At 44.9% G+C, this 143,539-nt stretch overlaps 5 protein-coding genes and 1 pseudogene across 6 annotated transcripts; 1 reads left to right on the top strand and 5 right to left on the bottom strand.

Moving 5' to 3' along the window:
* The first annotated feature begins 8,886 nt into the window (after positions 1-8,886).
* LOC127224012 (core histone macro-H2A.2) lies at positions 8,887-51,282 on the top strand. The gene is made up of 9 exons (XM_051186760.1): positions 8,887-9,034; positions 28,608-28,838; positions 33,631-33,737; positions 35,175-35,372; positions 39,076-39,186; positions 40,953-41,052; positions 44,275-44,364; positions 47,383-47,557; positions 50,456-51,282. Exons 2-9 carry the CDS (start codon positions 28,667-28,669, stop codon positions 50,619-50,621), a joined length of 1,119 nt encoding a protein of 372 aa, XP_051042717.1. The 5' UTR covers positions 8,887-9,034; positions 28,608-28,666; the 3' UTR covers positions 50,622-51,282.
* A 1,758-nt stretch (positions 51,283-53,040) lies between these two features.
* Positions 53,041-62,987, bottom strand: Aifm2 (apoptosis inducing factor mitochondria associated 2). Its single transcript, XM_051186759.1, has 8 exons — positions 62,793-62,987; positions 62,354-62,469; positions 61,478-61,597; positions 60,960-61,052; positions 57,106-57,214; positions 55,574-55,726; positions 54,393-54,593; positions 53,041-53,719 (listed from the first exon to the last, which is right to left on the bottom strand). The coding sequence occupies exons 1-8, from the start codon at positions 62,968-62,970 to the stop codon at positions 53,568-53,570; spliced, it is 1,122 nt and encodes a 373-aa protein (XP_051042716.1). The 5' UTR covers positions 62,971-62,987; the 3' UTR covers positions 53,041-53,567.
* Positions 62,988-74,764: 11,777 nt separating this feature from the next.
* Positions 74,765-82,495, bottom strand: Tysnd1 (trypsin like peroxisomal matrix peptidase 1). 2 transcript variants are annotated; one of them, XM_051186753.1, is made up of 4 exons: positions 81,327-82,495; positions 79,631-79,761; positions 78,380-78,565; positions 74,766-75,548 (listed from the first exon to the last, which is right to left on the bottom strand). In XM_051186753.1, the coding sequence occupies exons 1-4, from the start codon at positions 82,493-82,495 to the stop codon at positions 75,331-75,333; spliced, it is 1,704 nt and encodes a 567-aa protein (XP_051042710.1). In that variant the 3' UTR covers positions 74,766-75,330. The 2 variants fall into 2 exon arrangements, with proteins under 2 accessions (XP_051042711.1, XP_051042710.1); XM_051186754.1 differs by lacking the exon at positions 78,380-78,565 and having other exon boundaries at positions 74,765-75,548.
* A 1,898-nt stretch (positions 82,496-84,393) lies between these two features.
* On the bottom strand, positions 84,394-99,128 carry Sar1a (secretion associated Ras related GTPase 1A). The gene is made up of 7 exons (XM_051186773.1): positions 98,991-99,128; positions 94,828-94,901; positions 94,596-94,715; positions 93,922-93,987; positions 90,953-91,056; positions 88,288-88,419; positions 84,394-86,442 (listed from the first exon to the last, which is right to left on the bottom strand). The coding sequence occupies exons 2-7, from the start codon at positions 94,883-94,885 to the stop codon at positions 86,326-86,328; spliced, it is 597 nt and encodes a 198-aa protein (XP_051042730.1). The 5' UTR covers positions 94,886-94,901; positions 98,991-99,128; the 3' UTR covers positions 84,394-86,325.
* A 4,318-nt stretch (positions 99,129-103,446) lies between these two features.
* Ppa1 (inorganic pyrophosphatase 1) lies at positions 103,447-132,234 on the bottom strand. Its single transcript, XM_051186780.1, has 11 exons — positions 132,089-132,234; positions 129,027-129,085; positions 121,434-121,487; positions 119,620-119,739; positions 117,826-117,912; positions 116,241-116,367; positions 112,349-112,476; positions 111,526-111,611; positions 107,856-107,925; positions 105,191-105,233; positions 103,447-103,787 (listed from the first exon to the last, which is right to left on the bottom strand). The coding sequence occupies exons 1-11, from the start codon at positions 132,150-132,152 to the stop codon at positions 103,756-103,758; spliced, it is 870 nt and encodes a 289-aa protein (XP_051042737.1). The 5' UTR covers positions 132,153-132,234; the 3' UTR covers positions 103,447-103,755.
* On the bottom strand, positions 105,776-106,249 carry LOC127224021 (40S ribosomal protein S23-like; annotated as a pseudogene).
* Positions 132,235-143,539: the final 11,305 nt, after the last annotated feature.

The raw sequence follows: 143,539 nt of genomic DNA, 5'->3' as shown, positions 1-143,539 counted from the left end.
CAGTAGATATTTTCAAAAGCTGTATTTATTCCTCAGTGATTGCTGAGCTGGGAGGTTCATTCATAACCTCAGCCCCCCAGACTGCTCTTAAGAGTTACGTTAGTAGATACTCTGATGGAATTAACATAGCATCCAGGGCAGTCCACTTCCATAGTGGTTTCCATCCATCTGTATGCCTGTCTGCCTATAGCAGAAAGATTTCCCAGGGGAGATGAAAACACAAGTGTCCCCAGGAAGGGAAGTCACTACAAACCAGTTAGGGGTGTACCCACATCCAATTTGGTGAACCAACTTGTTGGGTGATGGATTTACTTACAGGACCAGGGGCGACTCAAAAGCAGCTATATCACCAAAAAACCCACCCCAACACCCATGAAAACTCACAAAAGCTGCAACCCTGGAGCTCTCTGCACAACTGCAGGCTGCTCCACAGTTAGAGAAATCTCTCTGCAACTCAGCTGGTCATTGTCTCCTCCCCCACAGTTGTTTGCTGTTTCTAAAACCTTACATGCTTCAGCTTCCTCGAACATGTGACTGTTTGCTTGCTAACCTCCCACTTCCTTCCTGGAGGAAACTGTTTCTGTTGTTTCTTTGCTTGCCGGTGTACCCCAGATTGGCCTTAAACTCTTGTTGGAGCCAAGGACAACTTTGAACTTCTGCTCCTCCTTGCTCTACCTCCTAAATGCTGTGTTTACAGGTGTACATGACTATAGCCAGTGAATTTTCTGGAGACCAAATCCATGTTGGGTGTGGTGATTTGAAAGAAAATGACTCCCAAAGGGAGTTGGCACTATTAGGAGGTGTGGCCTTGTTGGAGGAAGTGTGTCACTGTGGGGTGGGTTTTGAGGTCTCTTTCTCAAGCGTCACTCAGTGTGACAGTTAGGCAGCTTCCTGCTGCCTCTGAGTCAAGATGTAGGACTCTCAGCTCCAGCACCACATCTGCCTGCATGCCACCATGCTCCCATCATGATGATAATACACTAAACCTCTGAAACTAAGCAAGACAACCCAATTACATGTGTTCTTTATAAGAGTTGCCATGGTCATGGTGCCTCTTCACAGCAATAAAATCCTACCCAAGACACTGGGAAAGCACTTTCCCGACTGAGCTACAGCTCCGGCCCTTCCCCTGTCTTTATGACACTCTTGAAGAATCTTAGCTTGCTTCAAAAGAGATCAGAGACACAAAAGTCATCTGGATGCATAAATCTTGGACGAGTGTACTTCCATCTGCCACCTGTAAATATATCACCGCATGGACATGGTCCTATTGGAAAAGGCAAAGAGATCAATAGATGCTAGAGGAGTAGAACTGATCACCAATTGTGTGTGCATCACACACTGGATCAGAACTAATCAAGGAAAATAAAGGTCTATTCAATTCACAGATGATGCATTAGACTGTGAAAAAGAAAACAGGTGTAAGCAGGAGCATGGTCCCAGTGCAGCAGGAGATCAGCAGGGTTTTTGGTTTTAGTTTTTAGGACAGGGTTTCTCTGTGTAGCCCTGGCTGTTCTGGAACTCACTTTGTAGACCAGGCTGGCCTTGAACTCAAAGATCCACCTGCCTCTGCCTGCTGAGTGCTGGGATTACAGGTGTGCGCCACCCCCGCCCAGCTGAGAGTCAGCAGTTTGAGGCCAGTCTAGCTACACAACCAGCTTGAGGCTGCCTCATATACATGAGACCTGTCTCAAAAATAAAAGGAGGGAGAAAGAAAAGAAGGAAGAAGATTTTAAAAAGCAAAATTGATGAAGTTCTTTTTTAAAAATAGATGACTTGAAGCCACTGAGGTGGCTCAGTGGGTAAAGGGGCTTGCCAACATACCTGATGACCTGAGTTAAATTCCTGGAACTCACACTGTGGAAGAAGAGAAGTGACTCCCTCAAATTGTGCCCAGACCTCCACATAAACAGGATGGCACATGTACCTACACACATACATATACACATACCAGATGCAGAAATAAATAACTGGTAAATAAATAAATAAATAAAAATAAAACAAATGACTTGTGGATGGATTTCCTACAGTACAGGAGTCTCGCTGACTGCACTCTGATTTCAGCAGCTCAGTTTTCGTCTCTGCACAATGACCCATACCTGTCTGAAGGTAGAAACACATTATCCAGCATCTCAATAAAAATTTCAGCACAAGGCTACCTAGGCAACTGGGAACCAAGCAATACCACAAAGTCACACCATGCAACAAACCTCACACAAGAGATTTCCTGGGGGAGAAGAACAGAACAGCAGCTACCTCTGAACAGGAAGAGAGACAGCAGAGGGCTGGGCAGAAGGGTGGGGTTTTTTTTATAGGGTCTTTGGAGCATGTGCTTTGTTTACTATTGATAGCTAATCAGGAGTGAGGAAAGAGGGCAACACTGTCATTAGATGACTTCCTGATGTGTGGGAATGTCAAAATCCTTGGGGCAAATTTGATCTTCATGCTCATGGCATAATTGAGGGTCATAGGTCTCTGATTCAGTAGGTAGGGGCAGATAATCCTGTAATAACAACTGATTTAAAAGGTCTGGTTAGAAATCTTTCATATTTATTGTTGATGAAATCTAGACAAGAAGTATCTAAGAAAGGGAGCAATTAGCAGGACTAGGCAAAGAGGAGGAAGGGGTGTCCAGTTCCATATTGGACAATCAAAGATCCCTCAGCCAGTGTCATCAAGCTGTTCCTTACATTTTTGGAAAGCTGTCTGTAGTTGGCAGATCTTGTCTTTTACTATGTCCGACTGGTTGACACAGAAGCAGCATTCCTCCCTGAGGAAGACTAAAGGCCACTCCTTCTCCATTGTTAGTAGATCTAATCCTAGTTGATTTTCTCTAATGGTTTTCAAGTGGTTTGCATAGAAACAAGAATTTTCTCAAAACCACACAAGAACCTCCTTGTCTTGCATAAAGCAGGTCAAGTGCCCTATCATACAGTAGAACTATTTCAGCTAATGAGTCTACCTGTTGATAAATGTGGGTCTGTTTGGTTTTAACAGCTACTTTTCCTGGTATGACAATAGGCACTATTGGTGGCCATTTGTCCCTATGCTAGGGAGTTTCCCTTTTGACCTAACACTCTAGCCTTTTGTAGAGGATAAGGGGTAACATATTCTCTTTTTAAACTACTTTCTACTGAAAGTAAGACCTCACTGTCTGGGCCCAGGAAGGCAGAGATGTTAGATAAAGGGCTACGGTTTGGTGAGGCTGGTAAGGCTGTCCCCCTACTCCAACAATAGGGGAACACAAAGGAGAGATGGGCCCCAAAAACTCCATCAGGCCCAAGCAGGTGACCCTGGTGTCCAGAAGGAAGGAGATGGGTTGCCAGGATACTATGATGGCTACCCAGGGTTCCCTGCCAGAGATAGCAGTAGCCAGGCCAAGGGATCCCATGCACCCTAAGTAGTCTGTAGCCAGGCCTAAGAGGTCAACTGGAGGGCAATCTGAGGCTGATGTCCCCATGCCATGAGGGAGGGACATGGGGGCAGTGAACAACCCAACATCCCTTTTGATGACACCTTGGATGTGGCCGAGGTGGTTATGAGGGCTCAGGCAGGCCTGGCTCAGTGGCCCTCCTGACCACATTTGAAGCAGAGACCCAGAGGTTCTCCGGCTTTGGGAGGTAAGGGAGCCCAGGCAGTTGCTGAGGCAGTTGAAAAGCCTTTAGACAACATCAGGCACTTTTGTTCTCAGGCTTGTTCATCTCTCTCATGGCACACCTTAAAGGTCAGTGCTAAAACTGCCTGACTATGGAGTCAGGGTCCTTTCTCTAGACATTTAAGTTTGGACCTACTGTCAGGGAAACTTTGGGTGAAGAAGTAAGTCATAAGGATGTAAGAAGAATGGTTTTTCATTCCGCCGCTGGTCATGTACCGCCACCGTGCCAGCCCCAATTAATACACCAAGACCCTGTATTTGATATAATGCTGTTGGCCAGTTACTTGTTTCTTATCTGCTAGCTGAGTCTCTCCATGTTGACCCCTCCTTACTCTACTTTCTCTTTCCTCCTTGACTCCTAGTCCCTCCTATCTTCCTTTCCTATTGGCCAACAGTGCTTTATTCATTAACCAGTATGAGAAACATATTTACAGAATGACATCTCCCATCATAAGGACTTGTTTTTGTTTTTGTTTTTCTTGATTAGTTTCTGAGATAGGGTTTCTCTGTATAACAGTCCTGGCTGTCCTGGAACTCACTCTGTAGACCAGGCTGGCCTCAAACTCAATGAGAACCGGCTGTGTCTGCCTCCCAAATGCTTAGATTAAAGGTGTGCGTCCCCACTGCCCAGCTCCATCTAGGGTTTTGGGATCAAGACCGATATATTGTAAGAGGACCTTGTAAGGAAGCCTAGGAACTGAGGTGCATTTTCATGTTTGTCCTGGATGGCCCCTTTGGATTTTTTCATAATTTACTGCTCTAATGGTGCCATATGAAGGAGAACACACAGGAGACAAGTTATAAATTGATCCCTAGTTAGAATGCCCTCCCCCAGGATATTGTAGTTCCATTCTGACTGGGTGGACAGCATTAGATTGTGAATTTTATCTGCATGTGCCCTAGTCAGTGCCCAGACTTAGCTTTGTTACCTGGGGAGAAGATTCTTGGTGAGGATCACATGAGCATCATGAAAGGTGAGGTTGGATAATATATTGAAATTCTTTAATCGCTTTTCTATTTGAAAGAATTGGATTAGTGAGAAGGGGATATGCACCCTGACCAAAGTGTCCACTCCAGTGACTTCTGGGAAAAGGAGAACCACAGCCAGGTAGGTGGAGGTAGAGGGAGTTCCAAGGCAGAGAGGGACTAAGGGCGGCCAGTGAGCTGAAAATGAGTGCCAGGGAGAGTTGCTTCCAGCAGCCTGTTTCTAGGGAAGGAGAAAGGGAAACTGGAGGGGCAGAGGATGGGAGGGAGCTGTGGGTTGAGGCCAATATGGTGTGTGTGTATGGAGAACATTCATTAGCTAGATCAAAAGTAGTAGGGGAATCATCTGGTCCTAACTTCATGGTAAGGAGTTGCTGGGAAAACAGGGAGAACAGACAGAGGGCTTTGAGCAGAGGTAAGAGAAAGCTTGAACACAGGGAATATCTTCCCACTTCCCTTGCAGTAACTGGAAAGGTCCTTATAATATTGGGATCTAGGGTGTCATTAAGTGGTCATTTGGGTTGGTATCTAAGGGATACTGAGGTCAAATTCAATTGCAAAAGTGAATCTGTTTGGGGCCCTTCAGGTCAGGTGCCAGGTGGGGAGGCTGAGGTTTCTAAGGGGCTTTGAGAGGGTATAGATGACACCGTTCTCATGGATGAGGAGGGGAAGAGAGGTAGAAGCAGGACTCGGAGATTGGTAGGATTGTTTTTTTTTCTGTAGGGCAGGGCCTGGCCACTCTCCCCTGGGGGGAGGGGAGGGAAGTGGGGGAGAGGGACCTGCAGGGCCTTGCCTGGAGGGATCAGGCAGGACCATCAGAGTAATCTGGACATGGAGCCTGACAGCTGGAGGTTTCTGTACTCAGCAGGGAAAGCCACCCACACTGACTAGCCAACACCAAGTCTTGGTCAAACCAGAGGAAGGGTGTTTTTCCCTTGGCCTTTTTACCTTACACATCCCAGTCCTAATGGTGTCAACTCAGAATCAATACATGGACTCATCACATTATACACACATAAGCCAAGGGTTAAAAATGCTATTCTGCCATTAGGCTAGCTCCCTACTCCTTGAGGATATAGGTTGGGAGGCTTTCAATCAAGTGACTGAATGCAAAACCTCCTTTGCACTTGTGACTCCAAAGCAGCTGCATCGCCCGAAAACCCGCCCAACCCTGGAGCTCCCTGTGCAACATGCAGGGAGCTCAACAAGTCAGAGAAATATCTGCAGCCTAGCTGATCAGTGCCCCCTCCCCCACAGCTGTTCAGTGTTTCTATAACCTTGGGGAGAGGCCTTGCTGAGTCTTGAAAGTTTCAACTTTCCCAGATACGCTGGTTTTGTTTACCTGCTGAGTCTGATGAGCCCCCTCTCCAGCAACCCTCCCACCTCTGCCTTTGGAGAGAATGTTTCCATTGGCGGGAATCCACTATAAACAGTAAGAGTATATGCCTCCATCTCAGGGGTAGGTTTCTGGTTATGGGTTAAAAGCCGGTGATAAAATATGAGCCATTCAACTCCATCTGGCCAATGGAAGTTGTAGGTTCACTATATTTCCTGCAAATTTTGCAGCTGGTAGAGACTATATTGTCTGGGTATCTGTAAATGCTGTAGAAGATGTGCCTATGGTTTTCTGGGTGGCCTTGGCTGGACCATTCATTGCATCTACCCAAGTTTTGATTCGTCAAGTTTTGATTGCACTGTAAAACACAGTATTGTGGAGTTGGTGGTCCCTGAGTGACTGCATCATTTCCAGATGGTTCCCAACTTAAAATTTTCTCAGCTTTACCATCGCTCAGGAGTAGTTAGCATTCATTAGAAACCATTCCTGGAATTTTGGATTTCCCTTTCTGTACTAGTGATGTGCAGTGAGCATCTCTTGGGACGCTGGGGGCGGGGTGGGGTGAGGGTGGGGTGGGGTGTTGAAGAGTCATTATTCACAGGTGAGCAGGGCAGGAGAGATTACCACAATACCACAGTGTGCTGTGCTTAGCAGGTTAAGTGCACTGCCCTGATGTCTTACTCAGTTTACACCATTTATAGGGATGTAACCCCATCTTAAATGGGAGGGGCATCTGTATTTGAAGGCACTGCCAGAATGAATGCAGCTGCATCCTTTCTCTGGATAACACACAATCAAATGATAGATGAGACAAGTTGCAGAGGGTTCATATAAATCGAGCCTATAACCACTGAATTTGGGGGCAGAAGGATCAAAGATCCTACATGATCTTCCTAAAGTACAAGGCCAACCTGAGCTACTTAAAACTATGCCAAAAAGAAAGGAAAGAAAAAAAAAAAAAGGAAGTCAGGCATGGCTGCACAAACTTTAATCGGAGCATTCAGGAGGCAGAGTAAGGAAGAGCTCCCTGAGTTTGAAGCCAGCTTGGTTTACATATCAATTTCCAAGCCAGCCAGGGTTACATAGTCTCAAATATAAGAGGGAGGAAGGGAGAGAGGAGGATGGAAGAAAGGGAGAAAAGGACAGAGGGAGGGAGGGAAGAAGGAAGAGAGGGAGGAAGGGGAAAATGAGAAGAAAAAAGTCACATTAAAATGACATCCCCCCCCCTCCAGACTGGCCTTGAACTCACATAGGTTCACTTACCCATACCTCCCAAGTGCTAGGATTAAACGCATGTGCCACCATACCTAGCCACATATGCTACCATACCTAGTCACATGTACCATTTTGGGTAGAAATTACAGAAAACGAGACTATTATGTGCCAGTGAATAAATCAATTACATTTCTGTGAGCCTGGCTGATTGAGGGCCTGGAGTAATGGTCACATTCTCCTACAAGGTGCTAGAACTGTCCTCTAGGGATATGTGCAGACACCAGTAGGTGACATCTCAGACAGCCATTTGAAATCCTTTAAATACACGTCTCTGGAAAGAGGACTGTGCGCTGCTTGGATTTCTGGCCTGGCAAGGATTTTCAAAACAAAAGACAGGAGTCATACACAGAAAGTGCTAAGGGTGTACGTAGGAGAATTAAGGCTGCCCTGCCTCTCTGACTATGGGGCCCCTACCATAGGTGATTAAAATGGAGACTTATCTACAGCATAATGAAACATCTGTAGTTGGGGGAGCACAGGGAGATGGCTGGTTCTTAGCAGACACTCAAACTACAAATTCACACCTCAATGGAGAGCTCTGTTTATAAATCGGCTCTATGAAATGGCACCGAGCTAGGGTGGCAAGGTGGTTAGCTTTTCCCCACCCAGGCAATCATAGCCATCAATCACCCTGGAGTCCCCCATTGAGCACATAGATGCAAGTATCATTTGTGGCAGCAAGCACAAGGTCTCAGGTTTGGGAAATGTCCATTTGGTCAATGCTGAATATTTCAGTTCTCTTATGTTTGCAGATGTCAAAAGGTTGCCTGCCTCTTAAGGCCTCTGATCCATCCAGGAAAAACCTGAGGACACATGTTTATGGTGACTGGCCCGGGAGCCATGTGCTCTTGACAAGCTTCACAGAATAAAAGAGAGCCATGGTTCCACCAGGGACCAAGTAGATACATATGCCCAAAGTCACCTGATATTGTCCACAGCTCCGCCATCACAATGAATTTTCTGGAAACTAAGAAAAACTGCTCCTTCCGACATTACCTTTGTGCTAACCTCAATACCCGTTGGGAGACAGCAAATTAAAGCAACCCAATTAAAAAACGATGCTGGGGCACACGGTCTTCATCAACCAAGAAGCAAACACATCTGTGCCTCCAAACACCACACAGCAGATTCTCAGTCGGTCCTCGTTTATAAACAGCGGACAGGCAGAAGTATAAATTCTCGGTTCCTGTGGCCGCCGTGCGCAACACAGTAATGTGTTTGGTAATTATTTTCAGGTCAGGGCTGCATCCAAGGTGGGCTTTTTTGTGTTCACCTTCTCACCCTATAACATTTGCCTATAACGGGCAAATGAACGCCCACACCTCCTTCTCCCAGCAAAGGTGGGTCGAGCTAGCGGGAGCCTGAGGCTGGTGACCACAGGCCTCGGTGCAGGGCTCTAGGGAAGCGAGGTCCTCGCTGCCAACAGTTCCGCGAGGCGCAGGCCCGGTGGTTCCATCGTGACCACTGCAGACGGACAATAGCTCATCAAGCCCCACGAAAGCCCCCAGACCCGTCGCGGAGACTGGGCTGGCGGGGGATGAGGCTGAGCGACTCCTCCTAGAGGTGGTTATGTGGAGAAGGAGCAATCCCTTCTCCCTCCTCCTCCTCCCCCCGCTACTATCCGCGGCCCGGAGAACTGCCGCTTGCCGCCATTGACACGCACAGATACAACCCCAAGAAAGGCAGGGTCCTGCCCAACATCGGCGGCACGCGGGCCGAACCTGCGGCCGGGGATTGGCGCGCACTAGGCCACCGGGCGCCCGGAGCCCGCGGCGCAACACCAGGTGAGCCCGCCATGCCCGTGGCATCATTGTTTCGGGGGGCGCCGGGGGTCTGGAAACAAAACCCTGTGCCCGGGCAGTGCAGGGGCCGAAGGGAGCCAGGGCGCCTCCCCCTGCAGCCCTGCGGGCGCACCCCGGTCACCGACCCACCTCTACCACAGAAATTAATAAATCGATTTGCTCAACTTGCTTCCTCGGGAGATAAAGGGGGTGGGGGTGCTGAAGATGCCGCGCGATGCCCGCAGTCGGCGAGGGGCTGGGGCATCCTGGGCCAGGCAGGGAGGGTGCAGAGATGCGGGGTCCAGCGGCCAGGGTGGCGGTGCCGGGAGCTCAGAGCTTCGAGGATGCGGAGCTCAGGGCGCAGGGGAGGGAGGAGGGAGGCGCCCGGGCGCCAAGGGGATCGGGCGGGGGACTCAGGCTCGCCAGGGCCGAGGGCGCGCGACCAGGGCCTCCGGAATGCGGGGCTGGGCGCGGGCTGACAATAGAGGAGGACGCGGAGGCGCCGGGGCGTCGCGGGCGAGGTGCCGGGATGCAGCGGGCGCCGCGGCGGAGGAGGACGCGGGGCCGAGCACTCCCCTCGGGTTCCCTTTCCGGGGCGCTCAGTGCTTCCACCGGCAAATGGCGGCCTCTGCGCGGCTCGCCCAGTCGGTCCCAGCTGCTTAATTTGCGCGGGAAAATAACAACAATAATATTAATAATATCAAGAAGAGGGAAATCAAAGTCAGATCATGAAAAGGCTGCACCCGCTGCCGCGGCTTGGAGTCAGCACTGCCTCTCCAATTGCCAGAGCGCCATCCAGGTGCTCCACATCCCAGCCCTGCCAGCCTCCTGATAACTCCCCAGAGTGTCTTTCCACGCCTTTCCTCATGGGGGCGCCCTCAGCTCCTGCCCTCTTTGTTCCTCTCAACAATGGCCAAAGGGGCATTGAAAACCCCCAAAGGCCAATTGAGCCTCCTTCTTCAGGAGCTGAGAGTTGCTCATTGTGCCTGGGAGTGAAATGGGCCACGGATGGGCCTGATTTAGGCCTGGCCATTGCAGCAGCAGCCTTTGGGCTGTAGGTGAGTGAAGAGTGAAAAGGGCTAGTGGAAAGAGGTTGGAAAACCAAAGTGTGGGTTGCTGCCTGTTGGGGGGACGCAGTGGGAACCAGCCTAGACTGGAAAGCAGTTCTCCAGGTGAGCAGGGGAATTCACAGCAGGAGGCCACACACCCTCGGAGCCTCAGGGCGATCAATCCAGAGTGGTAGTCACGCTGCGTGCGTTTATGTTGAATGCAATTGCACCCTCACTGGGCTCACTACTTAAAAAACGATTCAGTAGATAAGGGGGAAAGGAAACGTTATTATTCAGAGCAAAATATCTTCCCTTAATGTTGTCTCACAACAAATTAAACGGTTCGTAATACCTACCAGTCCACTCTGTCTGTGAGACTGAAAGTTGGCCACTACACCATGGAGAGCCCTCACAAACAAATGCTCAGCTCCAGGATTGCACGACTGTGCCTTTAGGTTTTCAGAAATGTTGAAATGAAGGAACTGAAATATTGGAATCTCTCTGTAGGAAGTTGTATCTTAATAAAATAATTCACATCAGCAAAATCTCTTTCCTGCATCCAGGTTCCCTCTTAAAATACTGCCTTCCTCTCCTGCAGTTTGTCCCATGGTAACACTGGTTCTGACTCACCTGGATCCACTCATCCTTAGCCTTCAGGAAATCTCAGCCTGAGACTTACAGTTTCTGCTGTTTCAGAGCTGGGATCTAGAAGGCCCCAGAGACTCTGCCTTGCTGCCAGGGCTTGTTTGGTGCCTGTGGTCTGCTGTGCCCCAGTGGGAGGGACCCCCTGCTAACTATAGCGGAGACAACTGAACTCTGTTTTCTCTGCCTCCTGCCAGGAAAGCAGGAGGTGAACTCTGTCACAGACAGCTTTAAATGGAAGATATCAATACCCACAGAGAGGCCTGAGCAAAAAACTGAATTCTCTTAAATTATTATTATTATTATTATTATTATTATTATTATTATTATTGTTCATGAGAAATAACCTCAAAGTTAGTTGCTGTCTTGGTGAAAAGTGTGTGCTGTAGAGATGAGCCAAAGACCCGGATGGCTAGTGATCAGTCAGTCAGCATTCACTGAGCATAGACTCTTAAACACATCCAAGCAAGGAGAGCAACACGGATTTAAGAATGCCAGGGTCCCACTCTCAGTGAGCATCCCACTTCAGGTCTAGGGGAAGCTAAAGTAAAATGCAGGCAATGCAAGGTAAAAAGTATTACTTTCTACTGCCCAGAGGTGTGAGCATCAATAAAGACAATGTGGATGGCAGTTAGACACTATATTAAAAAAATATTATGTGTATGTGTGTTTACATTTGTTTGTGTATCTGAAGGGGCATGCATGTGCCGTAGTACCCATATAGAGGTCAGAGGACAATACCAGGTGTCAGCCATTGCCTTCCACTGTGTTTGAGACAGGCTCTCCCCAGGCTAGCCCTTGTGCTTCTGGCAAGTCTGACTCTGCCTCCTCTTTCTCTGAAGAACTACTAGGATTGCAAATACTCTTCCTACTGGTCAGGATTTGATGTGGGTTCAGGGATTTGAACTCATGCTTTTTGTGGCCAGAACATTTACCCAAGGAGCCACCTCCCTAGTCCTGACCTTGGCACTACTAAATATATAATATGCACATTCTGTAACGTAGCAGTTCGTTTCTTCCTTGGATATTGTTATAGTGGGGGGTGGTCAGAGAGAGGGCAACTTTACTGTAGTTGGTTCTCTTCTTCCATGATGTGGGCCCTGGGGATCAAACTCAACTTCTCAGGCTTGACAGCATGCACCTTTACCTCTGAGTCATCTCCCTAGGACTCCATTTCTTGGTGTATGTCCTGCTGAAGCAGCTATGTATGCTTGATGTGTGGGACATTCATGGCAGAGTTCTGGTAGTTTCAACAGTGAAAACACCTTAACAGCCACTAATAAGGAGTCCTACAGAATCCTTCACACATCTATGTTCTGGGATAAAAGACAGCAGTTAAATAGAGAGAGAGAGAGAGAGAGAGCACACACACAGATCACCAAGGCATGATATTAATAAAGGAAGCAAAGGGCACATTGCGGGCATGCACAATGAAACTGTAAATTTCTATAAATTAAAATGCCATGTAAATAGGTAGATAGTGTAAAGACGGTATTTGAAGGACTATGAAGAGCTTTGGCTCACAGCTGCGGTGCCTATTGTGACACTTGACATTGTTCACTTTGACATTGCAGTTTGTGGATTGCTTGGACAGGTAGATGCAACTAGTGTAAGATAGTAGATACGAAAACCATGAAACACCTTAGTCTTTAAAGGAATATTTCAGGCTGGAGGGGAGGAGCAAGGCTAGGAGCTTCCTAGAGAAGGTGGTGGGATTGGATGGAAGCAGTTGCGTGGTGAGGCAAGAAGTGCTCCCTCACCTCTTCATCTCATCAAGATTTTCTGTGTCATCCCAGCAAGGCTGAGTCCAGGCCTATCAGCTTCCCATTGAAGGATGAGCTAAAAAACACTAACAATGCTTTTCACTACAATGATTCTCAAACAGGTCCATGAGAAATTTAGGAGGAAGAGAGAAATAAAAGAGGAGAAAGGGGTGGGTGGTGTTTGTTTTATTTCATGACAGTGTCATGTAGGCTAGCTTGAACTCTCTATTGAGCAGAGAATGTTCTTGAGCCCCTGATCCTCCTGCCTCTACCTCCCAAGTCCCCAGTGTATTCATGCAGCCCCACACCTCGTTTGTACAGTACTGAGCTGCAGGATGCTAGGAAAGCAACTTTACCAGCTGAGCCACACCCCCAGCCTGGAGTAGTGTTTTCAGCAACAGTTGGAAGGCAAGCACCTTTCTCTTGAGAATTAAATTGGATGGGGAGATGGATATATGAAAAGATACTTCATTTCACAAAATACAGAGGAAACCTAAAAATTCTTTCATAAGAGGATTAAAAAGTATTCGTACTATGATTCAGTGTGTGCTTGGCAAGGGTGGGGGCAGGTGGAAGACAACTTTCAAGAGCCAGTTTCCCTGAGCTTCCTCCTCCTTATAGGTTCCGGGGCTAGAACTTGGATCTTTAGGCTTTGCAGCAGTCACCATTCCCTACCTGGCCATCTTGATGGTTCTAAAAAATGCTTTTGAAGCAAAACATTTACGTGGCTTTTTAAAATTATTCACTCGCTTAAGGAATACTTATTAAGTGCCAGCTGTGTTCCTAGCACTCTACAAGGTGATGTCAAGAGTACAAACGGAGTGAAGAAGAAAGGAATCCAGGAACTGGAGGGTGGGGCCTTCCAGGTGAGGTCTTTTCCTGACCCCTGAAAGTTGCCATCTGACTGCCACACAAAGACTGCAGCATGCACTAACCCATACACACACTGACATGCATACACACTCATGAATAAATACATGTAATTTAAAATTTTTTGTAATAGCATCTTTTGAGGAAACAAATCAAAGAAGTCATATCGAGGGCCAGCGAGTAGGCTCAGTGGCAAAGGAGCTTGCTGCCAAATCTGATGACCTGACTGATCTCATACTGAAAGGGGAGACCCAGGTCCTGCAGGTTATTTTCTGGACTCTAAATGCACATCGTGGTACATCCACGAATGCACTCACGCATGCACACATGCATGCACACAAACAAGTAAATAGTGTAAGAATTAAAATGCAGGAATTTCAAAGTTCATGTTGACTGCGTGTGCACTGCCAGCCAGGTTCTATCCTCAGCACCTGATGGGAATGAATGTATTTAGTTCTGACCATGGTACCATGGATAGTGGATGCTACTATCCCTACCCTGCAGAAAAGAAATCGAAGGCTGAGGAGGTGCCAAGGGACTCCAGCCCAGGAAGCCTGCCAGCACTCTCTAGCCGTGTTTTTTTTTTTTTTTTTTTTTTTTTTTTTTTAAAGAGGGCTCGTACTTTTCCGGTGATCCCATGCTGATTTATACAGATTATTTTGAAGTATGAAAATTTTTATTTATAAAACTTATTTGCATCACTGCCGGGAAACTCCTCCCCTGCTGTGACAAATGAAAGATAAAGAGAATTGGATGGAGCCACATCGCACTCTGCTTTAAACTGTGTGTCATCGAGTATTAAGTGAGATAAATCTGGTGGTGTCTCTGAAGCCCTCACATCGTTTATACATCTCCACATCCATCATACTTTGTCTGATTTATTTGACTGGCATTGCCAATTTGGACCTTGGCTGGAGTAAGTAATTCAAGTCAAAATTCCCATGCTTTGACATAAGTAGGTGTGAAATGTACACACAGACCACCAGCCTGGGGTTGACACTTCAGCTAATCCCTGATGTCATGGGAGTCACTAAATTGGTCTTTTTTAATTTTAGCATTTGTTTATTGTGTACATTTATGTATGTGGGTGTGCACATGCTACTACAAATGTGTGCTGCTGTGTGTATAGAGGACATGCTCGCAGAAGACAGAGGACAGTTTACAGGAGTCATTTCCCTCCTTCCCCCATGTGTGTCCCAGGGATCATACTCAGGTTGTGTGGCTTGGCAGCAAGCACCCTTCTCTATTAAGCCATCTTGCCTGCCATAGTTACAACTCTCAGTCTGCCTCAAGATTTGAGGGTTGTGTCTGTATATAAGACACCATTCTAGAGGGAAAGTTCCGATGCCTAAGTTTTGTCCTTTCTATGAGAATTAGGCAAAAACATAATAAGGTCAAATCCGATTCTTCCTCAATCCAGGCCCGAGCTTGCTGGGCATTACTGTAAGTGATGTATGCATAGAACAATGTAACTTACATGTTCCACAACCCTTGCTGCTCAAGAAAGCATAAAATTGAATAGTGGTGTGGCCCACAGAGCGACGAGGTCAAGTCCAATAGCTTCTGCAATAGGTGCTATAAATGTTAATGTCAGGATAATTCAGCACATTCCCCATCAGCACAGGAAAGTTACAAACTGGGTTATTCACTTGGAATTTCAATCAAGTGATAATTGATTCATGTATTCCTCTGTCTACCATCAACTGGCTTCTGTGTATGTGTGCACACATGATGTATGTATGATTACGTTTGTAGGTGTACATGTGAGTGTATATGTGGAAGCCAAAGGTTGGCCACCTTTTTTTTGTTTGTTTTGTTTTGTTTTTTGAGACAGGGTTTCTCTGTATTGCTTTGGAGCCTGTCCTGGAACTCGATCTATAGACCAGGCTGGCTTTGAACTCACAGTGATCTGAATGCCTCTGCCTCCCAAGGTAAAGTTGTGCACCACCAACGCCTGGTTTTGGCCAGCTTTTTTAAAAACTATTTATTTGGTATATGTCTGCACAAGTGCATGCGTGTGTGTGTGTGTGTGTGTGTGTGTGTGTGTGTGTGTGTGTGTGTGTGCCTGTATGCGTAGATCAACTTGCAGGAGTCAATTCTCTCCTACCACCATGTAGCCTCCAGAGATGGAATTCAGGTCATCAGGCTTGGCATCAAGTGCCTTTACAACCCCAGCCTCATGACTCTTTGTTTTGTTTTTGTTTTCTCAGACAGGATCTCTCTAGGTAGCCCTGCCTGGCCTGGGACTCACTTTGGTGACCAGGCTGTTCTTAAACTCAGAGAGATCTGACTGTGTCTGCCTTCCCTGCTGTTGTGTAGCCATACCCAGCCTACCATCTGATTTTTTAGGAAAAGGCTAGGCTGGGTGGTCAGTGAGCACCAAGGATCTTCCTGTCTCTACCTCCCCATGCTACAATTGTGTAGACTCACGATATGCATCTTTTTACATGGGTACTGGGAATACAGGCTCTGGTCCTCATGCTTGTCAGGTGAGCCTTTGCCCTACACAGAATGTTTCCTTTAGCTGTTTTCTGATCAACAAGGTGTATCATGTTCTAGTGAGTAAAGACCAAACTGTTCTGATGCTCAATGAAGTCTGTTTTTCAGGCCAGTTTTTCTTTTCTTTGATTATCACAAGCAACATGGTAGTGACTTCAAAAGAAAGCTCCCTGGATGTGATCAGCTTTCCCTGGTGTCAGCAATTGTAACCGGTGAGGGTCTGGCAGGCTCCTGTGTCCACTGTCTCTGTGGAACATCTTTTCTGGAGGAAGCCTCAGAGGTCAGCAGGTGCAACATTTTCAGGTAGAACTCGTAGAGTTCCCAGGTACCTCACTCCTCTACCAGCCAAGACAACCCCCTCCCATCTTGTCCTATTATGAGAGTTCCTGCAAGCTTTTGTGCAAGCCAAAGACAAGATTTAAAGAATCTACTGATTTGCCAGAGGGTTTATCTAAAGAATGTACTGGTCAGTGAGAAATAGCCCAGTGCTCAACCACCATTGGGTCTCCATAAGGTAGCAGAAGGAATGATGTGACAAGAAATGTGAGACCTTCACTGGTGCCAGCATTTGGGGACTACAAGAGTGAGGGCAGGGGCACATATTGTAATCTGCCACCTGCCAGCAGCACAAAATGCTGCAACAGAAAGAAAAGCCTCAGCTACTCCTGAGGGAAAATAAGAGTATCAAGGTGTGGGTAGGAAAGGAGTGGTGGAGAGGCTCCATAGCTGCTGCCTGTGTGTTCAGATTGTTGGTGAGAGAGCAGATGTCAGGTGTCTGTGTCTGCCTTGGTGGGTCAGGTAGTACCATCTCCCCAACCCTGAGCAGCTTATCCTTTTTCAGACAACACCAGTCTCCTTCCTAGAGAAGCCCAAAGGATGCTGCTTGCAAGAAACTCCATTACTAGTTGGAATCCATTAGATTTTGAGGAGACTGGGCAGTTAACCCAGACAAATCCCATTTAAAAAGCAAAAAGGCAAGCAGTAGGTAGGCTAAACACACTGAGGGTTTTTGTTTGTTTGTTGTTATCATGTCTAGTGAGATGGCTCAGTGAGGAAAGGCACTTACCCTTTGCAAGCTTCATGCCCCGACCTTTCCGAACCCATGTGAAAGTGGAAGGAGAGAATAGACACTGTAGAGCTTCTCTCTTGACTTCCCAGGGCATATACCCCCTTGAATACACACTAATAATAAACAAATAAACCCAAAAGGCAAACTAGCTCATTTTCTGGTTGACTTTCTTCTGAGGTACATTTTTAACTCTGGCCGTCTTTCATTTTCATCTTTAATGTACCATTAAAGGCCAAATGTATTTATATTAAAACAGCATATGGATAGCTGGGAAGAAATAAACAGAGTAACAACTTCTGCTTTTCTCTTTAAGAAAACCATAACTTGGGTTCAACAAAGACAAGAAAAATGTGTTAACAGTCTCTGTGTGCTGCTGGGGAGATGGCTCAGTGAGTGAAGTACTTACCATGCAAGCACAAGGACCTGAGTTTAATCTCCAGAACCCACATAAACACAGCCAGGGTTGGGACTGGAGAGGTGGCTCAGAGGTTAAGAGCACTTGTTGCTCTTCCAGAGGCCCCAGGTTTGATTCACAGCATTCACATGACAGCTCATAACTACCTGTGACTCCAGTTCTAGGGAACCCAACACATGTGGCCTCTATGGGCACTGCATGTACACATTGCATAGACATACATGCAAACCAAACACATATACACATAAGATAAAATACATACATCTTTAAAACAAAACAACAACAACGAAACAGTTGGCTTGCTGGTGTATGCATGCAATCCTTGTGCTGAGGAGGTGTAGACAAGTGGATCCCTGGGGCTTGCTGGCCAGCCAGTCAGATAGGTGAGCCCTGGACCAGGAGACCCTGTGGGTCTCAAAAAAATAAGATCTACAACTCCTGGAAAAAAAGACTGACGTTAACTTCTGGCCTCCACAAAAATTCACCAACATGAAGCCTCATCTCTTCTGAAGACTGATGTCTTCTGGAATGACCCAGGTGGCCCGAATTCTTTGCCTCTGAATTACAAATAGTGCATGAGCTTCCTGCTTCATGGCATGAATGAAAATGCATTTTTAAAAAGGGAGTGATTTGTTTTCCAATAGTATAATTGAAATCAATTGGATTAATTCTTACTTTTCATGTTCATGGTTGGTTAATTTGGTTAACTAGATCCTCCTGTCATTTTGATAAAACTGCATTTAGTGTTGCTTTTTACATGATAAGTTGGTACTGTACTTTAATGTATGTAACAATGAAATTATTGACTGTTCTTAGTCACTCAAAGATGGCCCTGGAAGAAAATGGTGTGGAAAGTATTACTTGTGCAGTAATGGCTAGCCCTCAGAGTGCCTAAATGGAGGTGTAATAGAGCTAGTGATTTAGCTAGTATCACTGAAAATGGTTTTTACAGCTACAGAATAATGCTAACAAACTATTATTGTCTTAATACAGTGCTCAAGGTACAACACCAAAATGTGTTGGAATTCTATTAGGTGGGAAGCTGTCAGGAGTCTCTGCTTCCTGTTTCCTGCCCTTTGAGACGCAGTTCTGCATATAGTTAGATATTTATATTGAATTCCTTTATGTTCCATTTAATGCTATTTCATCTCATTTGATTGTCCCAGAGGACAGTTTTGAACTGACAGAGAAAAGATACTTCGTGGTGGTGTCTGCTTCATTTTTTCATAAATATTTATAATCTACAATATTCCAGAGCATAATACCACAGAGGAGGGAAGTGCCACAGGTACTAACAGAATTTTAACACAGCCCACTGATCCATTGGGGACAACACTGGGAGCTTTGTGTTTGAAAATGTCTCAAAAAACAGTATTTAAAGGTTTTCTTTCCTTTAATTCATTTTCATCACTAAAAAGCAATACGACTTCTTATTTCTTGCTTCCAGATAACACAGGTGAGTGTTTGATTTGTATAGTTCGGAAGCAAAGGGTGTCAAAAGAACACATTAATGGTCTCAGGATTCTAGGTCCTTTGGCAAGATAGGGTAGACACATAAACAGACATCACCTGGGACATAATGGCTGCAGTGACTGCATCCAGCCCCACCCTTTCTCTCTCCTGCCTCCACTCTTCTTAAAAGCCACCAGCTAAGGATACTGAAGATGCTCATTGATGGAGCATTTGCCCAGTATCGCCAGTTGTCTGGGTTCTTTACACACACACACACACACACACACACACACACACACACACACACACACACACACCCCAAAACCCTATCTCAAAAAGAAACAAAATAAAGAGGTTGGAGAGATGGCTCAATGGTGAAGAGCACTGGCTGCTCTTGCAGAGGACATGGGCTCAAACCCCAGCACCCAAATAGCAGCTCACTAAAGTTGTGTGTAACTCCAGTCCCAGGGGCTCTCACACTCTCTTCTGGCCCTTGTGGGTACTGCATACACATGGTGCACATACACATGGTGCACACACATGTAGACAAAACACCCATACACATAAAAATTTTTATTTAAAGTAACACAGAGAGAAAGAAATGGTAAATACCTTTGGAAGAAGTGCAACTGCTTTGAAAAAAATGGTCATTTACATGGGCACCGGAGGTTCTTTTTTCTTCTCCTGATTTTAACAACTGTTTTATCACATGCTTATTTATTTGTGTGCTGGAAATGAAAGAAATTGAACTCGGGTTGTCAAGCTTTGTGGCAGGCACTTCTAGCCACTGAGCCATCTCTCAGGCACCCAGCTATCAGGTAGCCCAGGGTAGCTCAGAATTCACTGTGGAGCCAACCTGCCTCCGCCTCCCAATGTTGGTATTACAATGTGTCCTTTTTGTTTAAGAACTTAACAAATCTCATTGGCAAATCAGCTTTAGAAATGAATATGTTGGTGAAGAAACAGAATTCAGCTGTCTTCCAAATGAACAATAATGACATGTGAAGAGAGTGAGATAATTTTTATCATTTTGTTTGTTTGTTTGCTAATTGATTGGTTTTTTTGAGACAGGGTTTCACTGTGTAGACCTGGCTGTCCTGGAACTCACTTTGTAGACCAAGTTGGCCTTGAACTCACAGAGATCTGCCTGCCTCTGCCTCCCAATTGCTGGGACTAAAGGCATTACCACCTTTAATAAAATAAATAAAATTTTTTTTATTTCTTGTGATTATAATTACATCATTTTCCCTTTCCCTTTCCCCCTCTAAACCATCCCATTTCATTAACCCCTCACCTTGTTCTCTTTCAAATTCATGGGCTCTTTTTCTTTAATTGTTGTTAATATAAGTATATGTATGCATATGCATTTTTACATGCATAAATGCAATCTACTCAGTCTGTATAATGTCTCCTCTATGTATGTTTTCATGGCAGACCACTTAGTATTGGATAACCAGTTGTTGGACTCTTCCCTGGGGAAATACCATTTCTTCTGCTCTCAGCATCCGTTAGTTGTCTGTGGTTCTTTACTGTTGAGGCCTCATGAGCTTCCTGCCTTCCACTTTGGGATGTCTGTTGGTGTTGTCCTTGTTTAGATCATGTTAGTTAGCCATGCTGATGAGACTTCATGGGCATAACTTCTGGTATCTGTAGGAGACACAAACTCACAGCACGCTCCCTGGCCCTCTGACTCTTACCCTCTTTCCACCCCCTATTGCACAATGATCCCTGAGCCTTAGGTTCAGGGATTGCTTGTTTGTTTGCTTGTTTGTTTATGGTATTTTCAGACAGGTTTCTCTGTGTAGCCTGGGCTGTGCTGGAACTCACTCTATAGACCAGGCTGGTCTTGAATTCACAGAGATCACCCTACCTCTGCCTCCCAAGTGCTGGGACTAAAGGTATGCACCACCACCTTTAGTGCAGGAATTGGAACTGAGATCCACAGTCTTCACTTTCATTGGTGGTTGTTTTCTGTAATGATCCCTGTCTGTGGCCAAGAGGAGTCTCAGTGGTGAGATGTCTGAGGATAATCCACATTGATTATACAAGCCTTGTTGAGGCACATGTTACAGTACTGCGGACAATGAGGGCAATGTTAATGACATAGTAATGTACATTAAATAAGCTGTCTTTAAAACAGAAACCTGCATGTAACAAAGCTGTGGGACTAGGGCGTTTGTTGTTCAGTGGTAGGGTGCTCCCTTAGCATGCCTGCAACCCTGGCTTCCATCCTTAGCACCTTGAATGAGACATAACTACAGGTGTTTGTGTCTTACAAATTGGTCATGTTCCAATAGCCCTATAGTAAGTTGAAAGTATGAAAAGTATTGAGTTCACCTGCAGCACAATACCTGTATAGTACTGGTTCCTTCTCTCCTGTGACCACACGGTAAACTGAAACTGCAGTCCAACAACACAGGAGAACATCAAACTGAATTATGGCTTGCATGTAAGATGAAAATGCCCAATTAAAGATACGATTTCTACCAAATGTACCTATCTAGCATATACCTCTGTCAAGTCGAAAAAAATCACAAAGGCATATCTATACATGTTTAAGCTGGTGGGCAAAGAGATAGACACAGGAATCCAAGACTTGCGTAGCTCCCAGAGGCCCCAGCAAGGCCACTGTTGCTGGAGAAATGCCTGTTGGTTCCACTTCACTTATTAAGTGGCTGAGTCAGAAGAATGTAATAAGCCTGTATGCCCTCACTGCAATGAGTGACAGATAAGACATGTGCACCTTTTGGGGACTGCATAAGCTCTGAAGAGGTGGAGTAGGCCTGGACGCTGCCAGCCTTGTTCTCTTTATGTATCCACTTTCACCTGGTAGTTTTATCTACAACAGTGCTTCTCTAACCCTGGGACCCTTCAATGGAGCTCTTCCTATTGTGCTGACCCCAACCATAACATTATTTCATTGCTACTTCATAACTGTAATTTTGCCACCATTATGGATCATAATGTAAAATATCTGATATGGGGGTTGGAGAGATGGCTCAGCGGTTAAGAGCACTGGCTGCTCTTCCAAAGGTTCTGAGTTCAATTCCCAGCAACCACATGGTGGCTCACAACCATTTGTAATGGGAACTGATGCACTCTCCTGGCCTGCAGGAATACATGCAGACAGAACCATGTACATTGTATATGTAATAAATAAATAAATCTTAAAAAAAAAAAAACAGCCAAAACCAGACTTCTAGAGCAGCAGACTTCCAACCCCCCCCCCTTCCCAGCATGCCGCATTGGTATTCTTTAAGAGTCTGGCAGGTATTTCCTGGTTCCCCTTGGGTGTAACTGCAACTCTCCTGGCCAAAGGGCCATTGCAAAGAGATCATATGCCCTGTCCTTCAGCTAAGGCCCAACTAGGCAGGTGAGAGCTTTCTTAAAGTTCATCCCATGTGCAGCCTGGAGTATGGGGGCCCCAGGGGGTCCCTGGGAGGTCCAAGTCATTACACAGTGAGCTCCAGCCAGCCAGTGTTTGCTTCAAATATGTAAACAAACAGAATAGATTGTCATCCTTGAGCACTGCCTGATGGAAGCCAAATTGTTTGAGAGCAGATGGTAAACCAGGGTAAACATAACTAGTAGTCAGATGGAATTGGGTCCTTCTGCTGATGGGTCTTTCTTCCTAGACCACTGTTTCTCACCCTTCCTAATGCTTCGACCCTTTAGTACAGTTTCATGCTATGGTGACCCCCAACCACAAAATTATTTTTGTTGCTACATCATAACTGTAATTTGGCTATTGTTATGAATGGTAGTATAAATATCTGTGTTTCCAATGGTCTTTGTTGGGGGGGGGTAGTCATGACCCACAGGTTGAGAACCACTGCTGTAGACCGTAGATCCACACCAGGCTCAAGTTCACAAGCGTGGATATACAACTCACTCAGACTTGGAACTCCTCCCTCTTCCAAGACAGAGTAGAGTAAAGACCCTGGTGAAGGAGAAGTTAGGGCGATTTCTGCTGACTAGCAGCAGAATACAAATAAGCCTAGGGAGGGGTGGTCCAAGGGTACAGGGGCTCTCCAGGGGTCAGGAGGTGAGAAGCTTCCTTTCTTGGTGGACTTGGGACCCTGCCAGCTCCCAGCAGCCCTCCTCACTTCACCTGTGGGTTCTAGCAATGGGCAGGGTGTCTCAGAGCTGGCAAATTTCAGGGACCCTGCAGGTAAGTGCCTGTCTGCTTGAAGGCAGCAGGCCTGTCTGGGAAGGTATGATCACCAGCACCAAGAACTTTCTGGTCTCAGGGCCAAGGTCATTTCACAGACAGACCTCACCTGGTCCTGCTTCCCCAGCTCTGTGCCAGGCTGTGACTAACAGGAAGCCTGAAGCTACAGGAGGACGTAGCATTTAGAAGCCTTGGAAATTTACAACCAATTTCCCTGTGGCATCTCACTTTGATTTTCCTTACCTAGCTAATTTGTCGTCGCAAATATTTTAAGCACCCCTAAAGTCGCTTGTTGCTATTACTGTCCTAATTTCTCATTTTAGGGCAGGATCTGACTTGTCTACATTCATCCTGGGTAGTCCTAACTATTCTAGTTTGTGTTAGAAAGGGGTGTGTGTATGTGTTTGTGGTGTGTGTTTGTGTGTGTGTGTGTGTGTGTGTGTGTCTGTGTGTGTGTGGTTGCTCCTGTCAATTTAGCACAGAGCATATGCCATTTAGCACAGGGACATGTTTACACAGTGGTGGACCTTTCAGGTGGTTTCCTTGGCAACCCCACTTACTAACCCCTGGGAGTGGAGCAGGGTGGGGGTTCATGTTCCAGTGACTAAAAAAGCGTGTAATTGGCTTAGTGGGTTCACTGTGCATTTTTGTAAACCTGAACTGACCCTGAACTGATTGGAGGGGTATAGTTTTGTTTAGCAGCTTGTTTGTGTATTTGTTTGGAGGGTTGGTTTTTTTTTTTTTTTTTTTTTTTTTTTTGTTTTGTTTGTTTGTTTTTTTGAGACAGGGTTTCATGTAGCCCAGGCCAGCTTTGAACTTTGAATATGTATGAATGTATGTATGTATGTATGTATGTATGTATGTATGTATGTACACACACACACACACACACACACACACACACACACACACGAATAAAGTTGAGCTTAAATTCCTAATCTTCCTGCTTGCACTCCAGAGAGCTGGTATTACAGGTATGAACCTCCACCGTCAACCTCTCTGAACTCTTTAGAACTGACTTCATCTAGAGGTTAAGCTTCTTGACCAAAACAATTTGAAGGTATATTTTAGAAAACTGAGAATGTGTGAGAGAAAGACGATAAGGCTCACCAGCCACCTGCCCTGATGCACAGAGGGAGCCCCAGCAGCCCGAGTGGATAGCACAGGACATAAAGGCTCCTGCTCCCCCTCTGGGCTCTTTCCTCTGCACCATGAGCCCGCTGACTTTACACAAGCACAGTGAGATGACAGGGATATTTAACATTGCTGTGAGTCCCCTGACACTTAGGACAGTGCTAGTGATAGCTGGTGCTCCTTGCATTTCCTGGCTCCTGACCTCTCCACTCAATTTGATGTTCATACTTCCAGTCTGCAGTTTTGGCTTCCTCAGGGACAGAGCACAGTCACAAGATACGGGAGAGGTCAGCAGCTTCAGACAGCACAAACACAGAAATCATGGACATTTTCAACACTGGACATCATCTTATTCCTATGTCTTACCTTCAGAGATGATATCCTAGGGCCATTCTTGCTTACATTCCACTGAAGAATACCAATATCCTTTGGTGGCAAAGTGACATAAAATAGGAAAGCAGTATGGACATATAAACATGTAAAAATAACATAGGTGAATTACATAATAAAATACCCCAAACCCACTTCATTCAATTCAGGGATGGTGTGTGCCAAGAACCATGTTTGAGTTGAACCTAATGGCACCTGTTATTATCTAAGCCATGGGGAGGCAGAAGCAGGAGGATCATAAGTTCAAGGTTAGCTTGGACTCCATAGGAAGTTCCAAGCCAGCCTGTGATATATTTCTGAGCATATGGGGTATTTTACTTACATGTATATCTGTGTGTCATTTGCATACAGTGTCCATGGAGGCTAGAAGAGGATGTTGGATCCTCTGGAATTAGAGTTACATATGGTTGTTGACTGCCTAACTGCTAGAAGTTAAACCTAGGTCCTTCGAAAGAGCAGCCAGTGATACACTGCGTGGGTGTGAAGGTTCACCCCTATCATCCTAGCGTTTGGAAAGCTAAGACAGGAGGATGACCTCAAGTTCAAGGCTAACCTGAGCTACACAGTGAGTCCTAGGTCAGCCTAGACTTCATGGTAAGACTTGTTTTACAAAACAAAGAAAAGGCCTACCTCCACAGGTTTTTAGAGGGTTGGTTTTTGGGTTTTTTGTTTGTTTGTTTGTTTTGTTTTTTACGATCTCGTGAATGTGTAGAATGGATTGTGGTCATATTCACTCCATTACTCTCTCTCACACCCCTTCCATTTCTGCCAACCCCTCTCTCCTTCCCCACTAGTCCCCCCTGCTCTCACATCTTGTATGCAGTGTGCAAATTTGTTCAGGTAATGGCAGCTGCTGTGTGTTCCTGGTTGTAATGGCTATGTCATATCCAGAGGACCTCGTTTTGTAGTGTTCCTCTCCACCCTCCAGCTCTTGTGTGGTTTTCTCTGGGCCTTGGAGTGGGTGGGAGAGGGGTGAGAGAGATGTCCCATTTCAAATACAGAAAGGGGAGGGGCTAGAGAGATGGTTCAGCAGTTAGGAGCACAGGCTGTTCCTCCAGAGGCCTGGAGATCATTCCACAGCCCCCACATAGTAGTTCTTAGCTGTCTGTAACTGTAGTCTCATAGGATCCAACATTGTCTTCTGGCCTCTGTATGCATAAGGCTAAACATGTCTACACATAAAACAAACAATAAAAAAGGAAAGAAAAAAGAGAGAAAAGAAGGAAATGTCTCATTTAGTACTGATCACTCTTAATTCCATAGTTTATGTGTAAAACACCTCAGTCATAACAGACTATAGGATACTATAAGAAACTAAAACCAGCAAGAGGACACAGTATGTAAAGGCAGGTGCTGTTAATCCTGATGACCTGAGTTCAATTCCCAGGACTCACATGATGGCAGGAGAAAGTCAACTTCCTATATTTGTCCTCTATACACATACATACATACTTACACACATACTTATGTACACATAGATATACACATACTATCTTTGTTAGGGTTTCAGTTACTGCTATGAAACACCATGACCAAAAGCAAATTGTGGAGGAAAGGGTGTATTACGCTTACACTTACACACTGTAGTCCATCACTGAAGGAAGTCAGGACAGGAACTCATGCAGGGCAGGAACCTGTAGGCAGGAGCTGATGCAGAGGCCACGGAGGGATGCTGCTTACTGGCTTGTTCCCTGGCTTGCTCAGCCTGCTTTCGTATAGAACCCAGGACACCAGCCCAGGGGTGGCCTTCCCCCATCAATCACAAATTAAGAAAATGCTCTACAGGCTTGCCTGCAGCCCTGTTTTAGGGAGGCCTTTTCTCAGTTGGGGTTTTCTTCTCTCAGATGACTCTAGCTTGTCAAGTTGACATAAAATTATCCAACACATGCATGCATGCATACACTCATTCATACACACAGATACTATCAGACACACATATGTACACACACAACAAAATAAATAAAAAGAAAATGTCCGTGCCAGGTTCAGTCACCCTACTTGGGTGTCTTCCAACAGCTGATCCTTCTTTGGCTTTCTCATTGTCACATGGGCTGCAGCTAAGGCAGTTTCATGGAAATGTGAGCCATTGTCTCAGTGGGCACAAACAATTTCAGTTAATTTTGACTTTCTCATTTTCTGTCAACAAGAAAATGCTGACACCTGGAGTAGAGTTTTGACTCATTTCCTAGAAATGTCTATGACTTCACTCTGCTCCTATTTGTCCTGTGTATTTCACTTACTACTCCATAATTATTTATTATTATATGCAATAATTACAATATGTTAAACATATTATAATGTAAACATATAAGTTATTGTGGTGGTATAAAAGAAAATAGCCCCCAAATGGAGGAGTTGTCTATTAAGAGGTGTGGTCTTGGTGGAGTGTGCGTGACCTTGTTGGAGAAAGTGTGTCACTGTGGGGATGGATTTGAAGTCTCTTGTGCTCAAGCTATGCCCAGTGTCACAATTCATTTCCTGTTGCCTTCACATCAAGATGTAGAACTCTCAGCTTCTTCTCCAGCACTATGCCTGCCTGTATGCCACCATGTTTCCCACCATGATGATAACATAAACCTCTGAAACTGTAAGCTACCCAAGTTAAATGTTTTCCTTTATAAAAGTTGCTGTGGTCATGATGTGTCATCACAGCAATTGAAACCCTAACCAAGACAGTTATAAATAGTATATGATTTTTTTTTTGGTCACAATATTCCCTACCCAACAGCTCAAGATCAACCCACCCCTTTAACAATTATTTTTAGCCTTAGAAAGACTATGTCCGGGCCAACCTAATCCACATAGTAAATTCAGGATGGCCAGGGATATATAGAGGCACCCTGTCTCAAAACAACAACAGTAGCAAGACTGTGTCCAGGATGCTATAGTTGTTTTCTCTTTGCTCAGAACATGGCTTCCATAAGAGACAATGTGTTGGTGAGTTATTATTGGTGTATTACACAGAACCCACCTCTCTGTGCTGACTTCAGATATCTCCCCCAAATCATCCTGGATTCTCCATCCCAAAAGCAGAAGCCTTTTGTTGTGCTGTGGCTTTCTGTTTACTGTCTGATTGCCAGACAGCATCATATTCCATTAATACTGCCCTTCCTGAAGGGTTTCTTGGGTTGGGGCTGTAGCTCCATTGGTGGAGAGCTTGCCTAGTATGCATGAAGATCTGGGTTTGATCCCCAACACCACATAAACTTGCTATGGTAGTGCATGACTATAATCCCAGCCCTCAGGAGATAGAGGCAAGAAACTCAGAGGTTCAATATCATCCTCAACTATATATTAAATTCCAGGCCAGCCTGGGCTACCTGAGATCCTGGACAAAGGAAAAACTGCTTTAGAGAAGCTGAAGTGCTTCCTTTGGAGAAACATGTGTAGGTGGCGGCACACGCCTTTAATCTCAGCACTTGGGAGGCAGAGGTAGATGGATCTTTGTGAGTTCAAGACCAGCCTGGTCTATAAGAGCTAGCTCCAGGACAGCTTCCAAAGCCATAGAAAGACCCTGTCTCAAAAACAAAACAAAACAAACAGAAAACCTATGGCCAGCCAGGGTGGTGCATACCTTTAGTCCCAGAACTGAGGAAATTGGCAGGTGGATCTCTGTAAGTTCAAGACTAGCCTGGTCTACATAGTGAGACTGTCTTTTAAACAAAACAACAAAGCTATGGAGCCAGGAATGGCAGCACTCGTCATCTCAACATGTAGGAAGTGGCGGCAATAGAATGGGGAATTCACAACTAATCTTGAGTATATGAGAATCTGTACTTTTAAAAAAGCTTTAATCATGTCTGCAAAATCCCTTTTCCTGCAGAGCAACACCCACAAGTTCTGGGGACAAGGAAATGACATCTTGGCCATCACTGCACAGCTGGGCACAGGAGTGTAACTTCCCACGTTAGTGACAGCTTCCTTGGGCCTCTGATGCTCAGGGCTGTCCATGGGGATGAATATGTGTGTGGGGGCTGCAGATGCCTTTCAGAGGCCCTGCCCAGCTCATGCCTTCAGCTTTTTGTGCTGGCAGCCAAACATGTCACATTATGTCCTACGGCCACACTAATGTGCCCCTGACGTTTCCAGCCAGCCTCAATCCCGCCTTCTTTTCCTTTCTAGGACTGTGTAAGTGCCAGGAGGCCACTGTGTCAGCAAGCTGAGAGGGAAACTGAGGCAAGATGTCAGGCCGGAGTGGGAAGAAGAAAATGTCCAAGCTGTCCCGGTCAGCCAGGGCCGGTGTCATCTTTCCAGTAGGTCGGCTGATGCGTTACCTGAAAAAAGGGACATTCAAGTACCGGATCAGCGTCGGTGCACCCGTCTACATGGCAGCTGTCATTGAGTACCTAGCAGGTAATTCCAGTGTGTAGGGAACCTCACAGTGAGGTCCCTACCCTGTGGGACCCTTCACGTTTGGGTAGGATGCTGTGGGTCACTCAGTTACTGGCTCAAGGATGCTGCAGGTGATGATAGGGCTTTCCCTGGCCTTCTTGGCTAAGGTCAGCTTCTGAAGGCTTTTGGGAAGGAGAAAGGGTTTGGGGAAGTTGGTTCACATAGGACAGAGAGCCCACATTAAAGCTGCTCTTCTATATCTGCCAAGCAAAGTGTAGCTTACATTAGCAAACACTATACACAACTGTCTCAGCTCACAAGAGAAAGTGCAGAGAGTATTCTGGTAAAGGGAGAGGGTTCTTAACATTGCAGATTGCTCATTAAGTCCCTGGGGGTAGGGGTTGTTTGTTTGTTTGTTTTGTTTTGTTTTGTTTCGTTTGGTTTGGTTTTGGTATATTTAAAGTAAAAGGCTTGGGGAGATGGCTCAGTTAGTAAAGTGCTTGCCATACATTCATGAGAACCTGAGTTGTTTGATCCCCAGAACTCATGTAAAAACTGGGCACAGTGCCACATGCTTGAAATCCTGGCACAGGAGAAGGATAAACCAGTGTATCCTTGGGGCTTGCTGGCTAGTCAACGTTGCCGATCAGTAAATTCCAGGTGAGAGAACCTGTCTCAAAAATGAGGTGGATAGCCCTAAAGAGTGACATCTGAGATTGACCTTTTGGCCCTACACACACACACACACACACACACACACACACACACACACAAACACACACATGAACACAACCTCAGATCATCATGTTTGTGTGATGATTACTATACCTATTGAGCCATGTCCCTAGCCCCAAGAAGAGAGGAGTTTTAGTTTTGAACCAGGATTCTGTTGTGCAGGCTGGCCTGGAACTCACTATTTCACCAAGCTGGCTTCACACTCCATTCAATCCTCCTGCCTCAGCTTCCTCAGTGCTGGGATTACAGTTGTATGCCACTGCACCCATTAAGTGAGATGCTTGTTATTAATTCCACTTGACATTTACATTTTCTTTGTGTATTCAACCGAATTAAAACTGAACAATGGTATGGCTGCCTTTTAAGAAATATATAAGCTGGGCAGTGGTGGCGCATGCCTTTAATCCCAGCACTCAAGAGACAGAAACAGGCTGATCTCTGTGAGTTCAAGGCCAGCCTGGTCTACAAAGCTACACAGAGAAACCTTGACTCAAAAAAAAAAAAAAAAAAAAAAAAAAAAAAAAAAAAAAAAAAAAAAAAAGGAAAGGAAGGAAGGAAGACAGAAAGAAAAGAAAAGAAAAATCCAAAACAAAGAAAAAGAAATATGTATGTAGTGGCCAGGTATGGTAGCACACTCCTTTAATCCCAGAACTTGCGAGGCAGAAGTAGTAGGATCTCTGAGGCCAGCCTAGTCTACAGAGCAGTTCCAGGACAGCCAGGGCTACACAGAGAAACCCTGTCTCAAAAACAAGCAAAAGATATCTATGCAAGTCAAACATACAAAAGTATAGATAACTAAGTGGGATTAGTCCCTTTACAATGTCACAGTTTGTCACTCCCCCCTCCCACACAACAAAGATAAGTGCCATGAAAATTTTGCCCAGTTGAAAAGTAACCTTCTGGCCTCTCTAACCTCAGCACTCTAAGCACTCAAGAGGCGATGGATTTCTATGAGTTTTAGACTAGCCTGGTCTACCTACTGAGTGCCAGGGCAGCCAGAGCTACATGTAATTTTTAAGAGAAATAAAGGTGGCATCACCCTGAAGCCACATACTAATTAGCCTAATACGGTAGTAATTTCAAAATATCTGTCCCCTCTGACCCACTGGTGTGTGCATATTTCTTTGGTTTTTTTCAAGACAGGGTTTCTCTGTATAGCTTTTTAGACCAGACTGGCCTTGAACTCACAGAGATCCTCCTGCCTTTGCCTTGGGCTGGGATTAAAGGCATGTGCCACCACTTGCCCAGCTTGTGTTCATACTTCTTATACTACAATGCCCCAATCTTTAATTCAGCAAATGAGGTCATGGGGCTGATGAGATGTCTTAGTAACTAATGTGCTTGCTATGCAAGCATGAGGGACTGAGTTAGTAGCCCAACACCCATTCAAAAGCCATGCATGGCTTATAACCCCAACACTGGGAGGGAGGGAGTCCCCAAAGCTCACTGGCCAGCCAGGCTAGCCAAAAGAGCAAGCTCTCATTTCAGTTAAAGACTCTAAAAAGCATGGTATAAAAAAGGGGAACCCTAAGAGGGCCCAGGAAGAGAAAGCAGTTAAGATCTCCTGGGTAAACTGAGAGCTGGGCAGGGGAGTAGAAGAGAAGGGATGAGGGATGGAAACATGAGGGATCAAGAAGACTGAGTTAGGGGAGGGATGGAGGGGGAGAGAAATGAAAGAGATATCTTGATAGAGGAACCATTGTGGCGTTAAGGAGAAACTTGGTGCTAGAGAAATTCTGAAGAATCCACAAGAATGACCCCAGCTAATACTCGTAGCAATGGTGGGAGAGGGTGTGTGAACCAGCCTTCCCCTTTAATCAAATTGGTGACTACCCTAATTGTCGTCATAGAACCTACATCCAGTAACTGATGGAAGCAGATGCAGTGACCCACAGCCAAGCACTGCGCTGAGCTCCTGGAGTTCAGTTGAAGAGGGTGGAGGGATCATATGAGCATGAGAAGTCAAAAGCATGATGGGAAAACCACAGAGATGGCTGACCCAAGCTAGTGGGAGCTCATGGACTATGGACTGGCAGCTAGGACACGTGTGGGAGACTGAACTAGACCCTCTGAATGTGGGTGACAGTTATATGGCTTGATCTGTTGTGGGGGTGCTAACAGTGGCACCAGGACTTATCCTGGGGACATGAACTGGCTTCTTTGGAAACCACTCCCTATGATGAGATACCTTGCAGTCTTGATACATGGGTAGGGGCTTGGTCCTCCCTCAACTTGGTATGCCAGACTATGTTGACTCCCCAAGGAAGGCCCCCTATGAGGAATGAATAAGATGGGGGAGCAGGATAAAGGAGAGGGAGGGGAAACTGGGATTGGTATGTAAAGTTAAAAATAATTTTTAAAAAAGTGTTGTTATAAAAAAAAATACAGGATGGCTGAACTGGGTGCACACATCTTTAATCCCAGCACTTGGGAGGCAGAGGCAGGAGGATCTCTGAGTTTGAGGCCATCCTGGCCTGCAGAGTGAGTTCCAGGACAGCCAGGACTGTTATGTAGAGCAACGTTGTCTCAGAAAACCAAAAAAAAAAAAAAAAGAGTATGACCCCGGAGTCAACCTTTGGCCTCCACAGGCATGAACACACCACACACACACTGTGGTCACTGTGTCAGTGAACTGTTAGTAAACGCAGCCGTTGCTGAGTATTCCAGGAAAGGCATGAGAAGAATGTGCAGCTCATTAGTGCTTTCTATTCTGGAAATGCCATATAAATGTTTAACTCTGGTGTTTGTTTCATTCTAGTGTTTTTGTTAATCACATCTGCCTGGCTAATGTAGCATGCTTATGCCAAGTTTCAACCATTGCCGTCGGTTTTCTAGAAGATGGCAACTTTGTGGGCTATTCTATTTAAAATTTGGTTGATTGCAAAGACATATGCAGAATTCCCTGTTCATTCGAGGCATGAGTTTCTGTGCCATTGCACAGCAGAATCCTTCAAAACACAGAGACTTGTCAGCACACATTCTCACGGAACGTTGGTACAAGCACACTTGTCCTTTCCTTCCCTCTTCAGTGAGGCTTGTTGGCCCATTGCCTCCAGCTTTCTAGTAAATAGCTTTCTCATTAAAACTCACTCTTTTATTTTTTCATCTTCTTGTTTGCTTGTTTGTTTGAGTCCCACTATGTAGCCCAGGCTAGCCTAGAACTTGGGCTCTCTCTGCTTCAGCCACCCAAGTGCTGGGATTTGTAAACAGGCACACCAAACTTATTCACATTTTTGAAAAGATTTTTTTTATTTGCACTTGTATTTTTTTTTTGTTTTGTATTTAAAAGGGTTTGTTTTTTATTTGTATTCATGTATGTATTTATGTAAGTATATTCCAATGAAAGCCAGAAGAGGGTGCTAGACCCTGGAGTTATAGGAGATTGTGAACCACCCCACCTGACATGGGTTCTGGGAACTGAACCCTAGTCCTCTGGAAGAGCAGCCAGTGCTCTTAGCTGCTGAGCCATCTCACCAGCCCCTCATTCACACTTTTTAAAGCCAATGAATCATCTTTCCACAACTGAAAAGAAAGTCAAATAAATCTTTAATTAAAAATAAAACAAATCATTGCAGTAACCACATGGTGGCTCACAGCCATCTCTAGTTCCAGTTCTAGGGGATCCAAAACCCTCTTCTGAACTCTGCAGTCTCCATGCACATACATGGTGCACACATATACATGAAGGTAATAGACTTAAAGATACAAAATATACAAATTTAAAAGAAACAAGGAATGACAGAGAAATAAATGGTATAAAGTAAAAGATATATTCAACCTGTGGCCTTTGGGCTGCACACACCTCTGGGTAACTATGAACATAGCCCAAAACAAAAAAATCACAAATTTTAGGGTGGGAGGGATGGCTCAGCAGGTAAAGACACTTGCTGAATAAATCTGACAACATGGATCTAATTCCCAGAACACACATAAAGGTGGAAGGAGAGAACCAGCTCCACAAAGTTGTCTTCTGACCTCCACATGTGTGCAAATACACAGACACACATGCATGCACACAAATGCACACACCAATAATAATATAACTTGGTTGTCTATTAAGCTCCCCTTGTAATTTCAGCGGAAATCCTAGAGTTGGCTGGGAATGCTGCAAGGGACAACAAGAAGGCCCGGATAGCCCCGAGACACATCCTGCTGGCTGTTGCCAATGACGAGGAGCTCAACCAGGTTGGTCTCACCCTAGACTCAACTTTGGGAGATGGGGTTGCTGGCTTGGCAGGCATACTTCTGGTTGGACCCAGACAGCCATCAGTCATTCCTGTGATAGTTCCCAGACACACACACACACACACACACACACACACACACACACACACACGCACGCACGCACGCACACACCAAGGATGAAGTAGAGAACAGCAAATCCTGATGGCTCTGCATTCAGAGTCAAGATCAAATCCCCTTTTGAACAGACTCTGCCTTGCCTTCAAGACCTTGTCTCATCATTAAATACAAGTCACTCTGCATGCATGAACTATTCTTGGCAATTTCTCGACTCAAACCCTATGGGTGATTTATTGGGCTCTGAGTAGGAGACTCCTTATTTATGCAGTAGAACTGATTGATTCCATAGTCAAGTGAATGCCTTCTTCCCCGACAATAAGCAGGGTGGTGGGTAAGTAGTATAAGAAGTTTTATTTGTATTTATGCTCTGATGTCCTTTGTTTTCTCAAACTAAAGAACCTTCAAAGTTGCCAATCCATCATAGATTGACCATTTTCAAAAAAAAAAAATGTAATAAAAACTGATAGCTTGAAAAATGAGAAACAAGCTGGGTGGTGGTGGGGCACACCTTTAACACCTTTAATCCCAGCACTTGGGAGGCAGACACAGGCAGATCTCTGTGAGTTCCAGGCCAGCCTGGTCAACAGATCAGGTTCCAGGACAGCCTCCAAAACCACAGAGAGACCCTGTCTCGGAAAACAAACAACAACAAAAAAACCCAAAGACATGAAAATGAAAATCCGCAAACTTGTCAGAGTCAATAGAGCTGTAACAACTGCCAGTTTGCTGTAGATGTTTCTAGAGTTGTCAGTCAATAGCGCTGTAACAACTGCCAGTTTGCTGTAGATGTGTCTTGAGTTGTCAGTCAATAGTGCTGTAATAACTGCCAGTTTGCTGTAGATGTTTCTAGACTCTTGAGTTTTCTGTGTTGCTCTGGTCACATATGGGTGGCTAGTGGTTCATGGGTCAGCTGTGGGTTCAGACCACCCTCAGCTTTAAAATATGCAGAACATATGACCAAACCCCTGAATCTCATTCTTGTGTTAACTTTTGAACCTAGATTTGACCAGCTGTGCCTCCTGACTGTGAACCCTCTACTCTCTGTTGTCATCTGAAATTCCAGAGCCCTGGGCATCATCCCAGTTTCAACTTCTCTGGCTCTTTGGTTTTGCCTTGTGTTTTGCTTTCTATGCAAGACCACAGACCAGCAGATACCTACTGAGAAATGCTTTGCAATCGGAGGTCGGGAGAGCTGGTAACTGAATGTTAATCAGTTCAGTTAGTTAAGCAGAAGCCAGCAGAGCCTTGTTTGGCCAGTACTGAGACCAGTGTTAGCAGGGACAGACCTGACCAGCTCTTTTCTTTGCATTTCTCCCTCAGCTGCTGAAAGGAGTGACCATCGCCAGTGGGGGTGTCCTGCCGAGAATTCACCCTGAGCTGCTGGCCAAAAAGCGAGGGACCAAAGGAAAGTCAGAAACGATCCTCTCCCCACCCCCAGAGAAAAGAGGAAGGAAGGCCGCATCGGGCAAGAAGGGGGGTAAGAAATCCAAGGCATCCAAGCCCAGGACATCCAAGAAGGTGAGAGTCACAGGGCATTTCAGGAGCCAGGTCTCACCACTGCCTTAGGCACACTGCTTCTCTGTGGGACTCTAATCCCCAAGGGATGAGATTAGGAGGCGGAGCCTGTGATCAGCGGTGACATCATGGGGCTACAGACTTCACTTGCAAAAGATTAGTGTCTGTCTTACTTTACTCCCCCACTGCTGTGATAAAATACCCCAATGAATGCAACTTTAGGGAGAAGGAGTTTATTTTGGCTCATAGTTCAAGGGTATAATCCATTATGGAGGTGGAGGGAGTTGAGGTGGCAGGAGTTTGGAGCTGGTCCACATCCACAGACAGGAAACAGAGACCATAAATGAATACTCAGCTCCCTTTCTCCATTTAATGCAATCCAGGATCCCTGTCAGGGAATGGCTCCGCCCACAATGGGTAGTATTAATGAAATAAAAATAATCCATCATAGGCGTGCAAAGTCCCGGGTCCCAGGTGATTCTAGATCCTGTCAAGGTACAGTACGAACTGACACAAAACCCTTATAGAAAGTCCTGAGACCGCTTCTTCACCTTCCATCACTTGAAGGCACAGTCATACTTCCTCACCCCTGTGAGGAAGCCAGCCCTTGCCAGACACAGAATCTTCGAGAAAACCTTCATCTGGCCTGGTGGTGGTGGTGCACACCTTTGATCCCAGCACTTGGGAGGCAGAGGCAGGTGGATCTCTATGAGTTCGAGACCAGCCTGGTCTACAAGAGCTAGTTCCAGGACAGCCTCCAAAGCCACAGAGAAACCCTGTCTCGAAAAACCAAAAGGAACAAAAACAAAAACAGAAAAACTTCGTCTGGAACTTTCTGGGTCTCTAGGACTAAGAGTGATAAACTTCTGTGTTTACAAGCCACACATCTGTTATTTGTTACATCAGCCTGAACAAGCTAAGATGCCCTTGCAGTGAGAGGGAAGTCAGTGTTTGCAAAGGACCAAAGACACTATAGCTTAGCACTGGGATTAAGTGGTAAAAGTATGTGCGGCATAGGCTTCTGACCCTAGTATTTTGAAGCTGGGGCAGGAGAATTACAAATTGAGGCCAGCCTGGGCTATCTAGTAAGGGGTTAAAGAGGAGTAAAGAACCTGTGAGGTGGCACTGGAGAGATGGCTCAGAGGTTAAGAACACTGCCTGCTCTTCTAGAGGACCCAGGTTCAATCCCAGAACCCACACAACTGTCTAACTCCAGTTCCAGGAGATCCCATGTCCTCTTCTGACCTCCAAAGGCACCAGGCATTGTGTACATGGTACACAAACACATTCATAGGCAAACACTTAAACCCCTAAAATAATAGGCTAAAATAAATTTAAAGAACCTTGGATTCTAGAGTTGACATCTTTTGTGTTCCCAAACCCAGTGGTGTTTCTCAGGCCTTTTTTTTTTTTTTTTTTTTTAGCAGAGCTGGGCAAGTACTCCCCTGCTAAGCCACACTCCTGGCCCTTAGATCCTCTGTGTGTGTGTGTGTGTGTGTGTGTGTGTGTGTGTGTGTGTGTGTGTGTGTGTGTGTTTCAAGACAGGGTTTCTCTATGTAACAGCCCTAGCTATCCTAGAACTTATGAACTTACTCTGTAGACCAGACTGGCCTCGAACTCACAGAGACCCACCTGCCTCTGCCTCCTCTGAGTACTGGGATTAAAGGTGTATGCAACCACTGCCAAGCTACCTCAGATCCTTCTTAATGCCTACATTAATCAGCTTTTATTGCTATAACAAAATAGCTGAAATATTCAACTTCTGGGGGAAGAAAGGTTCATTCTGGCTGATGGTATCAGAGGTATCAAGTTCATATTCACTTGGCCATGTTACTCTGCGGCCAGGTCAAGACAGAACATCTTGGCAGTAGTGTATGGAAGAACAGAATTGCTCACTGCATGGTAGCCAGGAAGTAGCAAGAAAAAGGAATAAGCAGGGCCCCATCATCTGCTTTAAGGGCATTCATTGGATTTCCTAACTTCCTTCCACTATGCCCCACCTCCTAAAGTTCCCACCACCTCTCAATGTGCCACAGGCTGCCAATCAAACCTTCAACACATGATCTTCGGAGGACATTTAAGGGCTGAAATAACTAACACTGTCCCCATCAAAGTCAGGAGTGACATCAACCTAGGGGTTTGTTTCCACTCTGTGCAAAGCTCAGGTTGGGTGTTAAGCTACCTTCAGGGTCTCACAGACAGTGCCCTGAATTTGGTCAATAGATCCATGTGATTTGTGTAGCTTGTAGGCTAAGTGGCTTAGCTCCATGATACCACCACTTGTGGACGAGTATTTTTGAGTGTGGCCTAATAGAGCAAGCACCAGTCACACATGACTATTGCAACTTGAAATAAAATTAAACTGGGGATGTAGCTTAGTGGTTCAGCATGCACCCATCATGTAGGAGGCCCTGAGTTTTCTCCCAAGCATTGAAAAAAACCCAACAATAACAATAATAACCCCAAATAAAAAGTTTTGCCCCTCAAGTGCACTAGTCACATTTCACATGCTTAGCAGCCCTGAGCAGCAGAGATGCCAGGTGTTTCCATCAAGGGTGGTTCTGTTAAACAACAGGAACTTTGCTTATGAAATTTTCACTCTGAAGATCTCCATGAGAACAAAAGGTCACACAAAGGCCACTTCCATATGGCCCCAGGACAATCCTGGGAAGGAGGGAGGCCCAGCATTAACACAGCTTCTTGACCCTGCTACTTGCTTAGAATTCATTGGTTCTTGACTTTCCTAACACTGCAACCCTTTAATACAGTTCTTCATGTTGTGGTGACCCCCAGCCATAAAATTATTTTTGGTGCTACTTCATAACTGTAATGTTGCTACTGTTGTAAGTCATAATGTAAATATCTGATATGCAGGATATCTGATCTGCAACACAAAGGGGTTGAGGCCCACAGGTTGAGAACCTCTGGGTTAGCTGCTTGTCATAAACTGCAGGTGTAGAAAGATTAACATAAGCGTCCAGATTTGGATGAATAATAATCGTGATATTGTGGGGGTTTTGTTTGCTTTGGGGGGTTTGTTTGTTTAAGACAGATCTTATGTAGCCCACGTTGGCATCACTTGTCTGTGTAGCTGAGGATGACCTTGAACTTCTGATCATGCAGTGCCCACCTCCTGTATATTGAGTGCGGGGGAACCCAGGGCTTCCTACCTGTGAGGCAGGCAGTCTAGCAACTGAGCTGCATTACCTCTCCATATGTGCTACCCCTTTCTTTTCCTTGTATTGCCACCTCTTGTTTCCCTCCATCAAGAAACAATGGAAGAGTTCGGGGTGTGGCTCAGAAGCACTGTACATGATTATCTGTGTGAAGCCCTGAGTTCAATCTGTAGATTCGCCCACACCAGAGAAAAGAGACAGCAGAGGGGTTAGCTGAGGGGGTGAGCAAAGCAAAATGATATAAGTGTGTTAATGCCATAATGAAACCTTTTATTGTGTGCCAGTGGAAAGATGGAAAGAGAAAGGAGGGAGGGAAAGAAGGGAGAAGGGAGAGAAGGGAAGGGAGAGGGAGGGACCATCAGATTACACATGATGCCCACATTTACTCCAAGGCAAATCATCCAGAATTTACCACCTGACCACTTCCCTTCATACCCAAGGTGTTGGCAGCCGTAGAAGAACCATCCTGCAGTCACAGAGGAGGGTTCTCCAGACTGTTTCTCATCTTTCTCTCTGGTTTTCACTCACAGTCCAAAACAAAGGACAGCGATAAAGAAGGAACATCAAATTCCACCTCTGAAGATGGACCAGGGGATGGTTTCACCATCTTGTCTTCCAAGAGCCTTGTTCTGGGGCAGAAGGTAATAAACTCCAGAACTGGGCTGCACTGAGCCCCTCTATATACCTCACTGTTCACAAGCCACCATACCTCCTTCATCTCTTCCTCTCTCCCACTCGGCTCTTGAATTATCCGTTTTTAAAGGAAAATCTGGGTGATGTATGCATTTCTAGAGCAAACTAGGCCTGTGGTGCTGAGAATGGCCTGTGCTGGTCAACCTAAGGTCACCTGTCACCTAAAGTCATCCTGGAGAATCTGGTCAATAGGATGGCATTCCTGGTTCTGCTGGGAAATCCCCAAGTCCCAATTATGTCTGCACCCACCGAGAACAATCCATTGCTAACTCCCAGCTAGGATCGAAAAAGCCTAGCTTCCATGATTAAATATCATTTAACAGGGAGAGAATAGCAATACATGTTTCTTGACTATGCCGGGTGCTAGAAATGAATTGTCAATAAGTCAGTCTGCTTGCCTTCCTGAGCTGCAGAAAAAATAAAATAAATACCTAACAGGATGGATTCCAGCAACATCTCAACATCCTGCCAGACATGCAAATAATTCATCTCTATGCAAGACAAATTCACTGAGCAGACTCAACCAGGCTGAAATAAGATGCACTAGGAGATGGCCGGTGAGTCAGCGAGCCGTACCTCTGTTTGCTGCCTGTTCTTAGCCTGCCAAACAAGTACATCTCCATCCAGACAGCAGGGATCACAACAAGGTCTCTGGAGAACAGAGATGTGGCAGGTTCCTTATTCATTTCTGGTACAAAGAAAACTGAGATACCTCTGGATAATGGTGGGGCACACCTTTAACCCCAGCACTCAGGAGGCAGAAGCAGGTGGATCTCTGTGAGTTCAAGGCCACCCTGGCCTTGAACTCATTCCAGGACAGCTAGGGCTGATCCACAGAGAAACCCTGTCTCGGAAAACAAAAAGAAGAAAAATGAAGAAAATTGAGATGCAAAGAGGTGGGATGTATGTCTCCTCCAGGGCCATGAACATTCCCCCAAAACTTATCTAGAGAATCAGATAAGGTGAGGGAAACTGGAAAATGCTCTTCATCTTATTCTGCTAAAACCACATGAATGTGGTACTTGGGCTGAGGATGTAGCTCAGGGTAAAGTGCTCACTGGCACGCACAAAGCCTTGAGTGCATCCATAACACAGAAGGATAGGGGAAGAGGCAGTTTTCACTGGTACTGGCAGGGTGGGAACCCAGAGCCTACTCCTCTGCAGCAATACCACTGACCTTCCCCAAATGTTACATACTATCTGGGGGGAGGGGGGTTGAGACGAGAGAAAGCCTCAGGCTACTTTCCACACACAATCACTGATACAATATGTCCATGGAGGCAGAGGCACCAGGGTTAGGAACAAAAGACACATAAATGATGAAGAAAAGAAAGAAAGGGAGAGCCCATTCCTGTTCCTGGCGGCTGAGGCTGGGTGTTTGCACTCTGCTGGTCTCAAGAGCACCTGAACTCAGAGGGGTCGACCCAAAAGCAAATACCTGGATCCTGGCACAGCAGCTCAGGCCTATAATCCCAGCACTGGTGGGGGGGGGGGCAGATGGAGTTGAAGACACATCAGCTACATGACTGATCTCAAGACCAGCCTAAGCTACCTGAGGCCCTGTCTCAAAACCCAACAAACACTTGGAAATTTGAGCCCCCATGCTGACCCTCAACCTGAATAGCTGAGAAAAATAATGTGGATGGTTAAATTAAAATGATTTTCTGTGGGAGTTGTTCTTGACCCTATTCACCGTCTTTTCTTCCTAATGCAGCTATCCCTGACCCAAAGTGACATCAGCCATATTGGCTCCATGAGGGTGGAGGGCATCGTCCACCCAACCACAGCCGAAATCGACCTCAAGGAGGAGATAGGTAAGGCCTGGGGTTTGGAGAGGTGTCACAGCGTAGCCCACTGTCCAGTTCGCACGGACTCAGTCATCGTCTGCCTGGGGTCCCATGTGGAAATGTCTCTCTGTAGGATAAAATGGAACAGGCATTGCTTTTGTCAGGCTTTTCTTGGGTGCTATATCGAGATAGGCCGTTTATGTACAACTTGATGACATTTTCTCAAAGTGACTGAGCTCAGCAAGTCTGAGTAGTTGCATAGTGTACACAAAGCCCTGGGCTCAACCCTCAGCATGCCATAAACTTGGTGTTCTGTGTCACGTGTGTAACAGTGGCATTCAGAAAGTAGAGGCAGATGCACCAGAAATTCAAGATTGTCCTTGACCACATAGGGAGTTTGAGGCTACCCTAAGCTACATGAGACCTTGTCTCAAAGCAAAGAGTGAAGACTGTTGTGCAGCCAGCACATTGGTGAGTGGACCCTTCCAGCCCCATCCCTTATAATTTCCTCTGGAGGAAAACAGTCTCCTAACCGTGCAGAGGGGCTTGCTTGGATTTCACTTAAATTGTCCCATATGCTCTTCATGCCTTGCTCCTTTAGCTCAACTTAATGTCTGCAAAATCTGCCAAACTGCTGAGTGTGTTTGTTTATTTTCTCGGCTGTGTGGTATTTCATTGCATGAATATGCCATAGTGTGGGTTCCATTCTGTAGCTGATGGTGGCACCTGGGTCCTTTTCATACAGGGCTGCTGTGATGAACATGGTTGCACAAGTTTTGAATTCAGCTTCACATGTGTTCTAAGTTCATGTGTTGAGAATGCTGTTCATGAAAAGGAAAGGGATGGGGACATGGGAACTTGGGGGTACACCACTGCAATTTCTGCACTCAGGAAGCAGGCAGGAGGGTTATGAACTACATATGGAGACCCTATTTCAATTCTCCCCCACCCCGCAAGAGCATATAGAAAGAACTAAGCAATCCAGAAGCCTGCATTACTATGCTAACCCCATGAGTTGAGAAGGAAGTTGTAAACAGTGAGGTAAATGAGCTGAGTGTGTGGGTGCTGCTAACAAACTTCAAAGGCCTGAGAAATATCAGCAAACATAATAGCCACTATCTGGTCCATTTGTTGCCATGTTCTCTGTTTTCACAATACAAAACTGTTTTAAACCCTCCATTGAAAGGGTAAATGGAGGGTCTGGAGAGATGGCTCAGAGGGACTGAGTTCAGTTCCCAGCAACCAATCACATAGTGGTTCACAACCATCTGTAATGAGATCTGGTGCCCTCTTCTGGCCTGCAGGCATACATGCAGGCAGAACACTATAATAAATATTTTTAAAAAGAAGGAAGGGAGGAAAAAGAGAAAGAAAGAAGGAAGGAAAAAGAGAAAGAAAGGAAAAGAAAGGAAGGAAGGAAGGAAGGAAGGAAGGAAGGAAAGAAGGAAAGAAGGAAAGAAGAGTGAAGAAAAGGCCTCAACCCTGGGATCCAGAGCTGGCCCTGGGGTGAGTGGTCTAAAGCCATTGCTAGAAGCTCATCCCTGGGTGGTGGCCCCAAACTGCGCTCACTATTTCTCTGGCCACCTGCTATACTGGAAAGTCAGTGGTGTGGCACTGTAAAACAGTCTTGTTTCTTGCCTAGTTACAGATCCTGACATTGCCTCCATCTAGAGTTCAAAGGAAGGCTCTCACCACTGTGGAAGGGCTCCCCCTAGTGGCCAAATCTCCAGCTCTGTTTTGCTTGATGTCTTCTTATGCAAACTAAGCAAGTTCCTGTTCAGACATCCTCATAGTTCTGCATCCTTATGTCCAAAACATCAAAAGAGATGCTTCTTTGATTTGAAGTAGAGTGGGGTGAAGCTCACTGTTATAGAAGTGAAAAGTCGAGTTTGGACTCTGCTGGTGGGCCCTATGGCTAACCTCTTGGCAGTCAGAGGAGATGAGATGGGCTAAGAGGCAGGCAGATAGGTAAGAGAGCAACCTGAGTTGCCTTGGTCTCTCTCCAGGCACTTACAGATCACTTCCTCACTGTGTGACTTTGGGTGTATTTCCTAACCTCCCTGAACCTCAGTTTCTTCATCCATAAGTGAGGATACAGTCGTACTCACAGGTGGTCTGAAGACCAGATGGCACACGGTTGGATGCAACACCAGCTCACCCCAACTCCCTGACAGGTCTTCATTGTTGCTGTGTCACTAGGAGATAAGCCATCATGAGTCCATCCTGTACCACACACAAGCCAGTCATCCTGTCTAAGCCCAGGCTCTGATTTATTTGTTTTTTTTTTTTTAATCTTGTGCTAGGGAATCCAAATGTAGCTTGGTGGCACAACCTGTGCTTTATATGCACAAATCCTGGAGTCAATCTGCAGCACAAAAAAATTAAAACGTAAAAACACTTACTGCCAAGCCTAGGTTTGATCCCTGGGACCCACATGGTAGAAGGAGAGACCTAACTCACTCAAGTTGTCCTTTGACCTATACACATGTGCACATGTGCGCTCACGCGCACGCACACATACCCACACACAGTGAAAAAGGGGAGAGAAAAGCAAGTCTATTAACCTATGGCCCCTCCCTCTTCCCTACTTCTTTGAGGTTTATTTGCTGAGAAACCAGGCCAATTTTCCCCAGTCTGGATTTTGTTGTTTGCACTATCACTAAACATGTTTCTACCTGTTTATCTGTTTAAATAGATGGTAGGTCTACAGACGTCAAGACATTTAGGCTCAAGAAATAGGGTCTAAGGGAGTTGTTCTCAACCTGTGGGTAGAGACCCTTTTAGGGGTAGAATGGCCCTTTCATAGGAGTGTGGACAGAAGTTTCTGTTCCACCTAGTCCCACAGTTGTTTAGTCCCAAATAAACACACAAAGGCTCATATTAATTATAAACTGTTTAACCTATGACTTAGGGTTAGGCTAACCTACTTACTGGCTTACTGGCTAGCTCTCTCTTAATTATTAATCTATAATTATTAATCTGTATATCCCCACATGGCCTTATCTTACCAGAGAATGCCCAGGCATCCTACCTTCCAGTAGCTACATGGCCTCTCTCTCTTTCTCTCTCTCTCTCTGTCCCTCTTCCCAGAGTTCTCCTAGTCTGGTAGTCCCACCTATACTTCCTGCCAGGGTAACAAATGGGACATGGCATCCCTAGTTTTTAAGGTTTTCCTGACCTACTAACACATGCCCAACAATATGACTCTACTGAAAAGTTGTTCACCATGGCCCCCATTGTTCTTTGTAGGTAAAGCCTTGGAAAAGGCTGGGGGTAAAGAATTCTTGGAAACAGTAAAAGAGCTTCGCAAATCCCAAGGCCCTTTGGAAGTTGCTGAAGGTAAGTGTTAGACTGGGCTGCATGCCAGCCTGGCTCAGCCCCATCCTTGCTGTCTACAGCCTCCCACATCCATACATGGTCACTGTATACAAGATATGCCATCCCTAAAGCCCCCATGTTAAAAGCAAGGCACAGTCATTGCCATAGGCCTGTGACTCCAGTGGTGGGGAGGTAGAGGCAGTAGGATCCTTGGCCAGCCAGTGTAACGTACTTGGTGAGGGCTAGGCCAGTGAGAGTCCATCTCAAAGGAGGTGGACAGTCTCCCTGAGGATGACACCAAGACTTCCCTCTAGCCTCTACACACACACACACACACACACACACACACACACACACACACACACACACACACACACACACACACACACACACACACACGGTCTCCCCCCGCCCCCCCCAAAAAATCAAAATATCAAAATAAGGTTGCTAACCTTGCCTCGCAGAAGGGTAGCAAGTTCTACTCTTGATCTTGGCATTAGTTTGATGGTGTCTTAGATAGGTTTCTATTGTGGTGAGAAAACAGCGCAACCAAGGCAACTTAGAGAAGAAGTTTATTGAGGACTATAGTTTCAGAACGTGAGTCTGTGACAGTCACGATAGGGAACATGGCTGCTGGCAGAAAAGCATGGTGCTAGAACAGTAGCTGAGAATTTACACCTTGATCCACAAAGAGAAAGCTAACTAGGAATGCCATGCACTTTTGAAATTTTAAAGCCTGCCCCCAGTGACTCACCTCCCCAAATAAGGCCACACCTCTTAATCCTTCCCAAACAGTTCCTCCAAACTGGAAGCCAGGCACTCAAATACATGAGCCTATGGGGGCATTCTCATTCAAACCACCACAGATGGGGGGGGAGTGCCTAGTGAATGCCAGCTACAAGCCAGTGCTTCTGAAGATGGGCAGCCCAGCACTGCCTGAATCCTTACACAGAGAGGCTCATGGGACCTGACTTCAGTAGATGAAGGACATGTATTTTATTTCTAGAAGAGCTAGATCTCCTGTAGTCTGACAGCAGTCATGAAATGTATGCCTTTTCAAAGATACTAAAACATGTGAAAAAAATATTTAACTCTTGGATTGATTGGTAAAAAGGAACAATTACAGTCCTGGCCCTTATACAGCTACCCTTGCCAGACCCTGCATGTGCCTTCATGCATGGTCTCCAAGTCAGGCCAGTCCATGCCAAGCCTATGCCGTAAGTGTTGTGCTGTGGATGTCAGTGTGGCCCTAAATGAAGAGATTTATAAACAAATGAGGGGCCCAAGGTCACATGTGCAGCTCTTAACCAGGCTGCCCAGTTGCTGGTAGAGGCTCAGAAAAGATGGGCAAAGAAGCTGTGGAGTGAAGGAAACAGCCAAGCATGGGGACAGAAGAGTCACCTCTGATGATTGATGATCACAGGGTCTTCCCTCAAACTCCCCAGTAGCCATGGTTCTTACCAGACCTGTCACTGACAAGAACCATGTTTAGGAGAATAAAAAGTTCTTTAAAAGAAGGAGAGAGGGAGAGACTGTGGTGGTTTAAATGTAATTGGCCCCCACAAGCTCATAGGAAGTGGCACTGTTAGAAGATGTGTTTTTGTTGGAGAAGGTATGATCTTGTTGAAGGAAATGTATCACTATAAGGGTGGGCTTTAAGATCCATATATGCTCAAGCCACAGTGTCTCAGACCACTTCCTGTTGCCTGAGGGATCAAGACGTAGCTCTTTCTCCAGCACTATGTCTGCCTGCATGCTGCCATATCCTACCAGGATGATAATGGACTGAACCTATAAAACTGTAAGCCATCCAATTAAATGTTTTCCTTTATAAGAGTTGCCATGGTCACAGCAATAGTAACACTAAGACAGGGAGAGAAAAAAGAAGGGAAGAAGCCAGAGAGGAGGATGGGAGGGGAAGAGGGGGGGAAGAAGAAGAGGAGGAGGAGGAGGCTAAGAGGTGACTCAGTGGTTAAGAGCACTATGCTCTTGCAGAAGACCCAGGTTCAATTCCTAACCCCAATATGGTAGTTTACAACTGTCTGTAACTCCAAATCCAAGGGATCTGATGCCATCTTCTGGCCTTTTAAGGCAGTGCAGTCCTATATGTAGGCAAAGCATCCATACACATAAAATAAATTATTTTTAAAAAGGAAAAGAGGAAGGGGGAACTAAAGAGATGGCTCTGCCAAAGTTAAGAGTGGCTGCTCTTCCAGAAGACCTGGGTTCAGTTCCTAGCATCCACATGATGGCTCACAGCCATATTTGACTCCAGCCCCAGAGGATTTGCCCTTTTCTGGTCTCCTTGGGCACTGCATACGTATAGTACACAGACATGCAGACAGGTAAAATACCCATACCTAAAAAACCATTTTTTAAAAATTAAACCTTGCCAGGTGGTGGTAGTACACATCCTTAATCCCAGCACTTGGGCAGCAGAGATAGGTGGGTCTCTGAGTTCTAGGACAGCCTGGTCTATAGAGTGAGTTCTAGGACAGCACCAGGGCTGCCACACAGCGAAAACTTGTCTTGAACAACTAAAAACGAAGAAAAAGAAAAAAAGCCAGGCACTGTGGCACACACCTTTAATCCTGACATCATGGCAAGTCAACAAAACTAACCAGTGTGGCAACCTTGAGTCCATCTCCAGGGCCCTTAATTACAGTCACGAAGTGTTCTCAGCCATGTTAGGGAATAGTTAACCCAGGGGTTGGCAGGTTTGCGGATGGCAGTTACCTGACCACCCACACCACTAGTGTTATAGATGTTACTTTGATATGTTCCTATCACTGGGATCCTGACCTGGTGGTTGCTGACCTGGGGCATGTTGCCAGGTCACCAACAGTGATAAACTGTCACATCAACACCCAGACTCGCATTTCTCACACGGTGACAGGGATATCTGTGTCTAGCTACCTGCACTTTCACTCCCTTGTCCCTCGGGATCTCACATGGTCAACTGTGAGGTTCATTATCATTACCCAGCTTAAGGTGGGACTCAGGAAATAACCTACTGTGTTTCTCTCTCCTGTGTCCCAGCTGCTGTCAGCCAATCCAGTGGACTTGCAGCCAAATTTGTCATCCACTGTCACATCCCCCAGTGGGGCTCTGACAAATGTGAAGAACAGCTGGAAGAAACCATCAAAAACTGCCTGTCTGCAGCTGAGGACAAGAAGCTTAAGTCTGTCGCCTTCCCACCTTTCCCCAGTGGCAGGTAGGACAGTTTCTGAGCTGATGTTCCCAGCCTTTCCATTGGGAATCAGCTACTCACCAACATGTCCACATTCCATCGACCCATTCTAGAAGACAGACAGGGTCTGCCACTACAGGCAGCATGTGTTAGGTAGGAAACAATAAGAAGCCCAATTTCCCATCTTCCAAACACAGACGAGCCCCTGGCCTGGGATGGTAAGTCTCCCTGGCCTGGAGCCAGCGTTCCTGCCTTGTGGATATCAGTGCCCAGAACAGAAAGACACCATGGCTGAGGCCAGGTAGCATTCTAGTAGTGTGTATGCTTGTGGGTGCACCTGTATGTCTATGCATATGTGTGTCATTCCTCAGGTTATTAATACTTACTTGTTACTGTGATAAAACATCTGTCCTTTAAAAAAAGGAAATCTGTCCTAAAGCAACTTAGAGGAGCAAAGGGATTATTTGGCTTATATTTCCAGGCCACAGTCCATTGTTGAAGGAAGTCAGAAAGTAAATGTAGGAGTTTGATAAAGGAACCATGGGTGAATGCTGCTGGCTGGCTCACTCCCTGGCTTTGATAGCTTTTTTTATACAACCCAAGATCATGTGCCAAAGGGATGGTGTTGCCCGCAGTGGGCACCCTGGCCCCTGACATTGCCACAGGCTAATCTGATCTGGGAAATTCCTCAGTCGAGGTTTCTCCTTTCAGATGACTCTAAACTATCCATCGTGTTTTTGTTTAAGAGGCCTTACCGTGTCATCTTGGCTGGCCTGGAATTCACTATGTTAATTAGGCTAGTCTAAAACTCAGAGAGATCTGCCTGCCTCTGTCTCCTGAGTGCCAAGATTAATGATGTGTACTTGACACTTGGGGTTTTGTTGCTATGTTTTTGTTTGGAGATTCTTAGTTTGTTTATTTGAGCTAGGGTCTAGCCTGGAGGTAAGTGGCCCATATATTTAGCCTAGGGAGGCAGAGGCAATCAGATCAGATGCATTGAGTTCCAGGACAGCAAGGATCACACAGAGAAACCCTGTTTTGAGTCTTGGGGGGGGGTTAGAAGGGGAGAGAGAGATAATCTCACCATGTAACTTTGACTGGCCTTGAACTCACAGAAATCTGCCTGCCTCTCCATAAAGGTATATGTTGCCATGTTGGGCTTACCACCTTATTTTGATTTTTTGAGACAGGGTTTCTCTGTCTTGTTTTGTAGACCAGGCTGGCCTCGAACTCAGAGATCCACCTGCCTCTGGGATTAAAGGCATGCACCACCAACCCCTGGCCTACCATCTTCTTTTTTTGAAAAAGGTTTCTCATTGGTTTTGAGCTAACCAATCAGGTTAGGCTGACTGACCAGTGAGTCTCAGAGATCTACCTGTGTTTGGGGTTACAGACATTATCATCACAGCCAGCCTTATTATATTTGTTATAAGAAACTCAGGTCTACATGCTTGTGGGACAAGCACTTTCCCTACCAAGCCATCCTCACAGTGTGCCCCATGTTTGTTTCCAAAGGCCTGCTATGTTTAAAACCCACATCTCCTCCCTTGGTCCTCTCCTAGAACACACAATCAGAAAACCCCAGACTCACAGGCCTTGCTATTACATGTGGTCTGTGATCCATCAGTAGCATCCCCTGGTTATAAACCCAGCCCCTGGACCGCATCCCAGACCAGCTTCCAGATCCGCAGGGAATGCTCCAGGGGACAGCGAAGGGCTTTGATAACTATAACTCAGCAGTGGAAGGCTCTTACTGCAGCCTGATGGAAAGAGGCTGGGCTCTGAGACACAGGAAAAGTGAGGACAAACCAATGAGTACTATGGGATGTATTCTTCGTGGTTGGACCATAGGTGCTATGTTTCACGCAGAGACACTCAAGAGACTTCAGGAAGCAGCATTTCCTGGACACTTGAACCTACTCCAGGTGTCTCAGTAGCTGCCCCCAAATAGCCGTGGTACCCGTGTCCCTAGAAGCTGGTGAACAGCATTATTAGTGACTCCCTAGTGGTTGAGGTCCTTGGCAAAACTTTCACAAACCCAGCCCACCCAGAGTAGCTGAAGTCACAATGGCATGTTCATGTAAGTAAATGAAAGATTAAGTCTATGTGTGGATGTGGGTTTTGCTTTGTTTTCGGAGACAGGGTCTTGAACTATGTAGCTGAGAGTGACCTTGAGTTTCCAATCCTCCTGCCTCCACCTGCCAAATGCTGACATTTCATACATAAACCACCATGTCTGCTTCATGTGGTACTGGGGACCTAACCCAGCATGTTAGGCACCAACACTGACCAACTGAGCCCCAGCCCCAGGCATTTTGAAAGGCCCTAGTTGGATAAACTGATTAGCATATGAACTGATTTGAAGGCGCTAAAACAAAACAAAAACCTGTTTGCTTTTTGAAGGCATGGTCTTATAAATGTGGAATGGATAGAGTTTAAAAGTCAAGTTTTTTGAGCCAGCTGACACAGATTCAAAATTGGGACATTCTTTACATACAAGCCTTGATCTTGGCTACAATCACCATATCTGAGAAGTGCAGTAACTATGTAGCAGGGACATCTCCACCTACCCATGTCTTCCCCTTGACTAGTGCCAGAAAAGGTGATTTGTGGACTGGCCTGTGCGTAGTGAGTCCCACACTGTACAAACAAGGATCCAGGGCCAGAATAAGAAGCTGTTAGCAGGGTGTGGTGGCACATGCTTTTAATCCATGCACTCTGGAAGGCAGAAGTAGGTAGATCTCTTGAGTTCATGACCAGCCTGCACAGTGAGTTCCAGGCTATCCAGGGCTACATAGTGAGACCCTGTCAAAACAAAAAGGAATCAGTGGAATCAGTGTTCCTTTCCCCAAGCTAAGGGAGTATTACAGCAGTGGATACAGGGACCACAATGACACAGGCTCTTCTTTTGTTTGGGCATAGGAACTGCTTCCCTAAACAGACAGCCGCCCAGGTGACCCTCAAGGCCATCTCAGCCCACTTTGACGACTCGAGTGCATCCTCGCTGAAGAACGTGTACTTCCTGCTCTTCGACAGCGAGAGCATCGGTATCTACGTACAGGAGATGGCCAAACTGGATACCAAGTAGCTCTCCAGCGGGGACGGAGGAGGATCAATGTCATGTTGCAAGAGCAGGGGTTTTATTTTTTAAAAGGATTGAGGAAGGATGACATGGCAGGGGAGCAGAGGGTGGCTAAGAGGGTAGCGAAGGCAGTGGGGACAGGTCCTGCCTGCCGGGGGAGGGGCCCAGTGCATTTTATACTCTCTTTACAAAGGGCCTCTTCCGAAATTAACCAAGTCTCCACCAGGGGTTTCTTTCCATGTGTTTTCTTCCTGTTGTTTTAGAACATTTTTTAAAAAAACAAACAAACATAAAAATAGACCTTGTTTAGATTTATAGCATTGACTTTTACACGCACATACTCTCTTGCTCTCTCTCACACACACACATACACAACACACACACACACACACACACACACACACACACACGTCTTTTCAAAGTTCTTAAGTCTTTGGTTTCCAAGTTAAGAGGGTCTGACAGTCACTTGGATGAATTGGCTGTCTCCCTTGGGGGAGAGAAGATGGGAAAGACGTCCTAGGGTGCTTTTCTCTTCTGTTATAGGGTCCCCTCCCTGACCCCTAAAATATTTGTAACTACACCTAAAAGGGTTTTGCCTTGGGATTTTTGTTTGTTCAGTTTTGTTTTTTAAAGAAAAAGAAAAAATGAAAGGAAAAAAAAATAAAAGATCCAGTGTCTTTCTTATAACATATCCCTTTATTGCAACCTTTCCGCCTCTTGGAAAACTGTCCCCACAGTTGATTCTTCTAGAGTATTGTAAAGAAATCGCCTTAGAGTCCCACTGTGCTCTCTAAGGCTCCTAGTCAGCCAGCATCATGGCAGGTTTTCTGCAGGTGTTGGTCCTGCCCTCAGAGAGGGTGAGCCTGCTGATGAGCCTCCCCAACAGTGGAGCCAGGGACAAAACTGCCAGCGAGTCACTGTTCCCTGGAGAGAGACTCGAGTCTCAACTCCAGCCTGTGCAACTCAATAGCACAGCCCAAATGGAGGACTGGGGGTACCAGGGAGGCTGCTCAAGGACTCTGTCACCCATAACCAGAGGCCAAGGCCGGAAGCAAGCAGGAAGAGGCAGGGTGGGGAGTGGAGTGGATTCCATCTCTTCTGCCACAGACAGTCAACTCAGGCCATGCACAATGAGCTCTTCCCTGTTGGATGAGCACACTTGGAGAGAGAACTCACTTGTGTACCTTAGCAGTCTGTAGTAGACATGATGGCCAGTAAGGGCCCGAGTGACAGGAGCTGGCCAGGAAATCAGCAGCATAGTGCCCCACCCCCATGCCCCGGCAGCAGCCTGTGACGATAACCTGGAAATCAATTCACCCACAGTTGCCAATCTGCCCTTTGCTCTTGGAAGGTCAAGCAGCCAATACCCTCCCTGAGTCACAGGTCTCCATCCTGGGGCTCCTACAGCAGTGGCAAGCCAGGCTTCCATCTTAGCCCTCCAGCCTTATAAAACTCACTCTGCTAGGATGCTGTTTGGTGGTGTCCTCAGAGCCAAGCAACCACCATCCTGGGGGAGGGGGGACCAGCTTCCCCCCCTTTTTGTTTTTGTGGGGTTTTTTTGTTTTGTTTTGTTTTTTGCTGTGTTTTTTGTTTGTTTGGTTTTGGTTTTTTGGCTTTGTTGTTTTGGTTTTTGGTTTTGTTTTTTTCAAGACAGGATTTCTCTGTAGCTTTGGAGCCTGTCCTGGAACTTGCTCTATAGACCAGGCTGGCCTCACACTCACAGAGATCCGCCTGCCTCTGCCTCCCGAGTGCTGGGAGTGGTGGGGAGGCAGGAGACCCTGGCCTGCGTATCCAGCTGATTCCTACCACCTGTTGTATGCAACGCTGCCTTAACTGCATGTGGCCTCAAGAGCACATAGTCCAGGAAAGGCTAGGGGAGAGGCTCCGTTTATGCTGCCCCATAGCCAATGAAGCCCTCATCCCTGTTGGTTAGAGTTTTCCAGGTTTGGCCTGTTGTGGGGAGAAGCTCTCACACCCCTCAGATACTATGTAAGGAACCCCAATAAACGCACTGGTTCCCCCAGAGTAAACTTTGACAGACTCATGCCTCAGTTTGCTATTGGGACCTTAAGAGAAGGGGACAGATGTTGCTTGTGTCTCCCCCGGAAAGAGATTTCAACATCAGATGGGCTAGCTAGAGGAGAATTTTGTCTAACTCTTTGTAAATATATCTGTGACCTACAGTGAGATGAATATGGAGATAAAGGTACATGAGAGTTAAAGAGGGTCCCAAGGGACTTGAGAAGCTGAGGCAGGAGCATTACTTGAGCTCAGGAGTTCAAGGACAATTTGAATAATGTAGATAAACACTGGAGGGGGCTGAGCAGGTGGGAGAGAGAAAGGAAGGAGAGAAGGGAGAGAGAGCAGACACTAAGTTTGGGAGAATGAAATGAGACCACTATTAATAACCTACTTACTGTGAGATATACAAGCTTCCCCACCTCAAGTGAGGAGAGACTCAAAGTGCAGGTTGTCTACCACCCCAGCACTCTCTCTTTAGATGGGCTTGTGCTGTGGCTCTAGTTACTATAGTACAGACAGGACGCCACCTAGAGGAGCCCAGCTCTGCCCAACGGGAGCTCTGCACACTATGCCCAAAGCCCTGTGTATTCATGTGCTCAGGCAGACTCCCCGACAGAAGCCTACTGCACAGAAAGCCGTGGCTGCTGCCCCAAGACCCTTTAGCTGGCACAGCTGCAAGCAGACCTTCCAAACTCAGAAGGAATCTTCTAGGGCCTTTTTTTTTTCTCTCTCTCTCTTTCTTTTTAATGTCCCCCCTCTTTACTCTCTGTCATTTTGGCTTTACATAAGTTGTATTTCCAGCCAGCATATGATTGACACCATGGTCCAGACAAAGAGCTTTTGCTCTTGGCACCTGTCAGGAGGGTGTCCTTTGTCAAGCAGTCTGTCACCCCCTCCAAGTGGTACCTCGACTTCCACGAAGCCTCCCTGTCATGGCGGAGACTGCCGCATGGTTTTCCAGCTTGTGGAGACGAAGAGGTCCCTGCTCTTGGCCAGCCGCACCATGAGGCGGCCTACATAGAAGCCACTTATCTGGCCCACACCATCATTTCTGCCCATGGACAGGAGGAATGTCAGCGCACCTGGGAGGCAGACACACAAAGCAAGAAGATGCCTGAGGGATGCAACTCTGAAACCTTCAGAGTCCACAGGCAACCACGCATGCTCTTTAAGAAAGCAAGTCAGGGGGCTGGTGTGTGTGCTCAAGTGTGTATGCATATGTTTAAGTGCATTCACCTATGTGTGCATATGTGTACCTGTGTATGAGTGTGTGTGAGCCTGTGTGCATGTGTGTGTATGTGCCTATGCCTATGTGTGTGTGCACCTATATGTGCATGTACGTAGGTACATGTTGAAACTGGAGGACAACCTGGGCTGTCTGTCATTCTTCAGGTAACATTTGCCATTGTTTTTAAAGACTAGATCTTTTACTGACCATGAGGTCCGGGTTTTTTTTTTTTTTTTTTTTTTTTTTTTTTTGATTGTTTGTTCTATTTGCTTTATTTTTAAAAATATGTGTTCTAGGCATCAAACTAGGATCCTCCTTGAAAGTGCTTTACTGACTGAGCCATCTCCCCAGCCACTGTTGCTAGCAATGTGGAGATGAACCCTCAGTGTGCCAGGCAAGAATTCTACCACTGAGCTTTTAAAGAGGCTTTGTGCTGCAACCTGCAGTCTCCTAGTCTTACAGCCCCTGAAGCCTTCCACACACCTAACCACAAACTTAACAACTATAAAGTGCCCAAGCTTTCTTACCTGGCTTGTAGGCTTTAAGAGGTCTCTGCTTCATGGAGTTGACAATGTTGGCCACGACAATGTTGGCATGCAGGCCAGCGTGATAGGCCATCTTGGGCTCCTTGATATCGGCACAGTCACCAATGGCATAAATATTGTTGTAACCTTCTACCTGGAGGAACTCATTCACTTTCAAAGTATCATTGCTGGCCAGTCTGTTCTCTGTTGGGCAAGATGACACCAAAGCAGCCCCTAAGCAGCCATGTTAAGTAGCCTCCAGAACAGCAGGTGTGGGTCCAGTCACTTCAGAGCTGTGACATCCCCACCTGCTGTCATCCTGCCTGAAGTCCCAGCCAAGACCCTTCCTGCCAAGGCAAGCATGGGGCAGAGCAGGGGGCAAGAAGAAGCAAGAACAAGAGGCAAAGCTCTGGGAAGCCTCCTCAGACAAAGCACAGGCAGCTCTTCCCAAGTCCCCTGGCTTTCCAAGTCTTTGACTGCCTTTGAAACGTGCATGGGAACAATAAATAGCTTCCTTTAAGGGACTTGAAAGAACACATTAGAATAGTGAGATGTTAAGCTACAGGTACTCAGCCCACTACCGCTGTGGACTGCCTTCCTTCTATACTGAAAACTAACTTTCTGCTGGACCCAGCAGAGACTGGTCAGGAAACAGTGCTCAGAGTGAGTGACAGATCCCTGGGGATGCAGAGCAATCATGGGGCTGGGCTACTGAGTCTCGCTCTCATATGTAGATGCCTCAGCACGCATCAGTCCCTGGTATCTGAGTACTGAGCTTTAAGAAATGAGGCCCTGCTACCCCCCCTCCCCAATAGAGGTTTGGAACTGAAGTAGCCAGGTGCTTGGGTCTGGAGTTGGAGAGAGCACACCTGTGGGTGGAAAAAGCCTGGCCTGGGGACTTCCTCAGCTTCCTCATGGAAAGCAGCAGGAAAAGAGGCCATTCTCACCCCTCTGACGCCTGTTCCCATCTCTCGCCACTAGGGGGAAGCCCTAACCTTGGAAGATTATGGCATCCAAGATGGGCAGGCAAGGCCTCTCACCTGAATTTAAAGTTCAAGATCTAATGAGCTGATGGGATAAGAGGAGGAGACAGAGACTGTAAGGGCTGTGGGATGTCTCTGAATGCCTGAGAGAGAGGAGGTGGCTTAGGGAGCAACTCACTCTCCGAATTCGCTCTCACTCACCAAATGCACTGCGGTAGGCAGAGCTGTTGATCTTGATGCCGTTGCACACAATCACCAGGTTGGTGGCTACCTCTGTGCCCTTGTCCGTCTGCACCTTGATGTACTCCCTGTACTCATTGAGAGGTAGTTCCTCCAGGTTGCTTACCCGCTCACCTGTGGAAGAGGGTTCCATGACAGGAAGCTGGCAGAGGCCAGGCACACACCAAGGCAGACTGCAGGGAAAGCGATTACACCCCTTGTGACTCTTCCCCAAAGTCCACTCTCCTGTCCCATCCCCAAGTAGCAGAATGTATGTGGACATCTGTCCCCAGGAATCCATCTGGAGGAAAGTTCCAGGAAGCTGCTGGAGGGACGCAAACCCAAGCTCCCCAAATTCTAGGAAACACTACTCAACAGAGGGCCCCTTCCTTCTCTGAATGGCGGCTTGCCCATCCTATCTATGCAGAAAGCCCCCAGTACAGCACAGACCAGCAAGCCAAAAAGCAGAGAAAGCATCCAGCTGGTGGGGTACTGCAAGACATACAGAAAGCCCTGTGTTTTAGACACAGCACCACAAAAACTAAGCATGTGTGTGTGCTAATGCTCTAATGGTCTGAAATGGAGGCAGGAGGATTACAAGTTCAAAGTCCTCCTTGGTGACACAGTTTAAGGGTCAGCCTGATCTACATGAGATATTCTCAATCTCAAAAATAAAAAAATGAAGAGGCTGGAGAGGGGGCTCGGTAGTTAAGAACACTAGCTGCTCCTCAGGGTGACCCAGATTTGATTCCTAGCATCCAAAGAGAGGCTAAAAACCATCTGTAACTCCAGTTCAAGGGGATCTAATGTCCTTTTTGGGCCTCAATAGGCACTGGGCACATACATGGTACATAGACATGAACACAGGCAAAACGTCCACACACATGAAAATTATTTTGAGGGATAGGTGCAGTGGGTGGGTGGGTGGATGACAAAAGGCAGAGAAAGTGCGAGAACCTGTCTGAAAGCAAAGTGCTTCCAGCCTCCATGACCAGTTGCCAAAGGAGGCTGTGACGGCAGAGGAGGGTTTCCACAGCAGCTGCCACACCCTTCTGCACAGAACATGGAGGTGACTGACTCCGAGGTGTCACCCCACTCCACATACTGGGATCTTTTCCCCCTTCGTGCTCTGGGGGAAAAACCCTTTAGTCCCAGCACTCACGAAGCAGAGGCAGGTGCTAGGAGGCAGAGTGAGTTCCAGGACTACAAGGAAGCTCACCTGTCAGGAGTAGGGGTTGAGGGGGAGTCACACTTGATGTCTCAGATTACACACCTGCCCCCTCTTCCACACAGACTGCAAAAATCAAAACGTGGGGCAGATCCTTTAGAGGCTTTGACCTCCAGTTGGACACAGCTCAAGCAAGCTCCGATGCTGCAGGCTTCCTGATGCTTTCCAGATATAGTGGGAAAGAGGTAGCCGGAGTGCATGTGTGGCCCCCACTGCCCCTACCCCTACCACAGCCATGGCTGGGCCATGGGCAGTACATCATCAGGTAGGGGCTGGTCACACGTACTCAATAGCAGCTGCACACCCTTCCGGAGAAGGATCTCCTTAACTTCCTGCCGCACACAGGGCAGGAGCTCCTTGTCGGCCAGGGGTACTCTGGAGTGGATGAGAGTGACCTGAAGCAAAAACAAAAACAAACAAACAAACAAACAAACACCACAGGGCTTGAGAGGGAAGCCCCGAATCTCCTCCCCTTCCTCCCTGGTAATACTGAGGAAACTGAGCATCAGAGACAAACCCTACACAGTGTTCAGAGCTCCAGCCCACCTCTCAGTACTCAGTGCCCCTAAACCAGAGGACCACCCATGTGCCACTGCATGAACCCACACCTCACCTAAGGCAAATGGAAAGTTAGACACACATGCAATTGTATGATTGGTATACCAGACACCAGGCTGATAGCAACACTCATGACAGTTCTAAAATTCGACTCAGAGACATGTCCATTTGCTGTCTTGGCATGAAGACATGGAGGCAGATTGCAACCACCATTCAGGTCAGACTTTGAAATCAGGTTGCCTCTCTAGCCTGGTAGCCCATGCCTGTAATCTCAACTATTATGGAGCCTGAGGTAGAAGGATCTCAGGTTCTAGGCCAGGCTGAGCTACAGAGTAAATTCCAGACCAACTGCCACCTGAGTCAGACCCCGTCTCAAAAAGTTTTTAAAAGGCTGGGTGGTGGTGGTGGTGGCCCACTCCTTTAATCCCAGCACTCAGGAGGCAAAAGCAGGCAGATCTCTGAGTTTGAGGCCAGCCTGGTCTACAGAGTAAGTTCTAGGACAGCCAGAGCTACACAGAGAAACCCTGTCTTGAAAAAAAATGTAAAAAAAAAGGGGGGAGGCTGGAGTCATAGCTTATGGGCAGAATATTTGTTCAACATGTACAGTCTCAGAAGGAAGAGTGAAGACAGGAGAGAGGAGAGGAAGAAAAGACAGAAGGAAAGCATAGAAGTATGGAAGCTGGGGAATTGGACTGGGTTGAAATCCCATCTCTGCTACTTGGATCAGAGTTGTCCCACTCAGGAACTATGTGATGACGGACAAGACACATATGTTAAAGGAGGCCTGGTAACCTGATTACCTGAGTGTGAATCCAGAGCCCACATGGTAGAAGGAGAGAACCAACTCCTACAATTGTCCTATGACCTCCTCATAGAGAGCAGAATGTGGTATTTTCTCTCTCTTCTTTCTCTCTCTCTCTCTCTCTCTCTCTCACATACACACACACACACACACACACACACACACACACATTCACACACACACACACACAAATAAATAAAAAAATGTCAAATTATATGGTCTCTCTATATCAGTGATTCTCAACCTGTGGTCACAACCTCTTTGGGAGGTAAAACAACTCCTTCACAGGGGTCACCTAAGACCATCAGAAATATCAGACGCTTACATTACAATTCAGAACAGTAGCTAATTACAGTGACAAAGTAGCAATGAAAATAATTTTGTGGTTGGGAATCACCACAACATGAGGAACTGTATTAAAGGGTCACACCATTAGGAAGATTGTGATCCACTGCTCTACATAGTTCTGGCTGTCCTGTGTAGACAGGCTGGCCTAGAGCTCACAGAGATCTTCTTGCTTCTGTCTCCCAAGTGCCAACATTAAAGGTGTGTGCCACCATGCTCAACCCTAAATAAAAATATGTTAAGGGAGGTAACTGGGCACACGCCAATCACACAGTGGTAGGTGGCTGCTGCAGTGCTCCTACATGCCTATTGATACAACACAGATTGCCTTTATCCCTATGACATGACAAGAATTCCAGTTTGTCCCTGGTTGCTGACACAGAGCTCTTAAGCCCTTCCATGCTGGAAAAGCCATTTGTTCTGATATTTGGCCCTAAATCCTAACCCAGAGCTTCCACCAACTTTGTTATTCTCTGAGTAAAACAACAACTAGATGCCTTGAGATTTCTTGAGTGACAGATGCATCACTGAATATGATGAGACAATGCCACCAGACTCAAACCATGATGGGAGCTTCCAGCCCCTGCTCCAATCCCCAAGGAGGCAGAGGGGAGCTAGAGATAGCGTTCCATAGTCTATCATGTCTTCAAAACCCCCCTGCAGAACTGACAGCCTCTACCTGCATGATCATGGCCAGGTGTCACACCCCAACTCCAAGGAGAAAGAAGCCCCTGTGCTTAGGCCCTCTTTATCTGGCTGTTCATATATGTCCTTTAAAGGCTAATTTTATTAGTTTTTAGTTACATGTATGTCTGTATGTGGGTATGTACATATGAGTGAAGTACCTATCAAGACCAGAAGAGGGTGTTAGATCCCCTGGAGCTGGAGTTACAGGTGGTGTGAGTCTCACATGGGGGTACTGAGAACCAAACCTGGGTCCTCTGCAAGAGCTGTATGAGCTCTTAACCACTGAGCCATCCCTCCAGCCCCATCTGTGATAGGTTAAACTCAGCAATGGTAAACAAGCTGTATCTCTGGAGTCCATATGCCACTCTGGCCACTATAAAGCCTGATAGGAGGAACTTTCCATTTCTGAGGTGGGAGTAGCTCTATGGGGCTGAGCCCTTGGTCTATGGTGTATGTGCTAACTCCAGGCAGCTTTGGAGTTGAGCTGCATCATGGAACCCCCCACTGGTGCCAGTAAGATCAGTCTGTGTTGGGAGAGACCCACTCTTTTCATCCCAGAAGCACTGAGAACAAGCAGGGGAGGATGGGCTTTCCCTGCACAACACTCATGAATCAAAATGAATACTTTAACTACATCCATCAGTCACCATAATTTCCAACCATTTGTCAGAGAGTAAGCATATAATTAAATTATGTCAGATTGATTTTCCTTGTTGAAGTCAACCATCTCTCCCCAGGGAGATGAGTGATGTTCACAGGCTCTTTGTGGCTCAAAGAGGCTGACTCACATGAGCCAAGGCTGACCCATATGAGATACCAGGAAGCCAGGGACTGCAGAACCATCACTTCAACTGTCATTCAGTCCTCAATACTCAGGGAGCTTAGACCTTCCTCTCTTTCCAAGGTCCCAGCCAGGTTTCTATCTCTCCAGCATTAGAAAAGTCTGGGCAAAGCTGTTGCCACCCTTCCATGGGGAGAGGGAACTGAAGATCAGTTCTTCCCTAGTGTGAACAGTTCTCTCAATGTCATGGGCATGGACTACCATGTGGCTATCAAGGGCAAGGGTTATCAATCAAACATACCAAGAAACTTCACAGTAAAAATGGGTTATCAAAGAATATCCAGGCCTCATCCCTAACTCTGAAGGAGACACATGGGAGGTTGGGTTTACAGGACAGCTCCCTGGTCCTCCTCTCCCCACATTCAGAGTGCCATACAGCCAGGAGCCTAAGTAGGAAGCTCTTCTCACTGCATGGAATTGCTTTTAGTACAAGATGGAAAACACTCTTCTTGTGCAAGTGGGGCTCCAGCCTCCCAAAACCTGAGAAAAGTCCTGATTTGGCTGGGGTGGCAAGATGGGTATAAAGGTGCTTGCCCCCAAGCACCTTTACTTAGATTGATAGAAATGAGTTAATAGCTAAGACAGAGCTAGCCAATAAGAACCTCTAGCCATTGGCCAACAGCTTTATAACTAATAAAGTCTCTGTGTGTTATTTTGGGGCTGACATGGCTGTGGGAGCAGACGGCGGGAAAGTGCTCGTAACAGACATGAGTTCAAAACCCAGGATACACAAGGTGGAAGAGAACTTCCCCCACATGCTATTCCCTGACCCTCACCATGGCATTTGTACATACACACACACATAAAGACTGTGTGTGTGTGTGTGTGTGCGTGTGTGTGTGTGTGTGTGTGTGTACATACACACGCACATACAATTTTCAGAACAAAAAGAAAGGGGCCACCTCACCTCCTTCTCGGGGTATTCAGTTTTTATCTCAGCTGCCATCTCCACTCCTGCAGAGCCACCTCCTACCACCACGATGAACTGTGAGCGCTGGATCTGAAGAAGAAGGGACCATGAAACACAGCCACATGCCTGCACAGGGTTTCAACCTATGAAGGGGCAGGAAAGCCCTGGCCAAAGAAGGGCAGAGCTCTGCCCATATTTTGACTCCAGTTTGGCCTCCTCCCCACCTCACAGGGTCCCTGGGAAAACAGGGAGCATGGAGCCTGGTGTGCTGTGCCACACATAGCAGGTGGAATGGGTGACATGCATATATGAAGAGGTGACAAGTGCGACGAGCCAGAGACATACCCAGAAACACACACAGGAACTCAGGTCTGAGGCCTCCTCTGGGAAAATCTCTCTAGAAACTCTCTGCTGCTCAGGCAGCTGTGAGGTCCCCCCAGAGAGTCTCTGCTGCAGCCCCAGGTGTAACCAACTGTGCTCTGGCCTACCCACCCACATCCATCAGTGTGGCACACCTGCTTCACCATGTTCTCGTAGGCCTGGATGGCTGCCTGCTGGCAGGACACTTCGTTAAACTTGCCAGGGAAGGGCCCGGTGCTGCCTGTGGCCAGAATAAGATGTGAGAAGGGCAAGGCCTGTAGGGGATAAGAAAAAGAGTGTGAGAGGAAGTCAGAGGGGAAGGACTGGGCCTCTACCTCCAACAGCAGAGCACCAGGGCTCCTAGGCTGGGTTTATGAGCCAATGCCCTGGTCTGCCTCTCCCCGCGTTCAGAACTCAGTACAACCAAAGGAGGAGGAGAAAGTACCACACTAATGGGAATCAAAATTGCCTAAGGAAGCAGGAGAGCGTGGGATGGAGAGCTAATCAGCATAGAGGCCAGAACAAGAAACTGCTTGGGGGAAGGGAGTGTGGAACAATAAACAAGACTCACACCTCCAGTGTGGAGTCCATTTGGAATCTTCTGAACTTTTTTTGTTTTGTTTTGTTTTTTGCAACTGGGTCTCATGTATCCCAGCTATGCAGCCAACGATGACCTTGAACTTCTAACCCCCTGCCTCCACCTCCAATGTAACTGGGATTATGTGGCATATACCACTGTGCTTAGTGCAGAGGAACAACCCAGGGCTTCAAGCATGCTGGACAAGAACTCTACCCCAGTTCCTCTCCTGGATATTTCAGAACCCTCCATCTATCATGCCAAGGGGGAGAGGATGTGAAAGCTCCGGACAGTGCCTGACATGTAGGGAAGACTCGGGCAACCCCAATCACCTCTGTTTGTGGCTGCTGTGACCAAGCCTTTGTCCTGAGGAATGTGCTGTGAAGCAGAAAGCAGGACTTGGGGCCCACAGATGGCTTCTCTTGGGCCTTGAGAGGCCCGCTCCCACACTCACCTCACCACCCTGTAGCAACACTGTACGGTTCTTCAGGTCTATGCCAACCACTTTGCCCTGGCGGAAGTTGTCCTTGAAGGTCACTGAATAAGAAATGAATGTCTTTTTGGCAAACCCTGAGAATGGACACAGAAGATGTCATGGAATCACACAGGACTGAAACTTTCCTAAGTCACATATCCACAAGAGTGTTCTTGGCCACAGCCAGGCCAGTGGGTACACCCAGGTGTTTATACTGCCCTGAAGTGCCTATCTGGTCCTCAGAGGACCCCAAGCTCTTACCTGGGGCTTCTTTATGGGAGATGCTTAAGACCAGTGTCTTGAGCTTAGAAATGAATCAATGCTTGGATCAACTTGCCCTAAATGGAGAAAATGCCCACAGCCCTGCCATCATACCCCATAACAATGACAACACCATGCTCTCAAAGGAGCAACTCACCACTCTCCACAGAGGCCCGGAGGGCTGCCACGTTGTGATGGAAGGAGTCCTTCATGTCCACCAGCATGAAGGGGACATTCAGCGCCTGCAGCTGGCTGGCAGCTGCTATCCCTCCAAAGCCCCCGCCTACGATCACCACATGCACAGCTCCAGTATCTACCGAGACCTGGGACCCCATCGTGAACTTGGCACTGCTGAACTGGGAAAAGAGACTACATCAGATTGAGAGGAGTGGAGGGCAGGGGTGCCCATGGCAAGAGACAGGTTGACATCAGGAGTCTTCCTCAGTTGCTCTGTTCTCCACCTTATTTATTGAGACAGGGTCTCTCGATCGAACCCAGAGCTAACCAATTTGTTTCTCTGTCTTTCCAGATGGAATTACAGGTGGGCTGCTGTGAGTACTGAGAGTACTTGACATTTGTTGGGTATTGAGTATCCAAACTCGGTCATCACACTTTCATGGCAAGCGCTTTAAACATTGTACATATCTTCAGCCCCAAGAGTTCGTCTTTCATTCACAAAATTACAGCCCCATGGACACTGAATTAAATTAAATTAAATTCAAAGAAGGGGACTCAGTGGTGATGTATGACTTTAATCCCAGCACTCAGCAGGCAGAGGCAGATGGAGCTCTGTGAGTCCGAGGTTAGCCTAGTCTACAGAAAAAGTTCCAGGACAGCCAGGGCTGTTACACAGAGAAACCCTGTCTCAAAACAAAACAAAACAAAACAAAACAAAACAAAACAAAACAAAAAAACAAAAAAGGCAGCAGGGGGAAGCCTGCTCTCACACCATCAAAAACACCCAGTCCCTTCTTTGGAGGCATCTGAACCCAACCCTCCCCAGAGTTGTTCTAGGAACCTACTGCCATGACTATCAAACTGTTCTTTAGTTTGCTTTTCCTAAATATATGTCTTCAAAGACTTCCAAAGAGGGAGCGATGTCTACTCAACATACATGTACACAGGACACTGTTGCTGTGGATCATGTGATCAGACAGATAGGCATGGTCCCACCCTTACAGAAACAGAGCTTAGGCCAGCAAGAGGGCTCAGCAAGTACACAAGCCTGATGAGCCAAGTTGAAGCCCAGAAACCAGGGGAAGGAGAGACGTGTTTCCCAAAAGCTGTCCTCTGAGGTCCACATACACATGGTGGCACATGCATGCTTCCCAACAATATCATACACATACAATAATTATTACTTAAATAAATAATGCCCCAATAATATCATATGCATGAATAATTATTATTATTACTTATTACTTAAATATTTTTTTTAAAAAACAAGAGTTTAGAACATCAAAGGATGGGGTGGGTAAGAAAAGCTGTGTAGGAAGCTGAGCAGGTAAGTGAACAAGGAATGGTAGCTTTGCCTATTTGGAACCAGGTCAAGAAGCCACATGTAAAGCAAAGTCCTTTGATTCCCATGCTAAGCAAACACTGCAACGAGATTATGCTAGGGGCCTAAGTCACCAGTGTGAACCCACGGTCGAAAGGGTGCCATTGGCTGAGTATGATAAACATCCTGCAACATAGAATGTTATTATAGTTTGAATGTGTCCCCAGAAAGCACACATTGGAAACATAATGTGACAGTGTAGAGGTGGCTCTCATGGGAGCTGTTTAGGTCATGAAAGTCCCATATATGAATGGATTTATGCTAAATATAAATGTCACTGAGGGACCAATGAGAAGGCTTAGCTGGTAAAGGCACCTGCCACCAAGCCTGCTAACATGAGTTCAATTCCAGTTCTCTCATGATGAAAATCAACTTTTAAACCTCCACACATGCACATCTCCACCCCCACAATACATAAATAAAAGAAGCAGGGATTTGAGGCTTCAATTACTAGCTCTTTCTTGCTTTTCCATGAGAAGGTGCAATAGGAAGGCATTTGGCAGAGGTTGGCACCTTGACTTAGAACTTTCCAGCCTTCAGAACCATGAGCCTACAAATTTCTGCTCATTATAAATTATCCAGTCTGTAGCAGTCTGTAGCAACACCAAAAAGAGATTGAGATCACAGGGGAGGAGCCTGACATAGGATAGGTCTCTCCAACGCAACACACCCCTCACCCCAGGGACATCTAGTGGGTATGACCTCCAAGACATGGAGGGGTGCTGCTGGGAGAAATTTCAGTGACTGTCTATAGTGAGAAAGAGGGTTGAGGGGAAAGCATTAGCTATCTGGTAGACCCTGTGCTAAGAAGGGAGAGCAAGGCCCTGATGGAGGTTGAGAGGACAGATGAGAGTGGTCATATGGAGTGTGCCTGCAGTGGGGATGACCTAAGCTTGAGGCCCACTGCTTGGACTGAGACAGGCTACCCAGTTCCCAACACACTGAGAACAAACCTTGGTTGAGTGTCAGGAGCTAAAATTTCAAAACTGTTGGTCCAGAGATGGATGGTAAGGTATCTAAGACAGAGGAAAGTGGCAATCTAGGTCACTAGACACAGAACTACTAAGCCTAGAGACAGAAGCAGATGGAAGGTGCATGAGACTGTCAGGGACACTTGCAGTATCCTGGAGTCTGTTCCTATGTCCCCAACTCCAATGTACCTCAGAGACAAATATGTGGACTTGAGACAGCCCAAGGGCTTGCCAATGTGGAAAGAGCCACTCATCCATGTGAGGGCCAAGTCCCTCCAGCTAAGATCTAGACAGCAGGGTAAGGGTTGCTGGGCAGTACTGTCTCAAACCAAAGGACATAAGACTTCCCCAGCCTGGGCCCAGTCATAGGAAGAGGCCTCTAGGGAGATACCAAGGACAGAAAAGCTACAGAAAGCAGCCAGAGAGGCCCAGCTACTCTGTGGGTTTCAGGGCAGGGTACCAATATCATTTGGGGGACATAAAAAAGGAGGAAGTAAGTCAGGCACAGTGTGATCCATGCCTATAATCCCTTCATTTGGGAGGTATTGGCAGGAAGATCAGAAGTTCAAGGTCATCCTCAGATATAAAGTAAGTTCAAAGTCAGTCTAGGTTACATAAAGAATATTTTTTATAAAAGGCCTTGGGAGGCAGCTCAGTGGGTAAAATGCCTGCTGTGCAAGCATGGGGACTTGAGTTCTGTCCACAGCACCTACATAAAAAGTCAGGCACAGTCATGTGTACTTATGGTACTAGTGCTAGGGACAGGAGAAGCCCTGAAGCTCACTGGATGGACAGCCAGCCTGATGGAGTCCCAGGTCCAAGTGAGACACCCTGTCTCAAAACACAAGATGGATAGCTCCTGAAAAATGACACACAAGGCTGGCCTCTAACTTCCACATGCTTGCACACATATGTGCACCCACACAAAAAGAAAAGAAAGAAGTGCACGCTGAGGAGATCCTGGAAGTACAGGCTCAATCAGCTGAACAGCTTCGTGAGGCAGTATGTCCCAGCCCATCAAGGACTGTGTCAGGGGACACAATGGCATTGGAGGACCACTTATTACCCGACCTGTGTGGCTAAAGGGAACCCCACTCATCTCTGGGCCTCGATTTATTCTTTCTTCCTTCTTTAAAAATTGATCTATCCTATTTTCTGTGTGTGCTTACGTGTATATCTGTGTAACACATCCATGCTTGGTGCCTGTAAGGCCAGAGAGGATTGTCTGGAACCCTGGGACTGGAGTTACAGATGGTTGTGAGCTGTGGACGCTGGAAATGGAACCCAAGTTCAGCCAAGATCAATCAGTGCTCTTAACCGCTGAGCCATCAGTCTAGCCCCCTTTCTAATGGGAAGCACTATACACATAGCCTTATACACATAGAATTGATTCCAAGACACGGAAACCCCTGGGACTGTTCCCAAATCCTCCCACCCTCGCAGGACAGCTGCTGACTAGAACTCCTGGCCTGTTTTCATTGGTGCTGGTGTGGGGGAGCTCTGCATCAGGGGATTGGAGGGGACTCAAAGTTATTTCTCATTGGCTAAGTGGCCTCTAATACACCAAGGCTTCAGCATCTGACCCATCTGACAGATTAGGAAACTGAGTCCCTGGCAAGACTGAAACCAAGACAAATCCCCAGGAGGCAATGCTCCCTCTTGTCCTCTGACTCCTCAGAGGGTTGCCCAGAGCTAATTCTGAGTATTTAGCAGGCTAACTATGTCAGCTGAATAGAAGATGACCCAGGAAGACACTGGTACTCAGGCAGAGGCAGGAATGGACCCCAGTGGGTTTGCAGGGCCTGGAAACAGGGCCGATCATAAGGTGGATCCCAGCAGAGTACTTTCCACTCGCTCCTTTCTGTGTGGGCCTGGTCCAGCCCTCGAGGCTATCAGTCAGTGGTAAGCTCAGAAGTCAGTAGGAAGGAGTTCAAGGCACATGTGGCAGAAATGTGGGGAGAGCTGGTGACAGGCCAACACAGATGTCACTAAGAGCCCATCATGCCAGATGGGCCAACAAACCCTTGCCTCTCCTGAGAACTCCATCCCTGGGAGGAAAGAGTGCCAGTGACTACTGAGCTGGCCGAAAGGCCCAGATGCCTCAGCTCCTCATTGGTCAGCTAACTGCCTCCCCAAAGGGCAGACAGACCTTTGCTATGCTCAACAGAGCCAGCCTCCAGTAAAGCCAAACTTGTTCTGGCCTTGAGGGTCAAGACTGCCAATGGGAGGCCGTTTCTCACTCCCTGCTACTCTCTCTGGAATCTTTCTTCTCTTTCCTCCACTGACCTCTGCCACCCTCACTTGGGGGATAAGAGGCCGGCAACTCTCTAGAACATTCCATCTCCTTGCCCAACACTTGGACACACTAATTGTCCTTGGCTCTTCTCTGTCCATTCTTTCCTGCCCCACCCTAGAGTGGGTAGGGGGTGGGGGTGAAGCAAAGCTTCTCAATGCTGGGCCATGACCTACTTGGCCAGCCACCTAGAACAAGGACCTAGGCTGCAGTGCCCTCCACTTCCAGCTGCAGACCCTGTGGTCACTCCAAATGCATGCCTGGAATGAATGAATGTTACTTGTGTGTATGAATGTACTTAACATGGTAGCTGGGCTGGGCCAACTGCAGTCACTTGAAGACTCCATTGACCCACAGAAACCTCCATTGGTGGGAGACTCCCACACACCCACACAACCTATTCGTTTTTAAAGAATGAATGACATTTTTTTCCATGTGAGGCTTGTCCATGGGAAAATCAGGCAACAGAATGATCACCTATAGACCCTCACCCTGCTTACAAGCAATAAGACATAGCACCTTTGTGGATGCACACACACTTTTGATTGCTGCGATGTTTGGCATTCCCTGTCTTTGGCCTGCAGCTTTACATTTCATATGTGTGGGGTTTTCACCCTATTTTGGAAAAAGAAAGTTCAGCCACTGGAGAATGTGTCACCTTTATTAGTCCTGACCCTATTCCCAGAACCACCACATCAATAGTGGGCTAAGAAAAGGTTTCTACTTTCTTAGCTATTTCTTCTTTGAATTGCTAAACAAGTATGTATTGTTTTGGCAAAAATAATTCAGCTTCAAAATCGAGACAGGGGTGTGGAAATGTCTCAGAGGGGAAAATGTCTGCCATGCAAGCACAGGCTTTGAGTTTTTATCCCAAGAACCCATTTAAAAGATGGGCACTGAGGTTCAGACCTGTAGCTCCAACATTGGGTAAGCAGAGACAAACAGATCCCTGAAGGTGATTGGCAAGCTGGCCTAGCCAGACCAGTGAGAGACCCTGTCTCAAAAGGAAAAAAAAAAAAAAGATGGGGGGGGAGCCAAGAATGGAGGCACAGGTCTTAAATCCCCACACTCTGGAGGCAAAGGTAGACAGATCTCTGTAGGTTCAAGGCCAGCCTGGTCCACATAGAGTTCTAGGCTAGCTAGCGCTCCAAAGTGAGACCTTGCCTCAAAAAATAAATAAGCTGGTAGGTGGTGGTGCACTCCTTTAATCCTAACACTCAGGAGGCAGAGGCAAAGATCTCTGTAAGTTCAAGGCCAGCCTGGTCTACAGAGAGAGTTCCAGGACAGTCAGGGCTGTTACACAGAGAAACCCTGTCTCAAAAAAACAAAATTAATTAATTAATTTAAAATATATGGGTACTTATCAAGGAAGGGTATCCAATATCAACTTCAAGATTATGTGTGTGTGATGCATGCGTGTGCGTGTGCTTGTGTGTGTGTGTCTGCACATGCACACATGCAATGCACAGGGAAGCTAGCTGTGATGGTATATCATACCTGTGATCCCAGAATTTAGGAGGCAGAGGCAGAAGGATCAACATAAGTTCAAGACCAGCCTTAACTAAATAACTGAATTTTAGGGATATAGAGTAAGACTCTATCTCAAAAAAGGAAAGTAGTGAGCTAGGTCTGTCACTACATAATTTCTTTAATCAGATAATTCATAGATAAAAGTTACCATCTAAAATGTAAATTGGCAGGTTTTATTATGCTTTCCAGATTGAACAACCACCACAACTGTCAACCCAGAACACTTTCATCAGGGTGTGATGGTACATTCCTGTAAAGCCAGCACTCAGGGGACACTGAGGTGGGAGGACAGACAGTTCGAGGCCAGCTGGAATGTATACAGAGACTGTCTTGGAGAAATCCTTTGGCAGCTACTAACATACCTTTGTCTCTACAGATGTGCCTACCCTAGATGTTTTATGCAAATGGAATCATATAATATATAACCTCTTGTGTCCAGTTCCTTCTCCTGACTTGTATGGTGCCTGTTTCTCCTTCACTTGGCGAAATAACACCATCATATGACTACACCACATTCTTGTGGATGGCCCAACATTTTAGCTTTCATTTCATGGCCACCATGGATGGACATCTGTGCACAAGATTTTATGTGGCTCTGTTTCCTAGTTTAGTCAATGGCTATGGGTAGAACTGTGGAGTCACAGGTAACTCTAAGTTTAACTTTCTCAGACACTCCCAGAAAGAAAGCACAGAGAATCTCACCTAAAACTACTGGGTTCAGAAATGTTAGCTTAACACAGTGATTCTCAACCTTCCTAATGCTTCAGCCCTTCAATACAGTTCCTCAATTTGTGACCCAACCATAAATTTATTTGTTGTTACTTCATAACTGTAATTTTGCTACTGTTATGAATCATAATGTAAATATCTGTGTTTTCCAATGATCTTAGGTGATCCAAAGGTTTGGGACCCTAAGGCTGAGAGCCACTGGTTTAAAAGAAGTCTTAAGTGCCGAAGCATAGTTCAGTTGGTGGAGCTCTTGCCTAGTGTTCACAATGTCCTGGGTTTGATTCTTACCATCACATAAACCAGGCGAAGCTCACTTGCAATTACAGGGAGAGGCAGGAGGATCAGAAGTTCAAGGCCAGCCTTGGATATAGTAAGTATGAGACTGCCAAGAGCTACATGAGACCCTGTCCCCCTGCCCATTCCATATCCCTCAAAAAACAAAACAAAAACCTAAAAGAACAGCAATTCCTATGTAATTTTACCATTGTGCCATCTCCCAAAACACGCACATACATACACAGATGGGGTCCACACTTGAACCTGCCTATCAACACTGTTTTCTCTGCCAAGCAGCCCGATCCCAAGGTAAGAGGCCTCCAGAAATCTACTGGAACACATTCTGCCATAGCTGTCAAGAGGTCAAACCTCAGGCAACACAGAACAGAAGCCCTGTACACCCAGGCCAAAGTGAGACCTTCCTGCTGTCTTACTCTACAAAAATAGTCACAAATATACCACACAGCCATTTGAGTCATCCAGGCTTATACAAGATGGAAGATTTCAACATTGGCACACAGGGTGGCCTTGTATCCACAGTGGCCAAGAAGGAGGTTACTGAAGTGTGACTCAATGGGCTAGGACGTCCCCTCTTCCACTGGGGAAGGGAGGTGATGGCTCCCCTCTTTGGACACCAGGGGCCAGGCTGAGAGTGGAGACTCTACGGCCAGCTGCGGAGGAGGAACGTACCCCCAAACGTACCCTTGAAAAACACCCAGTGCTAAAAGGGACTGACTTTGAAAGGATGAAGAGACAGGAAAGTTCTAGGACAAGTGTGCTCACTTTGGTATCACTGACACTCCTGTATTCAAACCCCACCCCAAGTGAGCTGCCCATCCCTGTCCACTGCCAGCATGTGTACCTTCACCTGCCATCAGACAAGGCCACTTGACCGCACCATCCTTGATAGGCCCAGCTCTATCACTTATGGGCAAATGGTCCTAGAACAGCCTGACATTGCCTGGGGTTCAGTGTCTTGGTGAATAGAAAGCAACCTGGGTCGGTGTTGACATTCACCTCCCTTGAGAAACTCCTCTAGGTGTGGCTGAGCCCTTGGGGTGTGTGGGCAGCAGACACGGTCTCATGCTAGAAGCTGATGCCAGCCTTGGAGCATAGCTGCTGAGTGGAGAGACCTAGAAGTCTCTTCCCAAACTGTCTAGCCTGTTCTCCCACAGGAGACTCAGCTCCTAAGACAACTGAGCCCTCCCTTTAGAGTCCAGAGTCAAAGAGATCTTGGGGGGCCAGGAGAGAGTGAGTGGATTCAGCTATGGCTGGTCTTGTTATGGCAGAACCCCCACTTCATGGGGGAGGGTTGAAGCTGGCTTCTAATGCACCCAAATTGATGACCACTTGGGCAACCCCACTCACTTTCCCTAAGATTCCTAGGGGTCTCCCCGCTGTGCTCAAACACTGCAGCCCTTCGGTCTGAGACCCTTCCGGGATCGGGGGCCATGTCTGACAGGCCTGCCCCACCGCCCCTGAGCGTACTGCTCCCAATACCGCCCTAAGTTCCCGGAAAGACTTAGTGGGGCTTTAGGGGCAGGGAATCCTGGGGGATCCGGTCCTACGGGTCGCCCCTGGGTATCCTAGGCAGCGGCCCCCTCCTCCCAAAGGTTTGGCCCCTGTCGTCCCGCTGCACCCACCCGTGAACAAGGGCCCAGGCGACCTCACCTGCTGCTGTCCGCCGGTCTTCCGGCGCTCGCCGAGGCCCTTGGCCAGGGCGTGTCCATCCCTGTCCCCGGCAGGCTGCGCCGCCCCAAGCCCCGCCCCTCCCTGCCGCCCTGCCACTGACCTTGACCGCCTACGAACCGCCTGCAACTTGGACACAAAGTTGCCCACGTAACCTCCACCTGCTAGGGCCGGGTGCCCCGGTTATGCCTGGGTTTCTGAGAGACACCTGTAGGTCCTATGGCCCCCAACACTAGCTGTGCCTTCTTCACGCATGTGCGTACAGGCTGAGCGCCCGTTGTATGTCCAGCCTTGGGAACTTTAAAATGGAGAGTGGTACAGGTATATCTTTTGGTCAGGTAATGGCCGGGAGATAAAGGAGTTAAGCCCAAAATTGGAGAGGTAGGATGTCGCTCAGTAGGTAGAATGCCCTGGATTTCTTACCCAACACTACAAAAGCAGAGGGTAGTGGTGGGTGCCTAGTACTTGGGAGGTGGAGACAGGATGATTAGAAATCCAGGGTCATCCTTGGTTAGTTAGTACAGCAAGTTTGAGGCTAGTTTGGGCTTCCTGAGGTCCCGTCTAAAAATGAAACCACTAAACCACCACCACTACCAAAAACATCTCTTGTCACCTACTGCAATGAGGACATTTGAAGGCAGAGAAAGGTGGTAGACCTCTGTCCTACACTGAAGACAGCACTGGGTAGGGGAGGAAAGTGAGCATGCGCACAAAGTGGCAGAAACGGGACAGAGTTGTGAAAGCCAGAACATTCTACATTACAATTTCTAGGAAAAAGTAAAAGATAGGCTATCTGTCTCCATGCAGATATTGTCCCCTGCCCTAAAAGCAGTAGACAACTGTCTGTGACTTACATGTCTGAGCTGGGTGTCCTGGCTCATGCCCGTACTTGCAGCCACTGAGGAAGCTGAGACAGGAGTATCACAAGTCCACCATATGCTGGCTTCAGAGTGAGACATTGTCTCAAAACATGTATATATAAAGGGGAGAGGACACTATTCTTTTTTCCCCTTTGAACACTTACTTTCACGAGAATTTCACACATGAATACTATATTTACATCAATTGCATCCCTCCCACCAACTTCCCCTATGTCCCCCAACTCCCTCTCAAATTCATGATCTCTTCTGTAATTACTGCTGCTGCATGCACAAAAAAGATAGAAACCAAGCCTAAGTCCGTTTAATGTTGCTCTTATGAACATGCAACCACCAGGAAATTAGCAGGGGGCCTTTCGCTAGAGAAGCCTGATTCATATTTTGTGTGTGTGTGTGTGTGTGTGTATGTGTATCTCTCTGTCTGTCTCTCTCTCTCTCTCCATCCACTGATCAGATCTCTCTCTACAGGCTCTGAAGTAAGAACCTATAGTTCTTTAGAGACAGGGCCTTGTGAAATTGCCCCCATCCACATTGCCATGTTGTTCGTGTGGTTATTATGTAGACCTTGTTTAAGCAACCTCATTGTTGAGATTTCATGGTGGCATCATGTCTACAAGACACTATTTCACAGCAAACTTCTTGGTCCTCTGGCTCTTACAATCATCCCCTCCCTTCGTCCTCCATGTTCCCCTAGCCTTAGGTATGGAGGTTGCATTGTAGATATACCAGCTGGGGCCAGGCCCCACATGGATAGCTTGTTTTTGTTTTTGTTTTGTTTTGTTTTTTTTGTTGTTGTTGTTTTGATTTTCCTTTTTGAACAGTTGTGGATTCCTGCAATACCCTGGCTCCTTTCTCTGCTGCTTACATGCCCTCCACTCTGTGATAGATGGATACACCTAAAACTGATCCAAAATAAATCCCTTATCACTTTGTTTATGCTAGGCATTCAGTCATGGTGATCAAAAAATTAACACAGCATGTCAGTTGGCTTTGTCAAGGCATGAAAGCCAAGGTACTCTTTTACAATTTAAAACTCTTACTGTTATGCATATGTGTGCACGATTCATAGGCACATGTGTAGGGGGTCAGAGGACAATTGTGCGGTCCTCTCCTTCCACCTTTGCATGGCTTCTAGGGGCTGGATCAGGTCACCAGGCATCAGAGGCAAGAGCCTTTACTGCCTGAGCAATCTTACTAGCCCCTCAAAGGTTTCCTAGTGGTGGCCTAACAGCTTGTTGCCAAGCAGAATACTTGGTCTAGGACAGGGCCTCTGTAGTCCCTCCAGTGTCTGTCCCTAGGCTCTTCATGTCATACTTCACTGTCCACACAGCAGTGTCTAGAGCCTTTGAAATTGGAAATCAGGGTTCACTACTTAACAAAAGAGCTATCTTTGAACTTCCCAGTGGCTGAAGCAACAGGAAGGATTGGTAGTCAGGATGCAAAAATACTCCATTCCATTCCACAGATAGTGTGTGTGTGTGTGTGTGTGTGTGTGTTTCATGTTCAACAGAGACAGAGTCTCACTATGTAGTCCTAACTAGTCTGGACCTTGCCATGTAAACTAGGCTAGCCTTGAACTCACAGGGATCTCCTCCGGTGCCTCCCAAATTCTGACCCTCCTACCTGCATGTATCTAGCGTTGGGATTGCAGGCATGGGCGTCCATGCTCACTAGTGAGGGTCAAGCCCACGGCTTCATGCATTTTAGTCAACTATTCTGCCAATTGAGCCACATTTGTAGCCCCCAGTCACTTTTTATTCATTTTTGTTGGTGGTGGGGTGTATGTGTGTGTGTGTGTGTGTGTGTGGTACAGGGGATCCAAACCCTTGCAAGGTTCAACATACCAGGGTAAGTGATCCATTACCAGGCCACACCCTCAGCCCTCCTCATTCACTTTTGACCCTCTCTCCATCCTACCTAGGGCCCATTCTGGACCTCTGCACACCCAGGCCATTCTACACACACCTGTTGCCACACCAGGCCAGGCCAGGCCAGCACTTCCCAAGACCCATTCCATGTCCTGGGTGGCATGGATGAATGCAGCTTTGGGCCAGAGTGGCAGACAAAGCACAGGCAGATGAAATCTTCTGGGAAGCAATGGAGTGTGTTTCCTTGCCAGGTGCTAGTCTGTTCCCCACTGTGCTTTTAAGAAAAAGCAACCAGTATACAAAGTGAGACCATTCAGACTGTTTATTACCCTGCTCCCACCACATACACCACCTAAAAGACCACGTGGCTCAGGCTCTGGGCTAGTAAATTAAGGCACTATGTCAGAGTGAAGGCAGGTGGCTTTGGGATATTTGCCTGTTTATCAAAGTGGCAATGGGAAGACAGGCCTGTTAATGGCCAGTGGGACTCTGGGCTTCCAAGCAGGGTCCTCTGCCTGCTGAGTAGAGTATCAAGCAAGAGCCCTGGCTGTAGCCACTTCACATGGCCACAGGCTATCAGGCAGAGATGCTGAACCGGGAGATGGGGTAAGGCTGGGCTGCCCTTCCAGCAGATCTGCCTACTGGACTAGAATCCCCAGGAGGAACAATGGCAACTCTGAGACTAGTTCTGGGAAACAGATGAGACAGGCTCAAGAGAGCACCCCAAAGCAGATCAGAGACCCACAAGTTGCACAGAACTTTTGTTCCTGGACAGTCCATGGTTAAAGATGAGGGGATGGCTTAGGCTGTGCCCAGGCAGGTGACTGAGATGTCAAAGTTGTGACATCAATGTACTTCTCACAGCTATAAAGTGGTCTACCTTGTCCCAGAAGAGGGACAGTCTCAGAGCTTGCTCCGTGGGGCTTCAGTTGGGGGCCGCTGCAGCCGCCATACCACCCTGACTGGTTCAGTGGCGAGGTCCAGCTCTTGGAGGCCACACAGGTCGCCAGTCTGACTATACTGCTTCAGGGCTGGTTGGAGCACCGTTATAGGAATGCTGAAGTTCAGATGTGGGTAGGTGGCACCTGTGTTGTTGTCCCGAGTGTTGCTGGCAATGATGCCTGTTGGGGCAAGGATGAGGACATGAAGCACAGGGAAGACCTTCTCCTTGAGGAAACCTTGGGGACCCTCTGGGAATTTGCTCCCCACCCCCATGTGATAGGTGCTGAGCTTCCCGCCATGGCTTCTATTCCTCGTATCTCACCTACCCCCAGCCATGCTATCTCTCTCATACCATCCATATAAAACAGCCTACCTCCATTCTTTGGTCATCTTTCTCTCCTGCCCCAAAGGGCAAGACTGAGTGTGCAGAGACCCCCAAAACACCACCAAATACACCAAAGGGGGTTGTGTGTGAAAGAGCCACACACACACCACCCAGCCTGCTCTGCTGGCTACCTTTATATCATCTAAACACAACTAGAGTAATTTTAGAAAAGTGAGCAGGCTGACACCAGTGGTGGTGGCTCACACCTTTAATCCCAGCACTCAAAAGGCAGAGGCAGGCCTGGCCTCTGCTGCATCAGCTGCTGCATCAGCTCCTGCCTCCAGGTTCCTGCCCTGTGTGAGTTCCTGTTCTGACTTCCTTCAGTGATGGGACTGGGATGTGTAAGTGGAAGCAAGACAAGCCCTCCCCTCTCCATGTTGCTTTTAATCATGGTGTTTACCACAACAACAGAAACTCTGAGCAAGACGCCTACCCAGGATCTTTTTTAAAAAAGAGCATTTTATGGGTTAAAGAGACAGTGTGGTGGTTAAAAGCAATTGTTACTCTTGCAGAGGACCCAGGTCTAAGTTCCAGCACCCACAATGGCAATTCACAACATCTGTAGTTTTTTTTTTTTTTTTTTTTTTTTTTTGATAAAGATTTTTTTATTTATGTATGCAGTGTTCTGCCAGCATGTATCCCTGCACACCAGATTTCATTATAATTGGTTGGGAGATACCATGTGGTTGCTGGGAATTGAACTCAGACCCTTTGGAAGAGCAGCCAGTGCTCTTAACCACTGAACCATCTCTCCAACCCCCTATCCGTATAGTTCTAGTCCCAAGAGATCTGAAAGCAAAGCCTCTTCTGATCTTTATGAGCACAGGCATGTTTATACATACATGCAGGAAAAAAAAATCCATATATATAAATAATAAAGTAAATGGACAAATCAAAAAATATTTAAAAGAAATTACAACTTACAGAAGGCTCAACTAAATACTGGTGCTCCTGTGTATTGATATCTAAATATAGAAGATGCCATGAACCTGTCCTCTCTACATTAATATCTTCTGTCATCAAAAAAGATAAATGTTTACAACCAGGCTGGCCTTGAACTCACTGACACCCTATCTCTGCCTATCTCTGCCTGAGTGCTGAGATTAAAGCCATGCACCACCACATCTAGCCTTCACTGAGCATTTGTTTCTAACCCTCCTGCCTCCACTGCTGTGATTTAGATGTGTACCATCATACCAGCATCAATCACACACTACAAAGCAAAAATCGGGCAGCTGAAGTGGCTCAGCAAGACCTAGACTTGGTTCCAGCACCCACATGGCAGGTCACTAACTCTAGTTCCAGAGGACCTTACGCTCTCTTCTGGCCCCCACATCACATGATGCATAGACACACATGCAGTAAGGCATTCATACACATAAAAAAAAAAAAAAAAAAGTTTTTTTTTGGGGGGGGATCCTGTGTAGCCCTGTCATAGAACTTGCTCTGTATATCAGGCTAGCTTCAAACTTAAGAGATCCCCTGCCTCTGTCTCCTGAGTTCTGGGATTAAAGGTGTGTACTACCACCCCCTGGCTTAAATAAAAAGAAAGGCTGACTGTGATGGCTCATGCCTGAAATCCCAGCATTCAAAAGACTAAGTCAGCAAGGCTGCCCTGAGTTCAAGACCCACCTTGGCTACACAGCGAATTAAGGCCAGCTTGAGCTAAGGGTGAGATATGTCTTGGAGAAAGAAACCTGCCCACGAGTGCTGAGACACTTGCTAGAGTTGTGGCTCACAAGGAGGTAGATTTACAATTCTAAGTGTACACTAGAGCTTAAAGTAAGTGCTACCACACAGACTGCCAAGAGAAAAGTCCACCCCTGTAGGAGACAAGAGTTAGAGAAGGTAGAAACAACAGCAGCCAGCTCAAGGCAAGCAGTGCCGCACACACAGCCTGGGAGGCGTCATGTGGGGCTGTTTGCCATGCTAGCAAAAGACTGCAGTTTGGTGGTTTTGTTCCTCCATAGGTTTGTTTGGTGGTATAGGTCAATTGCTCTACCAACTATGTCTTTGAAAAATCTTGAATTCATCACCAGAGCTTAAAAAGTGGTGGTGTATGCCTGTAGCCCCAGTAATTAGGAGGTAGAAGCAAGAGAATTAAGAGTTCAAGGTCATCCTTGGCTACATATTATATTCAAGACCAGCCCAGGCAACATGAGACCCCGCATCAAAGCAAAACAAGGACTGAACAACCACGTACACAATAACAGGCATCCTGAGTCATCACTTAACTTCGAAGTCATGGTCTATTGAATTAAGCCATGTTTGCCCACTGTCCCCTGCTTTGCCCTCCACCCATGTTCTCATTCACTACTTCACAAGCCTAGCTCTACAGACTTTTGAGTTTGTGACCCCCAAACTAAACCAACTCCTAAACTTCATACTAAATGGGAGTTGGTGACTTACCCAAGGTCACAGCAGTAGCCAGAATCAAGAGAGGGGCACAGGCCTAGCTAGCTCTCCCCACTCCCAGCTTAGAGGCAGATTAGCTGAAAACTTTGTCTAACTCAAGGGACAAGGCCCACCATTATCCCAGGAGGGCCTCCCAAGCTGGATGCAAGGATCACTGGCAAGATCAAGGCTCTGGCAACAAGGAGACTGGGAATGAAAGGAACTGGTTACCCAAGAGATCCCCTGAGCGTGTGGAGAAGAGGGGCCCTCCGCTGGAGCCCCCATGCACGGCACATGTGGTCTGTAGCATCACTGGCGTGCCATCCACATGCACCACGGCTGACAGAATGCCCGAGGTCACCGAGGGTCCGCAGGCCTGGCCAAAGACACCAAAGCCCACCACACTGACAGGCTCGCCTGCCAGAAAGAGAAGAAGAGAAGTTGGGTACCTCCATTCATAGTACTCACTTCCCACTCTCTCCAAAGGTCTAATCCTCTCCCCTTTGAGTTCCTGCTCATCCCCTTCGACACTCCCAGGCAGCTTCCCCAGGAACCCTGCAGGGAGATGCAGAAGTCTTTGTGTTCTCACTTGCACGTGTCCAACCACTATTCTGGAGCATCAGGCAGATCTCTAGTCCTAACACTCCCTTTTGAGACTGTTGTCACATAGCTCATATGAATAATTAATATTCATCTTTCTCTTGATGAAGACACGGTAATGGTGGCCATAGGGTAGCCCCACCTTCTCCAAGTGCTGTGAAGGGACAGGGACATCTCACCTAGTCCTCACCTGCAAGAGCGGCAGCCCCATCTGACAAAGGTGCAAACTGAGATGTGGGGGTCAATTAAGTAAGTATCTAAGGACACCAGTAGCAGAGGCGAGCTGCTAACACAAAGTGCCTATCTCTCTTGTCACCACATGAAATGGAATATTTGGGGCTAGAGATGTAACTTGGTTGGTAGAATGCTTGCCTAGCATGCACAAATCCTGGGTAAACATACATAATCATGCATAAACAGGGTATGACAGCACACACCTGTAATCCTAGTATTTAGGAGGAAGAGGCAGGAAGACCAGAAGTTTATAGTCATCCTTGGCCAGATGTTGTTTACTGCCAGCTATGGCTACCTAAGGCCCTGTCTCAAAGTATACAAAATAAAGGAAGGAAGACATACATCTATACTTAGGTAGTATGCCCTTTTTCATTAGCATTAGTAGTAGGATCAGATTTTCACCCAAATCATGCCACTGGAGCTCCCACAACCCAACTCCCCATATTACACTGCTGCAGGCCCTCAATATGGTATCCATGTGGCTCAGCACTTGGGGTGTCTTGATACGCAAGGGCATCTATAGTACAAACCCAAAGGAAGTTCCTAACTCCTTTGCTAGGGGATGCAGAAAGGTTAGTGTCAACACTAATGGGGTCCCAAATGGGGTCCAGCCTGGTCTCCCATCACACTGGACTCTTTGTCCTTTACCTTCATGGAAGTGCTCAGCAGGGACAGGCGTGGGGACACCATTCAGGTCCTCTTCCAGGGTCACCACTGCTATGTCGTATGGAGAGGTCTCCTGAGTGGCGAACACCACTCGACCCCAGATTGCCACATTCCTGGGGACACAGGAAACAAATGACAAGCTAGCTTTCTGATTTAGCACTGGGGAGAGAGCAATATGAGAGACAATAAAAGTCACGGGATGGGCTGATTTTAGTGGTACACACCTTTAATCCTAGCTCTTGGGAGGCAGAGGCAGGCAGATTTCCATTGAGTTCCAGGACAGCCAGGACTACATAATGGGATTCTGTCTTAAAAAAAAAAAAAAAAAAGAGTTATGAAGTCATAACTTGTGGGTGTAGATGGCAGCCCTGAAACCTTAACCAGATATGCTTTACAAACTGTAGTGTACTTCCATACACTGCTTATGCCTTACCATAACCAGCACCTGTTATCTAGTGAGTGCTATGTGGCCTTGTCGATGCTTGTGGCTATCCTCATCTAGTCGTCTTATGCCTATAGACAAGGCACTGGTATTATCTTCTTTGGATGGTGAGGATGAGCAACCTTCCAAAAGGTCACAGAGCAAATAAGGAGCCAGGGCGAATCTACCCGAATGCTGTACTGCCTCACAGATGGTCAGGGATTGGGGTAAGGGTGTCTTTTTTTTTTTTTTTTTTTTTGGAGACAAGGTCTCTCTACATAGCCCTAGCTGTCCTGGAACTCACTGTGTAGATCAGACACAGAGGTACCTTATTTCTGCCTAGCCTGGTGCTTACAGAAAACCTAGTGAATTCCTTAAGATCAGCAGTCAAGGGAAGAGCTAGAGAGGAATCAGGGGACACATCAGGCAATCCCTGTTTTCACTAGGAAATCACAACTGTTGGGTTTGCTGCCTGTGGGGACTCTGGCAAAGCTGCTCAGCATGCAGGGCTAACCTCAGAAGTTCAGAAAGGCCCGGGGTGTTTGTTAGTCGAAGGCCAGGCTTAAACCAAAGGTGCTACTTTGTCCTCAGCTATGCAGAGGCTACAGAGGGACAGAACTACAGAAAATCATGCCTGGAAAGCCCAGGTCACTGGCTCATTGCCAGAGCGAGAAAAGCAGGGTAAAGGTGTTTCTCTCTACAGAGGGAGAAGATGACTGTAGAAGTCCCTGCCTAGCTGCACTCTGAGGTTACAGACTGTTCAGAACACAGCCATCCACACGGGCCCAAGTCCTACATTTTAATTAGGAAAAGCCTCATCTTCAGGTGCCAGGGCAGCCCTAATGAGGCACTAAGGGAGCCCTGACTGGGGAGGGCCATCTCATCACCTCAGGGCCTTCATTCACCCCTTATACTATAGTCTTACAGGGTGGAAATCCTTAGGGTATGTATTCTCTGGTCAAGGAGCTTTAATGTGGCCTAAACTACAAAGCTAACAGAGGAGCTGTCCAATGGGTTTCAGGCTAGTTCAGGGGCGTAAAGGCACGCATAGTTCCCTGGGTCCCTGTGCTAAGAGTTGCTTGTGTCTAGTAGTTTGCTCAAATTCCACTGGGGCCCACTAGGAGGCCCAGATCCCCTCAGTGGGGTTCTGGTTGTCAAAAATGAGCCGAGGTCTCTAACATTTTCTACAGGACTTAAGATTGTCCCACATAGCCTCCACACTGATACCTGGTGAGGGGAGGCAGCCTTGGGCCTTACTTGGGGGTGGCCGAGTGCACCAGGACCCTGGTTGCTTCCCGGGGAGCAACATGCCGGCAGGTCACCACCAGGCGAGGCGCCACGGCCACTCCGGAGCCCCACACAGTACCACACTCCACCAGCACAGCCGCAGCTGCCCACGGGGGGCCGAGGTCTCGCAAGGGCGGGCCCCGCGGGGCGCCCACCTCCGGTGGCAGCAGAGCCAACAGGGAGGTGGAGTCCGGATGCAGGCATGCGAGCGCAGAGCGGGCGACCTGGAGCAGCGGGGCCGCAGCGCAAAGCAACGTGAGGCCCACCCACTCTCGGGCCTTCCAGCAGAGCGGGGCGGCCACCAGCGCCACCAGAGCACCCGCCGGCCGTGCAGCGAACACGCCTCCGCCTTCCGTGCCCGGCAAGCATCGAGCATCGGTGAGCAGTAAAGGCCCCGCAGCATTGCTGAGCACACCCCGGCTCAGCGTGTTGAGGAAGATGTCCGGGCAGAAGGCGCCGAACGGAGAGCCGCAAGCCAGCAGCGGCGCGCCCTTGGCCACGGTCCCCAGCGGCGCCACGGCCACGGCCGGCCCCCGTCTCTCCTCCGCCGTCATGCCTGGCCGCACCCGCAGCAGCGCGAACCAGCCGAGCGCACGTAGCTGGTCCTCCTCCTCCTCCTCCGACACCGCGTCGTCCGGCGCTGAGCTCACGAAGTGCCATTGTTCTGCTGCTTCGGCCCCAAAGAGCCGTGCGAAGTGGGAGCGGAAGGCCGGGCAGCTGAGCAGCAGCAACAGCTGCGCAGGCCGCGGGGGCTGCAGAGACCGTGCTCGGGCCCGGCTGGCGGCGCCAGGTTCGAGGCCCAAGCTTGCACACTGAGGTGTACACAGCCCCGGGAGCTCCTGCTCCGCGCGACCAGCGGGGCTGGCAGCCGTCGATCTCCACTGCACGTGCAGGCGCAGGTCATCGCTGCAACTGTCGCCGGGCAGGAAGGTGGCACCCGTCTGGGTCAGCGCCGCGCTGCCCGACCGCAGGAAGGGGGTGAAGATGCCCCCATGGCACAGCACAAGGCCTGGACTGCGGCTCAAGATCACCCCGCTGCAACTCCACGAGGCTGCGTCGGGCTGCCCGGCCCGCGAGGCACTCACTACGCAGCCCGACTGCTCTGCCACCTTCATGGAAGGCCCCCACTGCCGTCCCATAGCTCCCCCAAGTCGTCGTCGCACAATGGCTGTCACCACAGGGCGACCGGCGCAAGCGCTGACTCAGGTCTCCTCGTCGAGCCCGATTGGCTAAGCCCCAAGCAACCGCCCTTATTGGCTGGGCAGGGCGCCGAGTACCGATTGGCTACTGATGCTTAGCCCGCCCTCTGGTTTATCCAACCTGGAACCCTTGGGAAACTTCCTGGGCAACAGCCCCTTAGCATTAAAGGCAGACTGACAAGGGCATCACTCCCCTGGCGAATCTCGTATTTGGACAGCATATAACTGGTCCCCATAGGCTCTGCACAGGTGTAAGCCATCTCTGTCCCTGAAGCTGGGACAACACGTGCCATGGGAACCCTTGATGGATTATCTACTTTGAATTTTAAAGTAAATCCTGTAACAATCCAGCAGGGGACACACGACTCAGAAAATTGCTCCTAGGACAGCTATCAAAATTCCCACACCACCCACCAATCCAGCTTTTAGAATCCGATTGTTTCTGAGACAGGGTCCCACTAGTTAGCCCACACTGGCATTGAACTTTGGCGATCCTTCTTGCCTCAGCATTTTACAGTTCTGGGATTAAAGCTGTACACTATCACACACAGGTTAAATTATTTAACCTATATATTATACTAACGAGCATGCACATTTCACATAACATTTCTAACCACCACTCAGGATTTGCGTTAGACCAGGGGGTAAATACTTTTTGTCTTTTAAAATCTAGAATAAAAAGTTTTTTGGGGGGGCTATGCAGTATTCACCACCAAATACTCAACGGAACTCAGGAACAGCCTCATAAATTTGAATTTCATAAGTAGTTCGTATCACAAAATTGGCCTCCCCCACCTTTTACAAGTGTAAAAATCAAGATTGCGGAGAGGCCTCAAGCAGTTAAGAGCCACTCATTACTGCTCTTAACCATGGACCATAGTTTGGTTCCCAGTACCCACATGGCAGCTTACAATTTCCTCCACAGTTCCAGGGTATTCCCAGGTAGGCAGTCGTGGTTTGCCAACATAGGCGGCCACAAGATCTCTTACTTTCCCCAACTTCCTGGCAATTAAGACTTTTTCTCTGGAATCCAACAATTTCTCTTCAATGTACTCGAAGCCTCCAACACCCTCTATTCCTTATCAAACTTTTGTGTTTAGGGCAAGTCAGACAGCAGGCAGCAGTTGGCATTAAGGACCTCAGATTAAGACTCAATGACTCACACTCAGGTTCCTTTGTCCCCAGTGAACATACCCTTTGCCCACAGAACCAGTCTCTTTTCACTGTAATGGTGACCACAGGGGATATCCAGCGTGATCCTTTCTTTGCCTTAAAGAACATGTTGTGCCCAGGCAGTGGTGGTGCACACCTTTATTCCCAAAACTTCAGAGACAGAGAGATCTCTGTGAGTTTGAGGACAGCCAGGACTGTTACACAGAGAAACTGTCTCAAAAAACAAACAAAATGCAAACAACAAACACCTGTTGTAGTTCTCTGTCTTCTGGTACTTTCTATAAGCAACTGTGAACGCAGAACCACAGACTTCTGTTTTGTCACATGTGGCTCTGTAATGGTTCACTCCAGTGTGTGGAATGAGGGCTGTTAGTCGATATGTTCAAGCACAAGTCACTGGCATTCTGTTGCAGAGATGGCCAACAACCTCAGGTCCACAGCATGATGCTCAAACAGTACTACTACATTTGCTACTACTAGTGCCCAACCTTTTTTATTTTGTCTTTTATCCTAGTAGCAGTTCAAGTCTCACATTCACTCTAAATGTTCCTATGTGTAAGGAAGAATGTTTGTTTTCCCTCCTAACACAGGTAAAACTGCATGTTCACTCTAAACAAATCAATGCAAAAAAAAAAAAAAAAAAAAAAAAAAAAAAAAGAGGCAAGTTCATTTTAGCTTTTTATTAAAATGCTTCGGCTACAGACTGACCTTTTGTAAATGACAGTTTTACTTTTGCGCTCTGATGAACAGAATGGAGAGTTTCCATTCATCGGAGACCCTGCACAAGGAAGGTCCTGACCCTCTGGTGGAGCTGTGCTCACTGGGGTAGCTTCTTTTGGCCACCTTATTTAGGATGCTGTCTGTGGGGCAGGAAACAGACTGGTGCCACTTTTCAGTCATCTCTTTCTCCAGTGGCCAGAATAAACCACTTTCACAAAGAGCCGCCCTGGGCAGAGTCCAGTCTTCTAGCTTTGCTACAGGGTAATTAGGGACAAATGAGAAAGACAAATAAGAAAACCAATACTAAGGCAATCATACCTGTCATGTGTCTGGACAGAGACCATAAGGGCAGCCTTTAGCCAAAAGTAATGAAAAACATATCAGAACCTAGCCTAGTTCACTCACTGCCAACTGGATTCCTTCATTAAGGCTTTAACAACCCTTTCCACACTGACAGTTCTCATTCCAGCTATTCATGGGTGAATGCAAGGCATGCACTTTGCAGACAAGGTAACCTCACCAAGCCTCTATATTAGGAACCTGACAGTGTAAGAGAACACTGTCCCACATGCTCAATGCTCAAAACTAACAAGTGAAAACTCACTCCCCAAGTGTGCTACCCACCTTCCCTACCCTCTTGCTGGACACAAGCATGTCACAATGCAGCAGTAGCAGCAGCAACAGCAGCAGCATTTCCACTGAAGAACATACTTCCCATGTTGCAATAAAGGAAATAAGAAGATAACCTCCCTTCTGCAGAGAATCTCTCCTTCCATCTACTACAAGGACAGAATATATAGTTAACATCATGAAAACTCAAGTAAACCAAATGCTATAATCCTTAGAGGGCTGCTGCTGCTTTCCACCAATGCTCACTGTTGCCGGGAGTTGACGCCAAAAACCAGACAGGAAGGCCATTTTGTGTTTCTCTGCTTACTTCTGGAGTGGAAGCCACAGAGCCCACTCAAAGTCTTTCCTAGGTGCACTTGTAGCACTACCAGAGCACACAGAGAGGTCACAGTGACTGTGACCTGTGTCCTCCTGTTCAGAACCTACACACACACCCTTCTAGAACCTGGTAAGAAGCTTGAGACACTCAGCATGTGGGTCTACACCAGAGATGTTAACTCTTTCATGAGGCAAAAGTCACTTTTTATATCTACAGTGAAAAAAGGAAGGTGCTACACAGAAAGATAAAAGTCCACAACAGCATAAAACCAAGGCCTGCTGAAACTGCTAACTGCAAGTAAAGCTGACAATGTAACAATGACACTTCCCATTCCAGATGAGGTACTCCCCTTACCACAGTGGAGGACGCCCCAGTGAAGGCCAAGGCTCCATCCTCTCCTAGCACTTGTGCTCCGGTGCCACCTCCAACTAGGCAGTTAGACAGCGGAGCTCTGTTCAAATTTTACGAAGTATCTAAATTTCATTTACTAGTTAGGAAAAAAAAAAAAAAAAAAAAAGAATAGAAAATCTGGACCAAGTAAATTGTGAACTTAAAAAGTTAGAGAAGGGTTACCAATTACATTAACAACACTTTCTTTAAAAAATAGAATCACTTTCTTTTGAAATCAACCAGTGGTGAGACGTGTTTTTCTTTCCAGGTGTCCCATGATGGCACCCAGCTTTTCCTGACAAATCCTGCCAGCCCTAGTCCCTGCACACTGACCTGCTTCAGCAGACAGGCAGTGTTACTTCCCACGAGTGGAGAAGAGCACATGTCACCACTGGGCAATGAGCGTAGACAGGGATGTGTGGCTTCTCAACGCCAGACATGGTTGGAGAGCTTTCCTTGTTCTATTAGAAAAGTCCATGAGGAAGCTGTGAATAGGATCAGTCCAGAAGAAAAACTCTTTATTTTCACTGTCCAAACATCAGTCAATATACTGGGAGAGCCAGCGGAAACCCTCGCCGTAGCCTTGCCTCTTGAGCACACTGCACATGAATACTTCCATAGGGCGGGCGTTTAGCTCTTTCAGGGATACATTTCCCTAAGGGAGGAAAAACCCAGAAAGGCCTGTTAGGACTTCCACATGCAAAAGTACAAACACACATAGACATTGACTGCAAAATGTGTCTGGCCACACAGATGACTTCTGCAGCCTCCTGCTTCAGAAGAAAAACGAACAGCTTCTACACATTGCCTCCTCATCCTGTGTCTCTGAAAAGCATTTGCTCTGAATGTTCAACATTCACCTGGGCAGTTAAGACAAGGAACTGTGAAGAAAACTTTACAAACCCATGGTCCCAGCATGTTCTACGACAGACAAAACAGTTTGGACATTTTGGTATATCCATTAACGTAAGTATTCAGAAACAACGTCAGGTTGCAGGGAAGAAACTGATGTGTATGCAGCACTCATACAGAAGAGGACAGCCAAATGAGCTTAATGGAGGAGGAAGCATTCACACCCACACAGAAGAATAAGTGCAATAAAGGTAGGTTTTCATTGTGTAGCCCCTGCTGCCCTGAATATGCATTTCTAGAAATAAACAGATAAATGAAAGAAGACTATGGAACTAAGCACGTCGTGGTGGTGCACACCTTTAATCCCAGCACTCTGGAGGCACTGGCAGGTGGATCTGTGAGTCAGAATCCAGTCTGTGGTTCTAGGCTATCCAAGGCTACACAGAAAGACCCTATCTCAATAAATAAATGGGAATTATGAACAACAACGAAAAAAAAAAGCTCAATAGGTGAGTGCCAAATTCTTAAGAATGACAAAGTTGACTTCAGATCTCTACATACATGACCAAGTATACACAAAGTACCAGGTTTTATTTCTGTATTCTTTCTCTCATCAGCCTGCTTTTTCCAGACCTGAGCTTCTTTTCACACTATAGGGCACACCGATGTAGGACATTCCAGTTCTATTTCTAGTTTTATTATCCATTTGCTATGCGAACCTGAACAAACTATTTCCTTATGTGCAAAACGGGATAATAGTTTCATAACACCAAGAAGCACTGAGAATAACCTAATGCTTTGATCTTAATACTTGGAAAGCATATGTAATAATTTTTAAGATTTATTTTTATGTTTAATTATGTAATGTGCAGGTGAATGCCGTGTGCATTGAGGCCATTAAGTAATGTCAAATTTCCTGGAGCTAGAGTCACAAGTGGTTGTGAGCTGCCCAACACAGGTACTAAGAAATAAATTTGGGTTCCCTATAAAAGCAAAACATACTCAACTACTGAGCCATATTCTCAGCAGCAGAAAATTCTTTAAAAAAAAAAAACAGACGTCAACTGTGCTAGCACATGCCTTTAATCTTAGCACTGGGGAAGCAGAGACAGGCAGACCTCTATGAGTTCAAGGCTAACCTAGTCTACACAGACTTTGTCTCAAAATAGTATTAATAACTAATTTTTTTTTTAAATCCAAAAGTAAATATTAGAATCCAATGGTGGCTAACAACAATCTTTAACACCAGTTCCAGGGTCTCTAACACCCTCTTCTGACATCCATGGGCACTACATATTCGTGGTGCACATATGCAGGCAAATACCCATACATATAAAATATTAAAAGAAAACTGTCTCTTCTACAATTTCTTCAAATATTAGGTATTAGAAAACAGGTAAAGAGGTAGGAACATGGCTCAGTGGTACAGCACTTACTCAGCATGTACAAGACCCTGGGTTCAAAGCCCTTTTTTTGTATCACTAGGAAGAAGGGAAGAAAAAAAGGAGAGGAAGGAGGATGGTGGCTCAAGGATATGGCCCTAATAAAACATCCACACTGAAGAGACCCTGTCTCAAGAAACAGAAAAGAAAAAGCACCCACATTTAAGTACTATGGTTATCCTCTTCAGGCCAGACTTTTTTCTTACCTTTCCTGTAGTCTGTCCATAAAGCCCAAATATTTCACGGAGTTTTTCTTCACTGATTGCATCTGTCCTGTCAATTTTGTTTCCCAAGATAAGAATTGGCACATTGGATATTGTTTCATCAGTCATTAAAGCCTAAAGACAGGATTAAAAAAACAAACCCAAGTGAGCAACTTATAAAATGAAAGCTCATTACGTAATAAGAGTCAACTTCTCTTGGTTTTATAAGGCATCATGAAGTCCTCTTTGCATCTGATGTTGTCATTAGGTGCCAAGAGCTTCACAGGTGAGATGCCCTGGATTCATACTTATGTTAACAAACCTAGATAAAAACAACGTGCTGAGTGCCACAGTGAACTGGGACAGAAAGTCAACACTGGCGTGTTCAGGGAAACATCCCAATTCATGCCTGAACAAAATCCTAGGCAAGATGTAGAATAGAAACTGGGCCCCACTTGGTAAGTGGACTCAATCAATGGCCCTGCAACAGCATGAGAATTTAAGAAGCCATACAGAGCACTGCTTAACTGAATTAAGACATTTACACAGATGTGCAGCAACAGAGCAAATATGAGGGCAACCAACAACCCACGTCACAGCTTCAGTCTGCAAATTTAAGCTGCACTAGATCTAAAGTCACCAAATGTACACTTTCAAGACAGTGAACTGATAAACAGTCTGTCATGCCCATCTATGAGATGATCTGTAAGACAGCAGAATTTAATGGATTGTGCAAGTAGGATTCTGGGAAGAATTGAAGTAAATTTCTAAAACAATATTATCAGATAAAAGAGAAGACGGTGCTGGCATGGACTTCAAAACTGGGCATCTGATGAAGAACAGGGAGAAAGTGTGTGTCTTTCCCTGAAAGTAAATGAAACCATTAAAGGAAACAAGCAGGGGAGTGCTTGACAAGTTCCCTCTGGCATTCCGCTGCATGGCAGATGGTGGAGAGGATCATCAATAGCTTCGCTTTGGAAGGACCATCCAGTAGGCAGCACTGTAAGGCTGGATCTCAGCAGGAGGCACTATCATGCAGATGATGACAGAAGGAACTTCAGGTCAGGACTAGTCCATTTAGGAGCAAGCAGATGAACAAGCACAAGAGCTGACACTGGCTGGACATGTGCTGCACTCCTGCAATCCCAGCATTTGGGAGACTGAACAACAGGCCAGGCTGGTCAACACAAGACCCTGTCTCCAAAATGCCAAACAAATTAATAAAACAAATAAAAATTAAATCAAGAGTATACAGTAAAGGATGGAGAGATGGTTCAGTGGTTAAGAACACTGGCTGCTCTTCCAAAGCATCTAGGTTCAATTCCCACTGGCAGTTCACACCTGTCTGTAACCCCAGTTCCAGGGTTTCTGACACCCTCACACAGACATACATGCAAGCGAAACACCAATGAGCATGAGAAAGAAAAAGAGAACTAGAGCTTAGGAAAGGAAAGCAGTTAGTCCCACACAAAATAAGACCTAAGCATTAGAAACATACATTAAAACACCTGAGAGATGGCTAAGTGACTAAGAACACTGCTTTTGTAGAGGACTTGGGTTTGGTTCTCAGCACCCAGCTCACAATCTTCTGAAACTCCAGTTCCATGGGATATGACACCTTCTTCTGGCCTCCATAAACAAGAGGCATACATATGGTACACATACACATACAAAATAACTTTAAAAATAAAACAGAGGTGAAGGAATAGGAACATTATTATACAAAGTCTGACAAAGGAGAAAACCTAAGTGAAAGTGGGTAAAAAACTGAAGAGTGCTAACACACCACCAAAGTCCATCACATGACTCTATAGAAGTAGATTCAAAAATATAAAAACTCAGGGCTGGAGAGATGTCAACTGGTTAAGAGCACTGGTTGTTCTTCCAGGTCCTGAGCTCAATTCCCAGCATCCACATGGAGGCTCGCAACCATCTGTAACTGAAGTCCCGTGGGATCTGATACCCTCTTCTGGAGTGCAGATATACAAGCAGACAGAACACCCAAAGATATAAAATACATAAAGAAGCTGGGCATTGGTGGTGTATGCCTTTAATCCCAGCACTCACAAGGCAGAGGCAGGCAGATCTCTGTGAGTTCAGGACTAGCCTGGTCTACAAGAGCTAGTTTCAGGACAGGCTCCAAAGCTACACAGAGAGACCCTGTCTTGAAAAAACAAAATAATAAAATTAGTTTTACTAATCAAGACTACATAAAGAGCAATGACAACAAGTGAACATTTCTAACTAGGCTGGGACAGCAGGCAGAACTGAGGAGTGTTGTGAGCACTTGAGACATCAGTCAACCTTATTATATAATTTTGAATAACTATAAAACTAGTTACTCAAGTTCAAGCTGAGGTTCCTCAGGGCACTGAAAAACTAGATCTCACTGGGCTAGAGAAATAGATCAGAGGTTGGTTAAGAGCACTGGAATCCACTGCCCTCCTCTGGCCTTTGCAGGCACCAGGCAAGCACATAACACCCATATATAGATTCAGGCAAAACACATACATAAAAAATAAAAATAAATACATCTTTAAAAAAAATATCTCCGATTTAAAAATCCTCTCTTCTAGAACTCTGGCCACATTAAGTACTGGTACTACTAAGTTGTAGTTCTTAAAACAACGGGCAAGACAGGAAAAGATATATAAAAATATAAACCTACATTAAGCTCAACTTTGGATTCCATGAGACGAGAATGATCTGCACAGTCCACCAGAAAAACTATCCCATTAATCGCTGGGAGATAATTCTTCCAAACCCGACGTGCTAAAAGACAAAATTTGTAGATCAACAAAACAGTTGACAAGTGAATAACCTAATGGTCTATAAAATGAGAACTGCTGAGCTCACCAAGTCCTGGCCAACAGTAGTTAGAACAGAGGACACATATTGATGGCCTGTGAGCAAATCCTGAATTTTGACAGCTAAGAGATTCTTCCTTCCTTGACAAAGGGTGAACCTAGCAACTCCATACCCATCTGTAACTTAACGGCTGTCCCCTTCGTTAAAGTTTGCCAAAATCTCCACTAGTCCCAATGCTATAAATGCAGAAAATAATAAATTGACCTGTTTGGGTCCTGGAGCTAACTTTGTTTGCATCCTTCAAGTTAAAACACTATAATATGAATTAATTGTTCATAGAATTTTAGCCCCGTGTCAGTTCCTAATAGCTAAAGAGCATATGTGCAGACAGATTTGAGTGGGAGGCCTGGTAGGTATTTGAAACTCTCAGGCCAGGTACTCAGTCTCCAATATTTAAGCAGTGCTTTTGTTTGTCATTGTTCTAAAAGACACAGTCCCACAATGTATAGCCTAGGCTGGCCTTGAACTCTCCATCTTTCTGTCTCAGTAACCCAGTACTAAAATTACAGATCTATACCAACATGCCAGCAATAAGTGATTATATATATATTATCATTTCAGGGCATTGGTGGTGAGAATTGAATTCCGTGAGCAACATTCTCAAAACGTAAGGGATTTGTTTTTTGAGATAGGATCTTCCCACGTGGTCTAAGCTGACACTCAACTCCCCAGTGCTAGGAGTGCATGCATGTGCCACCATACCCACATTGTATGACTAAGGAGGCAGAACTGCATGGTCACCTGGCTGCCTTTGGAAGTAGGGTGGGAGAGGCTGCAGCTTTCACTTTCACTTCCTTGTCACACACTGACAGTTTATTACAAGCCTGTGCAGCCTTTATAAATTAAAATATTAAAGTTATGCAAATAAAAAGCATCAAGACACACAATAATGTAGTAACTTCTACATGTATACACCTGTAATGACAGCAGCTGGGAGTCTGAGGTAAGAAGATGAAGAGTTCAGGGCCAGAAGCCAACAAGATAGCTCAGCAGGTAAGAGCACTTCCACTAAGCCTGGTGACCTGAGTCTAATCCCTAGAGCCCACACAGTGGAAGGAAAGACTCAGTTCCCACAAGGTGTTCTCTAAACTCACAGGTTTCCCATAGCGTGCAAACACACACACAGAGAATGAATATTCAAAAACATTTATTTGTTAAAAACAAACAAACAAAACCAGTTCAGGGTTGCTTAGAGACGAGGGTCAGTACTTAAGAACATTTGCTGCTCCTCTAGAGTACCCATATTTGGTTCCCAGCACCACTGGCAGCTCACTACAGTCTGCAACTACAGCTCCATGGGATCTAACACCCTCTTTGGCCTGGACCAGGCTGAGTCTGCTCTCTCTCCCTCTTTCTCTCTCTCTCTCTCTCACACACACAGAGTCAGCAGGGACTAGAGAGATGATCCAGTGGTTAAGAGTGTATATTACTGGACCCAAGTTCAGTTCCCAGCACCAAGGTCTCCAGCTTCAGGAGGATTCCAATGCCTCTAGCCTCTGCCAGTGCCTACACTCATATGCAATCCCCCCACACACACACAATTATAAATAAAAGTAATCTTTTAAAAAAATTTTACAAGGCTAGAGAAATGGCTCAGCAGGTAAGAGTACTGATTGCTCTTCCAGAGGACTCAGGTTCTATTCTCAGCACCCACCTGACAGATTATAAATGTCTACAACTCCAGTTCTGGAGGATTCAATACCGTCTTCTAGACTCTGTGGGCACCAGGAACACATGGCACAGAGACATACACGCAGGCAAAACACTCACACAAAGTAATTTAAAAACAAGTTATAGGTGTAAATTAAAAGCAAATAAACAAATATCCATAGAAAGCACTTTATAGGAATCTAAGAGCCAGAGACATAGGCCAAATTGGGCAAAATGGACCTAGAACTAAGCAAAAAAGTAACAGAAAATGTCCCAACTGTCCCAAATGAGCAGAACACACAAAATACAGTTCCAGGGGTCACAAACACATACTGTGTTCTTTTGGGAACCTTTGAGAAATTTAAAATTACTTGTCAAGTAATAATCACCTGTATACTCATGTTCTACCCAATAAAGTACACAAAACAGGCATGGTAACTAAATAGAAACATGACATTTTAAGGCCATCCTGGTCTATATAAAGTTCAGGCCAGCCAAAGCTATATATTGAGATCCTGTCTCAAAAACAAGACTACAAAAAAAAAAAAAAAAAAAAAAAACAAGCTAACAAAAAACAAGACTACTGAACAATACATGTGGTTGAGTAGATAAAACTTTTCACAAATGATTCATAAAATAGTACTATGTATTAAAGAGACTAGAAAATCAGGACAAAATCTGTTAAGTAAACAAAATTCCCTATATTTGCACTTTTAAAAAAATACACAATTGTAATTAGAAAAACTCAGGCATGGTGGTACATGTCTGTAACCCTAGCACATGGGAGGTGAAAGCAGAGATGAAGGAATTCATGGCTACCCTGGCTACATGAAGCCTGTCTCAAAAAGAAAAGTAGATGAAGTAACTTCACTGAAGTAATAAAACGCTAATCCTAAATACAACTAACTTACAAGGTAAAATGAGGGAGGGAGGTGGAGGGCCACTGGTGAGACAGCTCACTCAAGACCCGAGTTTGAGCCCCAGAAACCATGTAAAGGTGGAAGGAAAGATCCAATTCTCCCAACCTCCACAACATGCACACCCCATCATCATGCACATGCACACACAATTATTTAATTTTAAAAAGGTTAAACGACACATCCTCACGCAGTCTCTTACCTTGCTCATGTCCACCAAGATCAAAAGTAGTAAAAGTCATTCCAGCAATTGTCAGTTCTTCTGAGGCTGAAAATGACCAAAAAGGCAATAAACAAACAAACTTCCAACCAAAGGTGCAGGTGCTACTCCTAAAAATTGATACTAACACAAATGTAATCATATTTTTATTTTGTAAAGAAAAGGGTACAGGGGCCTGGAGAGATGGCTCAGTGATTAAGAGCACTGACTGCTCTTCCAGAAGGTCTGAGTTCAATTCCCAGCACCTACATGGTAGCTCACAACCATCTGTAATGAGATCTGGTGCCATCTTCTAGTGTGCAGGCATACAGGCAGGCAGAACACTGTATACATAATAAATCTTTAAAGAAAAAAATTTTAAAGAGGGCACAGAAATGAAAACAAGTCTTAAGCTAAAAAGCTTCTATTTCCCTCTTCCCTAAGAAGTTTTCTGCCTAAGATCAGATTGGGAGCTGTGTCTCATTACAGAACTGGTCAGCAAAGTCAGTGACAAAGTTCCAAAGATGCAGAGTAAGTGACCCAAGTGTGTTCATATTAACTTGAGTAATCTGCTTCAGGGGCCTCAGTTAGTAACTGAACTACATTAACTGGGGATTCATTCATCCTCCACGCATGACACTGACAGTCAAAATGTGACATGATATTCTAAAACTTACTGGGATGTAGTGTTGGTACGTGCTGGCCTAGTCTGTCATCTTTCAGCATGTGAAGAAGAGTGGTTTTGCCTGCATTGTCCAAACCCAAGAATACAAGTTTTCCAGATTTCTTATAGAGTCCTACAAGAGAAAAGAACGTTTTAATGTTCTCCCCACCAAAGGCCCCTTAAATAGAAATTATTTGAGGAAATGTAGTTATAACCTCTAATGTAGTCCATAAAAATAGTTTTACCTAGGAACTGAAGCACACTGCTGAAGCCATTATAGATCCACTCAAAGATGAAAGACATTATTGATGCTTACAACCTGTGTAAAACATGAAAACGTTAACTTTCTACATGTCTTATTCTCTGACCATGACACATGTTCATAGACCCAAGTTTTCTAGACTAGGAAAGCAAAGTCTGGGGCTGGAGACATGGCTCAGCAGTTAAGAACGTTGCCGCTAAAGGATCCATGTTTGACTCTCAGCACCCACATGATGGTTCACAACTGTTTGTAACTCCAGTTCTAAGAGATCCAACACTCTCTTCTAGCTTCTGTGGTAAGCATGCAAGCAAGCAAAACACTGAAACACATAAGATAAAAATCAATCTTGGACCAGGTGATGGTGGTGGCAGCACATGCCTTTAATTCCAGTACTTGGGAGACAGAGGCAGGCAGATTTTTGAGTTCCAGGCCAGCCTTGCCTACAAAGTGAGCTCCAGACTGCCAGGGCTATACAAAGAAATCCTGTCTCAAAACAAACCAACAAGAATAAATCAATCTTGCAAAGACCAACTAATCTCCTTCCCCCTTGAGACACAGATTTTACACTCTGAAGGGAAACTCTAAGAGTCTCTTATCTGCAAATCTAGATACTCAGAGAACTAGGAGTTACACATACACTCATACACTGTCCTCCTTTACTGTGAGATGTACTGCTCCATGAAGCTGCCCATTCACACCCTTAGATAACCACTGCTGCCTACCAATTAGCAACATTCTTAGGAATTCTGTGTCTTTAATAATCAGAATCAAACAGAGTGATGGTGGTGTTCACCTTTAATCCCAGCACTTAGAAGACAGAGGCAGGAAAATCTCTGGCCAGCCCTGTCCACAGTGAGTCTTAGGCCACCCAAGGCCACATAAAGAGATTGTCTCAAAACAACCACAAAAAGAACTAAAACAAAATCATGCATGAAAAGTATGTAGTTCTAAAAAGGTCATCCCAAATCTATCAACTAGCCCAATTTGTTCAGTTCTACTTACCAATATCCTTAACCATTTTGCAGATATGTTTTGACTCACAAAAAGATATACTATTTTATAGAACCATGTGGGAATATAAAACTTTTGTAATACAATTAAGTACATATCCATTTTCTAAACTCTTAATTTCTTAAAACAAGAATACTCATTCATAATATAGCAAGAGATCCCAAACAAGTATTTTATTTGTTCTTTAAAGACAGGTCTCAACTATGTAGCACTGGACTGCTGGTCTATAGTCATATCAATTAACACAGCCGCCAATGCTACTTTTTCTATTTCCTATAGACAATACATCAGCTCTAAGTGTAGTTAAGAGGGAAGGACCTAGAAATACTGAAGAATTGTGAAGACTCTCAGAGATCCATTTCCTGGTCACATTAAATTTTTACATCAGTACCTCAGTTCAGCACAAAGGGAAAAAAAAAAAAAAAAAACTACTTTTCCATTAAGACAAACTTTAATCAAGATGCAGCCAACTGCAATCAAACAAAACTGTCAATCAAACAAAACTGTCATAAACAGTAGCTGAAGGAACTGTTAGTCACAAGATATGTTTGCATATACATTGGTATACATGTGTGTTCTTTTAAGAGACAGGATCTTGCCCAGGCTAGCTTCAAACACCAGGCTTAAGCTAGCCTCCTGCTTCAGCATCCTGAATAGCTACCATGCAAAGCTTTACCTACATTCTTTAAATATGCCAGATGAAAAGCAAACTAATTATTGGGGTTAAGCCTTAGAACCTACTCCACGCTTACTCCATTCAGCTTTTCCAAAACAAGAACAAACTTTGGTCAGAAGTAGACAAAACTGTGGCACACAGAACACATTTAGCATATTAAGTAATAGCCAGGAAAGGTAGTACACACCTGTAATCTTACCACTCAAGAGGTTCAAGATGAAAAACCTCACAAGTTCAAAGCCAGCTTAAGCTATACAGAAAGACCCTGCCTCACAAGAGAGAGAGAGAGAAAGAGAGAGAGAGAGAGAAGCTGGAGCCAGACATGATGGCCCATGCCTGTAATCCCAGCACTTAGGAGGCAGAAGCAGAGTATTAGGGGTTGAAGGACATCCTCAGCTATACAGTGAGTTGAAGCTAGCCTGAATGATGAGAGGTCCCATCTCCCAAAAAAATAAATAAATAAATAAATAATATAAGGAGGGGAGGCTGAACACACCTCAGTGCTAGGGAGGCACACTTAGCTAACATGCATGCCTATGTTTAATCCTTAGCATTGACAAACAACCAAGAACACATGCATACACAGTGAGTGAGTGAGATAGAGAGCGCTTATCTATAAACTTAGCACTTTAATAAGCCCGGTAACAAATACATACTTAAGTTTAAATTTACTGCAGGTAAATAAAATATACCTTTCTTCTCCAGTTCCCCAAATGAGACATCCTCTCGTTTTTCTCACTTTACTCTTGGAGAAGCACAGTCCATCTTTAACAGGCTATTACTCCCACTGCGGCCACTCTTTATATCCCAACACTTCTAAATTCATGTGCACTGGTTTGCTGTCAATAGTATAGGTAGGTACTTCTACACTTTTTTTAACCACACAAGATGGGCATAGCCGTGTATTGTAAACTTTAATCACAGCACTTGCGAGCCTGAGGCAGGAAAATGAGCTTGAGTTTGTAGCAGTTTTGCCTATATATTTAGTTAAGTTCCAGGCCAACCTGGGTTACACAGTAAAACTCAATTTCAAAAAAAAATCAAAGAAAACGAAAGCAAGTATTCTCAACCTGGTTAATTTTATGTGTCTCTTAGGTTTTTTTTTTTTTTTTTTAAAGTGGTAACTCAATTACTTTGATTTTCTAACTTATTTTCCTTTTTAATCCTTGTCTTAAAAGCCCTATAAAGTCTTCCCACCAAAATGATATAGGAAAAGCATTAGAATGAATTCTTCAGTGATGTTAAAAAAAAATAGTAACTCCTACCGGACCCCAGGAGTTGGGTTGTATGTACTGCTGCCCAAGATGAGTAAATGGCCTCTGTCCTTGAGTTCTCAAGATCTGAACCAATTCACCCATCAGCAACCTTAGAATTTACACAGTACCTGCCCATATCTCCCACTTCATCCTCTCACCAAATCTACCAAGCAAGGATCTCTGGCCTCATTTAACAAGACCTGTCTTGTTCAAAACCGTGTTGATGAAAGTGTCAGTTCCAAGGACTTAAAACTCTCACCTAAAACCAGAGCCATTCCTGCTAATGTAAAATTACAACCACCAAACCTCCAAAAAGGAAACTTACTTCCCTAACCTACCACCCACACAGAGGATATTTCTTTCCTATACTTCATCTACTCTACCAACTATAGACTGTTAAGAACAACATGGAACTAACACTATTCCTGAACCTAAAGTAAAAGCGTGCAAATACCCAGAGTGGTGGAAACAAACAATAGAGAAGTCCCAAAATGACCACTGGCCAATAAAAGCGTACTCATTACTTAATACCTATTGACTCCAGATGAACCTGGCGTAGAAAGCAGCTGGTTATTACCTAAGTAATTCTACGTTGCTGCAGGGTAAATGTCAAAGACCAGCTTTCTGCCAATTGACCCTAAACCTCTCAACCTGAGCAGATGGACCCAGATACTTAGAAAACACCAGAACAAGGGAGAATACTGAAAAAGGGAATTAGTTACCACCTCGCCTGGGCAAAAATGATGAAGAAAACACTCATCTACTATAAACGCCCGAGAGGGAATTTTCCCATGCACAAGGAAAAAAATAAAAAGAGGCGATGTTCATGGAAGGAGCGACCACTGGGTTCCAGACAGGGCGTCGGACGCCCAGAGGCTGAACGTGGGGCTCGAGAACCCACTCGGTACTGCGTGGCCCCTGGATCTGCAGAACCCAAGGATGAGCTCCCAGGGCTCCAGCTAGCCTCACCGAGGACCGAGGCTCCTGGTCACGGAGGCCACGAAGCCGTTCCAGAAACCCGAACGGCGCCACGCCACCCCGCGGCTGCGGCCCGTCCCCGCCCAGAGCCGGCCCGCGGAACCGCCTGCGTGTCACTTCCCCCCCACCCAGCCCCTCCGAGACGGCCCCCGCCCCGACCTCCGCTGCCGCCCACCCCGAGCCCAATGCCCCACTGCCTCGTCCTCTGCTTGGGCCCCGACTCACGGCCCGAGGGGCTCCTCCCGCGGTGGCTGGCGGCGCGACCCTCCCTCAGAGCACACAGACCAGCAGCACCCGGGACCGCCAGCTACGCGCCGGATGTGCGTCACGCCCCTCCCACGGGACTTCCGGGCACGCACTTGCCTCGCCCCCTCTAGGCGTCACGCCGTTCGCCGGTAGGTACCGTCCTACCAGCCACTCAGGCGGCGGAGGGGCGGGCCCAAGGAGAGACGTACGCTCCGGGCGTGGCCCCGCCCTCTCGCTGGAGGCGCTCAAGCAGCGCAAGACGTGGCAGTGCCTGTCAGGCGGCTTGGACTTCTGTCCCCAAGTTAAGCAGCTACTCCACCCCAGGGCTTCCAATCTCAGTTCGTTTCTAGACGCAGAAGTGGAGGTTGACACATGTAGGTAGAACTGACCTTGGTGCCCTCAGCCTAGGTGGATGGCCACCAAGTCATGGTTTCCCCTGTTTTGGTATAGTTTCTTTTTATTTTTTTTTTTAACTTAATAAAAGAAGCAAGCGTTTATTGAGCAGTGCCGAGCAGTACACTGAGTACTTGGAATGCCTCATCTATTTAGCTCTCGTTACCGTTCTATGAAGTAGCCCCCTTGAACACACATAAAATGGCTCATCTGATGCTAGGAATCTAGGGAACTGCTAGACAGCCAAAGTCTTCAGTCTGAGTTGGAATACCAAAGAAGTAGGTTTTAATGTCAATGAAGGAATGCCTCAGCAACAATAAAGGAACTTGTGAGTGTGGGTGAGGGTAAATAGGCAAAAAGCAAATGCTTCTTTCTTCCAAGTCCTTTTATGTGGACTGCCACTAGAAAGTGTGGCCCAGATTTAGGGTTAGTCTTTCCACTTTAAATGATCCAACCAAGAAAAATCCCTCACAAGTGTATCAAGCTGCTTGGGCCTTAGTTAATTTCAGATGTAGTCAAGTGGACAGCCAAAATTAGCAATCACACTGCCCAAAGATGCAACATTGACAACCTGAGTTCAATTGCCAGAACCCGAATAAAAAGTTGCGGAGTCTCTGCAAACACCAGGGCTGGCAAAGTTACCCATGTGAAGTTAAGAGGTAAATGGTTCAACACGACTTAATTAGCCAGTGTTGGCTCAAACTTCTAGAGTCTGATGCCAGGCAGATTATTTTTAGGCATATTCAAGTTCAGCATGATTTTGGAAAAGTTTCCTAATAGCAATTATCTTAATAATGCTTAAGTTGTGCCTACATCAAAACTCTTCTGCAATGTATATGTTGGCCTCTTCCATAAAGATGGGTTCTATAGCTTAAGGGTCTAAGGGAGAATCTGGTGTGGTCTCAGTCATACAGATAGCACAGAGGTCACCAACCAATAAAGTACATGTGACATCTCCCCTAAGGAGGGTTCAATCTTCAGCATTCACATGGCAGTTCACACCTGTCTGTAACTCCAGTCTCAAGAGGACTTTCTGACCCCAAGGTCACTTCAAACATGATTCACATACATGTTAAGCAAAACACCACAGGCACAAAATAATTAATTTAAAAAAATTAAAAACAATACATCAAGGTGTAGTGGAATGCACCTACATCCCAGCACTCAGGAGGCACAGGCAAAAGAACCACTGGAACTGAGGCCAGCCTGGCTCGTGCTGGTAAAGAGACACAGCCCAGCCCTGCACCTGTAGCCTGAACTGCTCCTTTCCCCACTCCACTCAAATAAAGCCAGACACTTGGTTATTGGGCAGGAAAGAAGAATCAGAGTGAAGCAAAGTTAGCCAGCTTATTAAACAGACCTAAGAGAGGGAACTTGCTTTACAACAGTGGATCTCAACCTTACTTCAGCCCTTTAATACAGTTCCTCCTGTGATGACCCAAACTTTAAAATTATTTTTGTTGCAACTTCATAACTGTAATTTGTTACTGTTATTATTTGTAATATAAATGTCTGTGTTTTAGGATGGTCTTAGGTTGTAGTTCCCACAAGTAGGGAACTACTGCTTTAGAACTTGTTTGAGAAGATAGGTGGGGGTTATTTGGTTTAAGAAAAAGAGAACACAGAACCCAAGTTGTGGGTATGGACTTCTCAAGAGGCTGGCACTTGCTTGGCCTGTGTGCCTGTGCATGCTTGTGTGTGTGTGTAATTTTGTAGCTTTCTACGTTACATTGTTCAAAGCCTGTGGTTTAAACAAGGCTTAAAACTGGGCTGGAGCAATGGCTTTGTAGTTAAGAAGGCATACTACTCTTACAAAGGACCTGAGTTCCATTCCACCGGATAGCTCACATCCTGTAATTCCCCAGGACTGCACTCATGTCACATACCTTCACACACACACACACAATTAAAAGGTGTGTGTGTTTGTTTTTTAAGTTTTGAGATTGGAGATGATTTTGATCTTTTAGAGGACTCCAGTTTGGTTCCATGCCCTCTTCTGGCTTCCATAGGCACTTATATAGTCACGTGTACCCACCCAACCACAAATATAGTTAAAAATGTCTTTGGGGGATGGACAGATGGCTCAGTGGTTAAGAGTACTGGCTGCTCTTCCAGAGGACCTGGGCTCAATTCCCAGCATCCATATGGCAGATCATAACTGTCAGTAACTCCAGTTCCAGGAGATCTGACTCCCTCTTCTGGCCTCTGAAGACACCAGGCAAACATCTACACTATGAAGTCCTGGCTGGCCTGTAACCTGGTATATAGACCAGGTTGGCCTTGAATTCAAGATTCATCTGCCTCTGTCTCTCAACAGCTGAGATTAAAGCTATGTGCCACCATGCCCATCTAAAATCTTTTAATTTTATTTTTTAGCTGTGTTTGTGCACTTAAATGCAGTCCCTACAGAGGGCAGAAGAAGGTATCATTATCTTCTGGAGCTGGAGTTACAGGTGGTTCTAATCCATCTGATATGGGTGCTGGGAACAGGACTCAGGGTCCTCTGGAAGAGCAGCAAGCATCCATATCCACTGAGCCATCTCTTCAAGCCCTGGAATCATTTATGAGATAGGGTCCCACTACCTTACTCAAGTTGTCCTTGAACTCAATTTTAATCCATGCAGACCTTGGTTTCATAGCCTCTTGAACTGCTAGGACCATTGGCTCACACCAAGCCTAGAGATTTTGAGGATTCTAGTTTAACAATGTAGTAATTCCTGGATGGATTCCCACGAGGGCACTATTGGGAGATCGTGGAGATGATGATGTAGATCACTAGGTATGTACCTTGGCAGATGTACTTTGTACCCAGTCCCATCCTGCCTCTACTTCCTGACTGCCACAGGTTCCCACTGATAAAGTATTAATTCCTATCATTTCTCACCTCAGGCCCAAAGCAATGGATCCAGCCAAGCTTAGCCTGAAACCTTAGCCAAAATAAACCTTTCTTCCTTTAGACTTTCTCTCATAAAACTAACACAGAGACATTTTACCAAAGAGGAGACACAGGTGAGAAGCACACGAAAGATGCTTGACATCATTAGCCATGACAAAAATGCAAATTAAAATAACAAGGAGACATCATTGTGCATCTAATGGAGACAGGATCCCCAGGGCTTGCTGTCAGCCAGTCTAGCCAAATCAGCAAGTGCCAGGCTCAATGATAGATTTCCTTCAAAAACAAAAAATGTAGAATAGAGACAGCTTAGCTCAGTTAGTGTGTGTATTGACTGCTCTTGCATAGGATTAGAGCTCAGTTTTCAGAACCCCAATCAGGCAGCTCACTACCACCTGTAACTAACTCCAGCTCCAGATGTTACTAAGCCTCTAGCCTCCAAATAGCACCTGCACCCCCCTGCACACACATGACAACAATGTTCAGATTAAATAAATATGAGTGTTTACTATAAGTCATTACCTGACATTTTTATAGATGAGAAAAACAGGTTTAGTGGTTTGTGTCTTGCCTGAGTACAGAATTGGTAAGATGAGCCTGGATTCAAGCTCAGGTCTTTCTAGATCCAAAGGCCATGAGCTCACCAAAAATTGTTCTGGCTGGTAATTTCGGTGCAACGCAAATGACTTAAGGATTCAGTTCATTACTTAAAAGGTAAATGCTATGCCCATTTCAATGTTCAATAAAGGTTTGGCTTTTTGCTAACATAATAATTTAAAAGTTTTTGCTTTAGAATGTGATCCCAGAAACTAGGCACAGAACAAGACTTCTATATGCACAAGGGATTCCATTCTCAGATTGCTAAAACTCAAACAGCTTATTATTATTATTTAAATAAGCACTTACAATGTTGCTCAGGTTGTCCTGGAACTTGCAATGTAGATCAGACTGGCCTTGAACTCAAGAGATGTGCCTACTTCTGCCTCTTGAGTTTGAGGATCAAAAGTGTACACTACTGTGCAGTTTTTATCTAATAATATAAAATGGAATTCTAAGACTACTGCTAGGAAACAAATACTTGGAAGTACCCACAACACCTTGGTAATGTTAAAATTAAAAAAAAAAAAAAAAAAATCCTAAACCAAGTTTCAGCAAAATAATTTTATTTCCTAGTACAGTAAACATATACATCCATTATGTGTTCACCTTGCACATCTATGCACAAATAAATGACTTCCATGTCACAAGGGCTTTGAGAGCTAATGTGGTGAAAGCTGTCTTGGTTGAGTCTCTGGATGGCTAACCTTCTGAACATATTGGACTGGCCACAGCAGAGTCTGCTTCAGTAGGCAAGTTATAGAAATGTAAAGCTGTGAAAAGTGACTACACTTTTGCATCTAATGCTTCCAGGTGAACAGGATGCAGCAGGATCAGCTTGGATTCCAGGGCATCTCATCAGTTTTTCTGGTGATGGAACCATTTATCCACTGTTTCCAGAAAAAGAAAAACAAGTTAGAGTTTCTGTTAAGAACCTAAATTATCAACACAGAACAAGTGAGCTGGGGATGTGGCTCATCAGGAGAATGCTTGCCTGCCAAGGAATACTACAGGGCTTTGCAATGCTCCTGCTCTAGATAACCTCTGCAACGTGCATGAAAAACCAGTCAAAGAGCTTATACCAGGGCTGCTTCATTCTTTTCCCCCCCTTCTTTCTCTCCCTGTGTCCCTGTTTTGAGATGATGCAGTCTCATATACTCTTGGCTGATCTGAAACTCACTATGGAGTCCCTGTATCCACAAACTCTTGGGCACTAGGAATTAACAGTGTATACCACCAAGGCAGCTTGAATTATTTTAAGCAGCAGATCACTTTTTTCATCAAAAGAAATTTAGATTCCTTTGTTGTTATTGTTTTTTAAGATTTTTATTTATATATCATGTATACATTATTCTGCCTGCATGTATGCCTGCACCATATCTCATTATAGATGGTTTCAAGGTACTATGTGGCTGCTGGGAATTGAACTCAGGACCTCTGGAAGAACAGCCAGTGTTCTTAACCTCTGAGCCATCTCCAGTCCCTTTCCTTTGTTTTTTTCACTCAGGGTTTTTCTACATAGCCCAGGCTGGCCTTCAGCCTGGGACCTTCCTGCCTCAGCTAGCAGAGTGCTAGGATTACAGGTATGCATTACCATACCTGTCACAGAGATCTCTAAGATCTAAAGAGAAGATAGAGCTATTTTTTGAGTGAAGCAGGCAATGTCTGGATGAGAACATAGCCCATGCTGGAAAACTCCCACAGTGGCCACTGGAATTTGAGGGGCCAGAGTGATAGAAAATGCCCAAGAAAGGAAAAGGGAAGAAAAATGAAAGGTGGAATGTGGTGCCCCATCATTCACATGTACACTGTATAACTTTAGCATAGTTTGGCAAGTGAAATAAAGACAGGCACAAAAAGACAAACAGCTTGGCTAAACTGTGTGGACTTGTGCAGTGGTGGAGAATGGCTGCCAGAGGCTGAGGGCAGGGAGGCCACATGGAAAGGAGAAACAGAGCAATGTGCTTTATTTAATGGAATGGTGACTGTACTACTAATAATGCACTGCCTATTAATATCCATTTCCTGCTGCTGGGGAATAAACACAGGTCTTCTAGCATGTTAACACACTCTACATCAATCTACACCCCTGGGTCCCATTATATATTTCAAAATGGCTACAACTGTAGATTTTAAATGTTTGCTCACAAATAAGTATGTAAGGTGATAGATTTGCTAGCTTGACTTAATCTTGCCATATTATAAACACACAGCAAAACTTATACCTATACAACTATTTTCCAAGTTAAATATAATTTCATAGATTTATAACTCTAATGGACTCAGGTCTTACCATCTGTTGGAAGTGAGCAGGCAGATTCACATGGTGGTGGCAACTAAAATAAAAGGCAAACTATTAAAATGTTGGCTAACTCCAAGAGGGAAAGCTAAGAGCATACTGGTAAAATTGGAAAACACTGGGCAGGAGACTACCAATTGTCAGTATCAAAAATAACATACAGGAACAGTGTGATTTGCTATAACAGGGTCCTTAACCTGTGGGTCACAACCCCCTTTAGGGCCACATATCAGATATTTATGATTCATAACTGTAGCAAAATTATAGTTATGAAGTTGGGGGTCACCAAAGCATGAGGGTCATAATATTAGGAAGGTTAAGAACCACTGCACTAAGAGATCAATATATACAAGTCTCTTTCAATTTTTAAAAAAATCTGTATTTTAGGTGTGTGGGTATTTTGCCTTAATATGTAGTGCATTACATGCATTTCTGGTGGCCGTAGAAGTTGAAAGAGTGAGTCAGGTCTCTGGAATAGAGTTACAGATAGTTAACCACCATAAGGATGCTGGGAATTGAACCCTGACCTCTGAAAGACCACAAAGGGCCCATATAAAAGTCTTTCTCCCCACCCCCCACCAGAATATGAAAATTTATTACTGTGTTTTCACTGTCAAAATTTAGGATCTTGGTCTCTTCTGCCTTTGTACAGGGCCAAAAGGGACACATTGGCTACTTTAACAACCTTAAAGCGGACTCCAGGAATATCACATCACCTACAGCATGACCTTTTCGACCAAACCCAGCAACCAGAACTTCATCATTTTCCTCAATGAAGTTCAAGCAGCCATCACTGGGCACGAAAGCTGTGATCTTCTTGCCGTTCTTGATGAGCTGCACCCTGATACACTTCCAGATAGCAGAATTTGGCTGTTTGGCTTCAACCACTATTTTTTCCAGCACAATCCCTTTTGCATGAGAGGCACCTCCGAAAGGGTTGGCCTTCAGAGCTGTGTCCAAGTGGGCTTTCTTGTATTGCTTATCATGCCACTTCTGGTCCCGTCGGTGACTGAGGAGCTTCCTAGCAGTATGGAGACCACGGCACTTGCCCATCTAGCTGGTGCCACAGGCCACACACACACACACACACACACACACACACACACACAAGAATGTTTTTGAAATAAAACCTAGCATGCATGCATCACGATTGCATTTTCCCTAGCCCTTATGTCTTTGGGTTTTTTTTTTGTTTTTTTTGTTTGTTTTTTTTTGTTTTGTTTGTTTTTCGAGTATATAGTGCAGGCTAGCAAGGAACTCTCAACAATTCTCCTAACTCAGAGTTCTGAGCCACCATACCCAGTTTTGTTTTTCCTGTTCATCTCATTTTGTCAGCATCCATGTGTAAACAAAGATCAATCTAAATGCCTTGGGCTCATCATCAAGTCGTTTTCCTTTGTAGTGCCCCATTGATGAGGCCATGGAAAGTCAGACATCATTTCCTGTGGCTTGCCGATTTTGGTGGCATAAATGAAATAAATGAAAAGATTTATTTAAGTATTATGTTTACAATGTTACTCCAGCATGTATGCCTGCAGGCCAGAAGAGGGCACCAGATCTCATTGCAGATGGCTGTGAGCCACTCACTATGTGGTTGCTGGGAATTGAATCCAGGACCTCTGAAGAGCAGTTAGTGCTCTTAACCTCTGAGTCATCTCCAGTCCCGTGAAAATATTTTTTTCTTAAGAGAGATAGGGAGGGAGGGGAAGGAGGAGAGAGAGACAGACAGACAGAGAGACAGACAGACAGAGAGACAGAGAGAGAGAGAGAGAGAGAGAGAGAGAGAGAGAGAGAGAGAGAGAGAAGGAAGGAAGATTTCTTTATTTTTACTTTATGTCTGGTTAAGTGTTTTGCCTACAGGTACAGCTATGCACCATGTATGTCCAAGGGCCCAGTTTGGATCCCCTTGGAGCTGGAGTTACAAGTGATTGATTGTAAGTCACTATTTGGACACTGGGAACAGAACCTGGGTCTTCTGCAAAAACAGCAAGTGGTCTTAACCACTGAGCCATCTTGTCAAGCCCCATAAATAAAAATAACTTTTAAATTATCTACCTAGTTCAGTCTTTTGCTAAATCCAAATTAGATTTTATTTAATTATTTTCTTTTTCTTTTTGGTTTTTCAAGATAGGGTTTCTCTGTGAAACAGTTCTGGCTGTCCCAAACTCTCTGTACAGATCAGGCTGGCCTCAAACTCAGCACTCTGCCTCCTGAGTACTGGGATTAAAGGCATGTACCACCACTGCCAGGCCAAATCAGATTATTAGTAACAGCACAAAGGGCAGGTGTGGTGGCACATATACACCATTAATCTCAGCACTCAGTAAGCAGCAGCAGGCAGAACTCTATTTGACTTCAAGCCCAGCTAGGACTATATACAGAGAGACTCTGTCTCAAAAAAACAAATAAAAAATCAAAAACTCTTATAAAAGCCAGGTGCTTCTCTCCTGTTACCTGCTTTGCATCTGTACAATTTAGGGTTGACCTTCAGCTCCCCTCAAATGTCTATTTGTCTGTGTTCAGAGTTCTGGCCTCAAGATGTCACACAGTAACATGCATACAAAAGGCATTCAAATACTTGTTGCAACAAGTATTTCTTCCCACGGAGCACACAATCTTTCAGTCACCCAATCATCTTTCAAAAGTAAACATTACGTACAGCATCCACAATGGCTTTGGCAGCATCAGGATCACACTTGAAGGGGCTCTCCGACACTGTGGTGTTCATGCTATTGAATGAAACGAACATAATCAGGAGATAAAAGAACAATATAGTCTTCTTATGTATTAAAAAAAAAACAAACAAAAACCAGATGGCCTTTTTTTTTTTTTTTTTTTTTTTTGCGGGAGTGGGCGGAGTGGAGTGGTGGGGAGTGGGTTGTAACAAGATCTCATGATGTAGCCCTGGCTAGCCTGGACCTCAGGGATTAAACTCAAGTATCATTATGCCTAGACCAGATAGCATTTAAATTTGGTTTAACTGAAAGCTTTCTTGCCTATCCTAAACATTCTAATTATTTATTTGGTCAGGGTACAGATGTTCTTGAGGTTGATTTATTTCACATCTCTTAATAAATTTAGACTTAAGAATCTATGATCAAATCCTCTATAGTGCTCATTAAAATAGCTGAGAAAAACAAATTAAATTCTGAAATTCTGGGGAAAAAATGACACTAAGAAAAATAACAAAAATTCCCACCAGCGTTGATAAGACATGTAAAATATAGATACACCTGAGAAGAAAAAAAATACATGCCTTAAATCCCAGCACTCCAAGGGCAGAGGCAAGCATATCTCTTGAGTTTGAGGGCAGCCAAGGCTACAGATAAACCTTGTCTCAAAAAAACAAGAAAAAAAGGCTTATTCACAAAATGGATTAGACAATTATGGACTCTTATATAATCTAATGGGCGAATGCTTAGGATGTAGTTTTAAATTTTAAAAGCATAATATAATCCTAATGTTTAAGGAATATTTTGCACACACATAAATGACTGATAAGACAAAACAAAACACTACAAATAGGTGCTTCTGGGAAAAACTATATATTTATCCAGCTGCAAATTTTTTCTTTCTCTTTCCCTTTTTTTTTCTTGTTTTTTGTTTTTTGTTTTTTGTTTTGGTTGTTGTTTTTCAAGACAGGGTTTCTGTGTAACAGCTCGGGCTGTCCTGGAACTTCCTTTGCAGACCAAGCTGGCCTCAAACTCACAGATCTGACTGCCTCTGCCTCTCAAGTGCTGGGATTAAAGGCACGTGCCACCATCACATGGCTTGCAGCTAGGCTCTTGCATGTGTTAGGAAAGCATTCAACCAGTGCTAACTCCCAGTTCTTTTTTAAAATTATATTTTATTATTTACTGAGACGGGGGTCTCTTGTAGTACATTTTGGCCTCTAATTGGCTCTGAAGCTAAAAATGACCTTGGAGAAACCTCTGATTACTGGAATTACAGGCATGATGAGCTAGCATGCATGGCTTATGCAACAAGGGGTGGAGTCCAGGGCTTTGTGCATGGCAGGCAAGCACTGCATCAACTGAGTTACATCTCAGCCCAGAGCTCAGCTTTAAATGATCATTAAGATGTGTATCTTCAGCAGGGCAGTGGTGGTGCACAACTTTCATCTCAGCACTCAGGAGGAAGAGCAAGGGTCTCAGCAAGACCTCTGTCTTTGAGGCCAGCCTGGTTTACAAAGTTGCAGGACAGCCAGGGCTACATAGAGAAACCTTGCCTTAAAAAAGCAAATAAACAAATAAATAACATTTATTTTGTGCATGGGTACGTACATACACACGCACCACGTCATTAGACGACAATTTATGGGATTCAAGCTTGGCAGCAAGTGCCTTTGCCTGATGAGCTAGCTATCTTGAGGGACATACTTTGGTTTGGTTTTTTTTTTTTTTTTTTTTTTTGGTTTTTTTCTTTCAATATTGGAACCTGACAGGTATTTAAGATAAGGTACCAACACTTACTCTGGAGTGAGTTTGGTTAAGCTCAACCTCCTCTGTTTCATGCTTGGCAAGTATTAATTGCTCAATTAGCATTAACTATTAGTATTAATGGGAGTAAATCGGGGAGCATGGTAGATACTAGTATAAAAAAGACTGCTTTCTTGGTGTCAGTTAGTACAATTCAATAAACATTGATCCCCAAAGAGCTTGGGTACCCATCAGATTACAGATCCCCAGACAGCTGAATGAAGCATGACCGTAATGAAGCCACCCCTGCTTCCTAGGAAATGGAGCCACAGCCACTGATACATGGTCTATGCTGTTGTTCCACCAGCTGTAAAACCATGGTGGAGAGGACAGAAGCCTCCAAAACCTTCAGACACATGGGTTCTGTTTTTGTTTCTTTGGCACTTTGAAGCAGTGTTCATGGTGCTCCAGGCAATCTAAAGAGATACTACCAGACTGTACATCATCCCAGCTCACACCTTCACACATTCACATCAAAGAATAGCAACACAGGCACCCACCTCTATTGATTACATTCTGAGCTCCCAAGCTCCGGCCTCACTATCACCCTTGTGAACCTAGTATGTATTTGTTTAGAGAAAATTGTCTTTAAAGATTTATTTTTAGTTACGTGCAGGTATATGTGTTAGCATGTAGGTATATGCATGTGACTGCAGGTGCCTGAGGAGGCCAGAGGTGTAGGATCCCTTGGAACTGAGTTAAACAGTTGTGAGCCACCTGAGGTTCTAGGAACTAAACTTGAAGAGCATTAAGTGCTCTTAACCCCTGATCCCTCCCTCCCCTCCAACCCACTTAGAAAGGAGCTTATGGGAAGTTTTAAGTTGTTGATTCACTAACTTGAGTAGAAACTAGTAAAATCAATTTTTATTTTTATTTTATTTATTTATTTGTTGAGACAGGGTCTCAGTATGTAGCCTTGGTTGGTCTAGAACTTGCTATATAGACCAACTACTTTGAACTCATAGAGATCTACCTGCCTCTGCCTCTGAGTGCTGGGAATAAAGGCATGTACCACCACGCTCAGCATTTTTTTTAATTTTTAAATTTATTATTGTGTATGTGTGTGCTATGTGCATATGTGCAAGTGCACATACTTATAGCACACATATGGAGGCCAAAGGCTTGAACTCTGTTCATCAGGGTTGTTCAGCAAACACTTTACCCCACTGAATCATCTAACTGGACCTAGGGTTTTTTCTAAGTAAATATAAGAATGGTGTCATGCTAAGGTAGGCAAGTATGGGAATAATTTAGTATGCCCAGGAATCTACTCAGTTTGGGTTATGTACACCACCCTTAGCTAATAATGTATTGACAACCTAGCTACTTTATGTTCAGGCATTGTATATACCCCTCTGAACAAAGCACCCAACTATAGTCTAACTTTCTCTACCCCTAACAAGTCTGTATTCAAATATATTCCCAATGTATCCTGTATTAAGAATAGAAGAGCAATTTGGTTTATACTAGTTTTGGGTATATGAGTAGGAAGGCAAAACTGTGTCCTTTAATAACCTTTTAGGGAAAATCCCTTACTTAGCATCTTATAACAATGAATAATTAGGCATGAATGTAATTATGAGAAGAGACTTGTCCAATAGGAAAAATAAATATATAACCTAATCTACCAAGACAGTATATTCCTTTCTAATCTATATCAAAGCTTCACTTTGAAAACTTATTTTGCTACTGTTGCAAATCTGTGTACATCATTATTTTAGTTCTTTGATTAAGAAGTGTTCTGGAAACAACTATCTAGACACTGACCACTGATAACATTATAATCTCTAAAATGTTTGGTGTGAGCTGGCCTACTGTGTGTTAAAGGCATAAAAAAGAACTAACACTTACCAGCTGATTCCTTTTCCATCTGTTTTCTTAGTCACTAATGCTTTCCAATAATCATGAGTGCTTTTAATAATGTCAATTGCAAAATACTGTAAATTGAAAACAGGCATTAGGACAATAAAAAGGAGGTCTTTTTCCATCACATTTTCTCAAACTTGATACTATCTCTTTTGAATCAGGAAGTGGTTTAACAAAGTTTTGTTTAAAAAGGAAGGGAACACTTACATAAATAAAAGGCCAAGACTATCTTACATCTTTAAACTGTCTTATATGAGTAATTTTTGTGGGGTGGTACTAGGGGTCAAGTCCAGGGTCTTATGTGTACTAGGCAATCACTCTACCACAGAAGTACATCTCCTTCCCCTTCTCTCATGCTTTGGATGGGATTGATGGGGGATGTCCTTCTGTATGCTAAGGATATATGCTTCTCTTATTGGTTGATGAATAAAGCTGTTTTGGCCAATGGACAGGCAGGATTTAGCCAGGTGGGAAATCCAAACAGAGTTAGAGAAAGGTAGTAGGTGAAGTCAAGGAGATGCCATGTACTGCTGAGGAAGCAAGAGACCCAGGCATTGCTGGTAAACCAAGACCATGTGGAAATACAGAGATTAATAAAAATGGTTTAATAATTAACAGAGAGTTAGCCAATAGGAAGCCTGAGCCATCAGCTAAATAGTTTATAGTTAATATAAGCCTCTGTGTTTATTTGGGACTGAAAGGCTGCAGGATGGCGGGACAGAAACTTCCATCCCCATGGGATCAACATACTTTAATTATAAGTCTCAATATAAATGGTCTAAAGCTACAGTATTGAAAGATACATTACCCTGTCTTTAAATTCTGCATTGAATGCAAACTCATTTTCTGGTTTTCCATCAGGAACCTTATACCTTCTAAACCAGTCAACAGTAGCTTCTAAGTAGCCAGGTTTCAGCCGTTCAACATCAGAAATATCTAAGGGGAAAAAATAAACACATTGCACAATACTTAAGTAATTCTTTAGGCATTCAACAAAAGTGTCAAGTGTTTACATTAAGAGAGACATGGGGAGGTTATGAAGAAGCCCAAGATAACATTAGAGCTGTTAAAGAAAACCATCCAGTGTCTGAATAGCTTTGACATTAAGAACTGAAGAGAGGATCAAGCATTACTAACCGGCTATTAGATCCAAGAAGGGAGATGAGTAGGGCTATATAATCAAACCAGTTTGGCAAATAGCATATTCCTATAAGGAAGGTATGAAATACTAAAAAAAAGGCAAGTTGAGGCTGTATGTCAGGCTCACAGCCCAACACACCAAAAGACAAGAAAAGTAGACTCAACTGATACTTAAGGATTACTACATTCTAATTCATTACAGCCAGGCTACACAGAGAAAGCCTATCTTGAAAAATCAAAATAAATAAGCCAAGAGTGGCGGCACATGCCTTTAATCCAAGCACTCAGGAGGCAGAGGCAGGTGGATTTCTGAGTTCAAGGTCAGCCTGATCTACAGAGTAAGTTCTAGGACAGCCAGAGCTAAAAACAGAGAAATTCTGCCTTAAAAACGACAACAAAAAGCCAGGCATTGATGGCACACGCCTTTAGTCCCAGCACTCAGGAGGCAGAGGCAGGCAGATCTCTTTGAGTTTGAGGTCAACCTGGTCTACAGGGGACAGGCTCCAAAGCAACACAGAGAAACCTGTGTCAAAGAAAACAAAACAAACAAAAAAAAAGATGACAATAATAATAATAATAATAATAATAAAACAACTAATCAACTTATCTTGCAGCACTGGGATCAAACCTAGGGCTTAAGCATCCCACCACTGAGTTAATTTAATTGCCTAACCAATGAGTCAAATGGACTGCTTGATACTATAGGCATTTTAAGTCACAAAATTCCTGCTCCATGCAAGCAAGAGAAGCACTAAAAAGTAAGATGGGTACAGTGGCATGTGGCTGTAATTCCACATTTAAGAATGCTAGTGTAATGTAGGAGGAAAAAAAAAAAAAAGAATGCTGGTGTAGTCGAATGTAGAATTCAAAAGCTAGCCCAGGCTTCACAGTGAGACTAACCCAACACAAAGAAAACGAAGCAATAATAATAATAATAAAAAAAAAAAAAGAGGGGGTGGAGGAGGATATATATATATATACATATATATATATATATATATATATATATGTGCATTGGTGGTACACGCCTTTAATCAGCACTCAGGAGGAAGAAGCAGACGGAGTTTGAGACCAGCCTGGTCTACACAGAGTGAGTTCCAGGACAGGCTCCAAAGCAATACAGGGGAAAGGGAACCCTGTCTCAAAAAAACAAAAAACAAAAAACAAAACTAAACTAAAAAAAGTCTTTAAAGCTGAGCATAATGGTGTTCGCCTGTAGTCATTTCACTTAGGAACCTATAGGCAGGAGAATTCAAACGAAAGTCTGGAAAGCTTGTGAACTGGGAAATTACACTCAGAACTAAGATGTAGCTGGGTTGGTAGAGTGCTTGCCTGCATACATGAAGCCCTGGGTTCCATCTTTTGATGTCATGGACTGATGCAGAGGAGCACACCTATTAACTCAGCATTCAGAAAGTAGATGATTAAAGACCCACCCTCTGTGGAACAGCTCACAAAACTCAGGGAAACACATCACTTGGTTTCTTAAATTAGATTTATTCATTTTATTTTCTGTTACTATTGTGCTAGCATGTATGTGAACCACACATTCCTGCTTGGTGCCTGTGACATCAGATTCCCTGGAACTGGAGTTACAGATGATTGTGAGTCACAATGTTGAGACTGGGAACCTAACCTAGGTCCTCTGCATGAGCAGTAAGTGCTCTTAACTGCTGAGCCATCTCTCCAGCCCCACATTACTTTATAGATTTGTTATTAAAGACAGCACTCAGGAGCAGCAAAAGGAGAGGATGCATGGGGACAAGTAGAGAGACACACATTGCTTTCAGGTGACATGCAGTGAAAACAGCACATAGTTTACACTATGGCACTGATGACCCAGGGAATTTTCAGGAGTCTATAGCTCTATTGCTGGGAACCAAAGTCAGAGGAAATTAGTGCTGAAACAGTGAGTGGCTCAGCTTTACAAACTGTGACCAGAGCATGCCACCAAGTATGTGTGAACACAGACCATGACCAACACAATCAACTGCACACCAAATGCCTAACAAATGGCCCAACTATACTCACACACTGAGCCCCTAACAGTTAAACTTTTATCACTGCACTTCAAAGACTACTTTTCCCTCAGCAATCTATGAGGTCACAGGCACACACAGCAAAGTACAAAGTACATCATTTCAAGGGTCCATGTAGAGAAGACCTTCTCTACTGGTAACCTTAGTCACTGGCTGGAGTGTCTGATGGAAAGTGACTTCACCCATACTGCACTCTTGGTACTCACAACCTACAATGAGAGAGGGACATATATCTGCCCCTCGAGAGTAGTACAGCTACTTGGAATTTTGCACTAGAGTGTTTTGTTTTTTTTTTTTTCTTCCTCTGTTGCTTATTTGTCCATTTATTTATGTGGTTTCATGGTTTGTTATATGTTCTGGGTTACAATCCAAAATTTCAGCACACCTCTTTGATAGGTTCGTCATTCACTCTGCCTTTTAAAAGCATGCCATAACTGGTTCTGCTGGTTGGTCTGGGTTTACCTTTTCAATCCCTGCCCCAGACTTGGAATCAATCATATCTCCAAGGAGCCTTGACTTCTTTCTCACAGTAAATGTTAAAAGAACCCCAGATTTGGGTGCCAGCAGGTGATATCACTGAGAGGGTCTTCCAAACCCCTGGGCTGACCAGATGTGTGGATCCCAATCCACACCTATAATCCTAGGTGGACAATATTCTGTTGACCTGACTAGGAATACATATAACACCCTTTGCAGGAGGCAGGGAGATAAAATGACATCTGCTTTCACTAATATAGCTGTGATTTCAACTTGATTATTCTCGGTAGCTACAAAGGATCCTGAACTCCTGATCCTCCTAGAAGTTGCCTACATTTTAATATCAGACATAGGCAGACAGGCTCTGACAAAGTACCTTCAAAGACAGGCAGGTCACGAGTTAAATCTAACCTAGTTTAGTCTCTTTCAAAAACAAAACAACACATGGCTTCATAGATAAAGAGTTTGACAAAAATTCGAAAACTTAAGACAGCAAAACAAAGGTAGAGACAGGCAGACCATTGGAATCTGCTGGCCAGTCTGCCTAGCCTAACTGGAGAGCTCTATCTCTGAGAAGAGACCCTATCTCAAAAAACAAGGAGAGTGCCTAAGGAATGACACCCGAAGTTGACCTCCAGCTTTTACATGCACAAGTACCCTCCACGGCCCCAAAACCCACTAAACGACATGCTTCAAAATAGCAGCTTTTATGTGAATATCTCAAACTGCGAAGAAACAAAAACTAAACTCCAACAGTTCTGTAGTAGAAAAACTAATGTCAATGGTTAATTAAATGTGTCACTCCTCCCATCTAACAGTTTAAAGTCAAGAGTTTACAATTCCATTATCACAAGTTAATCGTGGTAGTACTTTAACCCTAGCACAACTTTTATGCAGCAGATGGGGGGATAGAGGCAATGTGATCTCTACATATGGTCTACATATTGAGTACCAGGACAAAGGCTACACAGAAAGATCTTGTCTCAACAATAATAACAACAAAACGATTAGAAAGCTTTACATACACTCTTCAGATTTCCTTACCATTATAATTGGCTGCATCTGGATCGTCCACGTTAATGGCAATGACTTTCCAGTCGGTTTCACCTTCATCAATCATAGCCAATATGCCCAGAACTTTCACCCTGATTATTTCACCTCTTGTACACACCTGTGAAATAACCAAAGTTGAAACAACACAATAGCACAGGATGAAATCTGGAAGTTTCTTTGGTGATAATAAGGAAGATGTCAAATTTTTTTTCTGCACTTACTTGACTTCTGTCAAGTTTTCTTTTTAATTATCTTTAAAAAAAAAAAAAAAAAACAAACAAATAAAAAAAACCTTTTATTGCCAACCATGGTAGCACACATCTTTAATCCTAGCACTCAGTAAGCAGAAGGCCAGCCAGCCAGAACTATACAGGGAGTCCCTGTCTCAAAAAATAATTTATTATTTATGTGTGAAGGAGGTAGGGAGTTATGTACATGCCATTGCATGTGCAGGTCAAAGGACAACTTTGTAGAGTCCATTTCCTCCTTTCATTTTTACATGGGTTGTAGAGATCAAACTCAAGTCAACAGGCTTCCATAGCAAGGATCTTTACCTATTGAGCCATCTCACCAGTACTATGGTTGAGACACAGCTTCCCTGTGTAGTTCAGGACAGCTTAGACTTTGCTATCTCAGGCTGGCTTCAAACTTGCAATCAATCACCCTGCTTCAGTCTTCCAGGTACTAGAATGTGTGTTGTCATGCCTAGCTCCTGAAGTTTCAAAAGCCAGGCAAATAAATACTGGACTACCATTTAGGTTGAAAACAGGATATATATAGGACCTATGCTCTTTTTTGTTTGCTTGAGGCAACTTCTCTCTACATAGTCCCAGCTGTCTGGGAACTCACTATGGCCTCAAATTCAAGAGACCTGCCTGCTTCTGCCTCCCAAGTGCGGAGATTAAAGGTATATACCACTACACTGTGCTGTGTATACTTTAAAAAGAAAGAAAAAAAAAATCAAGACATACTTATTTTTATGGTGTGTTTTGCCTGCATGTATGTATATGCACTATGTGTGTGCCTTGTACCTGCACAGGCCAGAAGAGGGTGTCGGATCCACTAGAACTAAGTTACAGACAATTGTGAGCTGCTACGTAGGTATGGAAACTGGACTCCAGGAGTACTTAATTTTTACACCATCTATGTGCTAAATAAGGCTTATATAATTTGTTTTAGACACATACTTTAATATGCTTTATCTTTTATAAAAGCCACTGAATTGAACCAGTCATGTCTTTAAAATTTTCACTTGCTGAGGCTCTGAGTTTAATCCCCAGAATCACAATAAAACAAAGACAAATGAAAAGCTTAACATATTAGTTTGGGTTGATAACTACTTTGCTGAGCTTGATAACTTGTATTTTAGAATAGCAACCCACTGGACAGAAAACTCCCTACCGGTCCCTGTAGTATCAAGGGTTATTTGGCTGGAGTCAGTCACTGATTGGGAAATCCTCCAGCAAGGACTATTTCACTAATGCTCAGATTTTATTCACAACAATTTTCAAAGTATAAACTTTGGTATGATTCATTAATTTCATTTTAGTACCATAGAAAAAAATGATTTCATTACCTTGCTTCCAATTTCACAAACATCAATTGGGTCATTGTCGCCACAACAGCCAGTGTGTTTGTCACTGTGTCCTGGGTCTTCCCATGTCTAAAACAAAGTGAGGGTTAAAGCACACCATTCAGATACCCACCGCCAACCAAGTAGAATTGCTTGACACTAACTACCAACGTTACATGAATCTTATTGCAAATTATAAATTTCAGATGTTTTTAAAATGTTTACAATTTCCATAAGAACTTTAACGATACAGAAGAATTTTATTTAAATACTGGAGCTATTATGCATATAATGTCAAATTAAATCTAAGCTTCAAAACAGAGAATGAAGCTGGGTGTGTCAATACATGCCTTTGATCCTAGGAGACTAAGGCTGGTGGGTCTCTGTGAGTTCCAGGCTAGCCAAGGCTACATAATGAGATACTATCTCAAAAACCCAAAAATAAAACCAGAAAATGATCTTACTTAAAAGTAAACAAGTCAAGGCATGATGGTGCACGCCTGCAATCTCAACATTCGAGGCAGGAGCATCGAATGTTCCAGGCCACAGAGATCTTGCGAAGCAACCCAGCAATACCCTATGTCAAAAACAGTAAGGGCTGGGGCATGTAATTCTGTGGCAAAACACTTGCCTAGCTTGCACAAGGGCCTGGATTTGAGCCCGAGCACTGAACATAGAAAAACACGTTGATTGCCTATTCTAGGCACTTTATCTGCTATAAGCTGGATTCTCTTCATAATATACTTCTACAACACGGAGGAAGAGGCAGTAAGCCTGAAATGGAAATGATACCCTCTGATGTTGAAGCATCATTGCTGGCTGGGAGCCAAGGATGAAAAGTCTAAATTGCTGGCTCTTTCTTGGCTCAATTGCAGCCACAGGCACAGCAGAGCATCTCACAAAGATCTGATCATGTACTGCCAGGTGTGAAACGGAAAATACAGCCGTTGTTAGGGTCTTTTATTTCTAAGCAGAATACATTCATGACTTGGATTTGCTTCCCTATTCAGCTGCAGGAAGAAGATCAAAGAGAACGGGGATAAAGGAAAACTGCTTCCAACACTAGGAAGGCAAAAGTCAGCGGCCGGAAGAAGCTGTTCAGCACCAGTTCTCCATGGGGGCCACACTTCAAAGCTAAATACTGAATCAACTGAAGTGCAAAATAAAGGGCTGTAATTGGGGCAGACAAATGACTTTGTGATTAGTCAACAAACTAGATGAGCTTGACCTACATTTTAATAGCTTACAGAGTTTCATAATGTTTCCACTTAATAATTCCACCTAATGATGAATAAACCATTACCCACAGGAAAAACTAAATTGAACAAGTGTCACTGGATCAAACATATGTCCTTACTAATAACAGATACAAGAGTTTTCGTTGTTCTTTTTTTTTTTTTTTTTTTTTTTTTTTTTTGAGACAATGCTTCTCTGTGTAGCCCTGGCTGCCCTTGAACTCGGACTCTATCTCCAAGTGCTGGGATTAATAATGATGTGTGCAGCCACCACCACGTGGCTACAGATACTATGTGCTGGGAATAGATTGACAAGCAAAGCTGGCTGTTTAAGAAAACAGGAGCTCAAGCCAGGTGGTGGTGGCTCACAACTTTAATCCCAGTGCTTGGGAGACAGAGGCAGGTGGATTGTTGTGAGTTCAAGGTCAGCCTAGTCTACAGAGAAAGTTCCAGGACAACCAGAGCTACACAGAGATATCCTGTCTTAAAACACAAGAAACAAAAAAGCCAATTTTTACTAAGCTAAAAATATACATTTTTCAGCAAACTCTTGGAGGCATACCTGAGGGATGGCACCATAGTTCCAGATGTACCCTTTATAAGGGAACAGATTCGCAACATAACGGAGCTTTCCTTTTTTCACATCTTGCTTAATTGGATTTAAAGGGTCCTTTGTAGCAATCTGAAATAAATATCAGTTGGTTGTGAAATACTACCCAAATAACAATTCAGGGAAAAAATTATATGCATGTCCCTGTGTTCCATCTTAAGGACTTGCTTCATCCCTAACATACTGATAACTGAACTAAAGGCTTCACAGCCAACCATAAAAGAGTTTACTTGTGTAGCGCAACATTCAAGAAGAGAAAAGGAACATTTACTGGTTCCAGAAAGGAAGAAGTTATATGGGTTGGAATAAATACTAGTGTTATAGAGAAAAGTACTGTGCTGGCAGGATGGCTCAGCAGGTAGACACTTGCCACCGAGCCTAACACCTGAATCTCATCCCCAGAACCATGCCAACACATTGTCCTCTGCCCTCCACAGGTGTACAGTGGCATAGAAGTGCCTCTATACACACACACACACACACACACACACACACACACAAGTTAAAGGTGTAAAATTATTAAAAACAAATAAATATAACTAAAAACCCCCAAGAGTTCTAGGGAAAGTACAAAATAAATATTATCCAACTTCATTATTCTTTCCTATTATTCAAACATCTGAAAGTTTGCAGGTGTGGTTACTGTTTTAAAACACACACACACACACACACACACACACAATCTAAGGGAGCAAGGCATAGTGGTGAAGGCCTTTAATTAATGAATTCCAGCACTCAGGAGACAGAGGTAGGCAGATCCTGTATGTTGGAAGCTAGCTTGGCCTAATAATGAGTTCTAAAACAGCTAAGGCCACAGAGAGAGACCGTGTGTCAAACAACAAACAACAAAAATCCAAGTGGCATAAGGTGAGTGTCAATAATGAATGGCAGCTGTGTCATTTGCCATCAGAAAGAAACAAAATTCAGCCAGGCAGTGTGGGGCACACCTTTGAATCCCAGCACTAGGAAGAAAGAGGCAGAAGGATCTCTGTGAGTTCGAGGCCAGCTTAGTCAAGAATAAGTTCCAGGTCAGGGCTGTTACACAGAGGAAACCTGTCTTGAAAAAAAGAAACAAACAAAATTCAACAAAAGCCCAACTAGCTCTTCCTGGCTGAGATGCTAAAGGAGTCCAGGTAGGCTTCGGGTTGAGGAGAGACAGCTGTGGATGGCCACACGTGCCTGACGTACCAACATTTGGGAATCTACACAAGAGGATGGAGAAGAGTAAAGACCAGCTTGGGTCACACAGTGACAGCTTATCACAAAATAAGAAAAGAAAGGAAAAGCGAACATTAACACTGGTTTTGGGGCCATCCAAAGCAGTGGCCTGGGGAAGCAGTCAGGGGCATATTTGTTGTCAGCACATGAGTAAGTTTAGCTGGAGAAAAGTTTGGCTGAGGTGGGGATGGGGGGGATGTACCTGAGAAACAGACTGAGACCAGACATAGGAAACCAGAAATCTGGATATTTCTCATCTCTAAGCAAATCAGCCTGGCCATTTAAAACTAATAAGCTGGGGGCCAGGTAGATGGCCCAGCACTAAGACAGCATATTGCTCTTGGAGAAGAACACAGTTCAATTCCAACACCCATTTGGGCAGCTCACAATTGTCTATAACTTGGGTTGCAGCAGATGCTACACCCTTTTCTGGGTTCTGCAGGTACCTCAACATAACACTTGGCACACTCACAGATACACATTCACAAATTAAATAAAATCAGTCTTATAAAAATAACTAATATACCAAGTCTGCTGATCTCTCTTACCTCCATTTTGGCATTTGACCATCGTGGAACCTCAACCACCATGTGGAATACATCCTAGAAAGACAGAGATGGTAAGAAAGGCAGAACTCATTTGTTCTGATTATTTGTTCTTTCAGTGTGTCATTAATTCTGACAACTGAAGTTAATGAAATTACAACAAAAAAGTAGGAGAGAAAGGTAGATGAAGACAGCAAACACAGGAACACATTGTAGCAGACTCAGGGTGGCAAGTGCATGGTCATTTCCTGTAGATGATTCTCTGAACTTTCTTATTTTTCATAATAAAGTATTTCAGAGTTTTTCAAAAGAAACTTTCTTGAAAGGAGGGGATAGTTTTTAAACAATATGAGTATGGCACAGTGGTTAAGGGCACCCACATCAGGTGGCTTACAACTACCTGTAGGCCCAGGGGAATCTGACCTCTGTGGGCACCTGTATTCATGTGCATACCCCCTACACACATGCATACAATTAAAGTCCTAAAAATAAATCTTGAAAAAAAGAATATTTCTATCTCTGGAAAGGCTGTCTTTAGGAAAGTCACCTCCAAAAGCTGCTACCATTCCCTGCGGTGTCCTGACACTATACAGAGGCGTGGGAGCCCCTCTTTCAGAGCAGCTCTGAAGACAAACCCGAGCCAGCCCAGGACCCAGTGGCTTCAGTTTCAGTGTCAGCATTAATCAGCTGGATTACCAACATGATTCTCCAAATTTGGCTGCTTCCTGAAGGCCTTCCAACAGAACTAGAAGCTTGACATTAATGATAGGAGCACACTCTGATATTTTACCTGGTGGGAGCTCCGGTATAATTACAGCTTAAACTGTGTAATAGAGTACAGTGAATGATACATTCACAAGCAGAAATCCCTAGATGCCAACAGCTTAAAAAGGCACACATCAAGTCAAGTATGGACTTGACAAGGGCTCTTTAACTGAAACTGAACATCAAGTTGTCTAAACTGTGATTTCTATTTTAAAAAAAGGACTTTACATGAAAGTATTTCGTTTACAGCACTCATGAACCAAGCTGCAATGCCTCTTTAATGAAAAGCTTATATTTCAGAAAGGCACAGTACACATTTGTAACCCCACCACAAAGCAGGCAGGAACAGGAAAACCATAAGTTTGAAACTATCTTGGACCACCAAAAAAGACAAGAGTTAAAAGGAAAGGAAGGAAATAAAAACAAAACCCTGAATTTGTTTCCAACAGCAATACCGGGAAGGTTCACAAGGTGGCACTGTCGCAGCATGAAAGATTAAATGAGCCCCTCAACTTGGTCATTTTTCTCTTTTTCCCTCCCCCCCACCACCCAAGGAATGGTATACAATGCCTGGACAAGGAAAACACCTGTAAACTCAGCACTTAGAGGTTCAGAAGACCAGCCTCTGCTACATAACAAGTTCAAGGTTAGTCTGGGCTGCATGAGACCCTATCTGAAAAAATAAAAAGCAAAACCACAAAAAGAATTCACTCCTGGATATTAAAAAGTAAATAAATAAAAAGTAGTGTGAGCTATGACTGGAGATGGGAATTCAAGAGCTACAAAGTGAAGCAGGATCAGGTACAGCTGAATCACTAAGAGGCTAGGAACACTGATCATGTTAGTGGAATTAAATGACAAATACGCATAGACGCTAAAATTGCCTGCTATTATAAACTATTAAAACAGAAAAGGAACAAATCAGAAGGAAAAAAGTGGTAATACAAAAGAATTCTACTGCAGGCACTCAAAAAGCTAAACAATGTTAAGAACTCTAGCTTGGCTGCTAGAGAACTTATGGAGCATGCATGAAACTCAGGCTCCATCCCCAGCACTGGACAAACCAGGCATGATGGCACATGCCTTTGGAGATGAAGGACGGAAGGAGGATCAGGAGTTCAAAGTTATCCTTGGCCATAGGTTGGGAGAGAGCCTGGGAACATGAGACCCTGTCTCAGAAACAATGAAGGTAATAAATGCATTGAAGTTGGTAGTGGGCTTGCCTCGAATGAATGAAGGCCCTGGGTTGGACGCTTATCAGTTCCTAATCCAGGTGTGGTGATACACACCTGTTGCTCCAGCAACCCAGGAAGCAGAGGCAGCTGAGGTAATTCTCAGAAACATGGCAAATTCAAGGGCATCAGAGACTACATGAGACCCTGCTTCAAAGGAAATAAATGCTGTCCACCCACCCACTTTCTGAGCCAACACTGTATTTATAAGGAAATGCTCCTGCCCATAATCATACTTTGTTGATGTGATACAGGGTTTTCCAATGTAGATCTAGCTGGCTTTAAACTCAATCTCAGCTTCCTAACTGCTGGAATTCTAGGGATGTGCCACCACACTCAGCCTGATGATGGAGCTCTCACACAGGTACCAGGCTTCACCATCTCTGTCAAGAGTTTCCCTTACTCTCAGCTCACTGAGAAACAAGGGATTTTAACTCTTAATCTTTAGTCTCTTAAGATTATGTTATAGAAAACCAGGCGGTGGTGGCACTTGGGAGGCAGAGGCAGAGGCAGGTGAATCTCAGGGAGTTCAAAGCCAGCCTGGTCTATAGAGAGAGTTCCAGGATGGGCTCAAAAGCTAAAGAGAAACCTTGCCTTGAAAGACCAATAAAATAAAATAAAATAAAACTCAGGAGGATCTCTGTGAGTTTGAGACCAGCCTGGTCTACAAAGGGAGTTCCAAGGACAGGCTCCAAAGCCACAGAGAAATCCTGTCTCGAAAAACAAAAACAAAACAAAATTATGTTTTAGAAGGATATGCTCTAAGTAGTTAAAAGAAAATAGAAGACTGGAGAGAAGGACTGCTTTTCCAAAGGACCTAGATTAGGTTCCTAGCACCCACATGATAGCTTATAACCATCTGTAACTTCAATCCTGGGCGATCTTCATGCTTCCAGGCAGGCACCAGGCACACATATGGTACACAGACATACATGCAAGCAAACACTCATACACATCAAAAATTTAAATTAAAAAATAAATTTCTGAATTATCTTGTTAATAAGTGAGCCTACTTGATAAAAATATGATGGCCAAAGCTAACACTGTTGTGCCACTTACTCAGAGTTGTAACTTAGAGCAGGTGATTGTTCTGTGATTGCCATGCCTGCCTCTATTTTTGTTGAGTACTAAATAAATGTATTTCCTTTAAAAAAAAAAAAAAAAGTAATTCAACCAAAGAAAATGTGACACATACCCACATACCAACCAAAAGACTACTGCTCAACATATTGTTAAGAGTCAAGAGAGTTAACCTATTAGAGTTGAAACACACACACCACACACCAAACAAATAAAAACTAAATACACACACCAAATTTCCAGTAGTACAAGCTGAATGTCTCTTATGCAAATGTTTAGAGCAGGGCTGGTGAGATGGCCCGTGGGATAGGGGTGCTTTGCAGCAAGTAGGACAACTTGAGTTCAATGCTGAGAACCTACATGGTAAAAGAGAACAGCTCCACAAACTATCCTCTGACCTGTACACCTGCACCATGGCAGGGACATTCCTATACATACACACTTATAACATATCATAAAGATGGCCGGGACCATAAATGTTTCAGATTTCAGAGGTTCTTAGGCTTTGATATACTTGCACAGGCTTTTACAGGGTGAGCACATCTAATCCAGCAATTCAAGCTGCTCTGAAATCTGAAACTCTAAGTGTTCTTCAGTTTAGGGATGTTGAAACGGAGCACCTTTCTCCTATGATTGAAGCTTTCAATAGGCTGATCAAATTTACTCCTGTAGTGAGAAATACAATGGCCATAGGCATCTATGCAAAAAAAAGAACTTAATCTGCCATATGAACTAAGACCAAGGCTGTTTCCTCTTCAGAAATACTACAGAATGATTGCAATTTGCTTAGATACTCTAACCATACCTTTTATCTTCTCTTCTGTACAAACCAAGCAAGAGTTTTCCGTTGTCAAACCTGCCTATGATTTACAATGACTAAGCATTTAAACATCAGTCTATCTAAATAAAGCTTGAGTTTTTTTGTTTTGTTTTTGTAATGGAAGAAAAAGAGATAGCTTCATGTTTATACATGCCCTCCAGGAGCCTAGAAAACAGAAAAGTAAAGTCACTACTAGTATCTAACTACTAGCATTTAACATTAGCACTGAAGATTCAGCCCTAAGAAACATCAAATTTCTAAAATTATAGTATCAAGTCATGACAGCTGAGCATTTTAAGGTTGAATCTTGGCTGGTTGTAGTAATGTATGCCTACAATCCTAGTGGGAGTAAATGGAAACTCAGGGACCTGAGCCAGGGCTATCAGTAGTTTGAAGTCAACTTTCATTGTATAGAATGGGCCTGATCAAATTGCCTCTAATCCTAGCTACTCAGGAGGCTGAGGCAGAAAGATGGTGAAATCAAAGGTGCCTGGGATAGAGAATGAGCTATGCTACTTCATAAGATCCTGTCTCTAAGATAAAAAGAGGGTTAGGGATATATAATATACGGCTTACTGGTAGAACGTGTGCCCATCACAGTGTAACATAACAGCCTAGGTTCAACTCTCAGTAACAAGAGGAAATAAAATCCAAAAGCAAAACCAAAACCAGAATCAAACTGATCTTTATCTACTCAGGATTCCATATTGTTTATACCAGGTTCAGTTTTCCATTGTCCTGAGTTTGTTTTCTATTTATTTCTAATAAATAGTCATGGAAGATATTCTCAGTGATAACCACACTTTTAAATTTAAACCCTAAATAGACTCCAACACAAAGAACATTTTTTAAATTAACCAAACAAAACAAAATCCAGTAAAGTCCCTGCCTTCCTCTTTACTGCCCACTATGTTTGGACAGAGTCCAGCAGCACACCTGATTTACAAGAATTTCCTGATCCTGCTGCTTTGTTAGCTAAAGCAAAGCAGACCCAGTATTATCAGGACTGAAAGGTCTGACATGGAATAAAAGCCCTAAGTCCTCGGATATTTTTCTACAGAGGAGTGGAGTCATTAAAAGTATACCATCACTTGTTAAGGGCACACCCTCACTACCCACAACTACATAAAAAAAAACTACTCACTTACATCAGAATTCAGGGGTCAGGAAGAGGCAGAGAGATGCCTCCTGAGGTTAGGGCACTTGCTACACAAGAGAGCAACCTGAGTTGGGTTCCTGGAAGCCATACAAGATGGAAAGAGAGAACTGACCCCACCAAGTTGTTTTCTGACTGCCACATGAGCACTGTAGCATTTGTGCCTTCCTATACACACACACACACACACACACACACACACACTCTCTCTCTCTCTCTCTCACACACACATACACACACACACTGATACACATACACACACTCTCACACACATACACACACTCACACACACACACAATTCATTTAAGTTGAAAAATAGATAAAATTACACTCTTCTGTATTAGGTAGGTTGCTTTTTTTTGTTGTTGTTGTAATCCAAACTAACATCTGTCATCCACACCCTTATTTGCATTTCAATTAAATAACTTCCTTAAAAAACAAATGAACCTTTTCCAGCTTCTTGGGCAGTAAAGAGAAACTAGAAATCTGATTGTCACAGGAATTTGTATCTTATGAAAAAGATTCCTAAGTAATCCCATCACAGACACAACAGTCTCTGAGAAATGGTGTTTTGCAGGATGCCAAAACTTCATCTGTTTCCTATTTCAGAGTGTCTTGAAACTGCTAAGAGCAGGAGCCACAACTATGGTGACCCTTGGCAAGAACAGTGACTTCCTGTGAACATGGAAAACCAGCTCTGTATCAAGATACTTCCCTCCTCAGCACACCCATGTGCAATGGATGGCACCCCAACCCAGACTCTGTTTCCTTCATATCATTGAAGAGCCTGAGGATTACTGTGAAGCATGTTACAGTATGGTGTGCATACTACCAGACCATACATAGATGATCCAAACCAGAGAACCCGAATAAATACAACTGTGAGGCTCCCATAGGGAAGACATCCAATTATGTAACTACAGTACATAATTGCCTTTGTTTGCTCCACTGAATCCAAGGGGGAGGGGGCATTGGTCAGACAGGATCCTCTAAAGCTACCTACAAACTGGATTTCTTGCCAGTGTCCCAGGGTCAGCACACTTCCTAGTAAAGTATAACTCAATATATACATCTATTTTTCTCTTAATTTTAAAGAAGATATTATGTGTATGTACATACACATAATAATGTGTATGTGTATATGTGTATGTGTTGGTTATCTTCCTCCAGGGCAAGTGTTCTTGATTCATCTCAGCAGCCTTACAGGTCTATTTCTATGGAAGAGAACAGTGATGCTTTGAGCATGAGGTGAGATTCTACCCTGACAATATTATGGGGTCCACATGGATTATATATCAACACTGAGTTAAAGTCTATGAGGGCCCGTGAGAAGACCCAGTGGGTAAATGTGCATGTCAAGTCTGGCAACCTGGGTTTGATTCCCAAAGCCTACATGGTAGAAGGCCAGTGCAACTTTTACAACTCAAAAAGCTTTGTCTTTAATGCAAACCATACTTCCTAAAGGAAAGACTGACCCATGTGAAAGCAATCAGAGCTCCCATGTGTCAAGTTCCTATGGAGTAAAAACTTCTCCTGCTGCAATATAAATATAAAAACCTAAGCTGTTTTGTTTTGTTTATTTGTTTGTCTGTCTGTTTGACCCTGATTGGTCTAGAAGTAGAGGCAATCCTTCTGCATCAGACTGAGATTATAGGTGTAAACCTTTATACCCAGCCAAAACTAAAAATATAGTCAAGCAACAAAGAATTTCCCAACAGGTATAAAGCCTAGCTATTGAAAAAAAAATTTTTTTTGGTAATATACTACCAAGGGCAATAAATATTTATATAAAGCCATAGACTTTTTTCCTAGGAAAGTAAAGATTCTTACTAATTTGTGGCAAACCTACCAATATGCGCTAAAGTCAGATTTCTGCAGTTCACTGTTATGTACAAGAGACATATTTTCAGAGGTCTGTGTAAACCTTTCTTAACACTGTTCACAAAATTCACTAATCTACTAAAAGTACTACGTTTTCTTGTACTCACTGAGTTTATTTTCACTGTTTAATAAACATCCCACAATCAAAATTTTATGCCGCCTGGTTTATTTGAAACCGTTATAAGAGGATGGCTTCCATTCCAAACACACATACCAATGTGAACCTCCCTGATACACACACAAACAGGCATCTTAAAAACTTCTGCTTCTATTCCTTCCCCAACTTCTAGCTGCTTCTTTAATCCAATGATATGGTTTAATATGACTTCTTATTTACTCAACAAACCTTTGGCTAACAGATGAGACATTTCAAGTGTTTACTGAGATCTAATTAAATTCATTATGTACAACCAGGGAGCTAATTTAAGAGCCTTTATTTGCTGGATGAGGTAACATATATGTATTTAATCCCAGCACTCAGATGGCAGAGGCAGGTGGATCTCTGAGGTCAAGGACAGCTTGGTCTGCATAGTGAGTTCTAGAACCTTCAAGGATACATAAAGTGAGAAAGGAGAGAGAAAGGAGAGAGGAAGGGAGGGAAGAAGGAAGGGGAGGGAAGAGAAAGAAAAAAAAGACCATATTCAAATGACATGGATTCTTACCTTTTCTGCATAAATTGGGATATCATGAAATGGAGAAATATACTGTCCTTTCTCATTTTCTGAAAAATAAGAAAAGCTGCTGTGAGTGGTTATATTTCCAAATGACTTTTTTAACACCAAGATTTTACTCCTATACCATAAAACCAGAACAAAACAAAAACAACAGTATGAGGATATTGCTCAGTAGTAAAACAACTGCCTAATATGTGCAAATCCTTCAGTTCAATCCTCATACTGGAAGAATGAAAAAATAGGAAACCACTTTCCAGCTGAGCCTGATAGTTTTGTGCCTGTAAACCCAGAAATTGGGAAGATGGAGAGTTCAAGGTTGTATTTGTTCACATAGTAAGACTGTAGTAGTAGCCAACATAGGCTACATGAGACCCTGTCTCAAAAATAACAAAAACCAAACCAACCAAACAAAAACCCAGCACCCAGGAGACAGAAAGAACTCTGAGTTTGAAGCCAGCTTAGTCTAAGTATCAGTTCTATACCAGCCATAAAGAGAGCAGGGAGAGGGTTGGGGGTAGAGAGAGAGATTGAGATCCTGTTTAAAAGCAAACAATGCATATTGTATAATCTCTAGCCCCTCATTTTCATCTTATGTGCTCTTTCTGCTTATACTTGGTATTGATTCCTATTATGAGATCCAGGACCTGACTGTATTTCTCCCACCCCCAGCCTTGAAGGACTTAGTATACAAAATAAATATTATACATATTAATAATATATTATTACAATTAACTGCTTATAGAACTTGGTGAAATACCTGCATTCAGAGACCAACTGATTTACTAACTTAGAAATTCATGCTGTTTTAAGTGACACTTCAGATCTGCTTCAACATTAGGACTTTCCTTAAGAATGATCTAATCACAATGACATCTTCACAAGCAATTTCTATATTCTAGAACTATCATTATCTGAAAAGTAATTTCACCTCGAGTTGGTGGCCCATGCCTGATCTGAACTTTTGAGAGACTGGGACAGGAGGATCAGGAATTAAAGGTAAAGGTCATCCTTTGGCTATATAAGGAGTTTGAGGCCAGCTTGGGCTACATAAGACCCTGCCTCAAAAAAATAAAGAAAAAAGAAAGCAAAAGTAATTTCCACAGAGCTGGGGATGTAGTTAAAGCAAACAAAATCTTCCCGTCCATTCTACAGGAAACCTAATAATCTACCCACACCATTGCATTCCTTCAAGTCTAAAATTCAAAAGTAGACCTGAACATCTAGTATCTCCAGGATCCTTTCCATTAGTTGTGACTCTGTAATCTACCACCAAGCACATCTAACTTTTGACTTCTACCACCCATGAGGTTCACATTGAGAATCTTGCAATCAAGTTACTGGCCCCCCCAAAGCTGCTAATTTCATGTTTTAAGTTTATGATTTTCTGTAGAGCTGCAAGCATCACTGTCCTCAGATCAAAATGGACTTTTATCTGTTTTGAAGAGATTGGAAAATGTAACATTATGAAGAAAAGAAAAATTATTTATATTAGGAATGAATGCCATCTGTTTGGCATAGTGCTCAGGGCCTATTTTCTAGTAATTGGGAGGTAGAAACAGGAGGATGCCAAGGTTGAAACCAGGCTGAGCTGACCAGGGAAAACCCTGTGGCCCCAACCCACCACCATCCTCCACAAGGAGGGGGAAAATTCTAGGAATCATTTTGGTTTTTCAAGACAGTTTCTCTGTGGAACAACCAGAACTGTCCCGGAACTCACTCTGTAGACCAGGCTGGCCTCAAACTCACAGGGTTCCGACTGCCTCTGCCTCCCCAGTGCTGGGATTAGGTGTGTGCCATCACCGCTCACAGAACTTACCATTTCTAAAAAGCTCAAAAGTCGGGAACTGGTTAAATTACATAGTGATTCTAAATTATTACTATTTCTTACGTTCAGGACAATCCCTTTGATAAACTTTGGCCTAATCCAAAGTCAAGGAGTGGCTTTGTTCTCCACTAACAACCAAATACTCACTGCCAATACATTATCTAAGTTAAAAAACAGGTATTTGTTCTGCATATATAGCGATCCGCCCAAAGGGTCACTCTAAGGTACACTGATAAATCCTGGGGCCAACTATTTCCAGACCAAAGTTCCTACACACTGCCCTTATTAACTCTGTAATTAATTAAAACGAGGCCCACCCTTCCCGGGTTTCCCCTGGTGATTTAATCTGCATTAGATGTATAAGCTTAGGAATTCACTGTCCCTTTCGCTCCAAACCAGACTTCGATTTGCTAGATACTTTGTAAATTCTTTCCAGGAGTGTCTACTGCCCAGTCCTCCATCCACTCAGACCTCGATACCTCGTCCATCCCTTCCGAAATAACATAAAGAGGTTACAAAATGAAAGCAAGGCCTTCGTTAGCACCATAAAAGTATACCTAGAAGCTGGGGGATGGACTAAAGAGAAAGCCCAGATAGGAAGCTTCCAGCACCAACAAGGCAGAAGATGGCAAGACCTGGAAGGCCGAGCGCTCCACCTTTCTTTTCTGAGTGCAGGGCTGGGAATAACTAGTAGGTCAGGACTCGGGTCCCTGCACCAGGGTTAAGAACCTGGGTGCTCTCCCTCCTGCTCCTCAGCTGTCGGTTATCAGTCTGCCTGGGGAGGGAAAGCTTTCAGTTTCCTAGGGAGCACTCCCAACCATCAGTGCTCCGAGAAGGCTCACAGAGCACGAGGCAGGAGCGCTGCTAATCGAGGGCCAACCCAGCAAGACCTGGGCCTCAGTTTCCCAACTCTAGAACACCGCGGAGGGCTGGATCCTCCTCGGGATCGAATTAAGGTCTTGAGGAAATTGCCGCCCGCCCGCCCGCCCGTCCGCGATGCTCTGAGGACAATCCTCTTACGGTGACTGTTGTCACCTCCCGACACCTTCTTAGGGTGACTCAGTGGTTTCCTTTCCCACGTGGCCAAGTTCGAATGTGTGGAGAGAGCGATCGCGGTGGGCAGTGGGATGGCGGCCCTCGCCAACCCCGCCGCCCGCCCGCCCGCTGGCTCCCAGAGGTCGGGCTGGAATGAATGGGGGTCGCGCCGCGCGCCGCCGCCACTCACTGAGGAAGACGCGGTACTCGAGGGTGAAGGGCGCGGCGCGCTCCTCGCTACTGAAGCCACTCATGATGTCCGAGACGCGCCGCCACCGCTGCACAGCCACACAACCAAGCAGCCCCGACACCGAGCAATCCGACAGGAGGAGAGGCACGCGCCTGCGCACCGAGGGCCCACCAGCTGGTCACCCGCGCCGCCTCTTTAATGAGCTGGGTTCCGCTTGCGTCCCGCCCCTGCCCCGCCCCCATGCGCAGGCGCACTCAGCCCGGCGCGCCTCCACATGCCCCGCCCCCAGGACCGCCCCTGGCTCCCAGCCTGGGCCACGTGGCCAGCGCCCGCTACCCTCTTGAAACTGTCAGCCGGTTGGTGGCTCACCAGGGTTAGAACGCAAATTATTCTGCAGACGCACACGGGGCGCTCACCTTTGACTGCACTCATAGCCTGCAGGAGTTCCTTATCTCTGGAGGCCTTGATAAGCCGCCTGCTTCTCATTAAAGCTGAGGGTTTCACCGACCCTGCTCTGAAAACTATAGGCTGTGACTTGGCACACTTTAGAGCTACCAGCAAAATGCCTGCTCTTCCATTCATTTTCCAGAGGTTGACATGGGGTAAATTTGCTCTTACTAAGGCTTCCTGACTCAGTCTCTTCTGGGTTGTTGGGTGGGTTCTGCTTGGACAAGTCCGAAGTTCCTACCCTCCCCAGTTGTGGCAGTTTTCTCCCCAGGGCCACTGGGACTGAGATTGAAGCACTTGGGAAGCCCGGAGTGCACTCAGTTCCTTAAGGACATTTCTCCCAGGAGCAGCTTCTTGGAGCTTGTTTTCCTACTTCTGAACCACCTCAGGCTAGGCACCATCCCTCAAAGTGTGAGGCCTTGGACATCACTAACTTTCCCAGTCCGATAAGGTTAAATATATATTTTTATTTATATATTTTATTTATAGAATATATTTGAATATTCTATAACTAATTATAAGCCAGGAATGGTGGTTCTAACCTGTAACCCCGAACTTAGGAGACTGAGGCAGGAGAATTGCCACAACTTCAAGGCCAGCCTGAGCTACATAGTGAGTTCCAGGTCACCTCATGCTTCAGTATGAAACTATCTCAAAATAAGACAAACCTAACTTTAATCCCGGAAAATATCTACTTTAAAAAAAAAATAGGTAATTTTACTTTTTAAAATGATAGGCAGATTTTCTTTTTAAATATTGTTTAACTTTTTTGTTTTGTTGTTGGGGTTTTTTGTTGTTGTTGTTGGTTGGTTGGTTTTTTTGTTTGTTTTTCAAACAGTTTCTCTGTGTAGGCCTGGCTGTCTTGGAACTTGTTCTGTGAAATGTACCTGAATACTAGGATTAAAGATATGTGCCAACACCACCCAGTTTAGCTCAGTATCTTAAAGACAGTTTCTTTAAACTACTTTCAAAACAATGTCTATTATATAAATGGAATGTATAAGCCAAGTATCAAGTGAAAACCTAATAAAATTAATTCTTAAATTGTCATGATTATACATACATGTTGCCCCAGTGCTTAGGATGTAGAAGCAAGAGGATCATGAGTTCAAGGTCATCCTTGGCCAGTCTGGACTACAAGAGACCCTGTCTCAAAAAAAAAAGATAAAGACAAATTTCTCATTAGTTTGTGTTCCTCCCTGTCCCTCCTCCCAACTGATCACCCTGCTGACACCCATTAATTTTCATAAGGCTGTGACTCACTTTTGAACACAACACCACAGTTTCTGAATATGCAGGCAGAAAAAATATACATATATATATATATATATATATATATATATATATATATATATGATAGAGTAATAGCCTAGTTGGTAATACAGGATTGAAAGCAGGAATCTCTGCACATAATAATAGTTAGCAGGACCCAGTCTGGGAATATATTGAGGGCTGCATCCATATCTGAATATCTCTCTCTCTCTCTCTCTTTCTCTCTTTCTCTCCTCCCTCTCTTTGTCTTTGAGAAAGTGGAATCAGTGCTCTTGAACAAACCCTGAGCTTCATCTCTGACTGAATGTCCAGAAATGATACAATAATAATACCTTATATGCACTTTCCCTCAGAGCCAGATGAGGTGATATCATCTCCCTGACCTCTGGACCTACACTCTACCTCTGATCCATTGAGCCAATCAGTATTCACTGTAGTAAAACGCCCAGCCCTGTGCATTGTAACTTTCCCTAGCTGTCAAGGGTAATGAGCCCAAAGACCTTGAGAAACTTGTTCAGCCAGGCTTGGTGGCATGTTGGGATAATCCCAGCTCTTGGGAAGCTAAGACAGGAGGATAACAAGTTCAAGGCCAGCCTAGGCTCTCCAGTAAGACCTTATCTGAAAACACTGGGCTGGAGGGTTCTAAGATGTCTCAGCAGTTAAAGCCTTTTGTACTTTCAACCTTGTGTACTTCCAGTTCCAGGGAGTCTAATGCCCTGTTATGGCCTCTGGGGTCTCCAGGACCCATGCAGTATATATACATACATAATGCAGGTCAATTATATATATATATATATATGTTCCTTTTTCCAGACATGGCTTCCCTGTATATCACTGGTTATCCTAAAGCTTGCTCTGTAGGTCAGGCTAGGCTGGAACTCAGAAATCTGCCTACCTCTGCCTTCTGAGTGAAAATAAATATGCTTTTTTATAAAGCTGGGGTAGGGGCTGGAGAGATAGCTCAGTGGTTAAGAGCACAGGTTCTTCCAGATGACACAGGTTTAATTACCAGCACCCCCATGCTGGCTCACAACCATCTGTCACTCACATTTCAAAGGATGCCATTTTGAACCTGCGATGAACCTCTCTCAGGCACACAAGCACAGATATGCATGCAGCCAAAACATACAGACATAGAAAATAAAAATAATGATTAATTTAGAAAATTAGGTTGGAGATAGAGCTCAATTGGTAGAGTGCTTACCTAGAATACAACAAAGCCTAAGGTTCAGTCTCCAAGACCACCTAAAACCAGGCTTAGAGCTGGTGGCACACACCTTTAGTCCCAGCACTGGGGAGGCAGAAGCAGGTGGTTCTCTGTTTGTTTGAGGCCAACCTGGTCTATAGAACTAGTTCCAGAACAGACTTCAAAGCTATACAGAGAAACCCCGTCTCAACAAACCAAAAAACAAACAAAACAACAACAACAAACAAACAAAAAACAAAAAACAGGCTTAGAAGCATAAGCCTATAATCCTAGCACTCAGGAGATAAAGACAGAAGGATAAGGAATTCAAGGTCATTCTTGCTTCATAGTAGGTTGACAGCCAGATCCTGCCAAAAGAAGAAAGCAGGAGGTAGAAAGATGTATCAGTCAGTGCAGTTCTTACCACCTAAACAAGAGGACCTGAGTTAGGATCCCCAGTACCTCTGTAAAATGACAGGTGTGGTGTCTTGTACCCTGGTAATCTAAATGCATGGAAAAGCATTTAAGGAAAACACCTGACATCAAACTCTGACCTCCAAACACATACACAGGCACAGACATGCACACACACACACACACACACACACACACACACACAGAGGCTCATGTACACAGGCAAGATGAAGAGTGTTCATCATCTATGAGAGGTTTTTAGTGGGAAAATTACCTGATCCAAATTGGGTTTATTTAGTTAGTTTGTTTTTAGTAGCTCTGGTAACTGAATCTAGGGCTTCATTCATGCTGGGCAAGAGTTTTGTCACTAAGTTTTATCCCCAGCCCTGCTCTTACTTTTTATTTTGAGGTAGGGTCCTACTAAGTTAACCAGGCTGACCTTGAAAGGCCCAGAATTGCACAGGACACCAAGACCAAGTTCTCAGCCCCAGAGGGGGTGAGAGACAAAGACAGAGGACAAGGGAAAAGGAACAAGGGATGGGGGGTGGGAAGGGATATTTGCCTTGGACTACCTCTGGATAAAGAGGACACAGAGGTGGCCCACAGGTAAATGGTGGTTTATAAAGGGAAACCTGAGTTGGTTTGTTTTGATTCAGCATGTTAATTAGAACAGCCAAAAGGGAGCTTTTGGTTGCTGGGCCTTGGTGGTCAGTCTCAGTAGGAGGAAGTAACCAACAAAGAATATAGATCTTAATCTAGCAGTTTAGCAAGGAGGTGGCAAGATCTTCCAGAACCATGTTTGCCATGTTGTGGCCTACCAGAGCCCTTCAGACCTTCCACTCATTCTGTAGGCAAGGCAGGCATTGACCTTTCCATCTTCTGACCTCTGGCTCTGGCTCTGGCATAGCTGTGATAACAAACCTGTTCTACTAGGCTCGACTCAGAATTGTTTTTAAAAGAAATTCTGTCATAGCATTCAGGAGGCTGAGGAAGAACAATTTCCCAGAGTTCAAAGCAACCTCGGCTATTGAGTGAGTTTGAGGCTAGCCTGGGCTATGGTGTGAGACCCTGTCTCAACCAAGAAAAGAAGAAACCCTGTATGTAGCTCAGAGCTTGGGTGAGGCTGGTGGAAATGGAGGGTGCCAGAAGCCTGCTCAGGCCTTATTGTCGCCTTCCTCATAGACTGCACTGAGGAAGAGTTTCTGTACAGGTTTGCTTCAGAGCACACAGCCCCTCCTCCAACCTTCAAGGGAGGAGTTAAGTGGGCCATAGTTGCCAGAGGTTTCTTCTTTTCAGTCATGTAACTGTCCCAGCAGGAATGAAGACACTCTAAAGAGACATTTGTGTCCCATCTATTGCTTATCAGACTTTTAAATAATGACTCTCAAAAACTGGACTCTCCCCAGGATTGTGTGCTGAGAGAAGAGCCTGAAGCCTGGCACAGCCGGCCAGCTCTCTGGGAAACAGGGTCACACACTTGACTGGGGCAGAGCAAGTGAAGATGGGCAGGACCACACTTTGACCAGGACTGTTTAGCTGTACATGTTCCTTGCCTTCTATTTAAATCTGCATCATGCCAGGACCCAGAAGATGGACTGGGGGGGTGGGAGTGGGGTAGGAGTCCTCTTTGTTCCTCTCCCCAGTGTGGTCACATTGAATAAATCTCCTTTTCTTCTTTCTTTGGCAGGGAGAGGAGGGGATGGATGACACAGGGTCTCACCATGTAGCCTTAGCTGGCCTGGAACTCAGAGATCTACCTGCATCTGTCTCCAGAGTGCTGTGGTTAAAGGCGTGCTCCACCATGCCTGGCTTTTTTTTTTTTTTTTTTTTTTTTTTTTTACTAAGTATTATTTTGTTTCTTAAGTTCGGGACCTGGCTCTGACCCTAACAACCACAGTAACTTGTAAATATTACACAGTTGTGTTTACTGGGATGGACTGCTAATGTGTATCTTTATCTTAAAGTGCATATATACTTCTAAATGTTTGTTTCAAGCCATAGAGATTTAGAGGTTATTGTCATAGCATAATCCAGCAAAAACTGATGACTACAAGTGGCTAATGCTGCAGAGTCCCATATGACACCGGTCTGGGAGCCAAGACAGCACAAAGAGATCAACCACAAAGAATGATGGAACACTAACCCAAGTCCTATGATGATGCCTTGAAGCTGCAGATTTAACCAGCCCTGGCTATGCTTGGCTTCTGAATGTCTCATTCCATTACATAATAAATTCCTTGCAGTTTTAATGGTAATACTTGGATTCAGTTGAAGATTTCTGTTTCATAAAATCAAAAGTATCTCTATTAAAACAGATGGATGGCCCAGACAAAAGCAAAACCCTGACACATGGTACAGCATGCCATAAGCCTGGAAAACATCATACTGCATAATGAGAGCCCATTATTGCAGCACCAGTGCCTCAAGCATTGAAAAAAAAAGATACAAATACAGACAGAACAGATTATAATCCCAGCACTGAGGAGGCTGAGGTAGGAGGATCAAAACAATAATAATGTGGGGGGGGGGGGTTGCGCTGCAGAGATGGCTCAAAGTTTAAGAGCTTTAAACAATGCTCTTCCAAGAGCACCCAGATTCAATTCTCAGTTCACAACAGCAGTTCAAAACTGTCTATCACTCCAGTTCCAGGAGATCTGACACCCTGAAACAGACATACAGGCAGGCAGAACACCAATGCACATAAAATAAGAATAAATAAGTCATTAAAATGTTTAAAAAATAATGAAATGGTGTATATATATATATGCTTTAGCTCTAACATATACCATTTATATATAAATGTTTCCATATATGTTATCAACAAAGCCCTGGGATGTTTTCTGATGTCTCTGTGTGTGGAAATTTGGTCCTTAAAGGGGTACATAGGCAAGCATGTATGTGAAGAAAGACGCAGACACTGGGTACAGTATTATTTTCTATTATTAAAGTCTTAGTCACATATGTTCATCTCCCCCTTCACCTACCAGTATCTCCTGCTACTTGTAGCATCATAATCAAATATGCCTCTCTAATCCAGAAACTTATGAACATAGAAACAAGTGCTATGTACTCTCTATCTAGTCCTAGTGTGCAGTTTTTAAACAAAGACTGAGTGCCAGACGTGGTAGTGAATGCCTATAGGCCAGCACCTCCCAGCACTTAGGAAGTAGAAACAGGAGGATCAGAAGTTCAAGGTTAGCCTCTGCTACTTCCTGAGCCAAGGCCAGCCTGAGCTACGGAAGACCTAGTCTTACAAACAAATAAAAACCAGAATATACTGACCTTTTGGAGCTTGTAGTTGTGCTTAATGTGGATGGATTCAGTCTCCCCTTAGCTGCCCCCTGGTATAGGTTTTCAAGGCTCTTAGCCTTCTCATCCTGAAGGGCTCTTATATTCCAAACACGAACCTTGGTTATATCTGGAAAATCCTTGGAAGCTGAGTTGTTGTTAGCCTTTTTCCTGCCCACAGACACTTGAGAACACAAAGACTGTTCTTCAACAACCGTGGTCTCCTTTCACCCAGGCCAGTGCTGGCCAATTGTACAACACTCTTGAGATTATGGATAGATAGCCTCTGTGGTTCCAGGCAGCCCCATACCTAATTACTAAGGAAAGATCTAAAGTTCCTAAATTATTTTCTCCATGAGTCTGTCCCAAGACTAACTTTCACCCAGTCATTCATGCCTGTTACTCAATGTATTTCTCAATTCCCAGCCTTTCTTTGTCATAGCCAAGCAACAGTTGAGTCTCCTGATCACAGACTTTTGAATTCTCTCTTCTCATCCCACTTATTTTGCCAATTCTTTTTCAAGCTCATTTCTTGCTTATATTAAGAATCTTACCCAGCATAGTGGCCTACGCCTCTAATTCCAACACTCAAGAGGGAAAGGCAGTGAATCTCTATGAGTTCCAAGCCAGTCAGAGCTACATAGATACTGTGTCAAAAATAAAAAAAACAAATCTTGTCTCATGTATCTAAAAGCAGCCAAGAAAGACATAGTAACAAAATATCCTTGCCTTAGACTGGAAGGTACTTGGTGATTAATCTGACTTCAATTGGCAGGTCCCAAAAAGAATGACACAATGTTTTACTCCTAATACTCTTAACCCATCTATTTTTTATTTCTTTTTTTCCATTTTTTTTTTTTTTAGTTCTTTTTTAGAAAATGAATTTAAAATTTCTTGGAACTGAGATCTTCTGGAACCCAGGCTGGCTGTGAACTCACTATAGGAGTCAGAGAAGGGACTTGAATTTCAGCTTCTCCCACCCCCAGTTCTCAAGCGATGAAGTCACAGATGTATACCGCCACACCCATGTATTTTGTTTTGCAGCACTGAGGGCTCTGTGCATGTTAGACAAACTCTTGACCAACCAAACCATGTTCAATAGCTTATATTAGTCTGTTTTAAAAATACATTGTAAGAGATACATTGTTCTTGCCAAGTGGTGGTGGTGCATGCTTTTAATCCGAGCACTCAGGAGGCAGAGGCAGGCAGATTTCTGTGAGTTCAAGACCAGCCTGATCTACAAGACCAGCCTGGAACTACAAGAGCTAGTTCCAGGACAGCCTCCAAAGCCACAGAGAAACCCTATCTTCTTAAAAAACAACAAAAAAAGAGATACATTGTTCTTGTAACAGATAACAACCTTCCTCTTAATTTTGTTGACAGGACTATTGTTCTTCAGACCCACATCCACCTGCCCCTGCACACTTATCCTTGTGCTTCTGGGAACTCAGTACTAAGCCCAGGGGACAGTTCTGATTAGTCTTGTTTAATCACAATGTCTCTGTTCCTCTTGCTAATGGTTTGGTTGTGGTAATGTGACTTAAAGGGAGCTGTGAGAGAGAATTCTGGGAAAGGTTCTCTTGCTTCTGTGGAAGCCATGCTGGAAGACGTCCTCTCTTCTTCACTTGGGCATGGTTGTGGAATTTTACTAACCACAACCTTTCACCCTGGAGAAGAGGAGCCCATGGGTACAATCAGGAACGTCTACAGTGGAGAAGCAAAGTTAAAACCTTGGCCCTGATTGTCCAGATCAGTCTTTGCAGGTCTGCAATCAGAGCCAGCCGAGCGCCCCAAGTCTGTACCTTAGTGGGGGAGTGTGGATGATGGAAAGGTTAGCTATAGATAGTGTCAGCAGAAGCAGTGGCAGGTGGACCTGCCAGCCACCAGTGTGGTGATCACATTTCACAATGAAGCCAGGTCAGCGTTGCTGCGGACAGTGGGCAGTGTCCTTAAGAGGAGTCCACCGCACCTCATCAAGGAGATAATCCTCGTGGATGACTACAGCAATGACCCTGAGGACGGGGCACTGTTGGGAAAAATCGAGAAAGTGATGGTCCTCAGAAACGACCGACGAGAAGGTCTGATGCGCTCTCGAGTCCGAGGTGCCAATGTTGCCCAGGCCAAGGTCCTGACCTTCCTAGACAGTCACTGTGAGTGTAACGAGCAATGGCTGGAACCGCTGCTGGAGCGGGTTGCTGAGGACTGGACCCGGGTTGTATCCCCCATTATTGATGTCATTAACATGGACAACTTCCAGTATGTGGGTGCCTCTGCTGACCTCAAGGGTGGTTTTGACTGGAACTTGGTGTTCAAATGGGATTACATGATGCCAGAGCAGAGGAGATCCCGGCAGGGGAACCAGGTTGCCTAAGGAGGGGTGAACCAGCCCAGGTCGGAAACGGAGCAGGTCAAAACTCCCGTGCTGATCAGAAGTGGGATGCCTCCTCCTCCAATGACTGTTCCATCACCCTCCAGTGGACTGTCCCTGATGCCAGTGTGAGCTTTCACCTCCCTGCTTCACACCCTCCTCTCCATGTGTTGTCTAACTCAACCCTTCAGACTAACTTCAGATTGTTTCTAGGAATCCATTTCTGATACCCCTCAAGCTGTCCCCTAACCTCTTTGACCAACCATATGGGACTCTACTACAGGAAGAATTGTACTATATTGTGATTTTCCCCCTCTTCTGCCTTTGCTACTGGAAAGTAGGGAAGTTCAAGTTCACGATCCCCCCAACCCCCATCAATACTCAACAGACACTAAGTTTTGGGTGAATTCTGCTAGAATTTTTATCTGAGCTGTCTTGTTTCAGTCACTGTTCTATTGCTGTGAAGAGACACCATGACCAAGTCAACTCTTACAAAGAAAAGCATCTAATTGGGGGCTTGCTTTCAGTTTTAGAGGTTTAGTCCATGATCATCATAGTGAAAAACAGAAAGACATGAAGCTAGAGCAGAAGCTGAGAGTTTTACGTCCTGATGCCTAGGCAGCAGGCAGGGGGAGGAAGAGGGAAGAGAGAGAAAGAGATAGTGAGGGGGAGAGAGAGAGACTTGGATTGGCATCTGATTTTGAAACCTCAAAGCCCACTCGCAGCTGTAAAGAGCACTCTTTCCCACCAGCCTGGTCCTACAGCAGTGTCAGCTCCAAATGAACACACAGACACTATATTAATTACAAAACAGTTGATCAGTGGCTTGGAATTCTTATTGGCTAGCTCTGTCTTAATTATTAACCCATAAGTACTAATCTATATTTTTGTTTTGGGGTTTTTTTGTTTGTTTTGTTTTTGTTTGTTTGTTTGTCTGTTTTTTCCAGACAGGATTTGATGGGAGATGTCATTCTGTAAATATATTTCTCATACTGGTTAATGAATAAAGCACTGTTGGCCAATAGGAAAGCAAGATAGGAGGGACTAGGAGACAAGGAAGAAAGACGAAGGAGTAAGGAGGAGTCAAGAAGGAGAGTCTGGAGAGAATAGGACGCCAGCAGCTGTTCGGTAAGAGGAGACCACGTGGAGGTTAATAGAAATGGGTTAATAATTAAGACAGAGCTAGCTGATATGAAACAAGTAACTAGCCAACAGCATTTATATCAAATACAGAGTCTCTGTGTGTTAATTGGGGCTGGCATGGTGGCGGGACTGTAGGACCCCAAGGCACCTTGAGCTAGCCTGAAGCTGTTGGCGGGAACTCCTTGCCCCAAGGCTTTTGTTGGTACTCTTCCTGTGACACACACCCCATGACAACCATACCTCATGACAACACAGGGAGGAGCTAAGCCAAAAAATTCCTGTAATTTTCCACTGTGCTATAAGTCGGTATTTAAGCCCGTTCTTGCCCCTCAATAAACGGCTTTCGGCATTTGGTGTTCCGACTTTGCCATTGAATGAATGACCCGCTATCTTGCCTTTATTTCAATCTCTAGCCCTTCACCTGATTCGTGGAACAGATTGTAGCGTGGGCACTACAGGTTGCTGCACTTTTCCTGGACCCAGACTGACCGGAAAGTACCTGTACCATTCTGTAAATGGAGTTTCTGTTCCATCCTGTCCTGCAGCCCTTTAGTCCCAAATAAACACACAGAGGCTTATATTAATTATAAACTATTTGGCTGATGGCTCAGGTTTCTTATTGGCTAGCTCTTATTAACCCATTTCTATTAAACTATGCATTGCCACAAGGCTGTGGCTTACCCTTAATGTTCCAGCATGTTACTTCTTTGGTAGCAACATGGCATCTCTCTCAAGACTCACTCTTTGAGTTCCTCTCCCAGGATATTCCTGGTCAGGAAGCCCACCTATACTTCCTGACAATCCGCATTTATTTATCAACCAATAAGAGAAACATTCATTCACAGCATACAGAAGGATATCCCCCATCAGGATTCAGGACCCAGTTCTGCTTGACCTTAGAATTCATGATCCTTCAAACAAGCTAGCAGACCTGTTTTGAGTTCAAGCCTCTGCTCTGGCTCTGCCATCTCCCAGTTTCCCATTCTCTCTGGGTACATTAGATCCCTTCTCAAAAACTCTAGTGTCTAGTTAAGGCTTCTTGATTTCAAGGAAGCCTTGACTTCCTGATGTTCCTGTTATATCATTAGACACCACAAATATTGCAAAGATCATTTGAAACATTGCCTAGGGGCTAGAGCAGTGGCTCAGTGGTTAAGAACACCTGCTGTTCTTCTAGAGGACCTGAGTTTTAATTCCCAGCAACTCACTTCAGATGCACAACTGCCTCTAACTCTAGTTGTTGGGATGGGAATCCCACTCCCTCTTCTGCTCTCTCCCATCACCCACACATACATAGTATACTCACAAGGCACAGAGGTATATACGTAAATAA

Source organism: Phodopus roborovskii, unplaced genomic scaffold (assembly GCF_943737965.1).
Source record: "Phodopus roborovskii unplaced genomic scaffold, PHOROB, whole genome shotgun sequence".
Classification (NCBI taxonomy): Eukaryota; Metazoa; Chordata; class Mammalia; order Rodentia; family Cricetidae; genus Phodopus; species Phodopus roborovskii.
The sequence above is the reverse complement of the archived record's forward strand: the minus strand, read 5'-3'. Positions and strand labels throughout refer to the sequence as shown.

Coding starts and splice junctions, on each gene's coding strand:
- LOC127224012 (XM_051186760.1), top strand. CDS start 28,667: ATGTCAGGCCGGAGTGGGAAGAAGAAAATGTCCAAGCTGTCCCGGTCA. Junction 28,839..33,630: donor TGTCATTGAGTACCTAGCAG/GTAATTCCAGTG, acceptor TTGTAATTTCAG/CGGAAATCCTAGAGTTGGCT. Junction 35,373..39,075: donor AGCCCAGGACATCCAAGAAG/GTGAGAGTCACA, acceptor TTTCACTCACAG/TCCAAAACAAAGGACAGCGA.
- Aifm2 (XM_051186759.1), bottom strand. CDS start 62,970: ATGGGGTCCCAGGTCTCGGTAGATACTGGAGCTGTGCATGTGGTGATC. Junction 62,470..62,792: donor CCGGGCCTCTGTGGAGAGTG/GTGAGTTGCTCC, acceptor GTCCATTCTCAG/GGTTTGCCAAAAAGACATTC. Junction 54,594..55,573: donor TGCCTACCGCAGTGCATTTG/GTGAGTGAGAGC, acceptor CTTGCCCAACAG/AGAACAGACTGGCCAGCAAT.
- Tysnd1 (XM_051186753.1), bottom strand. CDS start 82,495: ATGGGACGGCAGTGGGGGCCTTCCATGAAGGTGGCAGAGCAGTCGGGC. Junction 78,566..79,630: donor TGCTGAGCACTTCCATGAAG/GTAAAGGACAAA, acceptor TCTTTCTGGCAG/GCGAGCCTGTCAGTGTGGTG. Junction 75,549..78,379: donor ACGCTCAGGGGATCTCTTGG/GTAACCAGTTCC, acceptor TTGCCCCAACAG/GCATCATTGCCAGCAACACT.
- Sar1a (XM_051186773.1), bottom strand. CDS start 94,885: ATGTCTTTCATCTTTGAGTGGATCTATAATGGCTTCAGCAGTGTGCTT. Junction 94,716..94,827: donor CAGTGTGCTTCAGTTCCTAG/GTAAAACTATTT, acceptor TTTCTCTTGTAG/GACTCTATAAGAAATCTGGA. Junction 88,420..90,952: donor AATCCAAAGTTGAGCTTAAT/GTAGGTTTATAT, acceptor TCCTGTCTTTAG/GCTTTAATGACTGATGAAAC.
- Ppa1 (XM_051186780.1), bottom strand. CDS start 132,152: ATGAGTGGCTTCAGTAGCGAGGAGCGCGCCGCGCCCTTCACCCTCGAG. Junction 119,740..121,433: donor GGTCAAATGCCAAAATGGAG/GTAAGAGAGATC, acceptor TATTTATTTCAG/ATTGCTACAAAGGACCCTTT. Junction 117,913..119,619: donor ACTATGGTGCCATCCCTCAG/GTATGCCTCCAA, acceptor ACTTTGTTTTAG/ACATGGGAAGACCCAGGACA.